Source organism: Hyla sarda, chromosome 1 (assembly GCF_029499605.1).
Source record: "Hyla sarda isolate aHylSar1 chromosome 1, aHylSar1.hap1, whole genome shotgun sequence".
In the NCBI taxonomy this organism is placed as follows: Eukaryota; Metazoa; Chordata; class Amphibia; order Anura; family Hylidae; genus Hyla; species Hyla sarda.
This window is the reverse complement of record NC_079189.1, coordinates 425,689,106-425,833,284: the sequence shown is the minus strand read 5'-3', so window position 1 is coordinate 425,833,284 and position 144,179 is coordinate 425,689,106.

The following is a 144,179-nucleotide window of genomic DNA, read 5'->3' as shown; positions in this document are numbered from 1 at the left end:
AGCCAGAGAGGTGAGCCGTTGCTAGTGGATACGACCTGGTCACTACCGCCGCAGCAAGACCATCCCGCTTTGCGGCGGGCTCTGGTGAAAACCAGTAGTGGCTTAGAACCGGTCCACTAGCACGGTCCACGCCAATCCCTCTCTGGCACAGAGGATCCACTACCTGCCAGCCGGCATCGTGACAGTAGATCCGGCCATGGATCCCGCTGAAGTTCCTCTGCCAGTTGTCGCTGACCTCACCACGGTGGTCGCCCAGCAGTCACAACAGATAGCGCAACAAGGCCAACAGCTGTCTCAACTGACCGTTATGCTACAACAGTTACTACCACAGCTTCAGCAGTCATCTCCTCCGCCAGCTCCTGCACCTCCTCCGCAGCGAGTGGCCGCTCCTGGGATACGCTTATCCTTGCCGGATAAATTTGATGGGGACTCTAAGTTTTGCCGTGGCTTTCTTTCCCAATGTTCCCTGCATCTGGAGATGATGTCGGACCTGTTTCCCACTGAAAGGTCTAAGGTGGCTTTCGTAGTCAGCCTTCTGTCCGGAAAAGCCCTGTCATGGGCCACACCGCTCTGGGACCGCAATGACCCCGTCACTGCCTCTGTACACTCCTTCTTCTCGGAAATCCGAAGTGTCTTTGAGGAACCTGCCCGAGCCTCTTCTGCTGAGACTGCCCTGTTGAACCTGGTCCAGGGTAATTCTTCCGTTGGCGAGTATGCCGTACAATTCCGTACTCTTGCTTCAGAATTGTCCTGGAATAATGAGGCCCTCTGCGCGACCTTCAAAAAAGGCCTATCCAGCAACATTAAAGATGTTCTGGCCGCACGAGAAATTCCTGCTAATCTACATGAACTTATTCACCTAGCCACTCGCATTGACATGCGTTTTTCCGAAAGGCGTCAGGAACTCCGCCAAGATATGGACTCTGTTCGCACGAGGCGTTTCTTCTCCTCGGCTCCTCTCTCCTCTGGTCCCCTGCAATCTGTTCCTGTGCCTCCCGCCGTGGAGGCTATGCAGGTCGACCGGTCTCGCCTGACACCTCAAGAGAGGACACGACGCCGTATGGAGAACCTCTGCCTGTACTGTGCTAGTACCGAACACTTCCTGAGAGATTGTCCTATCCGTCCTCCCCGCCTGGAAAGACGTACGCTGACTCCGCACAAAGGTGAGACAGTCCTTGATGTCTACTCAGCTTCTCCACGTCTTACTGTGCCTGTGCGGATGTCTGCCTCTGCCTTCTCCTTCTCTACAGTGGCCTTCTTGGACTCTGGATCTGCAGGAAATTTTATTTTGGCCTCTCTCGTCAACAGGTTCAACATCCCGGTGACCAGTCTCGCCAGACCCCTCTACATCAATTGTGTAAATAATGAAAGATTGGACTGTACCATACGTTTCCGCACGGAGCCCCTTCTTATGAGCATCGGATCTCATCATGAGAGGATTGAACTTTTGGTCCTCCCCAATTGCACCTCGGAAATTCTCCTTGGACTTCCCTGGCTTCAACTTCATTCCCCTACCCTGGATTGGTCCACTGGGGAGATCAAGAGTTGGGGGTCCTCTTGTTCCAAGAACTGTCTAAAACCGGTTCCCAGTAACCCTTGCCGTAACTCTGTGGTTCCTCCAGTAACCGGTCTCCCTAAGGCCTATATGGACTTCGCGGATGTTTTCTGCAAAAAACAAGCTGAGACTCTACCTCCTCACAGGCCTTATGATTGCCCTATCGACCTCCTCCCGGGCACTACTCCACCCCGGGGCAGAATTTATCCTCTCTCTGCCCCAGAGACTCTTGCCATGTCCGAATACGTCCAGGAGAATCTAAAAAAGGGCTTTATCCGTAAATCCTCCTCTCCTGCCGGAGCCGGATTTTTCTTTGTGTCCAAAAAGGATGGCTCCCTACGTCCTTGCATTGACTACCGCGGTCTTAATAAAATCACGGTTAAGAACCGCTACCCCTTACCCCTCATCTCTGAACTCTTTGATCGCCTCCAAGGTGCCCACATCTTCACTAAATTGGACTTAAGAGGCGCCTATAACCTCATCCGCATCAGAGAGGGGGACGAGTGGAAAACGGCATTTAACACCAGAGATGGACACTTTGAGTATCTGGTCATGCCCTTTGGACTGTGCAACGCCCCTGCCGTCTTCCAAGACTTTGTCAATGAAATTTTTCGTGATCTGTTATACTCCTGTGTTGTTGTATATCTGGACGATATCCTAATTTTTTCTGCCAATCTAGAAGAACACCGCCAGCATGTCCGTATGGTTCTTCAGAGACTTCGTGACAACCAACTCTATGCCAAAATTGAGAAATGTCTGTTTGAATGCCAATCTCTTCCTTTTCTAGGATATTTGGTCTCTGGCCAGGGACTACGGATGGATCCAGACAAACTCTCTGCCGTCTTAGATTGGCCACGCCCCTCCGGACTCCGTGCTATCCAACGCTTTTTGGGGTTCGCCAATTATTACAGGCAATTTATTCCACATTTTTCTACCATTGTGGCTCCTATCGTGGCTTTAACCAAAAAAAATGCTGATCCCAAGTCCTGGCCTCCTCAAGCAGAAGACGCCTTTAAACGACTCAAGTCTGCCTTTTCTTCGGCTCCCGTCCTCTCCAGACCTGACCCTTCCAAACCCTTCCTATTGGAGGTTGATGCCTCCTCAGTGGGAGCTGGAGCTGTTCTTCTACAAAAAAATTCTTCCGGGCATGCTGTCACTTGTGGTTTTTTCTCTAGGACCTTCTCTCCAGCGGAGAGGAACTACTCCATCGGGGATCGAGAGCTTCTAGCCATTAAATTAGCACTTGAGGAATGGAGGCATCTGCTGGAGGGATCAAGTTCTCCTGTTATTATCTACACCGACCACAAGAACCTCTCCTACCTCCAGTCTGCCCAACGGCTGAATCCTCGCCAGGCCCGGTGGTCTCTGTTCTTTGCCCGATTTAATTTTGAGATTCACTTTCGTCCTGCCGATAAGAACATTAGGGCCGATGCTCTCTCTCGTTCCTGGGATGCCTCAGAAGTTGAACTCTCTCCGCAACACATCATTCCACCTGACTGCCTGATCTCCACTTCTCCTGCCTCCATCAGGCAGACTCCTCCAGGAAAGACCTTTGTTTCTCCTCGCCAACGCCTCGGAATCCTCAAATGGGGTCACTCCTCCCATCTCGCAGGTCATGCGGGTATCAAGAAATCTGTGCAACTCATCTCCCGCTTCTATTGGTGGCCGACTCTGGAGACGGATGTTGTGGACTTTGTGCGAGCCTGCACTATCTGTGCCCGGGATAAGACTCCTCGCCAGAAGCCCGCTGGTTTTCTTCATCCTCTGCCTGTCCCCGAACAGCCTTGGTCTCTGATTGGTATGGATTTTATTACTGATTTACCCCCTTCCCGTGGCAACACTGTTATTTGGGTGGTCGTTGATCGATTCTCCAAAATGGCACATTTCATCCCTCTTCCTGGTCTTCCTTCTGCGCCTCAGTTGGCTAAACAATTTTTTGTACACATTTTTCGTCTTCACGGATTGCCTACGCAGATTGTCTCGGATAGAGGCGTCCAATTCGTGTCTAAATTCTGGAGGGCTCTCTGTAAACAACTCAAGATTAAATTAAATTTTTCTTCTGCATATCATCCCCAGTCCAATGGACAAGTAGAAAGGATTAACCAGATCTTGGGTGATTATTTGCGACATTTTGTTTCCTCCCGCCAGGATGACTGGGCAGATCTCCTCCCATGGGCCGAATTCTCGTATAACTTCAGGGTCTCTGAGTCCTCCTCCAAATCCCCATTTTTCGTGGTGTACGGCCGTCACCCTCTTCCCCCCCTCCCTACTCCCTTGCCCTCTGGTCTGCCCGCTGTGGATGAAATTTCTCGTGACCTTTCCATCATATGGAGAGAGACCCAAAATTCTCTCTTACAGGCTTCATCACGCATGAAGAAGTTCGCGGATAAGAAAAGAAGAGCTCCCCCCGTTTTTTCCCCTGGAGACAAGGTATGGCTCTCCGCTAAATATGTCCGCTTCCGTGTCCCTAGCTACAAGTTGGGACCACGCTATCTTGGTCCTTTCAAAATTTTGTGTCAAATTAATCCTGTCTCTTATAAACTTCTTCTTCCTCCCTCTCTTCGTATCCCTAATGCCTTTCACGTCTCTCTTCTCAAACCACTCATCCTCAACCGTTTTTCTCCCAAGTCTGTTCCTCCCACTCCTGTTTCCGGCTCCTCGGACATCTTCTCGGTCAAAGAAATTTTAGCTGCCAAAAAGGTCAGAGGGAAAAATTTTTTTTTAGTGGACTGGGAGGGTTGTGGTCCTGAAGAGAGATCCTGGGAACCTGAGGACAACATCCTAGACAAAAGTCTGCTCCTCAGGTTCTCAGGCTCTAAGAAGAGGGGGAGACCCAAGGGGGGGGTACTGTTACGCCGAGCGCTCCGGGTCCCCGCTCCTCCCCGGAGCGCTCGCTTCACTCTCCCCGCGGCAGCGCTCCGGTCACGTCCTCTGACCCGGGGCGCTGCGATTCCGCTGCCAGCCGGGATGCGATTCGCGATGCGGGTAGCGCCCGCTCGCGATGCGCACCCCGGCTCCCCTACCTGACTCGCTCTCCGTCTGTTCTGTCCCGGCGCGCGCGGCCCCGCTCCCTAGGGCGCGCGCGCGCCGGGTCTCTGCGATTTAAAGGGCCACTGCGCCGCTGATTGGCGCAGTGGTTCCAATTAGTGTTTACACCTGTGCACTTCCCTATATCACCTCACTTCCCCTTCACTCCCTTGCCGGATCTTGTTGCCTTAGTGCCAGTGAAAGCGTTCCTTGTGTGTTCCTTGCCTGTGTTTCCAGACCTTCTGCCGTTGCCCCTGACTACGATCCTTGCTGCCTGCCCCGACCTTCTGCTACGTCCGACCTTGCTTTTGCCTATTTCCTTGTACCGCGCCTATCTTCAGCAGCCAGAGAGGTGAGCCGTTGCTAGTGGATACGACCTGGTCACTACCGCCGCAGCAAGACCATCCCGCTTTGCGGCGGGCTCTGGTGAAAACCAGTAGTGGCTTAGAACCGGTCCACTAGCACGGTCCACGCCAATCCCTCTCTGGCACAGAGGATCCACTACCTGCCAGCCGGCATCGTGACAATATGGATACAAGTTGATATTTTATTATTGTACTATACTTCTTATACTATGTACAGTGCAGAGTACAGTGTATGAATTACCACTGTTAACCCCTTAAGGACACATGACGTACTAGAACGTCGTGTGTCCGCTCCCGATCTATAACGCAGGGCCACAGCGTGGACCCACGTCATAGCGGGTCGGGTCCGGCCTCTAACAACGGCCGGGACCCGTGGCTAATAGCGCGCGGCATTGATCGTGGTGCCGCACACTATTAACCCTTTAGACGTGGCATTCAAAGTTGAACGCCGCGTCTAAAGTGAAACGATGCCGGTTAGCTCAGTGGGCTGTTCGGGATAGCCGCGGCGAAATCGCGGCATCCCGAACAGCTTACAGGACAGCAGGAGGGTCCCTACCTGCCTCCTCGCTGTCCGATCACCGAATGACTGCTCAGTGCCTGAGATCCAGGCATGAGCATTCAAGCGGCAGAATCATCGATCACTGGTTTCCAATGAGAAACCAGTAATCAATGTAAAAGATCAGTGTATGCAGTGTTATAGCTCCCTATGGGAGCTATAACACGGCAAAAAAAAAGTGGAAAAAAAAGTGAATAAAGATCATTTAACCCCTCCCCTATTACAAGTTTGAATCACCCCCCTTTTCCCATAAAAAAAAAAACACAGTGTAAATTAAAATAAAAATAAACATATATGGTATCGCCGCGTGCGGAAATGTCCAAATTATAAAAATATATCATTAATTAAACCGCATGGTCAATGGCGTATGTGCAAAAAGATTCCAAAGTCCAAAATAGTGCATTTTTTGGTCACTTTTTATATCATGAAAAAATGAATAAAAAGCAATCAATAAGTCCTATCAATAAGTCCTATCAATAGCAAAAATGGTACCGTTAAAAACTTCAGATCACGGCGCAAAAAATGAGCCCTCATAGCGCCCCATATGCGGAAAAATAAAAAAGTAATAGGGGTCAGAAGATGACAATTTTAAACGTATTAATTTTCCTACATGAAGTTATGATTTTTTCCAGAAGTACGACAAAATCTAACCTATATATGTAGGGTATAATTTTAATCGTATGAACCTACAGAATAAAGATAAGGTGTCATTTTTACCGAAAAATTTACTACGTAGAATCGGAAGCCCACAAAATTTACAAAACCACGTTTTTTATTTCAATTTTGTCTCGCAATGATTTTTTTTTCCGTTTCATTGTAGATTTTTGGCCAAAATGACTGGAGTCATTACAAAGTAGAATTGGTGGCGCAAAAAATAAGCAATCACATGGATTTTTAGGTCCAAAATTGAAAGAGTTATGATTTTTTAAAGGCAAGGAGCAAAAAAGGAAAATGCAAAAACGGAAAAAACCCCGGTCCTTAAGGGGTTAAGGTAAATAGTGATGGTTTACTTTGATACTGAACATTTTTCTTGATACAATTACATTTTTCTTGATATAACAATAACAAAAAGCAACTTTGTTAAAAATATTCACCTACATTGTCTGCAGCGCTAGGTGTCTCCATGGTAACAGACAGCACATAGGGGGAGATTTATCAAAACCTGTGCAAAGGAAAAGTTGCCCAGTTTCCCCATAGCAACCAATCAGATTGCTTCTTTAATTTTAAAGAGGCCTTGTTAAAAATGAAAGAAACGATCTGATTGGTAGCTATGGGCAACTGGGCAATTTTCTCTGGACAGGTTTTAATAAATCTCTCCCATAATCCATACGTAGTCTGATGCTCCAGTCATACTTCCTTGTGCCCCTCCTAATTGTCACTAGCATACATTTTGGTTATCAAAATCTTCACCTGGTACTATTATAATAAAAAAGAATGAACTTGATACAGATTTAATGGCTGTTTTTGTCATGCACTCTGTGGCTTAGTGAATGTACTTACCTAGTATCCCTGGTTCAGCCTAAAGCATACATAAAAAAAGAAAGAAAGAAAAGCCAAAAAAAGCGAAACATGCACAAATACAACTTAAAAAATGCAATCGCAAATATGTTTGGTATATAGTGTGTTTAATTTATACATTTACTAATTTACATACTAATTTACAATTTATGACCCAATGATATTCTTGAGGACTATTACATTTCTGATTTTATCTATGTATACATTGCACCATAGGCACATACTCACGTTGCTGCCGTGGCGCCGTGTCTGCGGGGGAGTGCGGCCCATAGACTGGTTTGAGTGGCATTGGGGCCGCTCTGCTGGTGAGTCGTACCCCCTGTGGGCATTGGTGTCGCGGCGGTGGTGGTCGCCGCCCGGTGCTGTGCCATTTTATGCTAGGGACGTTAGGGACCCACTCTAGATAGGTGGCCTTGACGTGGCGAGTGGGCTTGTACTTTTTGATCAAAAATGTATACTAACAACCTGTTAGTTTTTGATATTATGCTGAGAAGCAATCAGATCATTATACAAGATTGTAGATGTGCACCATGTCTGTTTTTCTACCCGAATTCACACTGTGATTTCTATCCCCTCTTTTTTTTTGTTTGAAAATGTGCTGCACTCTTCCCCACCCCCTCAGCCCAACCCTATATAAGTAGTAGTTAGCCACACATGGGTCATTTCTTTCCTAGCAGCCTCCCAGTCTGACTGGGAGAGCATGGTAAGTGAGCCATTACACCTTGTTCACACTGGTGTGGTGCTGTGCGGTGTCCGTTGCTGCCGTGGCGCCGTGTCTGCGGGGGAGTGCGGCCCATAGACTGGTTTGAGTGGCATTGGGGCCGCTCTGCTGGTGGGTCGTACCCCCTGTGGGCATTGGTGTCGCGGCGGTGGTGGTCGCCGCCCGGTGCTGCACCATTTTATGCTAGGGACGTTAGGGACCCACTCTAGATAGGTGGCCTTGACGTGGCGAGTGGGCTTGTACTTTTTGATCAAAAATGTATACTAACAACCTGTTAGTTTTTGATATTATGCTGAGAAGCAATCAGATCATTATACAAGATTGTAGATGTGCACCATGTCTGTTTTTCTACCCGAATTCACACTGTGATTTCTATCCCCTCTTTTTTTTTGTTTGAACATGTGCTGCACTCTTCCCCACCCCCTCAGCCCAACCCTATATAAGTAGTAGTTAGCTACACATGGGTCATTTCTTTCCTAGCAGCCTCCCAGTCTGACTGGGAGAGCATGGTAAGTGAGCCATTACACCTTGTTCACACTGGTGTGGTGCTGTGCGGTGTCCGTTGCTGCCGTGGCGCCGTGTCTGCGGGGGAGTGCGGCCCATAGACTGGTTTGAGTGGCATTGGGGCCGCTCTGCTGGTGGGTCGTACCCCCTGTGGGCATTGGTGTCGCGGCGGTGGTGGTTGCCGCCCGGTGCTGCGCCATTTTATGCTAGGGACGTTAGGGACCCACTCTAGATAGGTGGCCTTGACGTGGCGAGTGGGCTTGTACTTTTTGATCAAAAATGTATACTAACAACCTGTTAGTTTTTGATATTATGCTGAGAAGCAATCAGATCATTATACAAGATTGTAGATGTGCACCATGTCTGTTTTTCTACCCGAATACATACTCAGTTATGCTTGTTTATTATAGCTGTGAGTGGCACACATTTTTTTTTTTTTCAACTATAATTTTTATTGAGCAACTTATCAAAGTGTATGGATATCATAACTTAAACCACACGCAGGTGGAATGAAGACAAAATGCTCAAGTTTTTTACATATACATCAGCAGATTAACAGGGGGGTACAATAAAAGTAAGACCAACAATAAACATTGAGTATGAACTGACAAAACATTCTGATCACGCAAAAGTTCGACAAGAAAATGATTATGCTTCTGGGTCATCTAACCATAGTAAGTCGGGTGGAGAGTTCTGGGTGAGGATAAGGGGGGGGGGGGTCGATCATGTGGGTGCATGGGAACAAAATGGCAGGGGAGGGCATCGATAGAAGAACATACTTCTATAAGTGGGATTGGAGCAAGGAGTTCAAGACGGGATCCACATGGGAACGTCTATGAGAGAGTCGCATGTCCCTTGTTTCATAGAGCATGAAGAGGGTATCTAATGGTAGGAAGAGTGGAAAGCAGGGGAAGGAAGGGAATGAGCAGGGGGGAAAAGAGTTGTAAAGAATGGAGAAGTAGAGGATAGAAGAAAGAAGGGGGGTGGAAGCAAGCAGAAAATAGGAGGGGTTCAGGTCTCAGAATAAGGGTGGGGGTTAAAAGACAAGAAAAGAAAGGAAAGAGGTGGGGACACAGTCAGTAGCGTACCTATCCGTCAAGCACGAGTCGGGAGTATTTTGAATCTAGCCAAGGCTGCCATATTCTCAAAAAGGTGTCATGCGATCTGCTAGTCATCTCTTCGAATCTGCAGATCTGAGAGGCTTTCTCGCACCAATCAAGGAGTGATGGAGGGGACGGCTGAAGCCACTTCAAAGGTATCAGTGATTTTGCTGCTGCAAGAAGATGTGTAATTAAAAGGTCAGAGGATGGCACATAGGACACCGATCAATTTTTTATTTTTACTTCAGACTTTAACATAACATTTGGCAACAAAAAAGAACAAAAATGCTGCAAAAACCAAAACACCAGCATAAAGGAGGAGATTTATCAAAACCTGTGTAAAGGAAAAGTTGCTGAGTTGCCCATAGCAACCAATCATATCACTTCTTTAATTTTTCAGAGGCCTTTTCAAAAATAAAAGAAGCAATCTGATTGGTTGCTATGGGCAACTCAGTAACTTTTCTTCTGGACAGGTTTTGATAAATCTCCACCAATCAACCCTCACCATCCAAAAACCTCTGGTTTCTTCATTGAAATCAGTATCCATTAAGTGCTTGTAGCTGATTTATATATTGTTTCTACACAGTATGATAACTAATGACTGAGCATATTGTGAAGGGGTTCTTTCTACCTAACCCACGTTGTCAGCATTTTGATTCTTGTATTCGTTTGGCTCTTTTTTTTTTCTTAACCTCACTAGTGTTCTTCTAGCAGAATTTTTTTTTTTTGTTACTCTGAATTTATGAATAATGACAATGATTTTCATTTTGGGTTCAGAACTACATAATAATGCCAGCATGCCATCTTCAAGAGAAATTAAACTTGTCAGTCCATAATTCAATACAGTGTGTTACATTATGCAACTACATTTCAGATCACAGCAGTTCTAAAAACAGTATCTTCCAGGACTGACTGACATTTTATCATGATGACACTAACTTTATATCAATTATATACTGAGTTTGTCAATATAGCAGAGATTCAATTGTCATTTGACGCTATTTGTTATTATATAAAACATGATATCTATGGTCCTAAGGCTGCAAGCAAAGCTACTAAGATACCTAAACTCAGTGACTTCTCAAAGTGGACAAAGGAAACCAGTCATGTTCTTGCTTTTGTGTATGTTTTTAAAATATGGCTCAAAAGTCATTTTACTCCAAAAGACATGGAGAATACATTGGGGCAAAAAAGTATTTAGTCAGCCACCAATTGGGCAAGTTCTCCCACTTAAAAAGATGAGAGAGGCCTGTAATTTTCTTCATAGGTATACCTCAACTGTGAGAGATAGAATGAGAAAAAAAAAATCCATAAAATCACAATGTCTGATTTTTAAAGAATTTATTTGCAACTTATGGTGGGAAATAAGTATTTGGTCAATAACAAAAGTTCATCTCAATACTTTGTTGTATACCCTTTTTTGGCAATGACAGAAGTCAAACATTTTCTTTAAGTCTACGCAAGGTTTTCACACACTGTTGCTGGTATTTTGGTCCATTCGTCCATGCAGATCTCCTCTAAAGCAGTGATGTTTTGGGGCTGTCGCTGGGCAACACAGACTTTCAACTCCCTATAATAGGTTTTCTATGGGGTTGAGATCTGGAGACTGGTTAGGAAACTCCAGGACCTTGAAACACTACTTACGAAGCCACTCCTTCGTTGCCCAGGTGGTATGTTTGGGATCATCGTCGTTGAAAGACCCAGCCACGTTTCAATTTCAAAGCACTTGCTGATGGAAGGAGGTTTTCACTCAAAATCTCACAAAACATGATCCCATTCATTCTTTCCTTTAAATGGATCAGTTGTCCTGGTCCCTTAGCAGAAACACAGCCCCAAAGCATGATGTTTCCACCCCCATGCTTCACAGTAGGTGTTCTTTGGATGCAACTCAGCATTCTTTCTCCTCCAAACATGACAAGTTGAGTTTTTACCAAAAAATTCTACTTTGGTTTCATCTGACCATATGACATTCTCCCAATATGCTTCTCGATCATAAATGCTCTCTAGCAAACTTCAGACTGGCCCGGACATGTACTGGCTTAATACCTTAAGGACCCTTGACGCACCGCTACATCATGGGACCCTGGTAGTTAAGGACCCATATCGATCAGCAGGCACCCTGCGCAAAAGCCCACGGGAGTCATCAGTGAATTCACACCGGCGATTTGTGCAATTTCGGGTCATATGGGTCTATGGTGACCCGGTGACCCAGAAAATAAGGGGGATCGGGGTTGTCTAAGACACCCACGATCCCCCTGAAAGGATAGGAGTGAGGTGGCAGGGGTGCCACCCCTCCTATCCCTTCTATTGGTCGTATAGAAGCTACGACCATTAGAAGATCGGGGGCGGGGGGGTTAACTTTCAGTTTCCCCATTCTGCCCACCCACAATAGACGGTGCAGAATGGAGAAACCGACAGGGACCGGCGCAGAAGGTCCATTCACCCATCGGCGGAGGCTGCAGGCGACGATCGATGGTGGAGATCCCTTCAGGGGGAACAGCCCACTGTTCCAAAGATCTGTCAAATGCCAGTGGGGTGTAAACACTCTCTGTACCCCTTATTACATTACATGAGGGGTAAATTTTGGAAAAAATATGCACTTTAGTGAATTTTTTTTTTCATTTACACATCCGACTTTAACACCTGTGGGGTGTTAAGGCTCACTGGACCCCTTGTTACGTGCCTTGAGGGGTGTAGTTTCCAAAATGGTATGCCATGTTTTCTGCTGTTCTGGCACCATAGGGGCTTCCTAAATGTGACATGCCCCCCAAAAACCATTTAATCAAAATTCACTCTCCAAAATCCCATTGTCGCTCCTGCCCTTCTGAGCCCTCTACTGCGCTCACCTAACACTTGACATACACATGAGGTATTTCCTTGCTCGAGAGAAATTGGGTTACAAATTTTGGTTGACTTTTTCCCCTTATTATCCCTTGCAAAAATTCAAAATTTGGGTCTACAAGAACATGTGAGTGTAAAAAATGAAGATTTTGAATTTTCTCCTTCACTTTGCTGCTATTCCTTTGAAACAGTTAAAGGGTTAACACACTTAATGAATGGCATTTTGAATACTTTGAGGGTTGCAGTTTTTATAATGGGGTAATTTATTAGGTATTTCTAATATGAAGGCCCTTCAAATGCACTTCAAAACTGAACTGGTCCCTGAAAAATTCAGATTTTGAAAATGTTGTGGAAAATTGGAAAATTGCTGCTGAACTTTGAAGCCCTCTGATGTCTTCCAAAAGTAAAAACATGTCAACTTTATGATGCCCCCATAGAGTAGACATATTTATGGACATTTATCAACAGGTTTAGTCAGGTTTTCTTTACTATAATTGTCGCAAAATTGTCGCAACTGCGACTACATGATTTTTCATGCGACATTTTGACTGGAAAGCGAGAAAAGCAAGTTTTCCAAAAATTTACTACTTAGTAATAATTTTAAAATGGACTACGGGTAATCAGGTATTTATGAACTGCGACAGTCGCAACTGCGCAAAAAAAGTCGCAACAGGGTTAAAAATTTACTAAATTTTCTCCAGCTCAAACATGGAGCAGAAAAAGCTACTACCAATGTAAAAAAGGAAAAATTGCTAACGTGAAAGAAAATTATCAAAAGGCTGAAACCGGTTGATAAATAAGTCACACATAAGCAAAAAAAAAGTAAGGAAAAAATTACTAAAAAAAAGAATACAGAAGCAAACATTGATAAATGTCCCTCATTACTTTTTTTTTGCTTATGTGTGACTTATTTATCAACTGGTTTCAGCTTGTCGATAATTTTCTTTCAGGTAAGCAATTTTTCCTTTTTTACTTTGGTAGTAGCTTTTTCTGCTCCATGTTTGAGCTGGAGTAAATTTAGTCAATTTTTAACCCTGTTGCAACTTTTTTTTGCGCAGTTGTGACTGTCGCAGTTAATAAATACCTGACTACCCGTAGTCCATTTTAAAATTATTACTACGTAGTTAATCTTTGGAAAACTTGCTTTTCTCGCTTTCCAGTCAAAATGTCGCACGAAAAATTGCGTAGTCGCAGTTGCGTCAATTTTGCGACAATTATAGTAAAGAAAACCTGACTAAACCCGTTGATAAATGTCCATAATTGTGTATGTGAATCAATATATAATTTATTTGGTATTTCTATTTTACTTACAAGCAGAGAGCTTCAAAGTTTAAAAAATTCAACATTTTCAATTTTTTCATTACATTTTGGAATTTTTCACCAAGAAATGATGCAAATATCAATGAAAATTTACCACTATCATACAGTAGAATATGTCACGAAAAAAACAATCTCAGAATCAGAATGAAATTTAAAAGCATCCCATAGTTATTAATGCTTAAAGTGACAGTGGTCAGATGTGCAATAAATGGCCAGGTCCTACACTGAAAATTGGATGGTTCCTAAAGGGGTTAAGCAGGGGGACATGTCTGGCACTGCATTATTTGAGTCCCTGTCGGTGTAGTGTGTTACTGATGGTAGTGTTTGTTACTTTGGTCCCAGCTCTCTGCAGGTCATTTACTAGGTCCCCCTTGTGGTTCTGGGATTTTTACTCACCATTTTTTGGGGTTTATTTTGACACCATGGGGGGAGATCTTGCGTGGAGCCCTAGATTGCGGGAGATTATCTTGTATGTCTTCCATTTTCTAATAATTTCTCCCACAGTTGATTTCTTCCCACCAAGCTGCTTGCCCATTGCAGATTCAGTCTTCCAAGCCTGGTGCAGATCAACAATTTTGTTTCTGGTGTCCTTCGACAGCTCTTTGGCCTTGGCCATAGTGGAGATTGGAGTGGAACTGTTTGACATTGTGAACAGGTGTCTTTTATACTGATAACACGTTTAAACAGTTGCCATTAATTCAGGTAACAAGTGGAGGACAGAGGAGACTCTTAAAGAAGCAGTTACATGTCTCTGAGAGCCATAAATCTTGCTTGTTTGTAGGTGACCAAATACTTATTTTCCACCATAATTTGCAAATAAATTCTTAAAAAATCAGACAATGGGATTTTATGGATATGTTTTTCTCATTATGTCTCTCATAGTTGAGGTATACCTATGATGACAATTACAGGCCTCTCTCATCTATTTAAGTGGGAGAACTTGCCCAATTGGTGTCTGACTAAATACTGTTTTGCCCCACTGTATGATCTATTTAATAGTAATAAGTATGTTTTGTACACTACATTATGACATCTCAGCTGCTTTATATTTGAAGAGGTTCCATAACTATTTTATATGTTGCAACTGATCTTTTCCTCACTGTCCTCTTTTATATCTTCTCTTGTTTTATTACTAACTTCTGGAGAATTAAACTAGCTGTAAAATATGAGTGAGCTTTGTGTATATATGTTATGGTTTATCACCCCCTTCTGATTTATAAACACTTGCTTAGGAAATATTCTAGCTATAGTCCACTTTTGAATATTAAGGGCTTTTGGATTCTTTTATGTTTTTAGGACAATCTCCTGTACCATAATTTTGGCATCATTTACAGCTGCTTATTTTAACCCTGTTACACATCTGTAAGGTACATAGTAAGTTTTTTTTTTTTTTTCTGTTTTTGTTTGTGCTTGCGTAGGCTGAGCATGATTCCATGTTTGCTAGTAGAACAGATGCAAGATCTGTTTTGTACTGGAAAACAACAAGGATTATTCACAAACTCATTCTGAAGACATAATAAGACCCCTTCAACAGGCTTGTTGAACCCTAGCTTTGGATTCCCATGTGTCCTACACATTCACTTACTCATTAAAGGTGTTATTTGCATAAATTATTATGTTGTGTGGTATGTGTTACAAGCCCACGGTAGAAAGCAATGTTATAGATAAGTTCATGACACTAAATGAGTTAGAAAATATAATTTTTTGTCCAAGGTTTCCATATGTTTCTTAAAGAAGACATAAAAGATTTAACAAATAATTGTATTGCCTACACTGTATTTTAAAACTTTAACATTGTTATTATCTAAATTATATGTTGTTATTGTCTAATATAATGAAAATACACTGCCGGTAACTCATTGGGAAAATCCTCGCCGTCCGATCGGTTCTCCAAGGCTCCAGTCAGTCATGGCAGGTTGGAGCAGCATAGGACCGATAACACTGATCAATGCTATGCTATGGCATAGCATTGAACAGTGTATGCAATCTAAGCATTGCATGTAATAGTCCTCTATGTGGACTAAATAATTGTGTATAAAAAAAAGTAAAAAAAAAAGTTAATAACTGTGGTATAACCCCTTCCCTAATAAACGTTTGAATCACCCCCCTTTTCCCATGAAAAAAAGTAAGCAAAAATAAACATATGTGGTATCACCATGTGCGTAAATGACCTGTATAGAAAATTTCCCAGAAATATCTTTCATATCTCCACAGCCAGGATTACAGTAAAAAGTAACAACAGTAAATAGAAAAGACACCATTCAAAAAAAACTGAAGCTTAGCACCACACTTCATGTAGAATGACATCTAAAAAGGTCACAGATAATGGGTAGTAATAGTTCCTTAGAATCCTGTCCATTGTTGTCTACGGTCCATAGTCCTGCTGTAAAAAGCATATCTCTAACTGTTGTTAATAACAGCTCAGGGAAGATGCCTACCCCCCAAATAATGTACAAAAAAATACAATCAGATTAGAAAAACAAAATTAACTCTGATCAATAAAACAAAATCTAGGGTATACATTCCCCTTTAAGGAGTTTTGGCTATTTCATATAGTAAAGGCATATACACCATCATTTTATGATCTGTGGAGCTTCGATCTATGGGATACATACTAATGAGAATGAAGGGGACTCAGTGCTGATGTATTACTGTGCCCTTCACTATTTTGTCCATGCAAAGAGGCCATCCACTACCTAGTAGTCCTGTGAATTAAAATTCAGCCTCATTCATGTAAATGAAGCCAATTGCAGTTTCCTTCACAGATCGGTTGGGGTAGCATTGCTGTGTAGGAAAAAAAGGGGCACATAGTTACCCCATGATGTGTCCCTGTAATTTTCAGGATTACTAAGGGGTCTCAACGATCAGATTTTTTTTTTAAAATCAACTGGTGCCAGAAAGTTGAACAGATTTGTAAATTACTTCAATTTAAAAATATTAATCCTTCCAGTACTTATCAGCTGCTGTATGCTCCAGAGGAAGCTCTTTTCTTTTTGAATTTCCTTTCTGTCTGACCACAGTGCTCCCTGCTGATACCTCTGTCCATGCCAGGAACTGCCCAGAGTAGAAGAGATTTGCTATGGGGATTTGCTCCTACTCTAGACAGTTCCTAAAATGGACAGAGGTGTCAGCAGAGAGCACTGTGTTCAGACAGAAAGGTAATTAAAAAAAGAACTTTCTGTGGATATAGCAGCTGATAAGTACTAGATGGGTTAAGATTTGTAAATAGAAGTAATTTAAAAATCTGTTTAACTTTCCAGCAACAGTTGAGTTTTTAAACAGATGTTTTCCAGCAGAGTACCCCTTTAAGGTATATCCTAATAAGATGACTGCTTTGTGAGATAGGGTAATCTCTTTAGACTACAATATGCTGTATACTGAGTATACATTACATATCAATATTATGAGGGATAATAAGAATATTTTACTAAATAGAGTGTTATAATTTAATTTGTAAGTTTTACAAGAATGAATGAAAAAATGCGCACATGAATGAATGTGTCTGCCAGCATCTAATAACAAAGTCTTAGGTATTATACATAAAAATGTCTCAATAAAAACAAATGCTTTAATAAAGAAACATTTTTATTGCAATATTTGAAAAAAAAATCAAAATAGCATTGTAGTAAAGACTAACATGAGTATAGAGAGATTTTCAGATCTATTAGAAAATGGTAGATGCCAGTGATGGCAGGGAAATGATGATGTAGAAATTAAAATTCAGCTCTAGCAGAAGGTTGTACTGTTTCAACGTGCAGCTCAGCGCATCGATCTGTTCCAGCATTTGACTTTCAACCATGACAAAACTGTGGGCAAATTAATTGTTCTCCAGGATATTAGGCATCAGAGTCTATTAATCCTCTCTGGAGTCGAATGCTTCATGAATACTAATCAAAGTAAAAGCCGCAGTCTTGTCTCTCTGGTCTGACTTAATGTTGTTGCTTATTTCATGGCTCAGAATCTAAATATGAGGGAGCCATTTGAGTTTATTTTCCGATTAAAATTTATACCTTGGCATCAATGAAAGACACAGTATACATACAGGGATGCGTTAAAGGGGTGTTACATCTCTTGAACATTTAAACCATGTCTAACATACTTAAAATATCTAATTTATGCAATATTGAGGAACATGTTTAGATTTTTATGTTTCTACCAATCCATATGTGTGCTGTTATTTTCATGTTTTTTTTTCTCCTTTGGGGAATGCTTGCAGCCTCAGAATGAAGCTAAAATGACATTTCAGCCAAATGTAATATTTATTTTCAGAGAACTATCATATGGATTGTGTAGTTAACTAAGTTAAATCAAGTGCTGCACAGATGTCTGTACATATTTAGAAAAACATGGACCCCACCTCCCCCCCAAAAAACCAAAAAACAAAACAAAAAAAAAACACTGCCTCACCTTCCACAGGTTGTATTTTAGCTTAATCCTATTTACATCAATATAGCTGAGCTGCATTGTGAGACATTTCCCATAGATAGGAAGTTGGTTTTAATGAAAAAAACAAAAATGTTACCTATACCATGTGTCTACAAATATTGCAATGCATTTATTTATATACATTAACCCTCAGGGATCCTTTCATTGGTATATCATTATTTTACCTGCTTTGTTACTTTCTTGAAAAGGCACTGTCACCAACATGAAACGTTGACATGTTAATTCTAACACTATATCTAATATATGTCTTTACAACTAATTGTGGGTTTTACCCAGGGGTCAAGTCTTGGAAAAAAGTGTGAGAACTCTTCCACTCAACGTCTGGCCCTGGTCTGGACATCTTCTAATGGGAATAGTGTACCCAATGTGGAAAAAGTACAGGAACTCAGTTCCCATGCGTTCCTTCAGGACATGAGCCCTGGTTTTACCTTATAGGTGGCCGTTATAATTCCAGCAACTAGATGTCCCCCTACAGGCTAATTAGATATTAATTTCCAGGCCGCATCATCTGTGTACTCACAGCCCGTCATCCGGGTCCCTGCAGCAGAAGCATAGAGCACAGAGACAGGAAATGAAAGCAGACCCAGCTTGCTCATAGACCTGATAGGACCGAGAAAGCAGGGGATATAAGAAGGCTAACATAGAATATATCTGGCCAGAACTACACTGAAAATAGATAGAAATGACATGAACAGGATGCTTATTGCATTATGACATCCAGGTTATTATTATTATTTTTTTTGTGACTGTACACTTTAAATCCCTTTTTTTTCCTATAAATATTGTAATCTTTCTAGTGGGAAAATGTTGTGGGATATTCATCTCCTGGGTTAGATGGGCTCATGGCACTAAAAAAAAAACAAAACAAAGAAATCCTATGCAGTCTTATCACTAACTATAGTTTCATCAGTTATCCAACACTAGTCTTCTCCTCAATGCCACAAAACATTTTGTCTATACTAGAGATGAGCCAATTTTTGAAAAATTCAATTCAGACGATTCTGCAAATTTTTTGAAAAAATTTGATTTGGTCCGAATTTATTTGCAGCGAATCTGTATTGAAAATGGCTATATCTGGACTACAGAGAGCCTGAGCGGCACAATGACAGAGCCTGGAGGTGGCATCAATATGAGGAGACATATAGTGGCTGAATGAAACAGCGTGGAGGTGGTGGCAGCAAGAGCAGACCATATAGTGGCTGAATGACACAGCCTGAAGTTGGCGGTAGCATGAGTAGACCATATAGTGGCTGAATGACACAGCATGGAGTTGCGGCAGCATGAGGAGACCATTTAGTGGCTGAATGAGACAGCCTGGAGGTGTCAGAAGTATGAGGAGACCATATAGTTGCAGAATGAGACAGCCTGGAGGTGGCAGCAGCATGAGGAGCACATATGGTGGCAGTATGAGACCGCCTGGAGCTGGCATCAGCATGAGAAGAACATATGATGACAGAATGAGACAGCCTGGAGGGGGCATCAGCATGAGGAGAACATATGGTGGAAGTATGAGACAGCCTGGAGGTGGCATCAGCATGAGGAGAACATATGGTGGCAGTATGAGACAGCCTGGAGGTGGCATCAGCAGCACCAGGACTCCTGAAAGTGACCCGGTGACATAGTGGGGCGGTGGGTGGCAATACCAGTAGCCGATGAGGAAAGTGGGTAAAAAAAAGAGAACTTGGCATCAGATGTGTGGCATCAGGCGGGTGGCAGGATCAGAATAGTAGCTGAGACAGGTAGGCAGAAGAAAACAGTCTCTTTTGTAAAAGTGTTAGTGTACACAAGTAAGTATTGAGGATGTGCATAACGTAACTTTTAAAAATAAAACTTAACTTTTAATAATATTCTTAGGATAAAATATATGTACCCCAAATTTTTTTGAAATTAAACAAAATGAAAGGTGTGCAAAAAACACCATGTGCCTCCTACACCACCAAGTATTGATGTGATGCAAAGACCTCTAAAAGGTGGAAGGGAACAAAATATGGTCCATTGTAACCGGTGGGGGTTTAAACTTCCCCATGTAAGGCCCTACTCTCGCATTATTAATTCCCTTCTTGGCAAGTGTTACTCGCCCTAAAAAGTGCGACCCCACACAGGAACCTCTCCCTATTTCCACCTGCAAACACTGCCATTTCCCAGGGTTTTTAGGTGGAAATAGGGAGAGGCTGCCCTTTTTAAGATGAGTAATACTTTCCTCAAAAAGGTGGAAGGGAACAACGTATTGTCAATTGTAGCAGGTGTGGGTAAAAAATTCCCATGTAAGGCCCTACTCTTGCCCTATTAATTCCCTTCTTGGCAAGTGTTACTCGCCCTTAACAGGGCGGCCTCACACAGGAAACTCTCCCTATTTCCACCTAAAAACCCTGTGAAATGGCAGGGTTTGTAGGTGGAAATAGGGAGAGGTTCCTGTGTGGGGCCACCCTTTTTAGGGCGAGTAACACTTGCCAAGAAGGGAATTAATAATGCGAGAATCGGGCCTTACATGGGGACATTTTTACCCCCACTGGTTACAATGGACCATATGTTGTTCCTTTCAGAAGTCTTTGCATCACATCAGTACTTGGTGGTGTAGATGGAACATGGTGTTTTTTGCACACCTATCCTTTTCTTAGATATAAAAAAATTAAGGCCCATATATTTTATTCTAAGAAAATTTACGTTTTAGCTAATGCATATCCTCAAGATTTACTTGTGGTGTGATGCTGAGGAACGTCTGTAACTGGGGAGCAGCACCTTAAATATGTTTTGCACTATCCATATTTTTGTTCGTGTGGCACTATAGTCAATCTATTCTGATGCATCAGGCATTGGTGGGTGGAAATCCTGGCTGATCCATGCCTGATTCATCTTCACAAAGGTCAGTCTCTCCAGATTTTTCGTGCACAGACAAGTTCTCCTGGGGCTACTATGGCCCCCGCCGCATTAAATATCCGCTCTGATGGCACACTACTGGCTGGGCAGGACAGCTTTTCCAGGGCAAACTCTGCTAGTTGCGGCCACAAATCAAATTTGGCTGACCAGAACTCCAGCGGATCTTCAAAGTGTGTTGGCATGGTCATGTCAAGGTAAGCCACCACCTGCGGGTTCAGTTCCTGCTCCAGGTCTACCTGCTGCTGATGAGTTGCTTCACTATGCGGGAGAAGAAAGCTACTCATCAGCGACTGTAGACTCAGGCTGCTGCTGAGGGAGCTGGTACTGCTCCTGCCACCCCGCCCCTCCTCAGCAGCCATGGCAGTGGAAGGTCTCGACGAGTCAGACCTGCGAGAGGATGGACAATGGTGCAGATAGGCATTGGCCAACTGACTACATAGGATATCTCTGTAGTAGGTCAGTTTGTCCTCCCTCTCAGGGGGTGTAAAAAAGGCCCCCATTTTGCACTGGTAGCGAGGGTCCAATAAGATGGAGAGCCAGAAGTCATCCCGCTGCCAAATGGTGACAATTCGGAAGTCACTACGCAAGCAAGTAAGCATGCATCATGCCATTTGTGCAAGTGACTCGGAGGGACTCCCTGCCTCCATCTCCACTGCATACTGCCACGGTGTGTCTGGGTCCTCTGTCTCACCTTCCTCATAATCCTCTAGCTCCTCTGGATGTTCCTGCTCCTTCTCTCTTGTCAAATGACAAGAAAAACTGCCCATCTCGCAAAACTTAAACTGTGCTCCACTGTGCCCCTCCTCCAGTTCAGCCCCCACAGAGCTCATGTAGCCGTAAGATGTAGGCGCCATATCTCCAGCGTCATGACAAGCCATCGTTTCCAACAAGTGTTGTAGTAAATGAAGCAGTGGAATGATGTTTTTCCTCCCGTAATCCTGGCAACTGACAAATAAGGTCGCTTCCTCAAAGGGCCTGAGCAAATGGCAGGTGTCACGTATGAACTGCCACTGGTTGACATAGAAGTTACACAGGGGAGTCCCTCTATCCGCTTGGATCATCAAGAAATTGGTGATGGCTTTTCTCTGTTCGTATAGTTGGTCCAACATTGGGAGGGTGGAATTCCAACATGTGAAAATGTCACAAATCAGACTATGGTGGGGGATACCGTTCTGACGCTGCAGCTCAAGGAGGGTGTATGAGTGGCTGAAGTGCATACAAAGTTTCCTGCCCATTGTAAGGATGTCTTGCAAATGGGGGGAACACTTTAGAAACCGCTTGACAACCAGATTGAACACATGTGCTATGCAGGGCGCATGGCTCAGCAAAAAGATGTTCTTCCTGTTGTCGGTCACCATGGTTCCCATTTCCAGTTTTCGTGGAGTAAGCCATGATTCAATTTCTTGATGAATGACTTTTAGCAGTTCCTCCCCTGTGTGACTCCGTTCGCCAAGGCAAACCATGTGAAGAACAGTGTGACACCACTTCTTGGCTGGGCAGTAGCTGTTAACTGTCCTCTAGTAGATCATCCTCACTAAATAGTGGAGCGGAACCCACAGCATAAGATACTTCTGTGGGGAGGGAACAGCATTAGATAGAGGCAATGGGAGGACAGGGACTGCTCCCGGGCAATGCCAACTGAGAATTCTGTCTGAGGAACCCACCGACTGTTGACTGGGGGTGTCAGATGTCACTTGGATGAAGTGGATGACCATGATAACCAATCTACAACGGCAGATGGGTTGCTGGTTGAGACACTACCGCTAGCTGATACCGGGAGCTCAGGCCTCTCTATGCGACTACTGCTGCCACTTGCCTCTGGTCTGTTTCGACTTCTGCCTGATGAATTTAGGCCTCTGCCACTCCTCTGTGCATGTCCTGGCCTGCCTGCGCATATGAGGGGAGTACAATATGCTCCATACACTTAAAACAGAATTTGTCTACAACACAAGCAGGTGTGTACTTTTGGCTGGCCTTACACAGTATCTAGGCCCTTAAGACTTTAACAGGAACAAAATGGTACACAACTTAGATGTACGTATGTTGTATGCACTTATGAGCTGAGCACAATGTATTCCAGTATGCTTAACCCCTTAAGGACATAGGGCATACGGGTACACCCTGACGTCCTGGTAGTTAAGGACACAGGGCGTACCTGTACGCCAGTGTGAATTTCGGTCTTCGCTGCAGGCCGTGTGGGGACCGGACCGGGATGCCTGCTGAAATAATTCAGCAGGCATCCCATGACAATGCCCACGTGGGTCCTGAGACCCCCCATGTCGGCGACCGCCACAGATCGCCGGTTAATTCACACCGGCGATCTGCGGTGATTCCAGTCATACGGGTCATGTGTGACCCAATGAGCCAAAATTAGAAGATGATCAGTGGTGTACTATGCACCGCCAATCACCTCCTGGAGCCAGGGGTAGGTGGCGATCCCGTCACCTCCACAGGAGCGCTGCTATTGGTCGGACCAATTGCAATTGTCCGACCAATTGCAGCAGGCAGAGGAGGGGATAAAGCTCTGCTCACCTACCACATTCAGTCAGCGGGCAGAGCTGTGAGAAAAAGCCAGGGACCCCCCTCTACCCAGATCTGTGCCCCTCAGGGCTGAAGTGCTGCTGTATAGTGCAGGGTGAGATTCATAGTAAAGCGACAGGTAGGAGATAAAAAAAAGAAAAAGTAAAAAAAAAATTCCCCCCTGACCCCCTAATAGATCCTCAAGGGTCCGCCGCATATTTTTCAGGGCGCAGCATTTGGCTCCTCTTTATTTGATTTTTTTGACCGCAGCCTTTTTGAAATTTTTTTTTTATAATGGTGTGTAATTTATAATCCCACACCGTTATATATAAAATTTACACTAAACACATATACTACACACTTCAACACCCCCCCCCCACAGCACCTCCCGCCACCGCCCCCCCACCCACCACCGTAGAAAAAAGGTGATGGCCCGCCGGGCATTTTTGGCGGAGGAGGCATGCACTTTACTTGCCTCTGACTCCGCATCTGCCAGTGAGGACGAGGAAGATCCTACTTTTCTGTGTTCTTCCTTGTCCTCCTCATCATCTAGCAGTGATGATGAGCCAGGCAAGGCCACACATCCCCCATGATAGTGACCCAGTGGCCGACACTAGTACGAGCGTCCATGCCGCTCGTGATAGGAGTTCGACCCCCCAAACAAGCGTACTGGAGCCCCCTTCCGGTGAACCTGTCTGGAGACCCCCAGTGGGTTATCAGACATGGATTCCTGAGTTTGTTGGCGACTCAGGAATCCGGATTGACACGGCCAGATGCACTGAAATAGACTATTTTAGTTATTATTTCAGTGATGACTTTGTCAATCTAATGGTGGAGCAAACAAACTTGTATGCCAACAGTTCATTGCCCACCACACTGATTCGTTTTTGGCGAGGCCCAGTGGATGGTACGTCATTGATGCAGCCAAAATGAGGACATTTTGGGGCTTTGTGCTGCATAGGAGCCTGGTTAAAAAAAATAAGTGTCAGGCAGGAGTGGGGACATCCTCCACTAGACCCCACTCTACAGTATGGCCATGGCACAAGGACGGTTCTAGGCCATTCGGAAATGCCTGCATTACGCTGATAATGTGGCATTTCCCCCCAGAGTTGATCCGCCTACAAAGTGAGACCGGTCATCGATCACTTTGGGGCCAAACTTTGGGAGGCCTATGTACCCCTCAGGGAGCTCTCGGTAGATGAGTAGGTAGGCGTGGTATGGCATGAAACTCTACAAACTTTGTGAGAGTACCTCCGGGTACACTTGCAAGTTTAGAGTATATGAGGGACAAGATTCCGTTATTGAACCCCCAGAATGTCCCCCCACTCTGGGTGTTAGCGGGAAACTCGTTTGGGACCTTTTGCACCCATTTCTGGATAAGGGTTACCATGTGTATGTGGACAACTTTTATACCAGCATCCCTCTGTTCACATCCCTTGCCGCCAGATCCATGTCTGCTTGTGGAACCATGGGAAGAACCAGAGAGGCCTCCCTCTAAATTTTGTTCAGACACCTATGCCCAAGGGTGAGTCCTGTGCCCTTAACCATGAAAACCTATTGATGGTCAGGTATAAGGATAAGAGGGATGTCCTCATGCTGACCACAATTCATGGTAACGGCAGCTCACCTGTCCCTGTGCGAGGTACCACAACAACGGTCCACAAGCCTGATTGTATTCTGGACTGCAATCAGTATATGGGGGAGTTGATCTCTCTGATCAAGCCCTCAAGCTATACATGGCCATGCGGAAAACACAGGTATGGTAAAAAAAAAAAAGTTGCGGTCTACTTGGTACAGGTTTCCATGTACAACTCTTTTGTACTGTCCCAGTACGCTGGCAACACAGAGACATTCCTCCAGTTCCAAGAAGAAATCCTAAAGGCCCTGATCTTTGGTGACCAGGAAAGAGCAGGCCGGAGTTCCCAAAGAACTGGAAATATAGGTGCCAGGATCATCCCCCACACTGGAAAGAAGGGACGATCAGAGAAAAACGAAGAGTGTGTCTCAAGAGGGGGATATGGAAGGACACCACCACTCAATGTGACACTTGTACCGATCATCCGGGCCTCTGCATTAAAAACTGCAGTACTACATTTTCCCTTTTCATTTAAATTTTCCATAATTTGACCCCAATGTACAAAGTCCAGAGTACATTCCAAATTTTAACCCCATAAACCACTAAATTGCCCAAAAAAACTCTTATCAAAAAAAAAACCTGATAAGACTTCTGGGGGTATTTTTTCTCTGGGTCATGTGTCACTGAGTCACTATCATCGGGGGCTTCTTTATGTTGCCTCAAATGCGCAGTGCTCTCTTTCCACCTGAGCGGGGTATGCATTTGAGGCAACAGATTAGGGACGGCCACATGCATCACATTCCCAGAATGATGATTCAGAGCATAGGGTTTGGGGTAGGCATATTTTTTTATTTTGGCTATGCTCTGGTTCATCATTCTGGGAACATAACCTATTTTATTATTTTACGGCCCACCGTACCCCGCTTTAGTCACTTAGTGTGCCCCATGTAACGTTCCTTGAGGGGGGGTCCCACTGTTCTGGCTCCATAGGCAGCTATGTAAATGCTCAAGGCCCCTGACTGTGCTCCTGCTCTTACGAGACCTGGTGTGCACCCGCAGAGTAGTTTACTTCCTAATATGAGGTATGTGCTTACTCTTAAGAAATGTATTTACAAATTTACAGTGAATTTTTCTCCTATTACCACTTGTGAAAATGAAAAATTTGGGGTAACTCCAGCATTTTAGTGTAAAATTTTTTTTTTTCCTTTTCACATCCCATTTTTATGAACATTTATCAAACACTTGTGGGGTGTTAAGGCTCACTGTACCCCTTGTTACGTTCCTTGAGGGGTGTAGTTTCCAATATAAATATGCCATTTTTTTTTTGCTGTCCTGGCACCATAGGGGTTTCTTAAATTTGACATGCCCCCAAAAACCATTTCAGCAAAATTTGTTTTCCAAAAGCCAAATGTTACTCCTTCTCTTCTGAGCATTGTAGTTCGCCTGCAGTGCACTTTACGTCCACACATGGGGAATTTCCATACTCAGAAGAGATGGGGTTACACATTTTAGGGGGAATTTTCTCCTATTACCCTTTGGAAAAATGTAAAATTTGGGGGGAAACCAGCATTTTAGTGAAAAAAAATCTCCGTCACAACACCCTGCGCTCTGCTGCAATAGCTACAAATGCTCACGTGCCAGCAGGCTTTCAGGTCACTAGGATGGGAAGCTATAACTTTGCAACTACTTGACCGATTTATGTAAATGAGACATTGTTTTACTGATGTTCACATGCACTATAACCCAGTATATTGGATTAAGTGCAGATGAACAACCTGTTTGTTTCCCTTTAATCTAAAAGGACATACTTAAAACCAAACAAAGTAAGTCTTGATTGCAAATATTCATCAGATTAACAATCAGGAGTGGTAGAAAGAGAGCCTGTGGAATCAGCCTTCAGAGAGATCGTCTAACAGGATGAGTTCTGAAAAGTCCAAAATTTTTAATAAAAAAAAAAGTTGAAAGGTTAGGAATTTTTATAAAGATGTGGCTAGTAGAAATGATCAAATTTTTGAAAAATTTGATTTGGCCGATTCGCCGAATTAAAAAAAAAATGATTCTAACAGAATAAATTCTAGGCAAATTTTTATTAGTAATGTATTTTGATGATATGTTTAATAAAGTGTTTGTTTCACTTTTTTTCTCTATTTTTTTTTTTACATTTTTTAGGTAGTGCTACTACTCCCAGCATGTAACAGACTGTTCCATGATGGAAGTAGTAGTACCTGTGCTATTAGACAGATTGCCCCGTGTGTCACTCCTGACACCCGCTGCGATCGTCCTGTATAATGTATAAATGTGGGCAGCTTTCTCGCATCTAGACAGGACGATCGCATTGGGTGTCAGGAGTGACACTTGCTGTGATCTGTCCTAAACTGCAGGTACTACTGCTCCCAACATGGAGCACACTCTGCTCCATGCTGGGAGCTGTAGTACGTGTATTAAAAGACAGATTGCAACGGGTGTTACTTCTGACACCCAATGCGATCGTCCTGTATAATGTATAGATGTGGCCGTCCGGCCGCTCTTTTCTGGTCCCACTGTAGTATGAGTATATGCCGTATATATACCTATTATTCCTATTTCCCGCAGAGAGCTGTGAGTGGCTGAAACCATCTGGCCAATCACAGGTCTCTGCGGGAAATGTGAATAAGTGTTGTGAATTCTATTCCCATCACTGGCCGGCCGGAGTATAGTGCATGCGAGTGCAGGAGAAAGCCGCTCCATCTCTGCAATAGAAAAGACAATCGCAATGGGTATAAGGTGTGACACCTGGAGCAATCTGTCTATTAGTACAAGTACTACAACTCCCATCATGGAACAGTCTGTTCCATGCTGGGAGTAATAGTACTACCTAAAAAATTTAAAAATATAGAGAAAAAAAAGTGAAACACAAATACACACACACTTTATTAAACACAATATTAAAATACATTACTAATAAAAAAATAAAAAATGAATTATAAAAATATATTATGTTTACATTAAACCCCTTAAGGACTCAGGGTTTTTCAGTTTTTGCACTTTCGTTTTTTCCTCCTTACCTTTTAAAAATCATAACCCTTTCAATTTTCCACCTAAAAATCCATATTATGGCTTATTTTTTGCATCACCAATTCTACTTTGCAGTGACATTAGTAATTTTACTCAAAAATTCACGGAGAAACAGAAAAAAAAACATTATGCGACAAAATCGAAGAAAAAACGCCATTTTGTAAATTTTGGGGGCTTCCGTTTCTACGCAGTGCATATTTCGGTAAAAATGCCACCTTATCTTTATTCTGTAGGTCCATATGGTTAAAATGATACCCTACTTATATAGGTTTGATTTTGTCGCACTTCTGGAAAAAATCATAACTACATGCAGGAAAATTTATACGTTTAAAATTGTCATCTTCTGACCCCTATAACTTTTTTATTTTTCTACGTACAGGGTGGTATGAGGACACATTTTTTGCGCCGTGATTTGAAGTCTTTATGTGTATGATTTTAGTTTTTATCGGACTTTTTGATCACTTTTTATTCATTTTTTAATGGTATAAAAAGTGACCAAAAATACACTTTTTTGGACTTTGGAATTTTTTTGCACGTACGCCATTGACCGTGCGGTTTAATTAATGATATTTTTTTTAGTTTGGACATTTACGCACGTGGAGATACCCCATATGTTTATTTTTTTTTTATTTACACTGTTTTATATTTTTTATGGGAAAAGGGGGGTGATTCAAACTTTTATTAGGGAAGGGGTTAAATGACCTTTATTGACATTTTTTTTTATTGGGTGTATAAAAAATTATAAAGCTATCAAAAAAAAAAAACATTAATGTTAATTTTTAAACAGGGATCAATTTATGTGGGCGGGCAGGGACCTAAAAATGTAGCCGACAATTATAAAAATGTAGATACGGGATATTTAAATGTAAAAATATATTTTTAATAATCCATTTTCAATTTTTTTTTTAATTAATGTATTTTAATATTGTGTTTAATAAATTGTGTTTAATAAAATGTATGTGTGTTTCTCTTTTTTTCTTTGTTTTAAATTTTTTAGGTAGTACTACTACTCCCAGCATGGAACAGACGTGCACTACCTATACTAATAGACAGATCACAGCAGGTATCACTCTTGACACCCAATACGATTTTCCTTTCTATTGCAGAGATTGAGCGGCTTTCTCCTGCGCTCACATCTCTGCACTATACTCCGGCCGGCCAATGTAATGAATAGAAATCACATCACTTATTAATATTTCCCACAGAGAGCTGTGATTGGCCAGATGGTTTCTGCCACTCACAGCTCTCTGTGGGAAATATGAATAATAGGTATATATACGGCATATACTCATACTACATTGGGACTAGAGAAGAGCGGTTGAGGACCTGCAGTTGAGGACAGATCACAGCAAGTGTCACTCCTGACACCCGCTGCAATCGTCCTATCTATTGCAGAGATGCGAGTGCAGGAGGAAGTTCAGATTTAATTCGCTCAGCTCTAGTGTCTAGCCATTAAACATAACCTGTCACCTTTTTTGAATTTTCTGTTTTAGTAAATACCAAATTTACAATTAAAGTATCCCCCAAAACAAATAACAATGCTGGATAATCTTTTCTTAAAACTTGTGTCATTCATCTATTATTACTGCTTACATTAGTTCACCCCCTACACCCCCTACACATTGTTACCATAAATAGATTTAGAAAAGGTTAGTGTATGAATTAAATTACCCCATATATCAGGGGAACAGTAGTATTGTTATTTTCTTAGTAACACAAATGTTTACTAAAATAAGACACAAAATGCTGAGAAATAGATTTTCCATCACATTACACATTATAATGAAACTACAACTCCCAGTTGTAGTTGCGTACCTCCAGCTGTTGTATAGCTACATCTCCCACCATGCACTTCGGCGATCAATACATGGAGGCACACTGGTTGGAAAATACTGAGTTAGGTAACAGAACCTAACTGAAGGTTTTCCAACCAGTGTCCCTCCAGCTGTTGCAAAAGTACAACTCCCAGCATGTACGTTCTGTCAATGCATTCTGGGAGTTGTAGTTTCGCAACAACTGGAGGTTTGCCCCCCCCCCCCCCATGCATACAGGGTACATTCACATGGGCGGGTTTACACTGAGATACCTGCAATAAGTTTGAGCTGCGGCAAATTTTTGGCTGCAGTGCAAACTCCTAGCGGGAAACTCAATGTAAACCTGCCCATGTGAATGCATCCTAAAAACACTACACTACACTACACTTACACATAATAAAGGGTAAAACACTGCATATACAGCCCCTTACACTGTCCCCGCATAAAAATGAAAAAACGTATTGTACGGCAGTGTTTCCAAAACAGAGTCTTCAGCTGTTGCAAAACAACAACTCCCAGCATTTCCGGACAGCCACTGACTGTTCAGGCATGCTGGGAGTTTAGCAACAGATGGAGGCACCCTGTTTGGGAATCACTGGTGTAGAATACCCCTATGTCCACCCCTATGCAATCCCTAATTTAGTCCTCAAATGTGCATGGTGCTCTCTCACTTCAGAGCCCTGTCGTATTTCAAGGAAACAGTTTAGGGTGTTACAAATTTTGTGGGGCTTTCACCCCTTATGAAAAGGAAAAGTTGGGGTCTACGCCAGACTGTTAGTGTAAAAAAATTAAAATGTTTACACTAACATGCTAGTGTTGCCCCATACTTTTTATTTTCACAAGAGGTAAAAGGAAATGAAAGACCACCAAATTTTGTAATGCAATTTCTCCTGAGTACAGAAATACCCCATATGTGGGCATAAAATGCTCTGCGGACGCACAACAAGGCTCAGGAGTGAGAGCGCACAATGTACATTTGAGGCCTAAATTCATTTGCACAGGGGTGGATGACTTTGCAGCGGTTCTGACATAAACGCAAAAAACTAAATACCCACATGTGACCCCATTTTGGAAACTACACCCCTCACTCAGAACGTAACAAGGGGTATAGTGAGCCTTAACAACCCACAGGTGTTTGACACATTTTCATTAAAGTTGGGTGGGAGGATGAAAAAAAAATATTTTTTTTTAACTAAAATGCTGATATTACCCTAAATTTTTCATTTTCCCAAGGGAAAAAAAGCCTTCCAAAAGTTGACATATTGTATATGTGAATCAATATATAGTTTATTTGGGATGTCCATTTTCCTTATAAGCAGAGAGTTTCAAAGTAAAAAAAAATGCAACACTTAAACATTTTTCATAAAATTTTTTAATTTTTCACCAAGAAATTATGAAAGTCTTGACGAAAATTTACCACTACTATAAAGTAGAATATGTCACAAAAAACTATCTCGGAATCAGAATGAAAGGTAAAAGCATCCCAGAGTTATTAATGCTTAAAGTGACAGTGGTCAGATGTGCAAAAAATGCCCGGGTTCTTAAGGTGAAAATGGGCTGGGTCCTTAAGGGGTTAAAGCAATGTCTAGATAGCACCGTATGTGACCTTTTTATTTATTTATTTATTTATTTTATTTTGGAGGGAGCATGTGTTTGTAATTGCTTGTTATATTTGTTTAATCAAAATATTTAAATTGAAATTACCAAAAGGAATCTTTCAACCAGTTCAATGGCTTCTTTCTTATTGCTTTCTTTTAATTATTCATATATTAAAGCATGCAAATTGCTGTAAATAACAAAGGAGAAAAGGCAACATAAAAAGAGCACTCATGGGATTCTAGAATAACTGTTAGATGCAGTATACTGTCAAACTCACAGTCTTAAAGGGTCAAGCACAAACAAATATAGTTAAACTATTTATTCAACAACAATATGCTTTAACATAAAAAATTGTGTTATATTAGCAACAACAGGCAGCTACTACTTCTACCAATTCTGCTACTACCAGTGGGGCAACTACCAATGACTTTTTCCAAGTCAATGTATAGGATCAAAATATTCTATGTCTATGGCACGTTCCCATGACAATTGTGGCATTTGTTTCTGGAAGATAGTAACATTTTCTAATCCTGTAGAACCCATTTAATGACTCAATTACCACTAAAATAATGACAATATATAATATTCTTAGATTGTTGAACTGTCCAACCATAGTATGTATATTATTTGGATATAGTGGAATATCATTTGATGACTACTTTTCATGTTCATTCATTACCCAACTTGATACTTCAAATGAGAAAGTTTTCTTTTATACTTGGTTTGAGGCCATTTAAACCTTTTATTTGAATAGTCACTGCTTGTATACAGACTTGATACAAGATTTGCATAATATCTAATCGTTATTTTTGCTCTTCCCTAAAATAGGTATTGAATTATCCCTCAACTGAATCTTTACTTAAACCCCTTGATGATCTCTGCAATACAGTTATCGGGGACATGCACTGATATGGTATGGAGTTATCTCATGATCTATAAATGATATAGATGCTGGTTATTTGCTACATCAGACAAACAAGGGGCCAGGATACCCTGCATCTAGAATGTTAGACAGTGAGGTCCCCCCATAATCCAATATTTCCCCCTTTTTGTGATTGCAGGGGGCTGATTGGTTGTCATGGCAGTCGAGTGCCTAATAAAAGACACTAAGCCCACTATAATTGCATTTCTTTTACACCCTGCATGTAATTGTAGAATTGTAAAAGGACAGGACACGTCAGTATATTAGTACAGTGGTCCCTCAACATACGATGGTAATCCGTTCCAAATGGACCATCGTTTGTTGAAACCATTGTATGTTAAGGGATCCGTGCAATGTAAAGTATAGGACAGTGGTCTACAACCTGTGGACCACCAGATGTTGCAAAACTACAACACCCAGCATGCCCGGACAGCCAACGGCTGTCCGGGCATGCTGGGACTTGTAGTTTTGCAACATTTGGAGGTCTGCAGGTTGAAGACCACTGTTAGAGGAAGTTGTACTCACCTGTCCCCGCCACTCTGGACCGTCATTGCTCGTCACCGCTGCTCGGGATGTCACCGTCCATCGCTTTCGCCGCGTCCCCGAGGTGTCCCCGATGCTCCGGCAAGGCCTCTGCTTCCCCTCTGCTTCCCCTCGCTCTCCGTCGCCGCCATCACGTCACTACGCACGCCGCTCCTATTGGATGATGGGACAGCGTGCACAGCGACGTGATGACGTCGATGGAGAGTGCCGACAATGCAGGGGATCCCGAAGAGGACGCGCCGGAGCCCTGAGGACAGGTAAGTGATCGTCAGCAGACAACACGGAGCACCGTAAACGGCTATCCGGTGGCAGCTGAAGCAGTCAGCGCTGCCGGAGAGCCGTTTATGCGATGGCCCCGACATACAAAAGCATCGTATGTTGATGCTGCCTTCAACATGCGATGGCCTCTGAGAGGCCATCACATGTTGAAATTATTGTATGTAGGGGTCATCGTAGGTGAAGGGGTCACTATATTGCAGTGAACAGTACAGAGACTAAAATCGTATAAAACACAAATTAAAGTAAAAAAAATCTAAAGTTTATAAAATTATATATTTAGCATTGCCTTGTCTCAGAAAATACCCAGAGCATCATAAAGATAATCAACAAGCATACAGTAACATAGTAAGCATAGTTGACAAAATGTTCAACCAAGAAGGGGAGAAGATGGATAAAGGGAATGGGTATCGGTAGAAGAGGTGGAAGTTATGAGGGTGACCACAGACAAAAACTTGTTTTTTAGTTAATAATTTATTATATGGTAAAATAAAGGATGTCTTTAAAATTACAACTTTCCCACAAAAAAAGCTATTACACTAATCTATCAACACAAAAAAAGTTAGGCCAAGTTGCATATGAGTGCTTCTTTAGACTGCTAAGACACTAAAGTGCTTCTTCAGACTGTTAAGACACAAACTGACTCATGGGAAGAGCTCCATGGTTTACCAAATGAGGTGCTATATAATGTATGGCAATTGACCCAACAATGTTGGTTCAGCTACTGTAAGCATGCTATTGGTCTTTTAAAATATAGAGAACGGTGAGGTTACAGATGATCCTTTTTTTTTTTTTTATCAACTGGTGCCAGAAAGTTAAAGGGGTTATCCAGGAAAAAAACTTTTTTTTATTTATTAACTGGCTCCAGAAAGTTAAACAGATTTGTAAATTACTTCTATTAAAAAAATCTTAATCCTTTCAGTACTTATGAGCTTCTGAAGTTAAGGTTGTTCTTTTCTGTCTAAGTCCTCTCTGATGACACCTGTCTCGAGAAACGCCCAGTTTAGAAGCAAATCCCCTTAGCAAACCTCTTCTAAACTGGGCGTTTCCCGAGACGGGTGTCATCAGAGAGCACTTAGACAGAAAAGAACAACCTTAACTTCAGAAGCTCATAAGTGCTGAAAGGATTAAGATTTTTCAATAGAAGTAAATTACAAATCTGTTTAACTTTCTGGAGCCAGTTGAAAGTTTTTTCCTGGAATACCCTTTTAAACATATTAGTAAATTACTTTAAGTTAAAAATCTTAACTCTTCAGTGTTTATCAGCTGCTGTATACTACAGAGGAAGATGAGTTGTTCTTTTCAGTCTGACCGCAGTGCTCTCTGCTGACACCTCTGTCCATGTCAGGAACTGTCCAGAGCAGAAGAGGTTTGCTGTGGAGATTTCCTTCTGCTCTGGACCATTCATGATACAGACAGAGGTGTCAGCAGAGAGCACCGTGGTCAGACAGAAAATAAATTCAAAAAGAAAATAACTTCCTATGGAACATACAGCATCTTTTTTTTAGTAGAAGTAACTTACAAATTTGTTTATCTTTCTGGTACCAGTTGATTACATTTTTTTTTTCCAGTGGAGTACCCCTTTAAAAAAAAGCTTTTTACAATAAAAGGTGAAAATAGCCAAACCAGAGCAAAGACTCTGGGTAGGCAACATAATACAAAACATTAAAATCATTATATATTTATTGAATATGTATGACTTTTCCCTTCTAGTTGTTGCTGCGTAATATGAGAATGCCGCACAGTCAAACACGTACATAAGTATCTGTTGTATTTTGTATAGTTTGGCCGCTGCCACAAAAGAGCCCTACGCTGACCACAGCCGGTAAATATAGCCAATGCGTCCCACACCTCATGCACTATATACTGTACTCGATTTAATCTCCACTGCAAAACTATACATCAGAGGAAATGCTTTTTAAGCCATGTAATTTTCTCCATCTTTACATCAATTTCAATCAGCCAAAATACGCTTGCATTGCGGCTAATTTAAGTGAATGTTTTCATTTCAAACACATTTACTCTCTACTTTAATCCTGGCAATAATATATTTACTGCTTGAAAAAAAGCAAGAAAAAAGAAGTTTTGCAGTGATTGCATTTGCAATGAAACAGCAGGATTTCAGATTTCAGTGTTGCATAAACAAGCCCCTGGGCAGTTTTTAAAAGGATCTTGTTTGTTCAATGGGATAATCAGTTAAAAGCAAATTGCTGTAGTTCCTGCAATACGGTGGGCAAATAATACCAACTAAATCCCAGATCTAAAATTTCCTTTTGAGCTGAACTCCACATGTTCTGAAATGTATATGTTTTACATTGAAAGCATGCAGGCAAACAATACTTTCCTGAATACCCGCTACATTTCTTGTAAGAAGAGTTCCAACTTGTGGAATCTAGTTATTAGCCCAACAACCTAACTGAGAGGTTATTTATGGCTGTGCAAACACAGCGTGATGTGTACGCATGATTTGAAGCTAAATGCGGTATTACTTAATTACTGCATATATAATGTGAATGGCTATTACACCTATTAAAGATGTAGTGCAATTAAACTTCTACTGTTTTCTGCCTGCATTCACATGAATTACTTTGTTACCATGTAGCAGGATGAGGTTCTACATAAACTGTTAGCTGTTAATGGTTGCTTTCACGCATAAAATATTTAACTGTTACTAATGTTACTCACTGATTAACTGTGAAATGAGAGGTCATAAAAAAATCCACAAAGACCAAATTTAAAACATATGTGCTTAGTACTATTAGTCACGACCCAATGTGTGCAGCATGGTATATGTAGCTTACAGAATCACCCAGAGTAAGAGGCACTACCGCTGTACAGACCGTATTCAGCCAAAAAAACTTTTAGGTCTCATTGGGGTACAACTTTCACATGACGCTTATTTTCATCATTGACCTACATTAGTTTGTCACAGCTCATTGCACTGGCGCAAGAGGGAATTTGCATATTTGTTGCATAAAAATCTTCCTCGTAACTCTTTATGGGTATATTACAAAGAAGAATTCTGCAAATAAAAGCAATTGTGGCATATTCATTACTTGTGAGCACATGAACAGGATTTTTGTGCAAATATGAAAACTTTTGCAAAACAGTAAACGTGTAATGTTCTTTGTTATTTTATGATGCTGGTACGTACACATAATAAGCATCATGACAGTGATATACAAATACTTCATAGCAAAGACCAAATGGATCTCCATATTATCACACTGGGTTTTGTCACCAAGAACAGAAGGTTACTCTCCCGCACATTGGCCCTCATTTACTATTGCAAACCCGACATGTTTTGTCGGGTTGTGCGCCAGATTCTGTCGCATTGCGCCAAAAATTCTGTCTGCTCCAGAATTTGAGCCAGAATTGAAAAAACCCCGACTTACTCTCCATTTTGCTAAGAAAACCCCTAAAAAGGGGCGTGGTCACCAGGGAAAGGGGCGTGGTCTCCAAAAGGGCAGTCATGTGGATAAACACTGTGAACATGTGACTAAGTTAGTCACATGATCGGGGCACTGGAGGTATGCTCACTAAATGAGAGACAGCCTGTGATAGGTGAGTAATATAAATCAGCATGTGACATCAGAGGAAAGAGGATGGTGATTGGTGTAGGTATGAGCAGAAGGATACCTATTGGCACAGGGCTGAAAGAATGTGATGCTGATAGGTGGCTATATGAGAGGATCAATTATTGGATGATTGGAGAAGGGGAGGATCATGGACATCATATAAATAGTACCTTAGTGGAGCAGACACTCAATGCTGTCAGTCATTCTGCTTGACAAAGCCACAAGAGTGGTGAAACATGTTGGTGTGTGACAGTTTATGGTTTTAATCAGCATCTCCATGTAATATCCTAATATAGCTTGCCTTGCTCATAGTGACTCCAGATCTATTCTGGACCCGTACCCATGGTGCACAGTGGTGTGACTTGGTCTATATATAAACATTCTGTTGATGGATTATTATTAAGGAATATCTATTGGATTAGACCAAACTCCCATGAGAGAGGGTTATACCCTGGGAGAGCTCCAAGAGATGTTATCTTTAATGACCGTCATTTCCCTGTTCAGGATTCATATATGATGGTCATTTATTATCCATACTCCCATGAGAAAGGGTTAAACCCTGGGAGGGATTCAAATTAATACCATCACTGAATGAGTGTTATAGGCTTATTGGGTATGGTTCATCCCAGATAAAGACATATAATCCTTTTCTAATAGGTCGGAGTTCAGAAATCACTATATAGTGTATCTGACTAACATATCACAATTGATCAGATATGTACATGGAGTTGTGATTTTAATTGTGTGTCTCACACGTTTCATTATTTCATTTTTTTTCTATAATAAAAGTTATGTTTTATTCTAGCACATGGAATATCAGGTTTTTGTTAACCCTTTGGGTTAAATTGTTGTTGGTAGCCCTATACCTGCCATGTGCTTTTTGGCCATTTTTGCTAACAGTACATTGCACATCAATGATAGCTCATTGAGTCCTAAATTTAAATAATCCACAGAGTAAACAATGTATCTATGCAAATATAAGTTCAAACAATGGTCTGAATTAATAATAATAATAATAATAATAAGATGCATATATGTCGTTTAAATAGTAGTGATAGCCATCTTCAATTAGTGGGGTAGAAGTGCCTTTCCATTTGTGGGAAATTTAGCAATGACTACATTTTACATAGCACAGTTCGAAAGGATAGGTGAATAGAAGACAGATGTAGTATGGCTAGATGTGCAGTGGGATTAATGTGTGACTTAAATACTTTAACCTCAGCACAAGGTGACCCCACGTCATAGCCGGGTGGTCCTGGTGGCTATCACCTGCCAGGACCGTGTGTAATCGGACATCACCAATCGTGGTGGTGCCCAGCATTAACCCCTTGGATGCAGTGATTAAAGTGAAAGTAAAACTAAGTGGAAGTAAAACTGTTCCCAACAGCTCAGTCAGGCTGTTCAGAACAGCCGCACTGAAATTGCGGCATCCCGAAGGGCTGAGAGGATGGGGGGAGGATCCCTACCTGCCTCCTCACTTTCCGATCGGTGATCTGCTGCTCCGTACAATAAAAGTGAAAAAAAGTAAATAAATGTGATTTAACCCCTTACCTAAGAAAAGTTAGACTCATCCGCCTTTTCCCATAAAAAAATGTAAACAAAAATAAACATAAAAAAAGTCTTAACTATAAAAATATAATGTTAATTAAACCACACAATCAATGTCCAAAATTGCGTATTTTTGGTAATTTTGTATACCCTAAAAAAAAATATAAAAAGCGGTTTGGACTTCTGTTTGCAAAGCTTTCAAAGCGGTATATAGTTAATTGAATATATAATGTTTGGAATGGAGGCTTAGATATATAATATTTTCAGACTACTGATTGAAAATGTAAGACCTGAGAAGATGGTCCAATAAGTTCTAAGATATGTTCAACCCATAGATGACACATGCTGAATATGTATGCTACAGTTAATTACCGATACCACCAAACATGCTCATGTCAGCTAATACTACTAAAGTGCTGCAACGCCTGTTACCTCTCCGATCGTCACACCAGCTATGTGACTGTAAGCATTATCCAAGGTTACTTTAATCCAAGACATGTTGTCTTCCAGTTTGTTATTGGCAGTCTTGCATTTTCCTCTCTTATTGATCCATTTGGGTGCCCTGAGAATATGTTGGAAGGTTGAAAGCTAAATCCTTTACAGATAAGATATTATTTTGAAGCATAATGAGCATGTTTATAGAAGAGGCTTCTGTGAAAGGTGACCCAGATTGTTATGGCTCTGATGTGGCATATTTTTTTTTTTTTTCAGTGGAAGGGTCTTTACAACCTGACAAATCTAATGAAGTCAGTACCCACAGTCCTTTCCTGCTCCCTTTTAGATCTTGTAGAGGAGGAGAAAGAGAGGACCCGTGGTATATCTGAAGCATTATCTTTCCTGTATAAGAGGTCCACAGCACCACAGAATTCTATGAGCTTTCTTTCTTTTGAGCCATTGAATAGACACAGTGGAGACCACTATAAAAATACCAACCAACAAAATTGTACAATTGAAAACTGAATTAAACAAAATATACCTTTATTGAACATGCATATTGCGCGTCCCGCTATGCGAATCGCATCCCCATCATGAATGTCAGTGCAGCGCTCCCGGTCAGCGGGTCCGACCGGGGCGCTGCACAGAGGAGAATGCCGCGAGCGCTCCGGGGAGGAGCAGGGACCCGGAGCGCTCGGCATAACAGTACCCCCCTCCCTTAGGTCTACCCCTCTTTTTGTCTCCTTGTCCCTTCAACAGAGACGAGAAAATAGGGGACGCCTCTTGAGTCTCCTTCTGGAAAAAGAAGTTCTGTGTAGCTACACCAGCGGCAGGCAGTTCAGAAGGAATGGGGAGGGGAGGCAGAGGGAGAAGCATGTCACAGGGCAGAGTGTCACCAGGACGGGGACTATGAGGAGGCACGGCACAGTCCTGATAGGCCTTGGGGAGACCAGGCACAGGAGGAAACACTGAGGCCCGACAGACGTGGCTGGGAGCAGACGTGAGGCAATTGTCACGATTCGGCTTACGGGTTGTGGATCCGCTGTGTCAGCGAGGGATTGGCGTGGACCGTGCTAGTGGACCGGTTCTAAGAGGCTACTGGTTTTCACCAGAGCCCGCCGCAAAGCGGGACGGTCTTGCTGCGGCAGTAGCAACCAGGTCGTATCCACTAGCAACGGCTCAACCTCGCTGACTGCTGAGAAGGCGTGGGACAGAAGGACTAGGCAGAGGCAAGGTCAGACGTAGCAGAAGGTCGGGGGCAGGCGGCAAGGTTCGTAGTCAGGATGGATAGCAGAAGTTCAGGTAACACAGGCTTTGGACAACACTAAACGCTTTCACTGGCACAAGGCAACAAGATCCGGCAAGGGAGTGCAAGGAAGGAGATCAGATATAGCCAGGGAGCAGGTGGGAGCCAATTAAGCTAATTGGGCCAGGCACCAATCATTGGTGCACTGGCCCTTTAAGTCGCAGAGAGCTGGCGCGCGCGCGCCCTAGAGAGCGGAGCCGCGCGCGCCAGCACATGACAGCAGGGGACCGGGACGGGTAAGTGACCTGGGATGCGATTCGCGAGCGGGCGCGTCCCGCTGTGCGAATCGCATCCCCGACGGCCATGACAGTGCAGCGCTCCCGGTCAGCAGGACTGACCGGGGCGCTGCAGGAAGAAAGACGCCGTGAGCGCTCCGGGGAGGAGCGGGGACCCGGAGCGCTAGGCGTAGCAGCAATTCTTGCGGCAAGCAGGACCCCAATTCTTGATCTCCCCGGTGGTCCAGTCAAGGGTGGGAGAATGATGCTGGAGCCATGGCAAACCGAGGAGGACTTCAGAGGTGCAGTTGGGCAGTCCGTGATGCAGTCCAATGTTCATAAGCAGGGGCTCTGTGCGGTAACGCACAGTGTAGTGCAACTTCACTCCGTTGACCGAAGAAATGTAGAGCGGCTTGACGAGACGGATCACCGGGATGCAGTACCTATCAAGCAAAGAGGCCAGAATAAAATTTCCAGAAGAACCAGAGTCCAAGACGGCCACGGCTGAGAAGGAGGAGTTGGCAGAAGGAGAAATCCGCACGGGCACAGTGAGACATGGAGAAGCAGACTTCGTACCAAGAGACGCCACACCCACGTGAGCTGGGTGCGTGCGTTTTCCAGGCGTGGAGGACGAATAGGGCAATCCACCAAGAAATGTTCGGTACTAGCGCAGTACAGACATAGATTTTTATCCCTACGGCGAGACCTCTCTTCAAGGGTCAGGCGAGACCGATCCACTTGCATAGCCTCCTCGGCGGGAGGCACAGGGGTAGATTGCAAAGGATACCGTGAGAGAGGTGCCCAGGGATCAAGGTCTTTTTCCTGGCGGAGTTCCTGGTGTCTTTCAGAAATGCCAATGCGGGTGGATAATGCAAATGGATAAGTTCATGCAGGTTGGCACATCTTTGATGTTACTGGATAGGCCTTTTTTAAAGGTCGCGCAGAGAGCCTCGTTGTTCCAAGATAATTCAGAGGCGAGGGTACGAAATTGGATGGCATATTCGCCTACAGAAGAACTACCCTGGAACACGTTTAACAAGGCAGTTTCGGCAGAAGAAGCTCGGGCTGATTCCTCGAAGACACTGCCAACCTCAGAGAAGAAGGACTGTACAGTGGCGGTGACAGGATCATCGCAGTCCCAGAGCGGTGTGGCCCATGACAAAGCCTTCCCAGATAGGAGACTAATCACGAAAGCCACCTTCGACCGTTCTGTAGGAAATTGGTCCGACAACATCTCCAAATGTAGGGAACATTGTGACAGGAAACCACGGCAGAGTCTAGAGTCCCCATCAAATTTGCCGGCAGGGACAAGCGGAGGTTAGGAGTGGCCACTCGCTGCGGAGGAGGTGCAGGAGCTGGTGGAGGAGATGGTAGCTGCTGTTGCAGCTGCTGTAGCTGCGACTGAAGCTGCTGTAACACGGTGCGACAGCTGTTGAGCTTGTGGGGGCGATCAGTCGGGATTGCTGGGCGACCACCGTGGATATGTCAGCGATACTTGGCAGCGGCACGTCAGCGGGATCCATGGCTGGATCTACTGTTATAGCTGGATGTGGATCCTCTGTGTCAGCGAGGGATTGGCGTGGACCGTGTCGGTGGACCGGTTCTAGGGTTGCTACTGGTTTTCACCAGAGCCCGCCGCAAAGTGGGATGGTCTTGCTGCGGCGGTAGCAACCAGGTCGTATCCACCGGCAACGGCTCAACCTCGCTAACTGCTGAGAAGGTGTGGGACAGAAGTACTAGGCAGAAGCAAGGTCAGACGTAGCAGAAGGTCGGGGCAGGCGGCAAGGTTCGTAGTCAATAGTAATAGCAGGAGGTCAGGAACACAGTAATGGTAAACACAGTAGAAGTAGCTTTCTCAAGGCACAAGGCAACAAGATCCGGCAAGGAAGTGCAGAGGAAGGGAGGTTATATGGACAGTGGGCAGGTGGAAGCTAATCAGACTGATTGGGCCAGGCACCAATCACTGGTGCACTGGCCCTTTAAATCTTAGAGAGCTGGCACGCGCGCACCCTAGAGAGCGGAGCCGCGCGCGCCAGAACATGATAGCCGGGGACCGGGCGCGTCCCGCTATGCAAATCGCATCCCCATCATGAATGTCAGTGCAGCGCTCCCGGTCAGCGGGTCCGACCGGGGCGCTGCATAGAGGAGAACGCCGCGAGCGCTCCGGGGAGGAGCAGGGACCCGGAGCGCTCGGCGTAACACAAACTTTTGAAAAGTTTGGTTTGCCGGACTCACCAAACTTTTCAGAAATCATGAGTTTGGTTCAGCTTGGTTTGACTCGAAACGGAAATGAAATAAGCCCCTAAAAATGTTTATAACACTGCCTAGCAGCTCTAAACTCCTGTCTAAGGCTTCAATCACATCTCGTTTTTACATTACAGGGGCCGGATCTGGCTGGGGAAGGGGAAAACTGGGCTCTCCCGTACCCCAGCTGGACCAGCGCTGAACTCCATTAACTTTAATGAGCCGACCGGCGTCAAGCGGTGACACCGGCTCATTTTTGACCCGTATCCAATTTTGTGACCGGACCTAAAACAGTAGTATACTACGGTTTTAGGTCCGGTCAGGAAACCGCACACGGGTCAAAAATGAGCCGACCAGAGTCACCCTTTGACTCTGGTCGGCTCATTAAAGTAAATAGAGTTCAGCGCTGGTCCGGCTGGGGTACAGGAGAGTCGGGTATGCCCCTCCCCCAGCCGGACCCGGCACCTGTAATGTGAAAACGAAATGTGAATGCAGCCTGACACTGTTAGGAATGTGTTGAAGTAGTTTTAAATTATTTTTCAGTCTCAGTTGTGGTGACATGCGGTAACACATGGTAACGTTTATAGCTTGCCCATTTTTTAGCCTTATTCACACCAAAATAAAGCAGCATAAAGTATCCCCAGTGTTAATATGCACACAGAGGCATGGGAAGAAGCAGTGTATTTTTCCAAGCATGCCAAAAATTATCCTTTTTTGTGAATGATGGGTTGTGTATGTGTAGGCCTGGCTGGAAGAAGGGTGATGGTGGATTGGTGTTAAATGTAGTATCCAGCATACAGCAGGTGGTGGCTGACTGATGTTACTATTGTACAGCATGAGATGGCGAAGTTATGTCAATAGCATACAGCAGGAAATAGCTGTGGTGGTTTTTAAATAAAATTTGAAAATGTTTCAACTAAGTTTTTTTTCATTTTTTATTAAAATAAATATTTAATTATATGGTTCCTGGACTTGTGATGCTGACTTGCATGGATTGTGTATGCATAGGCCTGGCTGAAACTACTAGCAGTACATGTCATAGTGGCTTCCTAGAGGAAGTTGCAGTAGTCTGCGTAAAGCAACAGGTTGAGACACCTTTAAAATTAATTCAAATTTGGCCAGCCAGGTGACCATCTCTAATGGTGACAGATCCATACATGCCTACCCCAACTGACGTTTCAATGTTGGGAGCTTCATCAGGGGGCATGGCTAACATGGTGACTGTTACACCTCTATTTACCTCCTAGCAGCCAATCACATACATAAATCTATTGATGGACATTTGTTCTGTGCAATCTGAAACTCTACCAATATTCCTATCACTAATGCAAATACAAACACCCCTGGATGTCCATAAGACGTAAGGTAGTGGCAGAAAATGGTGGCCAGCTCCTGATCTTGAGTTATAATTAATTAATATATGATATAACTCAGGAGTAACATCAGTCATATATTCTGCTGGTGGTGTCACTGTGTACAAATACATTACTTACCCTGTACATCGGTATTTATTGTCTACAGCACACCATACCAGAAGAGCAGTGACTGGAGCCCTGGGAGTATTATACAGGAAATAATCACCTGGCTCCCTCTTCTCTCCTGGCTGCAAGTCCTTCAGCTTCACCCCCACATGAACTGGTCACATGAATGTGACATCACCACAGGTCTTACACCTTCAGCAACTAGCAGATACAGAGCAGGTCCTAGTTGGACAGTTACTGCCACTATGTTGTGCGTAGAGATCTCTTCTTCTCAGTGACTGACCAGGACCTGCATGATGTGAAGGTGGGGAAGTTTAAACTCCACTGGCCAGCCTTCCGGCTGCATTCGGAACATTTACAGGGTGGGCCATTTATATGGATACACCTTAATAAAATGGGAATGGTTGGTGATATTACCTTCCTGTTTGTGGCACATTAGTATATGTGAGGGGGGAAACTTTTCAAGATGGGTGGTGACCATGGCGGCCATTTTGAAGTCGGCCATTTTGAATCCAACTTTAGTTTTTTCAATAGGAAGAGGGTCATGTGACACATCAAACATATTGGGAATTTCACAAGAAAAACAATGATGTGCTTGGTTTTAAGGTAACTTTATTCTTTCATGAGTTATTTACAAGTTTATGACCACTTATAAAATGTGTTCAATGTGCTGCCCATTGTGTTGGATTGTCAATGCAACCCTCTTCTCCCACTCTTCACACACTGATAGCAACACCGCAGGAGAAATGCTAGCACAGGCTTCCAGTATCCGTAGTTTCAGGTGCTGCACATCTCAGATCTTCACAGCATAGACAATTGCCTTCAGATGACCCCAAAGATAAAAGTTTAAGGGGGTCAGATCGGGAGACCTTGGGGGCCATTCAACTGGCCCACGATGACCAATCCCCTTTCCAGGAAACTGTTCATCTAGGAATGCTCGGACCTGACACCCATGATGTGGTGGTGCACCATCTTGCTGGAAAAACTCAGGGAACGTGCCAGCTTCAGTGCATAAAGAGGGAAACACATCATCATGTAGCAATTTCGCATATCCAGTGGCCTTGAGGTTTCCATTGATGAAAAATGGCCCCACTATCTTTGTACCGCAGATACCACACCATACCATCAATTGTTGTGTTCCAACATTCTTGGAGGGATCTATCCAATGTGGGTTAGTGTCAGACCAATAGCGGTGGTTTTGTTTGTTAACTTCACCATTCACATAAAAGTTTGCCTCATCACTGAACAAAATCTTCTGCGTAAACTCAGGGTCCTTTTCCAATTTTTGTTTTGCCCATTCTGCAGCATATGAAACTACGGATACTGGAAGCCTGTGCTAGCATTTCTCCTGCAGTGTTGCTATCAGTGTGTGAAGAGTGGGAGAAGAGGGTTGCATTGACAATCCAACACAATGGGCAGCACATTGAACACATTTTATAAGTGGTCAGAAACTTGTAAATAACTCATGAAAGAATAAATTTACGTTAAAACCAAGCACATAGTTTTTCTTGTGAAATTCCCAATAAGTTTGATGTGTCACATGACCCTCTTCTTATTGCAAAAACAAAAGTTGGATTCAAAATGGCAGACATCAAAATGGCCACCATGGTCAACACCCATTTTGAAAAGTTTCCCCCCTCACATATACTAATGTGCCACAAACCGAAAGTTAATATCACCAACCATTCCCATTTTATTAAGGCGTATCCATATAAATGGCCCACCCTGTAGATCCGAATGCCATGCTCGTTCTATGGGGGTCAGCCATGCCCCGCGTGTCATCAGACCACGCCCCCTCCCATAGACTTACATTGAGGGGGCATGGTCTGACGGCATGAAGGGGCGTGGTCGACCCCCGCAGCGCGAGCACAGCATTCGGAATTAAATGTTCATAATGCAGCTGGAAGGCTGGCCTGTGGATTACCCTTTTAAGAATTAAAAAAGATTAAATAAAAAGACGTACTGGTACCTGCGGACCCCTAGGACCCAACCCCTAGGAAAGTGCTTGAGATCTCAACCTGTCAGTCCACCCCTGCCTTTCCAATTTCCCTAGGACATGTAAAATGTTATTTTCTTTTGACAGGTACTCTTTAAGACAAATTTCAGTAAATACCTGCCTGCATTGACTTGAGGGACTTTTGTGCACCGGTTAAGGCTGTTGCCAAATTTTCCATACTATAAACTGGGCAGCAGAACCTCATTGACTATATTGGGATTCTGCTGCGGTATTATACTCAGAAATTCTGTAGTGTAAACCTAGCCTAATAAGTACATTTACCTTATATTTCAGATTGGGCCCTGACTTTTTTTGTTTGAATCATTGATTCACTTGTTTTTCTGTAATGTGCATATATGCAGAAAAAAGTGAATATTCGTAATTTCGAATATATCGCAAATTTGCGATAAAAATTTGAAATGCTAATATTCGCGCCCAACACTGCTCACTAGTGGTAGCCTGAGATGGAGTCTACAACCCACACAAGTGGCTCAGGTAGTGCAGCTCATCCAGGATGGCACATCAATGCGAGCTGTGGCAAGAAGGTTTGCTGTCTGTCAGCGTAATGTCTAGAGCATGGAATTGCTACCAGGAGACAGGCCAGTACATCCGGAGACGTGAAGGAGGCCGCAGGAGGGTAACAAACCAGCATTGCAGGACCACTACCTCCGCCTTTGTGCAAGGAGGAGAAGGAGGAGCACTTCCAGAGCCCTGCAAAATGACCTCCAGTAGGCCATAAATGAGCATGTGTCCACTCAAACGGTCAGAAACAGACTCCATGAGTGTGGTATGAGGGCCCGACATCCACAGGTGTGGGTTGTGCTTACAGCACAACACCGTGAAGGACCTTTGGCATTTGCCAGAGAACACTAAGATTGGCAAATTTGCCCTGTGCTCTTCCCAGATGGAAGCAGGTTCACACTGAGCACATGTAACAGAGTCTGGAGACGCCGTGTAGTAAGTTCTGCTGCCTGCAACATCCTCCAGCATGATCGGTTTGGCGGTGGGTCAGTAATATTGTGGGGTGGCATTTCTTTGGGGCCCCACACAGCCCTCCATGTGTTTGCCAGAGGTAGCCTGAATGCCATTAGGTACCGAGATGAGATCCTCAGACCCCTTGTGAGACCATATGCTGGTGTGTTTGGCCCTGGGTTCCTCCTAATGCAAGACAATGCTAGACCTCATGTGGCTGGAGTGTGTCAGCAGTTCCTGTAAAAGGAAGACATTGATGCTTTGGACTGGCCAGTCCATTCCCCAGACCTGAATCCGATTGAGCACATCTGGGACATCATGGCTCGCTCCATCCACCAACGCCACGTTGCACCAAAGACTGTCCAGGAGTTGGCAGATGCTTAAGCCCAGTTCTGGGAGGACATCCCTCAGGAGACCATCCATCACCTCATCAGGGGAATTCCCAGGAGTTGTAGGGAGGTCATGCAGGCACATGGAGGCCACACACACTACTGAGCCTCATTTTGACTTGTTTTAAGGACATTATATCAAAGTTGGATCAGCCTGTAGTGTGGTTTTCCACTTTGATTTTGAGTGTGACTCCATATCCAGACCTCCATGGGTTGATAAATTTGATTTTCATTGATCATTTTTGTGTGATTTTGTTGTCAGCACATTCAACAATGTAAAGATGAAAGTATTTCATACCATTAGTTCATTCATTCAGATCTAGGATGTGCTATCTTAGTGTTCCCTTTATTGTTTTTGAGCGGTGTTAAAGTGCATTATTTGAATACAGATGTATTGAAATACAGATTTAATAAACTCATCATGAAGAGTTTGAATAAAGCACAAGTAGAGGTAAATTCCTGTCTAAGAAGTAGACTGCAGATAATGTTTCTTGACAGTGAGATGCCTTTTTAGCAGACATCTTAAAAAATATTTTAAGTATTTTATATTATTTCAGTACAATTGAAAAAAAAAAAAAAAAGAGGTTGAATTTTCTATGACTGATTACACTTTTCCATGATTTATATTTGTCATATAATACACAAAACTAAATTAAAATGTATTTAAAATATGACTGCTATTTCCCAAAACATCTGATATGTCTTAATAGAGCAAATCTATTTGAGAAATACAGTATCTGATCTGAGTGGCCTGGAGGTATAGAGCAATGCTATGTGCATCACAGCTTCCACTCACTACTGTCACTGGGCTAGAAGCCACTCAGTATACTTTATGCGAGCAAGGACTCTTGCTTCTGACAGAAGTTCTTGTTTCTGCATATACTTTGTGTGAGCAATAACAGGGCAATCAGGATCTGAAATAAATTTCACAGTCAGATTTAGGAAATTCCGCTGCATGAAGGTTAACATACAGGTAAATGCAGAATTTTGTGTTAAAAATTTCTGACAGAAAACTACAATCAAATAATTCCGCCAGAACATTGAACCTGCTCAATGTTTTGGCGGAATCTGCTCTGCAGACATTGCCATCATATGGGGAAGGTAACGTGCAGCAGATGACACAGGGTGCTGCAGGAGAGATTGCGGGGGGTTCTCAGGGGTGGGATCTTTCTGGATAGGGGATAAGATGTCTATGGGCTGAGTTCCCCTTTAAGATAAAATTTTGAATAATTTGAGGATTTTGGTGGATCAACACATTTTGACAAAAACTCAAGGAAAACTTAATGGTCACTGTCTTTTTAAAAACCTTTACATAAATGAATAGTGAATATAAGAAACATTATAATATATCTTATTAGAGAAAATATTTCTTTCTTCAATTATCAGACTCCTTTCCTCCTCCCTTCTCCCATTTAAACTCACAATTCACTTTTTAAATCCATCTGAAGAGGGATTATCTCACAGAGCCATCAGGTTACATGTTGCCCATAGAAGTCTATGAAGAGGGAAGCCAGCAGGATGAGTTAGCTGCAGATTGATACAGAGGCATATATACAGAGACACAGAGATAGAGAGGCTACAAAAGCTATTTTTACACCTTCTATCTGTTAGTCATGGCTGTATTGCTATGTAGAGGAATAAGCCAAAATTGGTTGCTGAGGTGTGATGGTGCAAAAAGATTGCCCTTGTTAGAAAAAAAAAAAAGGGTAATACCAGAACACAAACATAGTTAGGAAAGCACAGCATTTGGAGAAAACTTGCCTCATAAATAAAATAAGTCATTACTATAGGAATAATTGTGTTTTATTTAAAGAGAATCTGTAATCAGAGAATTGCCTATTGTTTAAATTAAAGTTTTACACTAAAGATTTTTAAACATTTTTGACATCACTTTCTATGACTGTGTCACATTTTTCTATACTCTGATCCTTTGCCATTTTTATCTCCTTGTCATTATAAATATTAATACAATAAAATACAACACCTCTATTCTAAAATTGAGATCAGATAACACATTTTCTACAATTGACAATTTGTTAATAGTCACAGCTTTCTTTCTCTTCCCTGCATAGCAATCTCTGCACAGGTCACAGGGCTTGCAAATTAAACTGCCCCATAGAAGTCAATGATTCACTTTTTTGTCTGTGTTCGTGTGACTGCTGTTCACAGCTCAGAGCAGTAGCTTAGGCAGGAAGTCTGTACATAATGCTGCGCAGAAAAATAAAAACAAACAAAACAATTATATTATAGAACAGATTAAAAGTAAAAAAGAAAATAGTTTGCTCAATTAAAAAAATAGGTGATACTTTCCCTTTAAAAAGTGATTTGGCTCTCTATCCTTTTAGCTCTGCTGAGGTTATTGAAAACCGTAAAATGTGCAATTCAAAGCAAACATTTTAAAACAAGTTTTTAAGGAATCCTTATTAGAGCTAGTGTAAATTGAATCTTTGCACACACGTGCATCACTAAAAATTACGTGCCTGGTTTGTTTATCCCCATTCACCAAATATGTTATTTACTGCTAAAATAAATACTTTTACAATGCATTTAAATGTGCAGTTCTAGTCTGTACACTACCCACTGGCAACCTTTAAATCAGAAAGTGCAATGAAACGTCTAGCAGGAAGAATGTACGGGCATTAAAGTATAAATATTGTTTCCATTACTGAGGGCACACTATTTACACTCCTGTAATGGAGATTAAACCCAGAGGCTCAAGATTGAAAGTGGCCATTGCAGAGAACAGACCTGCTTTAAAGCAGAAGATCAGTTGTCTGCTAAAGATGGTTAGTACTCTTCTGGGAAAGGCAATCATGCTTGGCCTTTAGATGGCAACTACTCTTATGAAAAATAGGAAGTAAATCTACAGCTATTCAAAGTGAGATGGAGTATTTTAATTGGCTGGAAGAAACAGTGTTAGTATAAAAAAAATTGTAACAAGGGGATTCAAAAGCACTTGAAAACAGTTTGATTTGTCCTCTAGGGAACAGTGTTGTTGTATGGAAGGAGGCCCCACAGTTAAATAACCAGAACATTCTGATGATTTTTTCTTTATCCCTGCTATGCATTATCTCAGGATTCTGTATTGCACTTTTTTTTTTTTTTTTAAATTTGACTTCAAATAATACAACTCTTTTGAAAAACTGCAAAGCATTTTATTCATTATTAAGTTTTGCCCAAAGACTTTTGACAAGAAAATAGGTGAAGCAGCAAAGAGAGCTTTCATTTTCTTCTGCATAAGAAACCCATTATACTCGTTTTTTCAAGTTTTTCCTTTGAAAAAGTGTGACCCTGCTGTCATAAGAACAAATACAAACCCAAATGTATCTAATGTTGAACAGACTTGTATTTCAGTAGTTGTGTTTAACTATTTGTATTACTTTTCATCATACCCTTGGTTCACTTTCTTTCTCTGGTGACTTCATACGAAAACTGTAAGCGCTTGGAATATAGGCCAAGACTAAGACATTGATTTATCAGTCATTCACAGACTGAGCAAAAGTATATTGACTGTCCTTGTGTGCTTTTTTACAATCTTGGATTTAATGATTTAAATATTAGCTATTAGCTGTATTTATTAGGTTACATTTAATATTTTCTATAATTAATTTTTTTTTTATAAAATAGCTTTGATAATAGATCACATAAGAGATAAAATGTAATGGATTGGAGGGACACATACATTCCTATCGAAGTATGTTAGTAAAACAGTATATTGTAGGTCCTCCACCTCACTTGACATTGACCTAGAAGCTCAATGGGCACACAGTATAAACAGTAATCAGTTATAATATTAAAGAGGAACCTTCGATATGCAAAACTTATCTCCTATGCACAGGATAGGGGATAAGTGTCTGATTAAAGGTGGTCCATCTCAGTCGGTGATTGGCTGAGTTGGCTGTCACTGCTGTACAGCCAAAGTGAGCCTCAAAAGCGGGGTGGGGTGGGCGGGGAGAAGCAGTTGCAGCTTGTGAGTACAGTGGTGAGAACTGGGCTCTGTTTTAGAGATCATAGGGGTCCCAACAGTCCAACCACTTGTAATCAGATGCTTATCCCCTATACTGTGGACAAGAGATACATTCTCCACTACCGGATCACCTCTTTAAAACCACTAACAGATTAAATAATATTGTCTGATATGACAGCAAATGAACAGTCAGTTTTTGAACATAATGTATCGGAATATGGAAAACTCACTGACTGAAAGGATCTTAGTATCTTTGACAAGGGCTAAAATGAAATGACTGGACAGCTGGGCCAGGGTATATTGTGTACATATTAGGACATCCTCAGATTTCAGTCAAAACTCCATCGATCCTCCTCCATCAGCCAAATCTCCCTCCTTAGGTGACCCAAACTATGTCCGTCCTCAACCTAAACTCCCTCCTCCCTCACTCAAGCCCCCTCCTTCCTCAGCCCAAACTGCCTCCACCGCTGCAGCCTGCTGCTGTGACCGCAGTAGGTCCGTGCATAAACATACAGCTGAAATCCTTGAGACTTTATATCGGTGTCTCATGTCCAGACTTGTTTGCGTGAAAAAAAAAAAAATCTGACTGGTCTGGAACATATATGATATCATGCAGGGCTGCTCCCATACAAGCTCGTTTGCATGATAACATAATTCGTCTGTAGTGAAGTACACATCTGTAGTATACATGACATCATGCTCAGCGTTGCCCCCTAACAACGAATATCTGACATCGGATGTCTGATTCCTGACTGCTGATGGAGTTTTGGATGTGGGCTGAGGGGAGTGGAAAGATTTGACTGAGAATGTAGTTTTGGCTGACGTCTGAGGGAGTTTAGGTTGATGACAGATAGAGTTTGGGCTGACAGAGGAGAAAGCTTTGGCTGATGGAGGACGATCGATGGAGTTTTGCCTCAGGGAGGAGGTGTTAAGGCTAATGTTTCAGGATGTCCTAATATGGACACCGTAAGGGTATCTACAAAACAGCAGGTGTTTCAGGGTATTCCTGCTATATAGTGTTAAGTACCTATCAAAATTGGTTAAGGAAGGACAAAGCTCATAGATGTGTGTGGGATCAAAGGTGGGCCTGATCTCACAAAATTAAACTTTAGCATTGCAGAATTGCTTTGTAAAAGCTCGTTATAATGAAAAGAAGTGGGAATGACACAGTGTAGCTGTAGACCATGCTGAGCCCTGTATGCCATCCAAAACACCTACAATAGACTTGTCAGAACTGGACTGGAAGAAGATGGTCTGGTATTGTAAATCATGTTTTCATTTACTGTTTATCATGTGGGTGGCCAGATGTGTGTGTGTGTGTGTGTTCTGTTCACCTAGGAAACCTCAGTGCACTATGGGAAAAGAGCAAGTGGATGAAGGTAGTATTATGCTCTAGGTATGTTTTTTTTTTCTTTTTACTTTGGGTCCAAACATTCATGTGGATGTTACTTTAACTCATATCAGCAATAGATGGTACAACTACTGCAGTAGCAGCCATAGCAGCTACTGGGACTCATGTGTTTTCAGGGAAGAAGGCTCAATTGGCCTACAATCAGTACACAATGCCCTGATGCTATTATGTGTTTTTTTTAATGAAAAATGCTGGTGCTTTATTCATCCATAAATATTGCACCATTGGTTTTTGTTACAATGAAAGCCTTCCTTATTGAGTAAAAACAAAAATAAATTATGACTTCAAATACACATACCTATATTAGGTTTACAGCATATTATCATAATAAGTGCCACACAATATTGTCAAGTAAATGCATAAATAGTAACATAGTAACATAGTTCATAAGGTTGAAAAAAGACCAAAGTCCATCAAATTCAACCTATACCCCTAATGAGTCCTTACTGAGTTGATCCAGAGGAAGGCAAAAAAAAAAAACTCATACTAGAGGTAAACATTCCTTCCTGACTCCAACTATGGCATCAGAATAAATCCCTGGATCAACGTCCTGTCCCTATAAATCTAGTATACATAACCAGCAATGTTCTTATTCTCCACAAATGCATCCAGGCCCCTTTTGAACTCTTTTACAGAGGTCCCCATGACCACCTCCTCTGGGAGAGAATTCCACAGTCTCACTGCTCTTACAGGAAAGAACCCCCCCATCTGTGCTGGTATAGAAACCTTCTTTCTTCTAAACATAGAGGATGCCCCTTGTTATAGATACAGTCCTGGGTATAAATGGATCATGGGAGAGATCTCTGTACTGTCCCCTGATATATTTATACATAGTTATTAGGTCTCCCCTAAGCCTTTTTTTTTCTAAACTAAATAACCCTAATTCTGATAATCATTCTGGGTACTGTAGTCCTCCCTTTCCCCGTATTACTTTGGTTGCCCAGCTCCACTATATCTTTCTTGTACAGTGGTTCCCAATACTGAACACAGTATTCCATGTGTGGTCTACTAGTAATTTGTACAGTGGTAGAATTTTTTCCTTGTCATGGGCATATATGCCCTTATTGATGTACCCCATGATTTTATTTGCCTTGGCAGCAGCTGCCCGACACTGATCACTACATCTAAATTTACCATTAACTAAAACTCCCAAGTCCTTTTCCATGTCAGTCGTCCCAAGTGTTCTCCCATTTAATACATAATCCCAAACTGGATTTTTCTTCCCCATGTGCATTACCTTACATTATCAGTGCTGAACCTCATCTGCCACTTCCCAGCCCAAACCTCCAACCTATCCAGATCCATTTGGAACAGTGCACTATCCTCTATAGTGTTTACCGCTTTACAGAGTTTAGTATCATCTGCAAAGATTGCTACTTTATTTTCAACCCCTCTACAAGGTCATTAATAAATAGATTAAATAGAACAGGACCCAAGATTGACCCCTGCGGTACCCCACTAGTAACAGTCACCCAATCAGAATAAGTCCCATTAATAACCACCCTCTGTTTCCTATCACTGAGCCAGTTACTTAGCCACTTGCACACATTCTCCCCCAGTCCAAGCATTCTCATTTTATGCACCAATCTTTTATGTGGTACCGTATGAAATGCTTTGGAAAAATCCAGATATACGACATCCAGCGGCTTATATCTGTTTTTTACATATTTTATATTTTTCTCTATAGCTTTTTAATGTTTCTTCTCTGCTATCCTGCTTTAGTAGTTTTAATGCTTTACTTTTGTAATGTATTGCCCCCTTAACATTTTTATTCATCCATATTGGTTTTCTTTTATTTCTAACCCTTTTATTCCCATAAGATATATACATCTTACAGTAAGAAATTAAGATATTTTTAAGTCTCCCATTTTGTGTCAGTATTCTTGTTTTTTAGGACATTATCCCAATTTATATTGCTAAGGGCTTCTCTGAGTTGATCAAACTTTGCCTTCCTAAAGTTCAATGTTTTTGTGGCCCCTCGAGAGATTCCCTTATTGAAGAAAAAGCTATTATGTATTACATTATGATCACAATTTCCTAAGTGTCCTTCTACTTGCACTACTTCTACATTAGTTACTCTGTCAGGTCTGTGGGTTAATATTAAGTCTAGTAAGATGCCCCCTCTAGTCGGGTCCTGCATCATTTGGGACAGATAATTGTCTTTAGCTATAGTCAGAAACCTGTTTCCTTTATGAGATTCACAGGTCTTAGTCTCCCAGTTTATATCAGGATGGTTAAAGTCCCCCATTATTATCACATCATTCTGATTTGCTGCCTTGTTTATTTGCCTCAGTAATTGATCTTCTGGGTCTTCCATTATGTTTGGTGGCTTAAAGAAAACCCCTATCAGAATTTTTTTTATTTTCATCTCCATATATTTGTACCCATAATGAGCCACAGGCTGAACCAAACATTTCACTCACTGCTTCATCTAGGGCGTGATCTAACTCACATCCACCCTCCTATTTATGTGTCCATAGAGTCAATCATTCAGTGGATCTAAAGTCAACTGATGGTTACAACAGAGAGACGCGACCTAATGCCGTCATTCATAAATGTCGAAAGCCAAGGACGTACCAAAGCCAAGGACGTCCAATGTCACCGTGGAGCCAAGTCAGAGCCTAGGGGTGATGATCGCCTACGATTAATACCTGGCAGTGTGTTAGATAGGTCTGTGCCGCTAAGTCCAGACCCCACGGTTCCTATAGGTTGCCAAAGAGCAGAGGCCGAGCGGCATCTCTGTCCATATGGTAAGTAAAAAGGCTAACTTGGTCTTTCAATGAGGAGGAGATCATCAGATTAGTGTTGTATTATATCATATCACGGCACCAAAGTTGGCAACCGCACCAATAACGTGCCAATATACCCCTACTGCCATGTCCAAAATACTGCGTACATCTATGACATTTGGAGAAATGCATAATAAAAATAAAAAAAAAACAATATATGTATATAAAGGAAAAACTGAATTCCATTTTAAAAATATGTGCCCACACATTTGTTACGCCGAGCGCTCCGGGTCCCCGCTCCTCCCCGGAGCGCTCGCAACATCCTCGCTACTGCAGCGCCCCGGTCAGATCTACTGACCGGGTGCGCTGCGATACCGCCCCCAGCCGGGATGCGATTCGCGATGCGGGTGGCGCCCGCTCGCGATGCGCACCCCGGCTCCCGTACCTGACTCGCTCTCCGTCGGTCCTGTCCCGGCGCGCGCGGCCCCGCTCCCTAGGGCGCGCGCGCGCCGGGTCTCTGCGATTTAAAGGGCCACTGCGCCACTGATTGGCGCAGTTGGTCTAATTAGTGTGTTCACCTGTGCACTCCCTATGTATACCTCACTTCCCCTGCACTCCCTGGCCGGATCTTGTTGCCATTGTGCCAGTGAAAGCGTTTCCTTGTATGTTCCTAGCCTGTGTTCCAGACCTCCTGCCGTTGCCCCTGACTACGATCCTTGCTGCCTGCCCCGACCTTCTGCTACGTCCGACCTTGCTCTTGTCTACTCCCTTGTACCGCGCCTATCTTCAGCAGTCAGAGAGGTTGAGCCGTTGCTAGTGGATACGACCTGGTTACTACCGCCGCTGCAAGACCATCCCGCTTTGCGGCGGGCTCTGGTGAATACCAGTAGTAACTTAGAACCGGTCCACTAGCACGGTCCACGCCAATCCCTCTCTGGCACAGAGGATCCACCTCCTGCCAGCCGAATCGTGACAGTAGATCCGGCCATGGATCCCGCTGAAGTTCCACTGCCAGTTGTCGCCGACCTCGCCACGGTGGTCGCCCAGCAGTCGCAACAGATAGCGCAACAAGGCCACCAGCTGTCTCAACTGACCGTGATGCTACAGCAGCTACTACCCCAGCTCCAGCAATCATCTCCTCCGCCAGCTCCTGCACCTCCTCCGCAGCGAGTGGCCGCTTCCGGCCTACGACTATCCTTGCCGGATAAATTTGATGGGGACTCTAAGTTTTGCCGTGGCTTTCTTTCACAATGTTCCCTGCACTTGGAGATGATGTCGGACCAGTTTCCTACTGAAAGGTCTAAGGTGGCTTTCGTAGTCAGCCTTCTGTCCGGAAAAGCTCTGTCATGGGCCACACCGCTCTGGGACCGCAATGACCCCATCACTGCCTCTGTACACTCCTTCTTCACGGAGATTCGAAGTGTCTTTGAGGAACCTGCCCGAGCCTCTTCTGCTGAGACTGCCCTGCTGAACCTGGTCCAGGGTAATTCTTCCGTTGGCGAGTACGCCATCCAATTCCGTACTCTTGCTTCCGAATTATCTTGGAATAATAAGGCCCTCTGCGCGACCTTTAAAAAAGGCCTATCCAGCAACATTAAAGATGTTCTGGCCGCACGAGAAATTCCTGCTAACCTGCATGAACTTATTCATCTAGCCACTCGCATTGACATGCGTTTTTCCGAAAGGCGTCAGGAGCTCCGCCAGGATATGGACTTTGTTCGCACGAGGCGTTTTTTCTCCCCGGCTCCTCTCTCCTCTGGTCCTCTACAATCTGTTCCTGTGCCTCCCGCCGTGGAGACTATGCAAGTTGACCGGTCTCGCTTGACACCTCAAGAGAGGACACGACGCCGCATGGAGAATCTGTGCCTGTACCGAACACTTCCTGAAGGATTGTCCTATCCGTCCTCCCCGCCTGGAAAGACGTACGCTGACTCCGCACAAAGGTGAGACAGTTCTTGATGTCTACTCTGCTTCTCCACGCCTTACTGTGCCTGTGCGGATATCTTCCTCCATCTTCTCCTTCTCTACTATGGCCTTCTTGGACTCCGGATCTGCAGGAAATTTTATTTTGGCCTCCCTCATCAACAGGTTCAACATCCCGGTGACCAGTCTCGCCAGACCCCTCTACATCAATTGTGTTAACAATCAAAGATTGGACTGTACCATGCGTTACCGCACGGAACCCCTCCTAATGTGCATCGGACCTCATCACGAAAAAATTGAGTTTTTGGTCCTCTCCAATTGCACTTCCGAAATTCTCCTTGGTTTACCGTGGCTTCAACGCCATTCCCCAACCCTTGATTGGTCCACAGGAGAGATCAAGAGCTGGGGTACTTCTTGTTTCAAGGACTGTCTTAAACCGGTTCCCAGTACTCCCTGCCGTGACCCTGTGGTTCCCCCTGTAACCGGTCTCCCTAAGGCTTATTTGGACTATGCTGACGTATTTTGCAAAAAACAAGCTGAGACTTTACCTCCTCACAGGCCTTATGACTGTCCTATTGACCTCCTCCCGGGCACTACTCCACCCCGGGGCAGAATTTATCCTCTGTCCGCCCAAGAGACTCTTGCTATGTCTGAATACATCCAGGAAAATTTAAAAAAGGGGTTTATCCGCAAATCCTCCTCTCCTGCCGGAGCTGGATTTTTCTTTGTGTCCAAAAAAGATGGCTCCCTACGTCCTTGCATTGATTACCGCGGACTTAATAAAATCACGGTAAAGAACCGCTACCCCCTACCTCTTATCTCAGAACTCTTTGATCGCCTTCAAGGTGCCCACATCTTTACCAAACTGGACTTAAGAGGTGCTTATAATCTCATCCGCATCAGGGAGGGGGACGAATGGAAAACTGCATTTAACACCAGAGATGGACACTTTGAGTATCTAGTCATGCCCTTTGGCCTGTGCAACGCCCCTGCCATCTTCCAAGACTTTGTTAATGAAATTTTTCGTGATCTCTTATATTCCTGTGTTGTTGTGTATCTGGACGATATTCTGATTTTTTCTGCCAACTTAGAAGAACATCGCCAGCATGTCCGCATGGTTCTTCAGAGACTTCGAGACAATCAACTTTATGCCAAAATGGAGAAATGTCTGTTTGAATGTCAATCTCTTCCTTTCCTAGGATACTTGGTCTCTGGCCAGGGACTACAAATGGACCCAGATAAACTCTCTGCCGTCTTAGATTGGCCACGCCCCTCCGGACTCCGTGCTATCCAACGTTTTTTGGGGTTCGCAAATTATTACAGACAATTTATTCCACATTTTTCCACTATTGTGGCTCCTATCGTGGCTTTAACCAAGAAGAATGCCAATCCTAAGTCCTGGTCTCCCCAAGCGGAAGACGCATTTAAACGGCTCAAGTCTGCCTTTTCTTCTGCTCCCGTGCTCTCCAGACCTGACCCATCTAAACCCTTCCTATTGGAGGTTGATGCCTCCTCAGTGGGAGCTGGAGCGGTCCTTCTACAAAAAAATTCTTCCGGGCATGCTGTTACTTGTGGGTTTTTTTCTAGGACCTTCTCTCCGGCGGAGAGGAACTACTCCATCGGGGATCGAGAACTACTGGCCATTAAATTGGCACTTGAGGAATGGAGGCATCTGCTGGAGGGATCAAAATTTCCAGTTATCATTTACACCGATCACAAGAATCTCTCCTATCTCCAGTCTGCCCAACGGCTGAATCCTCGCCAGGCCAGGTGGTCGTTGTTCTTTGCCCGTTTTAACTTTGAAATTCATTTTCGCCCTGCCGACAAGAACATTAGGGCCGATGCTCTCTCTCGTTCCTCGGATGCCTCGGAAGTAGAGGTCTCTCCGCAACACATCATTCCTCCTGACTGTCTGATCTCCACTTCTCCAGTCTCCATCAGGCAAACTCCTCCAGGGAAGACCTTCGTTTCTCCACGCCAACGTCTCGGGATTCTCAAATGGGGTCACTCCTCCCACCTCGCAGGCCATGCGGGCATCAAAAAGTCCTTGCAACTCATCTCTCGTTTCTATTGGTGGCCGACTCTGGAGACGGATGTTGTTGATTTTGTGCGGGCCTGTATTGTCTGTGCCCGGGATAAGACTCCTCGCCAGAAGCCTGCTGGTCTCCTTCATCCTCTGCCTGTCCCCGAACAGCCTTGGTCTCTGATTGGTATGGACTTTATTAGAGACTTACCCCCATCCCGTGGCAACACTGTTGTTTGGGTGGCCGTTGATCGATTTTCCAAGATGGCACATTTTATTCCTCTTCCTGGTCTTCCTTCAGCGCCTCAGTTGGCAAAACAATTTTTTGTACACATTTTTCGTCTTCACGGTTTGCCCACGCAGATCGTCTCGGATAGAGGCGTCCAATTCGTGTCAAAATTCTGGAGGGCTCTCTGTAAACAACTCAAGATTAAATTAAACTTCTCTTCTGCTTATCATCCTCAATCCAATGGGCAAGTAGAAAGAATTAACCAGGTCCTGGGTGACTATTTACGGCATTTTGTTTCCTCCCGCCAGGATGACTGGGCAGATCTTCTACCATGGGCCGAATTCTCGTACAACTTCAGAGTCTCTGAATCTTCTGCTAAATCCCCATTTTTCGTGGTGTACGGCCGTCACCCTCTTCCCCCCCTCCCTACTCCCTTGCCCGCTGTGGATGAAGTGACTCGTGATCTTTCCACCATATGGAAAGAGACCCAAAATTCTCTTTTACAGGCTTCATCTCGCATGAAAAAGTTTGCCGATAAGAAAAGAAGAGCTCCCCCCATTTTTGCTCCCGGAGACAAGGTATGGCTCTCCGCTAAATATGTCCGCTTCCGTGTCCCCAGTTACAAACTGGGACCACGCTATCTGGGTCCTTTCAAAATCTTGTGCCAAATTAATCCTGTCTCTTACAAACTTCTTCTTCCTCCTTCTCTTCGTATTCCCAATGCCTTTCATGTCTCTCTCCTTAAACCACTCATCATCAACCGTTTCTCTCCAAAACTTGTTTCTCCCACTCATGTTTCCGGTTCTTCTGACATCTTCTCCGTGAAGGAGATACTGGCCTCCAAGACGGTCAGAGGGAAAAAATTTTTTTGGGTTGATTGGGAGGGCTGTGGTCCTGAAGAGAGATCCTGGGAACCTGAGGACAACATCCTAGACAAAAGTCTGGTCCTCAGGTTCTCAGGCTCCAAGAAGAGGGGGAGACCCAAGGGGGGGGGTACTGTTACGCCGAGCGCTCCGGGTCCCCGCTCCTCCCCGGAGCGCTCGCAACATCCTCGCTACTGCAGCGCCCCGGTCAGATCTACTGACCGGGTGCGCTGCGATACCGCCCCCAGCCGGGATGCGATTCGCGATGCGGGTGGCGCCCGCTCGCGATGCGCACCCCGGCTCCCGTACCTGACTCGCTCTCCGTCGGTCCTGTCCCGGCGCGCACGGCCCCGCTCCCTAGGGCGCGCGCGCGCCGGGTCTCTGCGATTTAAAGGGCCACTGCGCCACTGATTGGCGCAGTTGGTCTAATTAGTGTGTTCACCTGTGCACTCCCTATGTATACCTCACTTCCCCTGCACTCCCTGGCCGGATCTTGTTGCCATTGTGCCAGTGAAAGCGTTTCCTTGTATGTTCCTAGCCTGTGTTCCAGACCTCCTGCCGTTGCCCCTGACTACGATCCTTGCTGCCTGCCCCGACCTTCTGCTACGTCCGACCTTGCTCTTGTCTACTCCCTTGTACCGCGCCTATCTTCAGCAGTCAGAGAGGTTGAGCCGTTGCTAGTGGATACGACCTGGTTACTACCGCTGCTGCAAGACCATCCCGCTTTGCGGCGGGCTCTGGTGAATACCAGTAGTAACTTAGAACCGGTCCACTAGCACGGTCCACGCCAATCCCTCTCTGGCACAGAGGATCCACCTCCTGCCAGCCGAATCGTGACAACATTTACACAACACTATTGTCATTATTAGATAAAATTCATCATTATAAGGACCAATGATTAATGAATTATCATAACCACATATCATAGCAAAATACACCCATAGCAAAATACCAAATATAATTAGTAAATAGACCGCTACAAAATATTCTGTGCATCGTTTATAGTACATATTACACACAAAATGCATGTAAATAAAACCTGACACCTGTACGGTGTCACAACTCCTTACGGCCGATTAAAATACAGCACAGGACATTTTTCAGCACTTTAGAGGACATTGAGACCTGGTAAGAAACCTTACTTTATCCTTTATATTTTGTCGACAGCAGTTATATAGGACAGAATCTATTGACTTTTTCCTGATATTTAACCCCTTAAGGACAATGGACGTACTCCTAGGCCCCCATTTCCGAGTTCTCACAGACTCGAGGTATATCGCCAAGGGGGGTCATGATGACCCCCCATGTCGGTGATGGCCGCAGATCGCTGAACAATTCAGCCCAGCGATCTGCGGCGGATTCCGGGTCAATCGGGTCTCCAGTGACCCGGTGACCCGGAATTACTGGCTGATCGGGCCGTCAGAGATGGCCCCGAACAGCCATAGCCAGCAGGGGTGCCACCTCACGATTGCCCCGATTCGTCGGCCGGTTTACCGGCCAACCAATCAGGGCACCTGCTGCCGGTGTTACTCCTGCAACCCGCTCTGCCCCTCTTCCGGAGGACGTGATCGGGTGCGGGAAAAGGACCCAGGCAGCTGGGGACCCCGATCCCCGGCGTCCCTGTTGGGATCGGGGCCCCAGGAGCGACGGCGGAGGCGGTGAGGGACTGACCTGCAGCGTGGATCAGCAGTTGGACGTGAGTGACAGCCTCCTGCTGTTGCTTAGCAACAGCTCCCAGCATGCAAAAAGGGCATGCTGGGAGCTGTAGTTATGCAACAGCAGGAGACAGACCACCACAACTCCCAGCATTCCCTTATGGGCATGCTGGGACTTATAGTTTTGCAACAGCTGGAGGCACATTTTTTTCTATGGAAAAGTGTACCTTCAGCTGTTGTATAACTACAACTCCCAGCTTGCACAATCAGCTAAAGTGCATGCTGGGAGTTGTAGTGGTGCATCTGCTGGTTGCATATCTACAACTCCCAGCATGCCCGTTGGCTGTCGGTGACTGCTGAGAGTTGTAGTTTTGCAACAGCTGCAGGCACACTGGTTGTGAAACACTGAGTTAAGTAGCAAACCAGTGTGTCTCCAGCTGTTACATAACTACAAGTCCCAGCATGCCCTTCCACTGTCTGTACATGCTGGGGGTTGTAGCTTTTGCAACAGCTGAAGGCACACTGGTTGCAAAACACTGAGTTTGTTACCAAACTCGGTGTTTCACAACCAGTGTGCATCCAGCTGTTGCAAAACTACAACTCCCAGCATGCACTGATAGACCGTACATGCTGGGAGTTGTAGTTTTGCATCAGCTGGATGTGTCTTCCCCCCTCCCCAATGTGAGCATACAGGGTACACTCACATGGGCAGAGGTTTACAGTAAGTATCCGGCTGCAAGTTTGAGCTGTCAGCGAGAAACTACTGTGAACCCCTGCCCGTGCGACTGTACCCTAAAAACACTACACTACACTAACACACAATAAAAGAAAAAGTAAAAAACACTACATATACACATACCCCCACACAGCCCCCCTCCCCTCCCCAATAAAAATGACAACTACTCAAAACAACTACTCCCAGTATTGCCAGATAGCCACTGACTGTCCAGGCATTCTGGGAGTTTTACAACAGCTGGAGGCACCCTGTTTATGAATCACTGGCGTAGAATACCCCTATGTCCACCCCTATGCAAGTCCCTAATTTAGGCCTCAAATGTGCATGGCGCTCTTTCGCTTTGGAGCCCTGTCGTATTTCAAGGCAACAGTTTAGGGTCACATATGGGGTATCGCCGTACTCGGGAGAAATTGTGTTACAAATTTTGGGGTATTTTCTGCTTTTAACCTTTTTAAAAATGTAAAATTTTTGGGAAACCAAGCATTTTAGGTAACATTTTTTTTTTCGTGAAACACCTGTGGGGTATAAATGTTCATATTACCCCTTGTTATGTTCCCCAAGTTGTCTAGTTTCCAAAATAGTATGCCATGTGGGCTTTTTTTTGCTGTTCTGGCACCATAGGGGCTTCCTAAATGCGGCATGCCCTAAGAGCAAAATTTGCTTTCAAAAAGCCAAATGTGACTCCTTCTCTTCTGAGACCTGTAGTGTGCCAGCAGAGCACTTTTCACCCCCATATGGGGTGTTTTCTGAATCTGGAGAAATTGGGCTTCACATTTTGGGGGGTATTTTCTGCTATTACCCTTTTTAAAAATGTAAAATTTTTGGGAAACCAAGCATTTTAGGTATTTTTTTTTTTTTTTTTACATATGCAAAAGTCGTGAAACACCTGTGGGGTATTAAGGTTCACATTACCCCTTGTTACGTTCCCCGAGGGGTCTAGTTTCAAAAATGGTATGCCATGTGTTTTTTTTTTTTTTTTTGCTGTTCTGGCACCATAGGGGCTTCCTAAATGCGGCATGCCCCCAGAGCAAAAATTGCTTTCAAAAAGACAAAAGTGACTCCTTCTCTTCTGAGACCTGTAGTGCGCCAGCAGAGCACTTTTCACCCCCATATGGGGTGTTTTCTGAATCGGGAGAAATTGGGCTTCAAATTTTGGGGGGTATTTTCTGCTATTACCCTTTTTAAAAATGTAAAATTTTGGGGAAACCAAGCATTTTAGGTAAAAAATTTTTTTTTTACATATGCAAAAGTTGTGAATCACCTGTGGGGTATTAAGGTTCACTTTACCCCTTGTTATGTTCCCCGAGGGGTCTAGTTTCCAAAATGGTATGCCATGTGTTTTTTTTGCTGTTCTGGCACCATAGGGGCTTCCTAAAGGTGACATGCCCCCCAAAAACCATTTGTCGCTCCTTCCTTTCTGAGCCCTCTACTGCGCCCGCCGAACACTTTACATAGACATATGAGGTATGTGCTTACTCGAGAGAAATTGGGTTTCAAAGACAAGTAAAAATTTTCTCCTTTTTACCCCTTGTAAAAAATCAAAAATTGGGTCTACAAGAACATGCGAGTGTAAAAAATGAAGATTTGGAATTTTCTCCTTCTCTTTGCTGCTATTCCTGTGAAACACCTAAAGGGTTGAAACACTTACTGAATGTCATTTTGAACACTTTGGGGGGTGCAGTTTTTATAATGGGGTCATTTGTGGGGTATTTCTAATATGAAGACCCTTCAAATCCACTTCAAACCTGAGTTTGAAAATTTTGTGAAAAATTGCTGCTGAACTTTGAAGCCCTCTGGTGTCTTCCAAAAGTAAAAACTCATAAATTTTATGATGCAAACATAAAATAGACATATTGTATATGTGAGCCAAAAAATAAATTTATTTTGAATATCCATTTTCCTTAGAAGCAGAGTGGTTCAAAGTTAGAAAAATTCAAAATTTTCATTTTTTTCATCAAATTTAGGGATTTTTCACCAAGAAAGGATGCAGGGTACCACAAAAATTTACCACTATGTTAAAGTAGAATATGTCATGAAAAAACTATCTCAGAATCAGAATGATAAGTAAAAGCTTTCCAGAGTTATTAATGTTTAAAGTGACAGTGGTCAGAAGTGCAAAAAATGCTCTGGTCCTTAAGGTGTAAAATGGCCTGGTCCTTAAGGGGTTAAAGTTCTGGTCTGGGGTATGGTAGTTTAGGATCTATGATATAACAATTTAATGCTCATGAGTTGTATAACATATCGATGGTTAATTATTCCTTATGTTATCACTAATAATTGTAAATTTAAGGGCACATTTGGTGACCTAACCATATATTTTTTTCTTATTGCAAGACTTAACAGGGAAGTATGCCCCTGTATTAACTTTCACACAGAGTAGCTAAAAGTTCATGCTCAACCCAACCTTTTTTTAGTTACAACACCTACCTAAACATTGTTGCAGATTAAGTATTCCGCTTTGTGCTAACAGTATTTTCTGATGGCAGAGGCTTCTTGTAGAAAAATAATGCTTCCAGTCCCACTGTTAAAATGTTCAGGAATGGTTTAAGGAATGTGACAAAGATTTCATAGTATTGACTTAGTCTTCAAATTTCACAGATTTTAGTTCAATTCAGCATTTGTAGATTGTGCTGGGAAAAAGGCTGATCCATGGAGGTTTCACCTTGCAATTTATGGGACTTGCAGGATTTTGGTGCCAGATACCAGAGGACATCTTCAGAAAGTTCATGGAGTCTATACAATGTACTGGTAACATGAGGCGAAGCCCTTATTGTATGGAACATATCTTCAGTGTGAACATAGCCTATTTTTACAGATGAATAAACGTTAAAAAAAAAGGCATGCAACTATGCAATTCAATTCCACATAAAATTTGAAATGCAATGGCTTAACATTATTTCAATAGGAAAAATCATGGATAATAAGGATAATTTTGTCAATAATGTCCAATAGCACAATGCATCCCTCTAAAACACTTCACATTAGATAATAAATGTGATTGTATTCTGACAAATTGCTTACTGTACAGAACATTTTATGTACAGTAGATGCTAATTTTTTATTTGTACCAATTTGCTGCATGAGTTCTTTTCAATCAAAAGAAGACGCTGTGCAGTCATTGTTTCTATGAGTTTAAACATTTTTTTTAACAGTTTGTTTTCTCATCCTCTAATTTCTATATTAAGTAACTTTTCAAGTAACTTTTTAAGGAAAAGCTTCCCGTGTGAGTACATGAGGAGTAGCACTATTTCTGGCCATTATACAACTAGTATATGGCTTTTCCTCCCTAGGTACCACCCTTTAGGCTGCATCTCTGTGCTAGCTTTTACTCAGCTCAGCTCCAGAGTGGATGCTGTCTAACCTGTATCATGGCCGCCATATACTTTATACACAAAGAAAAGGGGATCCCGCTTCCCTACATCTTTGTCTCAAACCCATAAATGTTGCAGCCACATACAGAGCAGCAGTGAGATTTGAAGCCTTCAAGTAACATAAATGTTTTATGTATTACCCATTCTGCCTCCTTCTCCCACTTCCTGTGTAGTACCCCCATAGCCTTCAAACCATACAGATTAATCTAATACTGAATGAATGCAGTAAAAGGCATAATAAAAAAATTATAAAAACAAAACCTTACACTCACAATATCTCTTTCGCTTTTTTTCTGCATCTGGCCCTAAAATACTTTTAGCATGCATCACACTTCTTTCCTGACTTTGCCACTAAGACAACTACACCTGCTTACCTTTGTTGAACAAGTCAAACACATCCTCCTACTGTAAGGGTATGTTCACACCGCGGAATGTCCATGCGAAATTCCGCCTGAATATTCTGCCTTGACATTACGCTGTAGAAGACTCCCTTTGATTTCATACTGCTGTTTCTTAATGGGGTACGCCACTGGAAAATTATATATATATTTTTTTTAAACACCTGTGCCAGAAAGTTAACCAGATTTGTAAATTACTTTGTAAATCTTAATCCTTCACAGGAAGTTATTTTCTTTTTGAATTTCCTTTCTGTCTGACCACAGTGCTCTCTGCTTACACCTCTGTCCATGTCAGGAACTGTCCAGAGCACGATAGGTTTGCTATGGGGGATTGGCTCCTACTCTGGACAGTTTCTAAAATGGACAGCGGTGTCAGCAGAGAGCACTATGGAAAGAAAATAACTTCCTGTGGCGCTTATAGCAGCTGATAAGTACTGGAAGGATTAAGATTGTTAAATAGAATTGATTTACAAATCTGTTTAACTTTGTGGCACCAGTAGATTAAAAAAAAAATGTTTTCCAATAGAGAATCCCTTCAAAAATCATAAAACAAAATACTACCACCACAGAGAAAGTGCTCTTAAAATATAGTAGCTAGTGCTCCATCAAATCTCAGCTGCAGATGTTGTGTTACAGATATGTAGCCGTATAGTACCTAATGTTAGTTGCAATTGGGCCTCAAGTCAATCAAAATGTGTAATATGAACCTGAGCTCTTAAGTCTTTACGGACACAACTATGACATGACTATGTACAAGTTTGGACCCTTGAGTCTATGGGCTTATATTGGACCTAAAAATGTCATTGATTCCATAAAGCAAATGTTTTTTTCTCCTGCAGCCATTTTTAATCCAACATGTTTGGATGAGAGGTACAATCATAGAGAGTGCTTTTAGGTCTATAGTATGAAACTATAGGGATGCCATAAGCTGCTGTACAAGTTCTGATAACATAGATATTGTGTATTTATGAGGCCTAAAATAAAATATGCTTCAAAATTTCTAATTGCCTTTTAAATTCATTTGTTAAAGGTATCTAGATGACATCTTCAAGCAGATCTGGGCTGTTAAGACACGAGGAGCAGCACAGGTTCAGCAAGGTATATTGGTTTGCGATTATTTTTATCTTGGCCATTAAAAAGATCTATTTCTCTGTGATTGACATTTCAATTACACATAATTAGTTTTAAATGATTTCCATTTACTTCATTTGTTGGGATATTGAGAAAGCTTAAACTATAGACATTTATAATGACAGTGGGGTATGTATGTGGGTCAGAACAGAGAAAATTACCAGAGGCACAATAGTATGCATTAGAATACCTTCCTGTATATTTATTTATATATTTATTTTGATGTATTTTTAAAGTCACATACTAACATTTGCTATTGTTTTTAAAAGAAAAGCAGCAAATATAGTTATTTAAAATAAATAAGGTTAATGCTATTTTTTTTTTTAGAAGAAGATATCTTAGATTGCCCATTTTGTTATACGTTACCTAAAAATATATGGACTTTTTTCAAAAGGATCAATCTCTAAATTGACTGTCCGGAGAAAATGATCTTATTCCCTATCCACAGGATAGAGGATAATATGGTTGCAATGGCTGTGGACACCTTTGTGCTGATTTTTTTAATAGTTTTTTTGCTTTTTAAATATTATTTAAGCAACTGCATAAATGGTCTTCTTTATACATTTCCATATATTTTTTTTTGCTTTACAGTTTTATCTTTTTTTGCAAAGGTGGCTGTGTGGGTTCTTCTGCCATACAATATATGAACAAAAGTATTTGGACACCTACATATTACAACTACAGAATCACACAAGACATCCCAATCTGTGGTATCCCAATGCAGATATAGAAGCCCACCTTTTTTAGGAGACTTTCTAAAAGATTTTAGGTATGCATGCAGGGGAATTTTTGCCCATTCAACCAAAAGAGAGTGTGTAAACTCATACAGACATGTTTAAACATACAGGCAGCCAAAGTGTAAAAAAAAAAGAATCATTTGCAGGGAAAGAGACACACAAACACATCATCAGTGTGGAAAGAGAAGTGTGAACACACCAGCTGAGATACACACACACACAGATCCCTCAGGTGCAGTATAGAGATGAAGCTGTCCTGATACATGAGAAGTCATAGAACCTCCATCCAGCATGTACTTCTGGGAGGAAAATTTTTATACTAGTGAAATTTTGCAAGCTGAGTATCAAGAGTAGAAATGAGCAAACTTTTGAAAAGTTCGACTTGTTGGTTTCAGCAAACTTTTTTTTTTAAATTGACGGTTCAGTTTGGCTAGGTTCAACGCAAACTGGCAATTAAATAAGCCCCAAACATGTTTCTACCACTGCCTAACAGCTCTAAAGCCCTGTCTTACACTGATAGGAATGAACTTAAGTAGTTTTAAAGTGGTTTTAAGGCTCAGTTATGGTGACATGTGGTAACCAGTGATAACTAAAAGCTTCATTGATGTGCTGTCAGTTTTTTTAGGCTTATTCACAATTAAATAAGCAGCATAAAGTATCTGTGGTTGACATTAGATGCCTTCCAGTGTTAAAATGCACACAGAGGTATCAAAATATTATCCCTTTTTGGGAGTAACTACAGAATTGGCAGACTGTTATTAGCCAGCGTACAGCAGGAGGTGGCTGCCTGATGTTACTGGTATCAGTAGTAGTATCTAGCGTACAGCAGGGATGGTGGTAGTACTGTGTAGTCATTGTCATTTGGCACAGATTTTTTTTTTTCAAATATTTGCAAGCCAGGTGACCCAGGCCTGGCTGGAAGTAACAGATTAAAAAAAAAAACATTTTTTTTTTTCAGTTTTCCAGCCAGGCGACCCAGACCTGGCTGAAAGTAACAGATTTTCACTTCACACTGAGATTCAAACAAGTACAGACCAGGAATGTTTGACAGCAAGATGTAGCATCTGTGCCAAAGTTTGCCCCAGCCAGGTGGACGAGGCCTGTTTGGAGGTTGCACCATCAAGGGTGATGGTGGTAGCATAGTGGTTATTTTTTTCAACTTTTGCCCCAGCCAGAGGTTGCACGTTGCACCAGAATCCATCATGGCATTGTGGCTTTCTGGAGGAAGTGTAGTATCCTTTGTACAGCATGAGCTTAAGAAAAAAATTGTTTTTTATTTGAAATTTGCCAGCCAGACAGCCCATGACTGGCTGGCTGGAGGTTGCACCAGTAACATAGTGGGATTTGAACTCAAGGCCCCAGCGCTGCAAGTCAGCAGTGCTAACCTCTGAGCCACCATGCTACCCTTACCATACATCTAATATGCACGGTTGCTAAAATGGACAGAGATGTCAGCAGAGAGTACCAGAAAAATTAGGCGTGTATACATGGCTCAAAAATTTGGTATTGTTGCAGCCGCAGCTGTAGCAGCGCCCAGAAAAATTGCGGCAGCATAAAAAGTGCAGCACTAGAGGCCAGAAAAATTAGGCATGTGCACATGGCTGAAAAATAAGAACAAGTGCAAATCCAAGAGTCCAGAAGACTCTATAATGCAGGATTGAGAAACAGACAAAGAAATTATTTTCTAAATAAATTTTTTCATCAAATAAAGAAACAGAGTTCTTGCCTCTCTGTATTTTACTTTTGAAAATGTAAGTTAAAAAATCACACGCAACAAGTGTTCCTTTGTGTAATGGTTAGTACTCTTGAAAATTCAAGTTTAAATTATCATAAAGTCCAGAAGACTCTATAATGCAGGACGGTGGTGCAGTATGACTCTCCGCTTTGAGGCAAGTCAACCCCAAGATGGCGTGGCACTGCCGTATCCGAGATGTGGAATAGCACCTGGGGAGCTGGGGGGGGGGGGGTGCCGGTGATGTGGAGCAAGACGCAGCAGTGGAAGAGGACTCGGCCAAGGAGGTTATGGAAGAGGATGGAGTAGGAGGAGTAGAGGAGGTGGCAGCAGGCCTGCCTGCAAATCGTGGCGGTGTCCCCAACTCCTCTGCAGAGCCACGCATTCCATGCTTGGCAGCCGTCACCAGGTTTACCCAATGCGCAGTGTAGGTGATATACCTGCCCTGACCAGGCTTTGCAGACCAGGTATCAGTGGTCAGATGGACCCTTGCCCCTACACTGTGTGCCAGACATGCCATAATTTCCTTTTGCACAATGGAGGGGATTGCCTTTTGTGCAAAAAAAATTTTGTCCAGGTACCTTCCACTGCGTTGTCCCAACGGCTACAAATTTTTTTAAAAGGCCTCAGACTCCACCAGCTTGTATGGTAAAAGCTTGCGGGCTAGCAGTTCCAACAAGTCAGCTGTCAGACGCCAGGCTAGGGGGTGACTTTGAGACATTGTCTTCTTGCGCTCAAACATCTCCTTGACAGACACCTGACTGTGGGCAGATGAGCAGGAACTGCTCAAGGCGAGAGACGGAGAGGCGAATGGTTGAGGGGGGGCAAGGAGGGCAGCAGTGGTTGACCTGGCTGAAGATGCTGGACCAGGAGGAGGATGGCGGCTTTGACTTTGTGTGCTGCTTGTACTGATGTGTTGATCCCATAGGCGTTTGTGATGTGACATCATGTGCCTTCGCAAAGCAGTTATGCCTAGGTGGGTGTTGGACTTCCCACAACTCAGTTTCTTCTGGCACAGGTTGCAAATGGCCTCGCTGTTATCAGAGGCAGACACACACAAAAAAATGTCACACTGCTGAGCTCTGCGATGACGGCATTCTGGTGGTGGCAGTGGCATTGCTAGGGTTGGTGTCACCCGATGCGGTAGAAAATGGTGTCACCCCATACCTCCCCCCCCCCCTTAGTAAGTTTTTAGCCTGTTGTGACAGACACCACTGTTCCAGTATAATAATCAGATATACCAGTTGCCACAGAATGGGAAAGTGTTAAAGAAGTTTTCACCATTTAAATATACAGCTCCCAGAATTACTTAAAGGGTACTCCACTGGAAAACATTTTCTTTTATATCAACTGGTGCCAGAAAGTTAAACAGATTTTTAAATTACTTCTATTTAAAATCTTAATCCTTACAGTACTTATAAGCTGTTGTATTCTCCACAGGAAGTTGTGTAGTTCTTTCCAGTCTGTCCACAGTGCTCTGTCTGTCCATGTTAGGAACTGTCCAGAGCAGGAGAGGTTTGCAATGGGGATTTGCTCCTACTATGGACAGTTCTTGACATGGACAGAGGTGTCAGCACAGAGCACTGTGGTCAGACAGAAAATAAATAAAAAAAGAAAAGAACTTCCTGTGAATCACTTATACAGCAGCTAATAAGTACTGGAAGGATTACGTTGATTAAAAAAAATGTTTTCCAGTAGAGTACCCCTTTTTGCAGTGGTGAGGTTATGCTGGGAGTTGTAGTTTCACTCATCATAACTGTAGAACTGACAAGCGACTACAGCTCTGAAAGGACATAGAGAGGAGAATACACCATAATATCAGTGACTACAGGTGACGTCGTCTCTATAGTCTTCCCTTATCTAATTCAGATGGTACATACCGCCTGGTCCAGCTAAAACTTCTCTCTGCAGAATGAGACGTCTCCTAACTATGTCAGCGCATTCTCATCCTCTATATGAAAACAAGTATTATAAACCTGCCAGACACTGTATCCTCTAAATATAATACTACTATACACTACACTCTTTGATTATAAACCTTCCATACACCACACCCACTGAATATAATACTACCACACACTGTACATTCTGAATATAATACCAACACATACTGTACACTCTTAATATAAATCTGCCACATACGGTACCCTCTGAATATACTGCCACACACTGTACCCTCTGAATATAAATCTGCCACATACTGTACCCTCTGAATATAAATCTGCCACATACTGTACCCTCTGAATATACCGCCACACACTGTACCCTCTAAATATAAATCTGCCACATACTGTACCCTCTGAATATAAATCTGGTGGTGTTGCTAGTGGATGATGGGGGTGTACTGGGGAGGTGTTGCTGGAGGATGATGAGGGTGCTACTGGCCATCCCCCCCTGGCAGTATCACCCCCATCATCCATCGGCAGGATCATCTTCATGGCAGGAGCACCCCCATCATCCACCATCAGGATCTGCTGATGGAGGTGCTGCTGCTGGGGGGGGGGGGGTTGCTGATGGATGATGAGGGTGCTACTGCCAGGGGGGGGAGCATTAGGTAGGCAGTAGTTCCCCCACTTAAGGTAGGTAGCAGTTCCCCCACATTAGGTAGGTAGCAGTTCCCCCACATTAGGTAGGTAGCAGTTCCCCACATTAGGTAGGTAGCAGTTTCCCCACATTAAGTAGCATAGATTCCCCACATTCGGTACCAGTTACCCCACATTAGGTAGCACAGATTCCCCACATTAGGTAGCACAGATTCCCCACATTAGGTAGCACAGATTCCACACATTATTTAGCATAGATTCCACACATTAGGTAGCAGTTTCCCCACATTAGGTAGCACAGATTCCCCACATTAGGTAGCAGTTTTCCCACATTATGTAGCAGCCTTCGCACATTAGGTAGCAGTTCCCCCACATTAGGTAGCATAGATTCCCCACATCTGGTAGTAGTTTCCCCCCATTAGGCCGCAGGTTCCCTTGCATGTTCCCCACAATAGGTCAAAGTCTCCCCACATTAGATGGCTGGTTCAAACAAACCCCCCCTCCCCCCACACAAAAAACACACACACACAACACAGAGACACACACACACAGAGATAGATAGAGAGAGACACACACTCACAGAGAGAGACACACAGAGTCACACAGAGTCACACACATACAGAGTCACACAAAGACAGAGTCACACACAGACAGAGATAGCGACAGACACACACACAAACACACACAGAGAGACACACACTCACAGACACACACACAGTCACACACACACACACAGAATCACACACACACACACAGACAGAGACACACAAACAGAGAGAGTGAGACAGACAAACACTCACTCACCCATCCAGTGCAGCGCTCCTTCTCTCCGGGTGCTCTGCGAGTGACGTCATGTCCTCCTGCGCCGGCCCTGTGGAGGGACATCGGACCGGCGCAACAGAATACGTGGGGGCGCAGGCCGGTTCACTGTGCAGGTGACGGGGGGGGGGTGGGTGCTATTACGGAGACAGGCAGTGCAACTGAGGACTGGCGGCGTACCTAGTGTCACCCCATCAGGATGGTGTCACCCGGTGCGGGCCGCACCCCCCGCATCCCGGTCGCAACGCCACTGGGTGGTGGCAACAGCATGCATTGATTGGCGTCCCGTCTGGCTGACCCCGGGTGCCGATGCATGCTGTCTGACTGTGCCACTAGCTCCTTGCGACCACCTCCCCCTGCTTCCAACTCGTCTCCTCCTCCTCTCTGTCTCCCCATCTGACCTTTCCCCCTCTTCTTCTCTTCTAGCGGGCACCCACGTGGCATCCACGGACACATCGTCATCATCAACACCTTCACCGCTATCTGACACCGCTATCTGACAAGAAAGGAAGCAGCAGCGGGTACAACATCATCATCACACCGTACGTCCATGTGTGTAATGCTGCCTGACTGAGACATATCCCTGTTAACTACATCCTCTGGCAATAATGGTTGTGCATCACTCATGTCTTCAAACTGATGTGTAAATAACTCCTCTGACGGATCAAGTAAAGCTGCTGTGGTGCTAGTGTTGGTGGTGGCGGCAGGCAGGCAAGTGGTAGCATGAGAGGTGCCCGAAGCTAAGCTAGAGGAGGAAAAGGATGGTGCCTCAAGGTTCCGAGCGGAAGCTGTAGTAGATTGGGTGTCTTCTGATAGCCAGTTAACTAAGTCCTCAGAACTTTGGGGGTTCAGGGTACGTGGCCTTTGAACACTGGCCATTCTAGGGCCAAAGGGAATCCCAGCACCACGACGGCCCCTGCGGGGTGGCCTTCCTCTGCCTGTCATTTTTTTGGTTAAATTTGCACGTGTCACACCTAATGTGATTTGCACAATTTTCCCTGCAGGCAAAAAAAATGGCAACTGTGACGTGAACTGACAGTGACAACTGATTTTATTTAACAGCCCAAAAAGTTTTTTATTTTTTTTATTTGCACAACAGTCACACCAAATATGATTTGCACTAGTGTGACAATGAGCAAAAAAGCTTGCCAGCGGAGTTCCCCTTTTAAGCAGTGGTCCCCAACCAGGGTGCCTCCAGCTGTTGCAAAACACACGGACTGATATATTTCAGCTCTTTGAATACTGTAGTAGTTGGTTGTTTGAAGGAACTTAAGTTTTATACTGGAGTACCCCTTTTAACCAGAGGTTCCCTCCCAACCAGGGTGCCTCCAGCTGTTGCAAGGCACATGGACTGATATCTTTCAGCCCTTTGAATACTGTAGCAGTTAGTTGCTTGAAGGAACTTAAGTTTGATTCTGGAGTACCCCTTTTAACCAGCGGTTCCCTCCCAACCAGGGTGCCTCCAGCTGTTGCAAGACACACGGACTGATATCTTTCAGCCCTAAAAAGGGATTTTTTGGGTGCTGTCCTTAAAGCAGATGTTACACTAGTGCTTTAGAAGTAAACTGGAACCTGAATACACCACCTAGCAGCAACCTAGCTATCGCTTTCCCTATACAGCAGGAGCAGCTTCTCTGACCCTCCACTTCCTAAGCCTGCAGCATGCTGAATGAGGGTAAAATGGCATCCGTGCAAGAGGTGGGAGGGCCTGGAAGGGAGGGACTGTTGCTGATTGGCTGTAATGTGTCTGCTGACTCTGACTCACAGGGTCAAAGTTTACTGCAATTTTAAAGTATAGGGGGAGGATCGAACTTCACATATGTTCGCCCGGCGATGCTGACGCAAACATGCTAAATTCGCTGGGAACTGTTCGTCGGCGAACAATTCGCGACATCTCTAGTGCTGATATTAAGGCCTAATTTCTAAATTTGGACCCTGCCTTTGCCCTACTTTTTCTCTACAGATACAGCACTGTGTTTGCTTTCCTGCATCTGGTAACATAGTAAAGACTTTCTACACAGCAGAATACCGTAATTATCTAGGTATCTCACCACCCGACCAACTGCCCCTGTCCTAGAATATTTTTTTCTCAAACCTTCAGATCCAGCACCAGTGTCACCGTCACCTGCTCCTGAGCGGCTCAGACCTAAAGGCCTGCGGACATCCTCCTCTTTAAACACCTCTTGATCATTCCCACCACTCCATAAGAACTTCTGATGTGTGATTGTGACCTCCTTGTTCCCCCTCTGCACATCCACCATGATGCCTTACAGTATCCCCACCATGCCTACCACACCAGTCCCACTAGTGCTATGCTCTGCCACTGCATCCCACTCCACCACCTCAGCAACACCCTCCAAAGGCTGTGCCTTTCCTGCTTCACGCAAACCAACACGGTAAAAGTTTGGGAGTTCTGCAAGCCAAGCAAAACGCAAAGTTTTGGTTGAATCCAGGTTTGCCAAGGTTTGCTCGCTCATCTCTAATCAGGAGGTTAGAAATTGAATGAAGAATTAAATGCTATAGCATTAAAGGGGTAGTCCGGTGGAAAACAATTTATATTAAATCAACTGATGCCAGAAAGTTATACAGATTGTAAATTACTTTGATTAAAAATCTTAATTCTTCCTGTACTTATTGTCTGCTGTATACTCCAGAGAAAGTTATTTTCCTTTTGAAATTTCCTTTCTGTCTGACCACAGTGCTCTCTGCTGACACCTCTGTCCATGTCAGGAACTGTCAAGAGTAGGAGAAAATCCCCCTAGCAAACCTCTCCTGCTCTTAACAGTTCCTGACGTGGACAAAGGTGTCAGCAGAGAGCACTGCGGACAGACAGAAAAGAAATTAAAGAAGAAAATAACTTCCTCTGTAGTAAACATCAGCTGATAGTTCTGGAAGGATTAAGATTTTTTTTTTTAACTTTCTGGCACCAGTTGATTTAATATAAATTGTTTTCCACCGGAGTACCCCTTTAATCTTGGAGCGACCCTTGAACTGGTTAGCAATTGCATAGGTAAAAATCATATTTCTCATGTCAATCAACTTCTCAGCTTAGTTAGTGAAATTTAAAATGATCAGAGATATTCAGTAGCATTATTTCTTCAAATATTTATTCACTTGTTAAAGACAAGGCAAAGACAAAGACCCTTGTTAAAGACAAGGCAATTATACCACATTAAGAAAATATAAAGTAAGATATGCATGAATTTGGTTTAGGCAATATTATGTTTGCCATAAAAACCTGAGATTAGTTCAGCTAGCAATATGTCTTTATTCTGGATATAAAAAAAAATTAAAATAAAAATCAGTGTAATACGTACATTCATGGGCAAAAATTGAGATTGAAACACATTTTGGTTTTTTAAAATGTTGCTATTTAGACCTTTTAGTCAGATTTTTCTATGGTACACTAGAACTTTTATTGACAAATTCTGTATATCCAGCTTATGCAAAGGTTTAATATTCAGTGTTGACTCTTCTGTGTTGAATTACTGCAATTTGCCTTGCATGTTGGATATCAGCTTCTGTGCCAAATCCTGAATGATGGAAACCCATTCTTGCCTGGTCAGTGTTTGGAGTTGATCACAATTTCTGTGTTTTATTTGTCCACTTGCTTTTTAACCCCTTAAGGACACAGCCCATTTTGGCCATAAGGACTCAGCCAAGTTTATTTTAGCATTTTAGTTTTTTCCTCCTCACCTTCTAAAAATCATAACTCTTATATTTCCCTCCACAGACTAGTATGGGTGCTTGTTTTTTTTGCGCGACCAGTTGTGCTTTGTAATGACATCACTCATTTTACCATAAAATGTTTGGGGAAATAAAAAAAAATATACAATTTGTGTGGGGGAATTTAAAGGAAAACCGCAAATGTAAAAATTTTGCAAGGGTTTGTGTTTACGCTGTACAATTTATGTACAATTTATGTACAAAATGACATATTTTCTTTATTCTGTGGGACAATATGTTTGAAATTATACCCATGATGGAATACTTTTCAATTATTGTACCTCTTTAAAAAATCTCAAACTTTTTAACCAAATTAGTGTGTTTAAAATCCCTCTATTTTGATGACCTATAACTTTTTCATTTTTCCTTATTAGTGGCGGTATGAGGGCTCTTTTTTTTTGTGCCGTGATCTGTACTTTTTATTGATACCCCATGTGCATATATGAAACTTTTTATTACTTTTTGGCGGAATATTATGTGACTAAAAAGCAGCAGTTTACGCTGTTCGCCGTCGATTGTTCCGACATTTACGCACGTGGTGATGCCAATTATGTTTATTAAATAATTTTTTTTACCCTTTCTGGGGGTAAAATGGGAAAAGGGCCAATTTACATTTTTATTGGGGGAGGGGATTTTTCAAATTTTTAAACTTTTTTTTTTTAACTTTTTTTTTTTCACTTTAAGGCTAGGTTTCCACTTGGCTTTTTTCTGGAAGTTTTTGGAAAACTGCCTCTGCAGTTTTTGAGCCAAAGCCAGAAGTGTATTCAAAAGGAATAGGACATATAAAGGAAGGACTTACACGTCTCCTCCCTTATGGATCCACTTCTGATTTTGGCTCAAAAACTGCATTGACAGTTTTCTAAAAACTGCCAGAAAAAAAACCAAGTGGAAGCTTAGCCTAATACCCATATTGATTGCTAATACTGTTCAGTGCTAAGCATATGGCCAAGCACTGATCAGTATTATCAGTGATCTTCTGCTCTGGACTGCTCGATCTCAGATCAGACCAGAGCAGAAGACCCCTGGAGTTGGATGGAGGCAGGAACTCCGTCCACCATAATGGATGATCGGATCCCCGCAGCACCACCCTTGGCAGCAACACAACAAAAAAATGTAAGTTACCCCTGTTTGGACTCCTGTTACCCCACACTATAACACAATGTATTGGGTTTAGTGTGGGTGAATTTGCTGACAGTTTTCCTTTAATAAAGAGAATTTTCTACATATATTTTATTTGGTCATATTTTGGTGTCTAGTATAGGTTTGTGTATTATTTAGTAGCTACAATTAGCCAAATATATAAAATTTCTGTATAATGACCCTATAGCATACTAAATAGATTTTTTTTCTCTATCTAGAGGGACATGGCAGGGATGTCCAATTTCCCCTTAGCTATATGTATTGTACCATTGGCTGTACCATTGTATCGCAAACATTGGCTAACTTTATTAGAAACAACACAGAAATAAGAGGTTTTGGATTAAAGGGTGAAAATAATAAGTTGTTACTATATGCAGATGATCTTTTACTTTTTTTTAGAAGATGTCGAAGTCATGTTACTGAAGATAATAGGGAGAAGTTTGGGGAGGTATCAGGATTGAAGGTTAATTGGGAAAAATCTGTAAAAAGGTAGGATCCAACATTGTGGGTCTTAAAGTTTTGGAGAAGGATGAAACATTGGATTATTTGGGTAAGGGGTATACTGGTTAAAATCGGAAATGTTGGTCATTGGAATCTTAAACCATTGATTAAAAAACTTCAAAAGAAAATTGAAATTTAGGGGAAATTAACTCTTTTCTTAGCAGATAGGATTAGTTTGATAAAAATTGTAGTATTGCCGCAAATGGAGGGGTTAGATGTGTAGCTAAGAAAGCTAGATCTCTAGGGTCCATTTTGTCACCCAGTGATCTAACGGTTGACAAACCCACTAATACATGGCTCCATACTAATGGGAGCCACAAATGTGGAAGGTCCCGGTGCAACATGTGCACTCTAATGCCCTCCTCCCACCAGGTTGTGTCAATAGCAACAGGCACCAGCTACACCATAAAAAGCTTTATTAATTGTGACAGCGAATATGTTGTATACTGTGTAACATGTGTTACATGCAGAATGCAATACATAGGGTGCACGGGGCGAAAATTAAAAAGAATGAAATTTATGAACATCTTGCCATTCGCCCTAATTTCTCCTCCCGATCCATGTCTGGTTTGACCAGGCATTTAGTGGAGCATCATGAAGGGAAAAGTAACACCATCTCCATCCAGGGAATTGAAAAAGTACCCCCCCCCCCCAAACGGGGGGGTGATTGGTTACATGCTCTTCATACGAGAGAGGCTTTTTGGATCTTAAGGATGGAAACACGTGCTCCTATGGGTCTTAACTATAGAAATGACCTCATGTATTTTTACTAAACTAGTATTTTTTCTTTCAGCCTTATGTGGTGTTTTCTGTATATCTTTTAGTCTTGGTTATGGTAAGACCTACTCGCCCTCTGAGTGTTGTGTTGCGATCCCTGTCCCCTATTGATGTTTTATGGAATACGTGCTTACCCACAGGTTCCCATGTGTCTGAATACTAAAATATTTATGAACTTATGTCTCCGAGAATACGATCTCATGGCAGTCTCAACATATGCTTATATATATTTTTTTTTCTATTAGTGGTCTTGTGCGCATTGTATTTAAGCATCTAACCCGCCTAATCGATAAACATGTTTATTACAATTTTCTCATCATTTAATATCATATTTTGCTATGGGTTAAACTCCCATATATATGATTATACTTATATGCAGTTTTTGGACATATAGGTTGGAGTTCACAATATGCGTTTTATTTATTTACTTATTACCATATTTTGTTCTTAGTGTGCTCGTTTTTTTTTTCTAATTCTGACTATGTTATGACAGTCTAGCCACCCGGGTATGCCCCACGAGCGGCCGCTGTACAACAATACTGCATTGTTTGCATACATTGGATGTCACCATACTTATACTCATATGACAAACAGGTCACTCATGGGTTAATCAGCCATATTTTTCCACTTAGTTAGATCTTACCTGGCCGCACCTTCCTTTCTTTCTGACTACCTTCCTTATGCCACGTCACATCCTGTTTGACGGAGGCGGGGAGTTTTTTCCACGGTGGGACCCGACCATATGCCAGTGGGTATTTAAACCCCCGTGTGACTAGGTACCAACGCCATGGCTAAGAGCAACTGCTCGAAACGCGTCGGCGTTTCACCCCCCTTTTGTTTTTAGCGACATGTCACTTGCCACCTTGTGGCGATTTTCCATGTTTTAATTAGTTGCCATTAAAGGTTAAGTTTTATTGGATACCTCAACCCAGGAGCTGGACCCCCTCCACTTCTTTTTCACAGTTTCACGGGGAGTGGCGGCTCCCTGTCTCCGTGCTCCGGGACTATTGCCTGATGCTTGACACATATGGACTTTGGTGAGCTGATCAACTCCTTTTGTTTCTCTACATACGGACACACTGACACTTCTATTTGAGCACAGGCTGTGCTTTTAAAGTACCAGTTACACTTTTTGTGTAACATTTTGAGAATAAATTAATAAAGTTTTAAATATTTTGGGGTGGGGGTATTTCTAGTTTAGGGCTAACCCCCTTGGGTGGTCACCCCTAAAGTTGTTGTTTATATGATTTGCCCTGAAATCCTCGGGGAATTTTGTTGGTTAGTTGACACATACTGATGGCCCATACGTCAGTACGTACTGCTGATCATGTGACCGGAATTGTCAGTCACATGACGAGGAGCCGAATGCTGGCACTGTGCACATGCGCCCAGATATGCTGGTCGACTGATTAGCCTTTATTGAAGATGCGTACTTGCTTTCTGGCCTGAACCATGACCGGAAGTCATGTGACTTCCGCTGAATCTTGTGCATCCCCCTATAATCTTGTGCTATAGCGGCGCCGATTCCCTTGTGACGTCACACGCTGATGAACATGGTGGTTTTGGTCCGGACCATCACCTGAGGTAATTTTGCTATTCATATTGGGAGATCTACCTGGCTTATATATATACTCACATGATTAGGGCATTAGACACGCCCCCTGAGGACTCACGCAACATTGGTAGCAACACATAGATTGCAGAGACAAGCTTCGAAATGTAAGAAAGATCAGGAAGGACCGACGAGTAGAAGGCAAAATGATCGTAATGAACAAAAGGATGCAAAGCAGAATTCTATTAAGGTAATTCATTTATCTGATAGAATTTTGACTGATAAAAAACTAAGTTCTAAGTTGTTTATTGTCTTTTTCTCCCTTTACCAGCATTGAATTCTTCGATGCACATAAGGACATACAATTGTTTGCAAGAAAATAAATCTTCAAAAAATTAGATGGTTGCACTGATGGAGCTATCTGAAACCAAGCAAGGAGCATTACCACGATGTTTTTACAACCTATCACGTAAATCATGTAAGTTCCCAGAATTATCCTTATTTCCTAATGTAGAAATGTTCATACAGATGGTATCTAAAGAATTAGAAACAATCTCCAAAAATTGGAGATTAGATAATTGTTCCCGAGATCAAGGGCAGCCATTGAAAAAATCCAGAAGATGTCTGATGTGGTTATTAAACCCTGAGATAGAGGAGGAAACATAGTCATTTGGTCTACTAATTTGTATGAGAAAGAAGCCTTTAGACAACTCCAAGACAATAATTGCTATAAAAGACTGACTTTCAATCCCTTGAGCAAATTTCAGGAGGAACTGTCTGTGATTCTTTCAGGGGCAGTTTCTAATTGAGTCATTACACAACAACAAGCAAGAGATTTACAAATTGAGTACCCTACAGTTGCCACTCTATATCTCCTCCCTAAGGTGCACAAACAGAAGGAATCACCACCAGGTATGCCCATAGTGTCTGGTCCAAATAATATGTTTGAATCTATTTGTAAGTTTATTGATAACAACTTACACCGCATAGTGGAGATTCTCCCTTCCTATCTGAAGGACACGACGGACAAACTCAGTAGATTGGAGCATATACATCTTGAGGAGGATATGTTATTTGTAACATGCGACGTAGAGTCACTCTACACATCTATCAAACATGATTACGGTCTGAGAGCAGTTCATTCCTTTCTTCTGATGTCAGAGTTGGATCCAGATCTAGGTAAGTTCTTATTAGACTTACTAGAATTTTCCCTTACGTATAATTTTTTCTTCTTCAAACAAACTATATACCTGCAGTTACAAGGTACTGCAAAGGGGGCAGCCTGTGCACCCTCATATGCAAACCTGTTTCTCAGGGCTTGGGAGCGTAAATTTTTTGTTGTTGAGCGAGTACAATTATGGGCAAGGTATATCAATGACGTGTTTGATTGGAAGGGATCTTTGGAGGAACTGCAGATCTTTATTGACCAACTCAATTGGAACCATCTCAACATCAGACTTACATACAAGGCGGGTCGTATGAACATGGATTTCCTGGATGTCTGCTTTGGTGTGGATTTCAGCGGGTATGTACAGTCTGACTTATTTCGTAAACCCACCTCAACTAATTCCCTCCTCCATGCCCAGTCCTTACATCCAGTTAACTTGATTAGAAGCATTCCCACGGGCCAATTCCTAAGACTCTGATGTATATGCTCCACAGATGAAGTATTTGAACATCGTGGAGTGGAACTTTGGAAGAGATTTGAAGAAAGGGGCTACAAAACCACGTGGATACGTAGGGCATATTTGCGAGCTAAACATACCAAGAGAGATACTACAACTTAAAAAGAAACCCCAATCAGATGATCAGGTAAGATTGATCATGTCCTATCATGCACAAGTATCAGATGTACGTGCTGTGGTGAGCCACGGGGTGCGATGTGAGGTGTAGGGGCAGATAGTGTTGCCCAGGGGTAGATGGTGTTAACCCCTTAGTGTTCATGATGCTAGGGCATGGTTTGCCTATGTAACCACCCGAAGGTAATCCCATGACTCCTAGGTTAGGCAGGGGTAAGTAATAGTCCAAGGCCAGGTTAAGGTTAACGGTAGCTTTACTGAAGTTGAACAGGTCTAACAGTCTTTACAGGGTAGTAATGTTCCCAGATAGGTGATCAGTAACATGAGGGACCTCACAGCTTGCTGGGACTTGCAGTGACTTTACAGACTCTAGCGCAGCCACGCTGACTATAACTGACTTCATTTGACTAAAGATAGTGACAGCAGACAAAGATGACTTGATTTACAGATCTGTGGCTGCAATTTAGGCTTGAGGCCTCCAGATTTACTGGACACTGGCTCTGAGATGTCTGGACTGGACTTGACCTCAGCAGAAAGTGAAGCACAAGAAAGAGATTGTTGTATCTCACCCTCTTATAAAGGGGCGCTGAGTAAGGAGCCCATAGGCCAACTGCTGGTCACCTGGTGCTCTCTGGGTAACAAAACATATGACTTGAACACGTGACAACCTTTATCATGTGACTAACAATCATGTGACCATATCAATGGTCCTTTACCCTTAATATATAACTTATACACCTAATGGGGGAACATTTCAGGTGAGCCCTGAGGACATACAGAGACTCAACTAGACAGAAATATAGGAGCATATCCCGTACTGGGCCATCACAAACCCCCTCGAAGTCCGTCCTGGAAGGCTTTAAGGGGCAAAACGGCCACGGGGCTAAATGCAGTCCTGGGGCATTGCAATTAACATCCATATCCAGGCTGTTTGTTGCCAAAAACTGATAATTCAATAGAGTCTCTGTATCAAAGTCCATGCATGCTCTGTCTGAGTGTTCTTTGGAAGAGGGGCACTTGAGAGTTATAAAACAGAGAAATAAAAAAGTAATAAAGAAAAAGATATCTGCTGTGTAGAGTGAATCTGGGACATTGGTGTGACTTGTGTGAGTACTTACATTTGCACATAGAGGGATCACTGAATTTTAAACAGCTTTTTAGTTTTTTTTCCTTCTGTACTCTACCTCTAGGGGGAGGGGTAGATTGGTCACAGGTGTATAAATCTTAGTTTGGGACTCAGTTCTGAGCGTGCTCTGTCTGAGTGTGCTATGGAAGAGAGGCACTTGAGAGTTAGAAAACAGAGAGTTTGAAAGCAGGAATTTAAGATCGCTGTGAGTGTTACTTTCCTTACACTGTAGAGACCTTATCTCACAAGGTCTACTTAGAATTTAATTCTTATAGTTATTGTCTGTTTTTGGCTGTTAATCTGTGAAATCCCCATAACTAGATGGCCTCCATGTTGGAAAACGCAGTCCAGTGTACATCTTGTGCAATGTATACAATCCTTGAACAGCAGTATGAGGGTACATATTGTTGTGCGAGATGTGTGCGAGTTGTTCATTGGGAAGCCCAGATCCTGGATCTAGAGGAGCAACTGGCAATATTGAGATGCATTGACAACTTGGAGAGGAGTCTTCTGCTCACTGAGCAAGTACTCTCTGGGGTTTAGGTGGGGGAGGACAGTGGGACGGAGGTTCAGGACAATTAGGCAGTTAGCTCGGTTACAGTCAGAAAACAGGGTAGAGGCAAAAGTGTCAGGAAGGCTGGTCCTGAACTGGCACACCCCAACAAGTTTGCCCGGTTGGCAGATGAGGGGGAAGATAGTGTAGATAGAGAGCGTGAACTTATTAATGTACCTGGGGGTGGAGCAGAAGGAGGGGTTAGAATAGTTAATAATCACTTATGCACTATTTTTCTTTCCTTTGCACTCACAATGATCAGCATCATACACTATAATTTCTAATTCTTTTTGCATACTTACTTGTATTTTTGTTTTCCTTGGTTACGGTCATGTGACTGCCAGCTGGGTCACATGAACGCCAATTTATCTACTGTCTTATGTTAGCCTTGTGTATGCGGGCGGTGCATTGACACATACTGATGGCCCATCCATCAGTACGTACTGCTGATCATGCGACCGGAGTTGCCGGTCACATGATGATGAGCCGAATGCCGACGCTGTGCACATGCGCCCAGATACTCTGGTCGACTGATCAACCTCTATTGGAGCTGATACGCACTTGCTTTTCGGCCTGACCAGCGACCGGAAGTCATGTGACTTCCACTGATTCTTGTACATCCCCCTATAATTGTGTGCTATAGCTGCACTGAATCCCTTGTGACGTCACACGCCGAGAAAGAAGACGATTTTGGTCCGGACCATCACATGAGGTAATTTTGTTATTCATATTGGGAGATCAGTTTGCTGAGATGAGAAGCTTAGGGACATGCCAATTAAACATGGACATTTGTGATTGGCCTACCTGGCTTACTAATACATGATTGGGGCATTAGACATGCCCCCTGAGGAAGTCATTTAGTGAAAACGTATGTAGGGGTAGGTGGTGTGTTGTATTGAGATGGCATGCATGTGGGCAGGTGTGATCTAGTCAGTATATCTATCCTTGTTTCTGTTTTTTTTTCTCCCTTTTTTTATTTATGATTCAGTGTACTTACGGGAATACTCCTGTGTAACTGAGATACTTACCTTATGTCTTTATTTACTGTGATACACCTTATATTTTATACTTTATATGCCTTGTATGCAGTTCTGTGACAAGCACCACTGATTTTTCAGCACCACCGATGTCTAGGACAATTATAGTGCCATTTCCTTAAATGTTTATGCTCTTTTATGTCTTTTAAACATATCATGATTAATAAAGTATTTGTTACGCCGAGCGCTCCGGGTCCCCGCTCCTCCCCGGAGCGCTCGCTACACTCTCGCTCCCGCAGCGCCCCGGTCAGATCCACTGACCGGGTGCGCTGCGATACCGCCTCCAGCCGGGATGCGATTCGCGATGCGGGTGGCTCCCGTACCTGACTCGCTCTCCGTCGGTCCTGTCCCGGCGCGCGCGGCCCCGCTCCCTAGGGCGCGCGCGCGCCGGGTCTCTGCGATTTAAAGGGCCACTGCGCCGCTGATTGGCGCAGTGGTTCTAATCAGTGTGTTCACCTGTGCACTCCCTATGTATACCTCACTTCCCCTGCACTCCCTCGCCGGATCTTGTTGCCATTGTGCCAGTGAAAGCGTTCCCTTGTATGTTCCTAGCCTGTGTTCCAGACCTCCTGCCGTTGCCCCTGACTACGATCCTTGCTGCCTGCCCCGACCTTCTGCTACGTCCGACCTTGCTTCTGTCTACTCCCTTGTACCGCGCCTATCTTCAGCAGTCAGAGAGGTTGAGCCGTTGCTAGTGGATACGACCTGGTCACTACCGCCGCAGCAAGACCATCCCGCTTTGCGGCGGGCTCTGGTGAATACCAGTAGTGACTTAGAACCGGTCCACTAGCACGGTCCACGCCAATCCCTCTCTGGCACAGAGGATCCACCTCCTGCCAGCCGGCATGGTGACAGTAGATCCGGCCATGGATCCCGCTGAAGTTCCTCTGCCAGTTGTCGCCGACCTCACCACGGTGGTCGCCCATCAGTCACAACAGATAGCGCAACAAGGCCACCAGCTGTCTCAACTGACCGTGATGCTACAGCAGCTACTACCACAGCTTCAGCAATCATCTCCTCCGCCAGCTCCTGCACCTCCTCCGCAGCGAGTGGCCGCCTCAGGCCTACGACTATCCTTGCCGGATAAATTTGATGGGGACTCTAAGTTTTGCCGTGGCTTTCTTTCACAATGTTCCCTGCACTTGGAGATGATGTCGGACCAGTTTCCTACTGAAAGGTCTAAGGTGGCTTTCGTAGTCAGCCTTCTGTCTTGAAAAGCTCTGTCATGGGCCACACCGCTCTGGGACCGCAATGACCCCGTCACTGCCTCTGTACACTCCTTCTTCTCGGAAATTCGAAGTGTCTTTGAGGAACCTGCCCGAGCCTCTTCTGCTGAGACTGCCCTGCTGAACCTGGTCCAGGGTAATTCTTCCGTTGGCGAGTACGCCGTGCAATTCCGTACTCTTGCTTCAGAACTTTCCTGGAATAATGAGGCCCTCTGCGCGACCTTTAAAAAAGGCCTATCCAGCAACATTAAAGATGTTCTGGCCGCACGAGAAATTCCTGCTAACCTACATGAACTCATTCATCTAGCCACTCGCATTGACATGCGTTTTTCCGAAAGGCGTCAGGAGCTCCGCCAGGATATGGACTTTGTTCGCACGAGGCGTTTTTTCTCCCCGGCTCCTCTCTCCTCTGGTCCTCTGCAATCCGTTCCTGTGCCTCCCGCCGTGGAGGCTATGCAAGTTGACCGGTCTCGCCTGACACCTCAAGAGAGGACACGACGCCGCATGGAGAATCTCTGCCTGTACTGTGCCGGTACCGAACACTTCCTGAAGGATTGTCCTATCCGTCCTCACCGCCTGGAAAGACGTACGCTGACTCCGCACAAAGGTGAAACAGTCCTTGATGTCAACTCTGCTTCTCCACGTCTTACTGTGCCTGTGCGGATATCTGCCTCTACCTTCTCCTTCTCCACTAAGGCCTTCTTGGACTCCGGATCTGCAGGAGACTTTATTTTGGCCTCTCTCATCAACAGGTTCAACATCCCAGTGACCAGTCTCGCCAGACCTCTCTACATCAATTGCGTTAACAATGAAAGATTGGACTGTGCCGTGCGTTACCGCACGGAACCCCTCCTAATGTGCATCGGACCTCACCACGAAAAAATTGAGTTTTTGGTCCTCTCCAATTGCACTTCCGAAATTCTCCTTGGACTACCCTGGCTTCAACACCATTCCCCAACCCTGGATTGGTCCACAGGGGAGATCAAGAGTTGGGGTCCCTCTTGTTTCAAGGACTGCCTTAAACCGGTTACCAGTACTCCTTGCCGTGACCCTGTGGTTCCCCCTGTAACCGGTCTCCCTAAGGCCTATATGGACTTTGCGGATGTTTTTTGCAAAAAACAAGCTGAGACTCTACCTCCTCACAGGCCTTATGACTGTCCTATTGACCTCCTCCCGGGCACTACTCCACCCCGGGGCAGAATTTATCCTCTCTCTGCCCCAGAGACTCTTGCTATGTCTGAGTACATCCAGGAAAATTTAAAAAAGGGCTTTATCCGCAAATCCTCCTCTCCTGCCGGAGCCGGATTTTTCTTTGTGTCCAAAAAAGATGGCTCCCTACGTCCTTGCATTGACTACCGCGGTCTTAATAAAATCACGGTAAAGAACCGCTACCCTCTACCTCTCATCTCTGAACTCTTTGATCGCCTCCAAGGTGCCCACATCTTTACCAAACTGGACTTAAGAGGTGCTTATAATCTCATCCGCATCAGAGAGGGGGATGAATGGAAAACGGCATTTAACACTAGAGATGGACACTTTGAGTATCTGGTCATGCCCTTTGGCCTGTGCAACGCCCCTGCCGTCTTCCAAGACTTTGTTAATGAAATTTTTCGTGATCTCTTATATTCCTGTGTTGTTGTGTATCTGGACGAAATCCTGATTTTTTCTGCCAACCTAGAAGAACACCGCCAGCATGTCCGCATGGTTCTTCAGAGACTTCGTGACAATCAACTTTATGCCAAAATGGAGAAATGTCTGTTTGAATGTCAATCTCTTCCTTTCCTAGGATACTTGGTCTCTGGCCAGGGACTACAAATGGATCCAGACAAACTCTCTGCCGTCTTATATTGGCCACGCCCCTCCGGACTCCGTGCTATCCAACGTTTTTTGGGGTTCGCCAATTATTACAGACAATTTATTCCACATTTTTCCACCATTGTGGCTCCTATCGTGGCTTTAACCAAAAAGAATGCCAATCCTAAGTCTTGGCCTCCTCAAGCGGAAGACGCCTTTAAACAGCTCAAGTCTGCCTTTTCTTCAGCTCCCGTGCTCTCCAGACCTGACCCATCTAAACCCTTCCTATTGGAGGTTGATGCCTCCTCAGTAGGAGCTGGAGCGGTCCTTCTACAAAAAAATTCTTCCGGGCATGCTGTTACTTGTGGTTTTTTTTCTAGGACCTTCTCTCCGGCGGAGAGGAACTACTCCATCGGGGATCGAGAGCTACTAGCCATTAAATTAGCACTTGAGGAATGGAGGCATCTGCTGGAGGGATCAAGATTTCCAGTTATTATTTACACCGATCACAAGAACCTCTCCTATCTCCAGTCTGCCCAACGGCTGAATCCTCGCCAGGCCAGGTGGTCTCTGTTCTTTGCCCGATTTAATTTTGAAATTCACTAATTCACTTTCGGCCTGCCGATAAGAACATTAGGGCCGATGCTCTCTCTCGTTCCTCGGATGCCTCGGAAGTAGAGCTCTCTCCGCAACACATCATTCCTCCTGACTGCCTGATCTCCACTTCTCCAGCCTCCATCAGGCAAACTCCTCCAGGGAAGACCTTCGTCTCTCCACGCCAACGCCTCGGAATCCTCAAATGGGGTCACTCCTCCCATCTCGCAGGTCATGCGGGCATCAAGAAATCCGTGCAACTCATCTCTCGTTTCTATTGGTGGCCGACTCTGCAGACGGATGTTGTGGATTTTGTGCGAGCCTGCACTGTCTGTGCCCGGGATAAGACTCCTCGCCAGAAGCCCGCTGGTCTTCTTCATCCTCTGCCTGTTCCCGAACAGCCTTGGTCTCTGATTGGTATGGACTTTATTACAGACTTACCCTCATCCCGTGGCAACACTGTTGTTTGGGTGGTCGTTGATCGATTCTCCAAGATGGCACATTTCATCCCTCTTCCTGGTCTCCCTTCTGCGCCTCAGTTGGCAAAACAATTTTTTGTACACATTTTTCGTCTTCACGGGTTGCCCACGCAGATCGTCTCGGATAGAGGCGTCCAATTCGTGTCTAAATTCTGGAGGGCTCTCTGTAAACAACTCAAGATTAAATTAAACTTTTCTTCTGCTTATCATCCTCAATCCAATGGGCAAGTAGAAATAATTAACCAGGTCCTGGGTGATTATTTACGGCATTTTGTTTCCTCCCGCCAGGATGACTGGGCAGATCTTCTACCATGGGCCGAATTCTCGTATAACTTCAGAGTTTCTGAATCTTCTTCCAAATCCCCATTTTTCGTGGTGTACGGCCGTCACCCTCTTCCCCCCCTCCCTACTCCCTTGCCCTCTGGTTTACCCGCTGTGGATGAAATAACTCGTGATCTTTCCACCATATGGAAAGAGACCCAAAATTCTCTCTTACAGGCTTCATCACGCATGAAGAAGTTTGCTGATAAGAAAAGAAGAGCTCCCCCCATTTTTTCTCCCGGAGACAAGGTATGGCTCTCCGCTAAATATGTCCGCTTCCGTGTTCCCAGCTACAAATTGGGACCACGCTATCTTGGTCCTTTCAAAATTTTGTGCCAGATTAATCCTGTCTCTTATAAACTTCTTCTCCCTCCTTCTCTTCGTATTCCTAATGCCTTTCACGTTTCTCTTCTTAAACCACTCATCATCAACCGTTTCTCTCCTAAACTTATCTCTCCCACTCCTGTCTCCGGTTCTTCAGACATCTTTCCTGTAAAGGAGATACTGGCCTCCAAAAAGGTCAGAGGAAAAACCTTCTTTTTGGTTGACTGGGAGGGCTGTGGTCCTGAAGAGAGATCCTGGGAACCTGAGGACAATATACTAGATAAAAATCTGGTCCTCAGGTTCTCAGGCTCCAAGAAGAGGGGGAGACCCAAGGGGTGGGGTACTGTTACGCCGAGCGCTCCGGGTCCCCGCTCCTCCCCGGAGCGCTCGCTACACTCTCGCTCCCGCAGCGCCCTGGTCAGATCCACTGATCGGGTGCGCTGCGATACCGCCTCCAGCCGGGATGCGATTCGCGATGCGGGTGGCGCCCGCTCGCGATGCGCACCCCGGCTCCCGTACCTGACTCGCTCTCCATCGGTCCTGTCCCGGCGCGCGCGGCCCCGCTCCCTAGGGCGCGCGTGCGCCGGGTCTCTGCGATTTAAAGGGCCACTGCGCCGCTGATTGGCGCAGTGGTTCTAATCAGTGTGTTCACCTGTGCACTCCCTATGTATACCTCACTTCCCCTGCACTCCCTCGCCGGATCTTGTTGCCATTGTGCCAGTGAAAGCGTTCCCTTGTATGTTCCTAGCCTGTGTTCCAGACCTCCTGCCGTTGCCCCTGACTAGGATCCTTGCTGCCTGCCCCGACCTTCTGCTACGTCCGACCTTGCTTCTGTCTACTCCCTTGTACCGCGCCTATCTTCAGCAGTCAGAGAGGTTGAGCCGTTGCTAGTGGATACGACCTGGTCACTACCACCGCAGCAAGACCATCCCGCTTTGCGGCGGGCTCTGGTGAATACCAGTAGTGACTTAGAACCGGTCCACTAGCACGGTCCACGCCAATCCCTCTCTGGCACAGAGGATCCACCTCCTGCCAGCCGGCATCGTGACAGTATTATATTTCTAAAGTGACTGGTTTATTATCTTTGGTGAAATATTTTTGGGGTCTAGTATAATTTTGTGCATTATTTAGTAGGTACAATTAGCCAAATTCCATGATATTTTTTGTGCCTTTTCACTGAAGGACACAGGGCGTATAAGAACGCCCCCGTTCCCGAGTCCTTAAGGACTCAGGGCGTACCTGTACGTGCTGAGTCCCACTACCAGGGTTTAAAACGTTCTCACAAGCGGAGAACATGTTAAACCCCCGTGGGTCCCATTGCTAGGGGCAGCCAGGACCCATAGCTAATGCCGGGCACCACTGATCGGGCCGATGCCTGGCATCAACCCTTTAGACACCGCGATCAAAGTTGATTGTGGCGTCTAAAGTGAGAGTAAAACTATCCCGGCAGCTTAGCGGAGCTGATCGGGACTATCGCAACAAAATCATGATGGATGACGGGAGGGTCCACACCTGCCTCCTTATTGTCTGACCGGCGATCTACTGCTCCATGCTTGGTCAGCAGGCTGGAGCAGCAGAGCGCTGATAACACTGATCAATGCTATGCTATGGCACAGCATTGATCAGTGTATGCAATCAAAAGATTGCATATTATGGCCTCCTAAGGGGGCTAAAAGAAAAGTAAAAAGTGGTTAAAAAATAAGAGAATAAATGTGAATAACCCCCCCCCAATAAAAGTTTGAATCACCCCCCTTTTCCTTTTTTAAAAATAAAATGTCATAAAAAAAACTCACATGTGGTACCACCGCATGCATAAATGTCCAAACAATTAAAATATAAGGTTAGCTAAACCGCACAGTGTACACGTAAAAAAATTCCAAATTTGAGAATTTTTGGTAACTTCATATACCATAAAAATATTAATAAAATGCGATCAAAAAGTCCTATGAAAACAAAAATGGTACCAATAAAAACTACAGACCACAGCACAAAACATAAGCCCACATATAGCCCTGTACGCAGAAAATTTAAAAAGTTATAGGGGTCAGAAGATGACAATTTTATACATACTAATTTTGGTGCATGTATTTATGCACATTCACATGAGCGGGTTTGTAATGGGTTTCCTTCTACAAGTTTGAGCTGCGGCTCCCAGCTGAAAACTCACTGTGAACCCCTGCCAGTGCGAATGTACCCTAAAAACACTACACTCCATACACTAACAAATAATAAAAAGTTAAACACTACATATACACCCCCTTAGACTGCCCCCCCCCCCAATAAAAATGAAAAACGTATCATATGTCAGTGTTTCCTAAACGGAGCTTCCAGCTGTTGCAAAACAATAACTCCCAGTATTGCCGGACAGCCATAGACTGTCCTGGCATGCTGGGAGTCTTGCAACAGCTGGAGGCACCCTGGGAAACACTGTTGTACGGTTTTTGTGGAGACAAGCCCCATCCTTGAATCCGGGTCAGCCCCTATTGCAAATTCCTCATTTAGGCCTCAAAAGTGCATGTCTCTCTCTCACTTCAGAGCCCTGTTGTATTTCAAGGCAACACTTTAGGGCCATATATGGGGTATTTCTGTACTCAGGAGAAATTGCGTTACAAATTTTGGGGGAATTTTTCTCCTTTTACCCCTTAGGAAAAGGTAAAGTTGGGGGCTACACCAGCATGTTAGTGTAAAAAATTACAATTTTCACACTAACATGCTGGTGTTGCCCCATACTTTTCATTTTCACAAAAGATAAAAGGAGAAAAAGACCCCCAAAATTTCTAACACAATTTCTTCCGAGTACGGAAATATCCCATATGTGGACGTAAAATTCTTTGCGGACGAACTACATGGCTCAGAAGTGAGATAGCGCCATGTACATTTGAGGCCTAAATTGGTGATTTGCACAGGGGTGGCTGATTTTACAGCGGTTCAGACATAAACACACAAAAAAATACCCACATGTGACCCCCTTTTGGAAACTATACCCCTCACGGAATGTAACAAGGGGTATAGTGAGCCTTAACACCCCATAGGTCTTTGACAAATTTTTGTTAAAGTTGGACATGAAAATTAAAAATTAGTTTTTTTTCCCTGAAATTCTGGTGTTACCCCAAATTTTTCATTTTCAAAAGGGGTAATAGAAAAAAATCCTCCCAAAATTTGTAACCCCATTTTTTTCAGAGTAAGGAAATACCCCATATGTGGATGTAAAGTGCTCTGCGGGTGAACTTCAATGCTCAGAAGAGAAGGGGCGCCATTGGGCTTTTTGAGAGAGAATTAGGCTGGAATTGAAGGCTATGTGTGTTTACAAAGCCACCATGGTGCCAGAACAGTGGACCCCCTACACATGTGACCCCATTTGGAAACTACACCCCTCACGAAATATAATAAGGGGTACAGTGAGCATTTACGCCCACAGATATCTTACAGATTTTTTAAACAGTCCGTAAAAATGAAAAAAATTTATTTTCCGTTTGCACAGTCCACTGTCCCAAAGATCTGTCAAATGCTAGTGGGGTATAAATGCTCATTGCACCCCTTATTAAATTCCGTGAGGGATGTAGTTTCCAAAATGGGGTCACATGTGGGGGGTCCACTGTTCTGGCACCACAGGGGGCTTTGTAAACGCACATGGCACCCGATTTCCATTCCAACCAAATTATCTCTCCAAAATCCCAATGGTGCTCCTCCTCTTCTGAGCATTGTAGTTCGCTTGCAGAGCACTTTACATCCACATATGGGGTATTTCCATACTCAAAAGAAATGGGGTAAACATTTTTGGGGGATTTTTCCCCTATTACCCCTTGTGAAAATGAAAAATTTGGGGTAACACCAGCATTTTATTGCAAAAAATATTTTTTTAATGTTTACGTCCCAATTTTACGAAAATTCGTCAATCACCTGTGGGGTTTTAAGGCTCACTGTACCCCTTGTTATGTTCCTTAAGGGGTGTGGTTTCCAAAATAGTATGCCGTTTTTTTTTTTTTTTTTTTTTTACTGTTCTGGCATCATGGGGGCTTCCTAAATGTGACATGCCCCCCAAAAACCATTTCATCAAAATTCGCTCTCCAAAAGCCCAATGTCTCTCCTTCCCTTCTGAGCCCTCTAGTGCACCCACAGAGCACTTTACATTCACATATGAGGTATTTCCTTACTCGAGAGAAAATCAATTACAAGTTTTATTTTTTGTATTTTTTTTTTTGGGGGGGGGGGGGGTTACCTTTTACCCCTTGTAAAAATGAAAAAAAAAAGGGGGCTACAATAACATTTTAGTGTAAAAAATTTAGATTTTTATTTTCCCCCTCCATTTTGCTGCTATTCCTGTGAAACACCTAAAGGGTTAACAAACTTTTTGAATTTCATTTTGAATACTTTGAAGGGTGCAGTTTTCATAATGGGGTCCATTATAGGAGATTTACAACATAAAGACCCTCACATTTACTTCTAAACTTAAATGGTCCTTGAAAAATTCAGATTTTGAAATTTTCGGGAAAAATTGGAAAATTGCTGCTCTACTTTGAAGCCGTCAACATGTCAACTTTATGTTGCAAACATAAAGTAGACATATTGTATATCTGAATAAATATGTAATTTATTTGACATGTCCCTTTTCCTTACAAGCAGAGCTTCAAAGTTAAAAAATGCAACATTTTTGAATTTTTTCTGAAATTTTTGAATTTTTCACCAAGAAATGATGCAAGTATCGACATAAATTTACCTCTAACATAAAGTAGAATATGTCACGAATAAACAATCTCGGAATCAAATTTATAAGTAAAGGCATCCCAGAGTTCTTAATATATAAAATGATAGTGGTCAGAAAATGGCCTCATTCTGAATAAGTGAATTTGTAATGTCATCTATACACAAAAATAATTACCTACATTATGTTCAATTACATATACATCCATGAATGAGTCTACAGAAAGAAAATATAATGGTGAAGAGGAGTCGAATGAATTACTTATTCATTCCTTAAATGGCAAAATAAAGAATCAAAGGTGAAAATTTAAAGCTAATTATTGTCTTGGGAACCACATACTTCTACAAGTGAAGTTAATTATCTGTCTTAGAGACCATTGAAGCAATACAAATAATTTCAAGAGGTAGGCTGTGTTGAATTCTTCTGTGGATGTTGTATCAGCAGACAAGATGACAGTACATGCAAGTAACATTTGTGAAATTGTTGTAATTAAAAGTTTTTCATCCTATATAAAAACTAAAGGGAAATATGTTAAAAAATTGAAGGGATCCACAAATACTAAATAAATTGATACAATCAGATAGTTGCATAGTGTATAATAGTTCTGCTTGTGACTGCATGGGGGGGGGGTTGTCAAAACTTGTGCAGAGGAAAAGTTGACCTGTTGCCCCTAGCAACCAATCAGATAGCTTCTTTTTTTTTTACAGAGGCCTTTTCAAAAATGAAAGAAGCAAGCTGATTGGTTGCTATGGGCAACTGGTAATTATTTTCCTCTGCAAAGGTTTTGATATACCTCCCCCGTAGTGTTTAGCCTATTACCCTAAAGTGTTGATCATGAGGATGTCAAAAAACCTCATGAGGGGGAACTTGATCTGTCAATATTATTACTCTAAAAATGTATCCAGAACACTTTTGATCTCTTTTTATTAAGTTCACCATGACCACTTCTTCTGGCAGAGAGTTCCATAGTCTCACTGCTCTTACGGTAAAGAACCCCCATCTGTACTGGTGTAAAAATATTTTCTCTGGATGTAGAGGATGCTCCCTTGTTATAGATACAGTCCTGGATATAAATAAGTCATGGGAGAGATCTCTGTACTGCCCCCTGATATATTTATACATAGTTTTTAGTTCACTCATAAACTAAATAACCCTAATTCTGATAGTCTTTCTGGGTACTGTAGTCCTCCCATTCCCCATATTACTCTGGTTGCCCTTCTTTGAACCATCTCCAGCTCCACTATATCTTTCTTGTACACTGGTGCCCCCTTACTGTATACAGTTTTCAATGTGAGGTCTGTCTAGTGATTTGTACAGTGGTAAAACTATTTTTTGTTATGTGCATCAGGGGCGTACCTAGAGCATTTGGCACCCGGGGCGGACCCTTTGTTCCCCCCCCCCCTCACACACATGCACCCCCCTTAATTACACCCCCTCCCTCCCCTCCCCCCAGGGGCAGACTGACAACACTCAGGGCCCCCAGACCAAAAAAAATGGCAAGGACCGCTGCTAGGCTCTGCAGCTCGTCAATTTTCTGCCACGCTCCTATTCCACCCAAATCCCACACACAACAAATTTTAATTTTATATGTAAGAAACACTTTAGCGTAGGTAAATAATACTGGTATACAAGAAGTAAATATATACCACCACACAATAACTGGATGATACAGCCATAATGTACTGAATAAAACCACTATACACAGACCAGTATACTATAAAGGATCTGTATAAGTGATTATATACAGGACCATATGGCGGTAGATATCAGCTGTACACAGGATGTATATACCATATAAGTGATTACAGTTACACGTCTTTTCTGATCAGCAGCGTCCTCTTTCCTTTTCTTCTCTGTCCGGATAAGACCGCCATGTGGATCTCTTAACATCTGCAGGAAAAACATGTCAGACTCTGCATTTTTTCAGTGCCCTCCCCTCCTCTACAATCTTTCCATCTATAGGCCCACAAACTGTAATAATGCCCTTCTTGGTGTCCTGCACAGTAAAAGGGCAGGTAGGTAGGTAGCCAGGTAACCCCCTCTTTCCCATAGATATATGCAGAGTTCCACCCCCCCCCTTTCCCATAGGTATATGCAGAGTTACACTCCCCCCCCTCTTTCCCATAGGTATATGCAGAGCTACAACCCCAATCTTTCCCATAGGTATATGCAGGGTTACTTCCCCTTCTCTTTCCCATAAGTATATGCAGAGCTACACCCCCCCTCTTTCCCATATGTATATGCGGAGCTACACCCCCCTTCTCCATAGATCATATACCTATGGGGAAGGGGGGGGGTGTAGCTCCGCATATACATATGGGACAGAGGGGGGGTTTAGCTCTGTATATACTTATGGGAAAGAAGGGGGTAGCTCTGCATATACCTATGGGGAAGAGGGGGGGGGGTGTAGCTCTGCATATACCTATGCAGAGCTACCCCCCCCTCTTCCCCATAGGTATATGCAGAGCTACACCCCACCCTCTATACATCTATATAATAATAAAATAATAAATGTAAAAAAAGTGGTTCTGTTTCACAGTGATCTCACCAGCAGAATAGTGAGTACAGCTCTGGAGTACAATACAGGATATAACTCAGGATTAGTACAGGATAAGTAATGTAATGTATGTACACAGTGACCTCACCAGCAGAATAGTGAGTGCAGCTCTGGAGTATAATATAGGATATAACTCAGGATCAGTACAGGATAAGTAATGTAATGTACACAGTGACCCTCACCAGCAGAATAGTGAGTACAGCTCTGGAGTATAATCCAGGATATAACTCAGGATCAGTACAGGATAAGTAATGTAGTGTACACAGTGACCCTCACCAGCAGAATAGTGAGTACGGCTCTGGAGTATAATCCAGGATATAACTCAGGATCAATACAGGATAAGTAATGTAATGTATGTACACAGTGATCTCACCAGCAGAATAGTGAGTACAGCTCTGGAGTATAATACAATACTCTGGGTCCTAAGGCAGTGTTTGCCAACCCAGACGCCTCCAGCTATTGCAAAACTACTACTCCCAGCATGCCTAGACAGCCAAAGGCACTCCGGGCATGCTGGCAGTTGTAGTTTTGCAACAGCTGGAGGTACCCTGGTTGGGAAACACTGGGTTAGGCCCTAAGGCAGTGTTTGCCAATCCGGGTGCCTCCAGCTGTTGCAAAACTACAACTTCCAGCATGCCCAGACAACCAAAGGCTCTCCAGGCATGCTCCACTTGGATCAAATTCCACTTAGTATTTTTTTTATATTTCTTACCTGCTTCTATAGCTTTGAGCCACACGTTCAGCACCGTCCTTCACTAACAGCACCACTTGCACAATGCTTCATCTTCTAATGCTTTATGCACTGCTTTTGTTTGCAATAAAACAATATATAACTGCTTTCCATAATTTAATTTGGTATAATTTATTTAAAACGTGGATTATTTTCTGATCTAAAGTACCAAATGCTTACAAATGGAATGCGTTGCTTCTCATCTTTAATACATTTTTATATTAATTGAAAACAAAAATTTCTAACTTGTATATTGTTAAAGAGGTTTCCTGCTTTGCTAAAACAGTAATGATTTGGGTATATTTTGTCACCTAGAGTAAAAAGATTCAAGGTGCTTTACAAGCCTACAAAGTAGTTTATTGCAGAGAGCCCCCACTGTCCTCTTCTAGGCAGCTGTTGCTTGTGCTGGTTGTGACAATGAAACACTGCTGTCATAAGCCCCTTGGGAGTCAATATAGAAAAACACTGCAAATTTTGTACATCAGAGAATGTAATAATGAAGACTACCTCTCTTTATGGTACTTAGAATAAGATATCAATGTTGATAGTGTTTGGATACTATACATAAATGAAATTATTTTTCTATTTAAAAGGTATTGTTTCATTGATACATATTCAGTTTATTATTTTTTATTATCATTATTATTATAATTTTTTATTTTACGCACAAAAGAAAGTGTTATGTGTGTTTATCAGGGGTGCCCAACCTTTGAATACATTCTGGCACACCCATGCCTCAGCATGCACCTAAATCCGAAGTATGTTTCATAGCTGTTAAGAAGAAATGTGTTTGTTCCAACATTTAAGGATAACCATATCTTCTTTACTTCCAAGTTCAGTTTTAGGGTAGGGACACGCGTAACAAATCCCTAGTGTATTTTACGCTGCAGATCCGCCGGTGACCCAACAATATAGCGTGCCTCCAGCTGTGGCAAAAATATAGAAAAAATGCAGCTCAGCTCACCACCTTCAATGGACTGTTCTTTCAAATCAGACAGACTCATGTAGAATCACAAAGTCGGCCGTACCCAGTACGAACGAGTAGGATAAAAAAAAAAAAGTTGATGGATTCCAGCTCTCCCAGGAATAGTAACCGTTTAAAACTTCATAATTACTAGGTATACATTAAATTGAAGAAAACAAAAATAAGGGACAACAAAAAAAGGTGTTTTGTTTCTCCTTTTTTGTTGTTACTTATTTTAGTTTTGTCCATTTTAATGTATACCTAGTAAATATGAAGTTTTAAACCGTTACTATTCCTGGGAGAGCTGGAATCCATCAACTTTATTTTTTTCTCCTACCAGCTGTACCCGGCCCACTCACTCTACCTGTGTGGTTGCTCGTAGCTGAACTGTACACAAGGGGGTGGAAACAGCTGAAGGCACACTATAGGTTCAGGTCACCGGTGTATCTGCAGGGTAAAATGCGCTGTGGATCCATTACGTGTGACCCTACCCTAAAAGCATGCAGAAAACATTATTCAAGTGCAACATTAACCCATGACCCATGTTGTCCCTTTACCTTTCTGGTTAGGAAACAACACATGATTTATCTTTATGTGATGAGGATTGGTACTCCAATCCCTTTTGTTTAACCTCATGGACCATCCATCAGAAGCTACCATGGTATCTTTATTGTTATAACGAGGGCTAGGGCTTTCTTTCACTCCATCATAGCCCCCCCCCCCCATTCTGTGATACTGCCGCAGGGTGCGGATGGGTTGTTTTGACAGTCCAAATGATGAGCCCAAGTCTACTATCAATGCACAACATTTAGGTCCTGTTTCATTACTTACAGTCATTCATTCATACATACATTTATTCATTCATACATTCAATTATTTAATATATTTCTTAAATTTTAACATGTAAATTGATCAAGATTGCAACTTGAGATTTAAAAAATTTAGAGGAAAAAATAACTTTTTCCCCCATTGTATATTACATTCAAATACTGTTATGTCCGAAACAAAAGCAATATGGTGCATTTTTTGCTATCATATTACCGCTGACAGTTTGGGTCATTAAACCTGCAGTCGGGACAAGACATTCCCGTGTGTGAAATTGGCCTGTCGCCTACTGGGAGTTTTGTACTATAAATTTGCACTAAGCTGAAAATGTATGCAAACCTCGGCCACTGAAGATTATTAGCCTGTATACGTATTAATGAAACCATTGATTGAAATTAACAGATTGATTAATGAATAGTTGCGCTTCTGTTATTCTCATAGACCACACATTTTTTCTGACCCCACATAATTAGTTTAAGGTTAACGTACAGGGAGAGACTGAGAATTGTTCAGACTAGCCAAAGGAAAGGTATACTTATAGGTTCTAACCCTAGAACACTCTTGACAATATAGGGTGGTTTGGTTCCAGCTGTGTAAATGTTTTCAGTTACACTGTTGAGGCCTCGATTTTGATTTCCTGCCAAGACAAGCTTTGCTCAAGTTGTTTTTGGCAGATTATGCTGGCTGAGGAATGTCAGCATGACTTTAAAAATATGATGCTTTGCAATTCAGACCACAGATTGAAAGTTGAGCTTCTGGTACATTTTGCGATCTAATTACCAGGTCCCCAATTATGGTCTGGGAATATGCTCATACATACAAACATGCGTCCATGTTCATGCACAGAAATAATAAGAAAATCTGCAGAAAGACAATCACTGTGAAGTGTGCAATATTTGTTTAAAAAATGTTTATTATAAAGTCGCATTTTTGTTTCTACAAATAATTATTGCCGAATATTTTCTAGCAAGTATCACTAGTAAATATTTGAGTTATCTCTTTTCTGCATTAAAATTGACTTCATTAGTAGAGCTTTATGTCATTTTCCAATATGACAGAAATATAGGAATATGTATGCACACCTATCTATCGATCGAGCTATTCAAATTGAATCGGATTAATTTTAAAGTTTACAAAAATTTCAAGTTTTCTGCAAGATTCTTTTCAAGATTCATCAAGTGGTCAGGCATACACTGTATACCTTACCACATAACCCCCAAGACTTGTTTTTTTTTTTTTAAATACTCAGGATGTGTAGGGTCGAAATTGAGCATTGAATCCGAAAAAAAAATGTGATGGCCCTATTCAGGTGAAACCTCTTCACCATGCACTATAACCCCCAATCCCACCGCTTTCCTGCAGCCAGTCTTGAAAGGTATACCTGTGAGGTGGGACTGCGGTGAAAGCACAGCTGTAGGAGTGAGAAAAATTATACTTAAACACGTAAAATTTTTACCTTTGTGAAAACATGTCCTATTTAGAGGCACGTAGCAGTTTTCCTGTGAACAAGATTATGTACTATTGAGTGATACCAGTAACTGTGCTACAATTTGATAATGCTATGTATTACAATACTTACCAACCTGATTAGAAAAACAAGTGAGCAAAACATAACAATATTCAACAATAATCTAATTAACCCCTTAATGATGCAGCAGTTTTTCTGTTTTGTGTTTTCATTCTTTCCTGCTCACCTTTTAAAATCTATAACTCTTAAAATTTTCCATCTACAGACCCATATGAGGGCTTGGTGTGAGCAGGAAAAATTGTACTTTGTACTGTAATCACTCATTTTATCACAAAATATACAGAAAAGCCCAAATTTCCCTGGATAAAATTGGAACAAAAGAAAATCAAATTTTAGGGGGTTGCAACTAACATTTAAAATGACACATTGGCCCAGATTTATCAAACTGTGTGAGAGAAAAAGTGGAGTGATTTTCCCTCAGCAACCAATCACAGCTCAGCTAACGAGCTGAGGTAAACTGAAAGCTGAGCTGTGATTGGTTGCTGTGGGAAAATCTCTCCACTTTTTCTCTCACACAGTTTGATAAATCTGTGTCATTATCTTTATTCTGTAGGTCCACAGGATTACATCATGCTGCATGCTGCCTCTTCATTTTACCAAAGCAGCCTGGAGAAGATCGAAAATTATGGAGGCAGGTAAAGACCCTGCGGTCTTCATGTCAGCTGTTTTGGACCACACGTTTGTACTGTGGTGGTCCCAATCAGCCATAGGAAAGGGCCATCACAAAAGGTCCCACAATTGGGAAAGGTCCCACATTTGACTTTGATAACAGATTCTAAAAGATTAAGAACCTAGGCTATTTGCTGTGGCTCCTGGCTGTCGATTCCAGCTGGGGGCTGCCCAATATGGAGCAATGGCTTTTTCTAAATGTTCCAAAAATTCCCTCTTTTGGGAATTTTAACAGGATTGCTGTCTCAAAATAGTGAAAAAGAAATAGCGTTTGTGAACACTTAAAAGTTTTAAAAATTATCAAAAATGCTCCCCTTTTGGGAGATGCAATTGGATTGGTGACAGTGTTTCAAAATTGTAAAGTTTAAAAAAGGATTCCTTTTTTTGGGATCATGGTGGGTTGTCTATGTGTAAGCCTGGTTGGTACTAGCAGCAGCAAAGGTGGTGAGCTGGTGGTAGTTGTAGTAACCAGTGGAAAACAGGCATTGGTGAAAGAGTGGTAGCTGTAACCAGCGGACAGCAGGCAGTTGTAGTGGACTGGTTTTAGCAGTATCCAGTGCACAGCAGGGGTAGTACTATCTAATCAGTGGCATCTGGCACAGGATGTTTAAATTCCTTGCCTGATCCATCCATGCCTGATTCATTTAAGTTTAATTAAATTATACAAACTAAGGGTGCGTTCACACGGCCGTTTGCCCCCGTTTTTGTATTCCTGTTTCAGCTCAGTTTTTGCGGATTGTAAATGGATTAAAAACGGTTTAAAAAATATCCCATTCATGTCAATGGGATTTTTTTACAATCCGTTTACATCGGTGTGCACCTGTTTGCACTCATTTCCGTTTTTTTCATGGATGAAAAAAACGACACATGCAGTATTTTTTCTTCCGTGAAAAAAACAGAAGAAAACACGGACATCATAATTTTAACATTGAAGTCTATGGCAAACGGATGAACCTTTAATGTCATCCGTTTGCACCAAGGTTTAAAATATCAGTAATTACATCTGAGCATACTCAGAAGAGGTGACATCAGCAGAATCCTACAGTGTTGTGGGACTACTACTACTCTCATCATGGAAACAAGTCTGTTCCATGATGGGAGTAGTAATTCCCCGGCTGCGGGAGTCTGCCGGTGGCTGGGGGGAGTACATTAGTGTTTGTACTAAAACCCCCATCATGGATCAGACTCTGTTCCATGATGGGGGTAGTAGTACAGGGGCTGAGGGATTGATCGCACTTCTGAGACCCGATCCGATCAGAAGTTATTAAGCAGGGGAGTGGGCGGCATGGTCCTCAACCCTGCGATCACCGATGTACTGTATTTTACTTTCATTTTTAAATTCCCCACGGGGAGCTCTGAATGGCCTGTACTGAGGAGCCAATCAGGGCTTCCTGCGGGATTTTTAAAATGGACAATGTATATTAAAAGCGCTTTGGGGGGCAAGATATATAGCGCTATATATCTAGCCCCCCAGCGCATTTATAAAGATATAACCCCCCGCCAGCGCAAAAATATATACCACCGCAGTGTATATATATATATATATATATATGTGTGTGACCCCTGCCAGCACATTTATAATGTAACCCCCGCCTGCGCCGTTTATAATTATATACCCCCCGCCAGCGCAATTATCAATATATACCCCCCGCCAGCGCATTTATGTGACCCCCCGCTGGCGCATATGTCATTACTGCAGCGCGATGTATGAATAGTATTTTACTTGCAGAGCATCACACCAGCCGCTGCCGGCGCGATGCTGCTGATAGAATACTATTCATACATCATGCTGCAGCCTGCAGGGGCATATTATATAGAAGTGCTGTGGGGGCCAGATGTATATTATTATCTGGCCCCCACAGCACTTCTATATAATATGCCCCTGCAGGCTGCAGCGCGATGTATGAATAGTATTTTATCAGCAGCATCGTGCCAGCAGCGGCTGGTGTGATGATCTGCGAGTAAAATACTATTCATACATCGCGCTGCAGTGATGACATATGCGCCAGCGGGGGTCACATAAATGCGCTGGCGGAGGGTATATATTAATAATTGCGCTGGCGGGGGTATATAATTATAAAGGCGCAGGCGGGGGTTACATTATAAATGTGCTGGCGGGGGTCACACACACACACACACATATATATATATATATATATATATATATATATATATATACATACTGCGGGGGTATATATTTTTGCGCTGGCGGGGGTTATATCTTTATAAATGCGCTGGGGGGCTAGATATATAGCGCTATATATCTTGCCCCCCACAGAGCTTTTAATATACATTGTCCATTTTAAAAATCCTGCATTATCAATGCGCTGGCGGGGGTCACACATATATATTTACTGCGGGGGTATATATTTTTGCGCTGTGGGGGTTATATCTTTATAAATGCGCAGGGGGGGCTATTATACCACTATATATCTTGCCCCCCACAGCACTTTTAATATACATTGTCCATTTTAAAAATCCCTGCAGGGAGCCCTGATTGGCACCTCAGGACGGGCCATTCAGAGCTCCCTGCGGGAAATTTAAAAACGAAAGTAAAATACAATACAACGGTGATCGCAGGGTTGCGGACCATGCCGCCCACTCCCCTGCTTAATAACTTCTGATTGGATCGGTGCTATCAATCCCTCAGCCCCTGTACTACTACCCCCATAATGGAACAGAGTCTGTTCCATGATGGGGTTAGTAGTACAAGCACTAATGTAGCCTCCCCAGCCACCGGCAGACTCCTGCAGCCAGGAAATACTACTCGCACCATGGAAACAAGTCTGTTCCATGGTGGGGGTAGTACTAGTCCTGGCTGCAGGAGTCTGTAGGTGGCTGATTTTTTCATTAAAAAAAAAAAAACGGTTTAAAAACGGTTACAAACGCTTCAAAATGGATACCCGTTCGATCGGCCATTTCTATCCGTTTTTTTAGATCAGTTTTTTTTTTTAAACGGAACGGGGGCAAACGGCGGTGTGAACGCATCCTAACAGGAATCCAAATGGACAGTAATACAGTTATATAATAAAAATGGCACTCTGGATAAGTTGTAGCCAATGGTCTAATCTGGTGACCCAGAAGTCCATGGGGTCTGGGCTCATGGTGTCTGTCAGAGAAAGGCCACAACGTTTGTCAACCTGATTGTTCTGGTAGTGTACTGTATATCACTGGTGACAATTCATGTCAGATTGGAATAAAAAATACTTAAAGAAAAAGCGGTGGCACTCCAAAATGGTGAAAAAGGGGTCTTTTATTCACTCCCAAGTGAAGCTACGTGTCTGCAACCTCACGCTGCCATTTTAAAGCCTATCTATATTATATATATATATATATATATATATATATATATATATATATATATATGTATATATATGCAAATCAAAAAATGTTGCAGTATCTTGTAATTCCTTTTTTATTGGACTAACAGAATTTTGTAGAGACAAGCTTTCGGGATTCCTCCCTTTATCAAGTCCAAAGCAAATCTAAGCTCACAAGCTCACAAGCTAACCCCTGCATATTTGTGAGATGTAACCTGTGTCTTCTGCTTGTGAGCTTAGATTTGCTTTGGACTCGAAAAAGGGAGGAATCCCGAAAGCTTGTCTCTACAAAATTCTGTTAGTCCAATAAAAAAGGTATTACAAGATACTGCAACATTTTTTGATTTACATCTGCATCTTCATTATTGGACTAATACGGCTACTTAACCCCTTAAGGACTCAGCCCATTTTGGCCTTAAGGACTCAGACAATTAAATTTTTCGTTTTCATTTTTTCCTTCTCGCCTTCTAAAAATCATAACTCTTTTATATTTTCATCCACAGACTAGTATGAGGGCTTGTTTTTTGCGCGACCAGTTGTCCATTGTAATGACATCACTCATTATATCATAAAGTGTATGGCGCAACCAAAAAACACTATTTTTGTGGGGAAATTAAAACGAAAAACACAATTTTGCTAATTTTGGAAGGTTTCGTTTTCACGCCGTACAATTTATGGTAAAAATGACATGTGTTCTTTATTCTGAGGGTCAATACGATTAAAATGATATCCATTATTACATACTTTTATATTATTGTTGCGCTTAAAAAAAATCACAAACTTTTTAACCAAATTAGTACGTTTATAATCCCTTTATTTTGATTACCTCTAACTTTTTTATTTTTCCGTATAAGCGGCGGTATGGGGGCTAATTTTTTGCGCCATGATCTGTACTTTTTTTAATACCACATTTGCATATAAAAAACTTTTAATTAATGTTTTATAATTTTTTTTTATAAAATGTATTTAAAAAGTAGGAATTTTGGACTTTTTTTTTCGTTCACGCCGTTCATCGTATGGGATCATTAACATTTTATTTTAATAGTTCGGACATTTACGCACGCGGCAATACCAAATATGTCTATAAAAAATTTTTTTTACGCTTTTTGGGGGTAAAATAGGAAAAAACGGACGTTTTACTTTTTTATTTGGGGAGGGGATTTTTCACTTTTTTTTTACTTTTACATTTTTTTACATTTTCTTTTACACTTGAATAGTCCCCATAGGGGACTATTCATAGCAATACCATGATTGCTAATACTGATCTGTTCTATGTATAGGACATAGAACAGATCAGTGTTTTCGGTCATCTTCTGCTCTGGTCTGCTCGATCACAGACCAGAGCAGGAGACGCCGGGAGCCGGACGGAGGAAGGAGAGGGGACCTCCGTGCGGCGTTATGAATGATCGGATCCCCGCAGCAGCGCTGCGGGCGATCCGATCATTCATTCAAATCGCGCACTGCCGCAGATGCCGGGATCTGTATTGATCCCGGCACCTGAGGGGTTAATGGCGGACGCCCGCGAGATCGCGGGCGTCGGCCATTGCCGGCGGGTCCCTGGCTGCGATCAGCAGCCAGGATCAGCCGCGCATGACATGGGCATTGCTCCGATGCCCGCGGTTATGCACAGGACATAAATGTACGTCCTGGTGCGTTAAGTACCACCTCACCAGGACGTACATTTACGTCCTGCGTCCTTAAGGGGTTAAATTTACTATATATATATATATATATATATATATATATATATATATATATATGCGTTTTGTCATCATCTACTTGAATATGAAGATGATGCTGCTCCTTCTTCTTGAAGAGATATCACTGGCAGTGGAGCATTGATTCAGCAGAGAGGGGACCCCCACTTAGCAGGCGTATACTGATGGAAAGCTTTGTAAATAGTTCTTATAAAAATGTTGCCTCCTTCTGGGTGATTCTTATAAATTTTTTTGCTCTCTAGCTTTATACTGAGTCTCTAAGAGTGTGTCTATCCAGTACTCATCTCTTTCCTTCATGCGCACAATTAGCCTGTCTGTGTCAGCAGACAGTTGTGGACTAGCAGAAGTACAGTAACATCTCCTCTCAATAGGGGACACCTCCCAATAGCGGACAGTTTTTCATTCCCCATCATAGGCTCATAAGACTGTATTTACACCCTCTGAATAGCGGACACTCCCAATAGTGGATGTGGACACACCCTTGCCGAGCAACACACACCTAATAGAGGACTGGCATTGGAGAGATCAAGTGGGAGCATAAAATGGCATGGGGGGGGGGGGGAACTTGTACAGGCAGAAACGGCACTGGGAGAGTCTACTGTAATATTACATTTCATTGTGTTTTATAGGTAATTACACTCCAGCAGACAGAAGGGGTAGTGGACTAGTGGTAGCTGTAGCCAGATGACAGCAGGCAATAAAGGACTAGTAATTGTAGACAGTGTACAGCAAACAGTATGAAAATAGTGGTAGCTGTACCCACTGGTGATAGTTGTAGTAGTAAGCAGACAGCCGGTGTGATGGACTAGTGATAGCTGTAGCCAGTGTACATTAAACAGTGGTGGACTGGATGTAGTTGTAGTACCCAGTGGACAGTAGGAAGTGGTAGAATGGTTGTAGTCCTTGTAACCAGCTAAATGCAGGCAGTGGTGGACTGAGGGCAGTTTCAATAGATAGTAGACAGCAGGGGTGGTCGACTAGTCCTAGTTGTAGCCAGCAGACAGTAGGCAGTAGTGGACTAGTGCTAGTTGTAGCCAAGACTTGTGGTGTTGTTCCATGTGCTCACCTATAGTGGCAATTTTTAATCTCGGGCCCTTGCCATGCCTAATTTTCTGATTGCAGAGATGACACTGTGCCTAGCTTTTCCCATCTGGTAAGGTTTAAAATAATTTTCAAACAGCAGGAAACCGTAACAAGATAGGTTATGACTGTCCCCTGACCTGGAAGGCTTTTTTTCTTGAATCTACAGATGCAGCAGCATCACTGCCACCTGCTCCTGAGCTGATCATGCCAACAGGCCTATGTTTGGTACATATGACAGATGTATCACCACTGCCTTCCTGCTCTGAAGAATGAGTAGAAAAACCCTCTTTAGGCGCTACTTCTCCCAATGAATACGCTCGAGTCGGTATTCAAATAAAAGTAATTTTTATTCTGACCAATTCCTGCTCTGAGCATCTCTCCTTCTTGTCACCTGGTCTCCACCTCCTTTCCAAAATGACAGCATCATCAAACTCCTCTCATTGTCCCAGCCATAACTCTCAGTATGAACTTCTGTTCTCTGATCACCAACTCCTTACTCCCTCTCAGCATATTCACCATGATGCCTTACAATATCACCACCATGCCTACCATCATCAGTCTTATTAGTGCTATGCTCGGCCACTGCTTCTACCTCTACCATCTCTGCAACACACTCCAAAGGCTGAATGTCCTCACAGAACTCCTCCTCATAGCTAATGCTACCCTTCTGCTTTTCACAAGAGAGGGGAAGCAAAGACAGGGATAATGGAACAGACCATCTAGAAAGGCCACTTCCAATATACCATATAACTGTAGATGATGAGGAATCCCCTGATATCATTTGATATTGATTACTGAAAATGAGCCTACCAGCCCAAAATGCTCAGTTTTATTTTGTTGAACCCAGTAAATACAGATAAAGTGGTATACAAGACATAATCAAGTTTCAGTCTCACAGCTAGAAATGCTCTTTTTTGTTAAAGGGGTTCTCCGGTGCTTACACATCTTATCTCCTATCCAAAGGATAGGGGATAAGATGCCTGATTGCAGGAGTCCCGCAGATGGGGACACCCGCGATCATGCATGCGGCACCCCGTTTGTAATCAGTCCCCGGAGAGTGTTCGCTCCGGGTCTGATTACGGGCGACTACAGGGCCGGCGGCGTGTGACGTCACGCTTCGCCCTTCAATGCAAGCCGACAGGAGGGGGTGTGATAGCTATCACGCCCCCTCCCATCGGCTTGCATTGAGGGGCGGAGCGTGACGTCACACGGGGGTGGAGGCGTGACATCACACGCCGCCGGCCCTGTAGTCGCCCGTAATCAGACCCGGAGCGAACACGCTCCGGGAACTGATAAGAAACGGGGTGCCGGATGCATGATCGCAGGCGTCCCCAGCTGCGGGACTCCCGCGATCAGGCATCTTATCCCCTATCCTTTGGATAGGGGATAAGATGTGTAAGCACCAGAGAACCCCTTTTAAACCCAGTAGAAATGTTCTATATTCTTTTTTTTTTTCTTTATTAGAAAAAACTGAACAAAAAAAAATAAAAATACAGGTAACAAGGCATAAATGTCCCAGTTAGGCTAAGTTTCCACTTGTTTTTTTTTTTTTTTTTTGTGGCCCAAAAAAAGCCAGAAAAAAACACCAGAAAAAACACCACAGGATTTTTCTGTGTTTGGCGTTTTTTTTCTTCCATTTTCTCTGGTGTCTTTTGCCTTTGAGTTAAAATTGCATTTTTGGCCCCTTTGATGTTTCTTTCAAAATTTGTTGGGTACCAAAATATATTTAACAAAATGTATATTTTTTATAACAACATTTTAATTAATTTTTAATAAAGTGTGTGTGTGTTTCACTTTTGTTTCCTTTATTTATTTAATTTTTTTTAGGTAGTACTACTACTCCCAGCATGGAACAGACTGTTCCATGATGGGAGTAGTAGCACCTGTACTAATAGAAATATCACCCCGGTGTCACTCCTGACACCCAAAGCGATCATGCATAATATAGCAGAGATGCGGAGCGGCACTATACAGCACTCACATCTCTGCTCTGTACTCTGGCAGGCCAGTGATGTGAATAGAAATTCACATCACTCATTCATATTTTCCGCCCAGAGTGGGGATTGGCCGGATGGTTGCAGCCAATTCCCGCTCTCAGTGGGAAATATGAATGACTGATGTTCTATTCATATCACTGGCTGGCAGGAGTATAGTGCAAAGATGCGGAGCACAGGAGAAAGCCACTCCGCATCTCTGCAATAGATAGGAGATCACATCGGGTGTCAGGAGTGACACCTGCTGTGATGTTTCCTTAACTGCAGGTACTACTGCTCCCAACATGAACACACTCTGCTCCATGCTGGGAGCTGTAGTACCTGCATTAATAGACAGATCGCAGCGAGTATAACTTCTAACACCTGTTGCGATCTGTCTAATAATGCGGGTACTACAGCTTCCAATATTGAGCAGATTGTTGGAAGCAGTAGTACCTGCAGTTAAGGAAAGATCACAGCGGATGTCACTCCTGACACCAGCTGTGATCCTCCTGTATAAAGTATAGATGCGGCCGGCCGCTCTTCTATGGTCCCCTGCACTGACGTATATATACCTACTTATATTTCCCACAGAGAGTTGTGATTGGCTAGAACCATCTGGCCAATCACAGCTCTTTGCGGGAAATATGAATAGGTGTATATATACAGCAGTGCAGGGGAAAATAGAAGAGCGTCCAGCCACATCTATACATTATAAAACAGGATCGCAATGGACCGGGGGCGATCTGTCAATGAGTACAGGTACTCCTACTCCCACTCCCATCATGGAACAGTTTGTCCCATGCCGGGAGTAGTAGTACTACCTAAAAAAAATTTAAAAAAATTAAGAAAAAAAAGTGAAACACACACACGCACACACACACTACATTTTTATTATTGTTGGCTACATTTTTAGTTCCCTGCCTGGCCACATAAATTGATCCCAGTTTAAAAAATTAATAAACAGTTTGTTATGAAAAAGATACATTTTGTTAGATACAATTTTTTCCATCACTACTGTATCTTTAAAAAAATAAAAATTAATGGTACTCTACGAATCACATTTTTTGGATCGCTAAAGTCCAAAAAAAGCATAAAAACCATCAGCAAAAATGAAAAAGTTAAAACCCAAGAAGAACACCACGATTTCAGGAGAATAAAAACGCCATACGCTCAACATTCTGTGACTTTGTAAAACAGCCAAGGAGCTGAAAAACGCCAAAAAAGAGTGAAAAAACGCAAAAAGGATTTTAAAAGAGGACCGCCAAACTGAAAAACGGAGTGGAAAAAAAGGTTTGCAATTTCTCATTGATTTATAGCTTACATCTGGACACAGCCTTTTTTTTTTTTATGAAAAAACACCATGGGGCGTTTTGGCTTTTCTTTTTGTGAAGTAGAAACTTAGCTTCACTTACTTAACCTTCACTCTCACAGGTAGAAATGCCGTTTTTTGTTAAACCCAGAAAATACATGTAGAGTACAGTCCAGCCAATTTCTATGCTCTTATTGCTTTGTGTTGTAGTGTGAAATCTTTTTATGGACTGTGCAGTCACAATGCTGGTATATGTAATGCAACAGAATGACTGGACACAGTAATGCAGGCAGGGGCGAATCCAGAGTCTAGTCTCGGGAGGACCACTAACAGAGTATTGTGCGGTGGTCGACACGCCCCCTCCCATATACTTGAATTGAGGGGGCGTGACATGATGTAACAAAGGGCCAATCCAGAGGAAGCACCGTCAGGTGTGAAACTTGTTGTTTGTCTCTGAACCCTCCACTTCTCATGCCAAGCTTTTCCATTTGTACATCTTGGAAATAAATCTTCACTTTTGCAACTACAGAGGGTGAGTGCGATTTATCTACAATTCTTCTGTTCACATTAGACTGATAATTTAGTTCCCTCCACATTAGGCTGGCCGCATAGTTCCCCCACATTTGGTTGTAGCTCCCCTACATTAGGTTGGCAGTATAGTTCCCCCACATTAGACTGGCAGTATAGTTCCTCCCACATTAGGTTTTAAGCATAGTTCCCCCACATCACGTTGGCAGTATAGTTCACCCCAACCTTAGGTTGGCAGTATAGCTCCCCCCAAATTGGATTAGCAGCATTGTTCCCAATAAATTAGGTTGTCAGCATAGTTCCCTCCCACATTAGGTTGTCAGCATAGTTCCCCCACCTTACGTTGTCAGCATATTTCCCCCACATTAGGTTGTCAGCATAGTTCCCCCCACATTAGGTTGTCAGCATTGTTCCCCCACATTAGTTTGGCAGTATAGTTCCCCCCACATTTGGTTGGCAGTATAGTTCCCCCACATTAGGTTGGCAGTATAGTTCCCCCCACATTAGGCTGGCAGTATTGTTCCTCCCACATTAGTTTGTCAGCATAGTTCCCCCACATTAGGTTGTCAGCATAGTTCCCCCACATTAGGTTGTCAGCATAGTTCCCCCACATTAGGTTGTCAGCATAGTTCCCCCACATTAGGTTGGTAGTATAGTTCCCCCCACATTAGTTTGGCAGTATAGTTTCCCCCACGAAAGGTTGGCAGTATAGTACCCCCACATTAGATTGTCAGCATAGTTCCCCCACATTAGGTCTTCAGCATAGTTCCTCCTACATTAGGTTGGCAGTATAGTTCCCCCCCCCCATTAGGCTTGCAGTATTGTTCCCCTCCACATTAGGTTGTCAGCATAGTTCCCCACATTAGGTTGCCAACATAGTTTTCCCACATTAGTTTGTCAGCATAGTTACCCCACATTAGTTTGTTAGCGTAGTTCCCCCACATTAGATTTTTAGCATAGTTCCTCCGCATATTACCCCCACAATAGGTTGTCAGTATAGTTCCCCCCACATTTGGTTGGCAACATAGTTCCCCCACATTAGGTTGGCAGCATAGTTCCCCCACATTAGGTTGGCAGTATAGTTCCCCCACATTTGGTTGGCAGTATATTTCCCCCTCCCCACATTAGGTTGGCAGTATATTTCCCCCCCACATTAGGTTGGCAGCATAGTTCCCCCACATTAGGTTGGCAGTATAGTTCCCCCCCCCCACATTAGGTTGTCAACATAGTTCCCCCCACATTAGGTTTTCAGCATAGTTCCCCCACATTAGGTTATCAGCATATTTTAGTCACCTTAGGTTGTCAGCAAGGTTCCCCCCATTAGGTTGGCAGTATAGTTATTCTCACATTAGGCTGGCAGTATTGTTTCCAACATTAGGTTGTCAGCATAGACCACCCCCAACATCCGGTTGGCTTCATAGTTCCCCCACATTAGGTTGTCAGCATAGTTCCCCATTATTAGGTAGTCAGCATAGTTACCCCCACATTAGGTTATCAGCATAATTCCCCCACATTAGGTTGTCAGTAGAGCTAACTTTTGAGCTAACTTTTGAAAAAACATGTTATGTTTAGTTGGCACCCTTATACATATACATATTATTAACCCCTTATCTATATCTCTATCATTCCGGTCCTCTCATTTGATTAACAAGTACAGATTTCTAAATGATGCATCCAAATTAATCTGTTACAACTTGTATCTATATAATCTCTGTAAATTGGTTATTAAAACAGTAATAATGCATTCAGGAAAACTGCCTGAAACCAAGATTACTGCATAACATCATGGTCCGATATGTTCAGCTGCCGAAATGAGACATATGCGCAGCCACAGTTGCAAATCGGCTTACATACGCTTCCACAAGCGCGTCATGGAGACGTGGGCGGCTGCTCGGGTATATCCGGCAGCTGAAAGGTAGTGATGTCAGACGCCGGCACCTCGCTGGAACGAACGAGTAGAGCTGCGAACCAGCAGCTCCCTGCGCTACAGCAGGTTGTGCAAGACCCTTCTTTAATAACAGGAAACCATGAGTAAGATCAGGGACCTTTTACAGCTCCCTAACTTTCCCTTACAGGTACAAGTTACTGATTGGGTCCCTTTGTACTTGTGCTTTTTCCTAGGTGGACCGGGCCGGTTATCCTGGGCAATTTGGGGTTCTTAGGGACAGATGATTTTCTTTACAGGCTTTGTCTATGGCCCTTTTTCCTTACAGGATCATTAGGGAAAGTCATGATCTGTATACATCTGGACCCAATATATGGAACCCGCTGATTAATGCTGATATCTATCACATTATAATTTTATATTCTTCTCGTGGTGTCTACTTTACCAAAATTGGTGGGAGCAATTGATGCTTGGGAGACCTGGCTGAGCTGGCAAGGCCAGGAAGAGCTCACCTAAGCCATCCTATATACATCAACAACATCACTTGTCATTTCTTTTCATTCGTGGTGATTGTGAACACAAGTACACTAATTTCTATAAATATTTTAAACAGTCTTTATTAAAGGTTATATTTTAGGCACACCCGAGACACAGTATTGGGGATCTTATATTTCCAATTTCTCTCTAGTAAGGAAATACCTCATATGTCAATGTGAAGTGTTCAGCGAGCGCAGTAGAGGGCTCAGAAGGGAAGGAGCAACAATGGGATTATGGAGAGTGAATTTTGCTGAAATGGTTTTTGGGGACATGACACATTTAGGAAGCCCCTATTGTGCCAGAACAGAAAAAAAAACAAAAACAAACACATGGCATACTATTTTGAAAACTACATCCCACAAGGCACGTAAAAAGGGGTCCAGTGAGCCTTAACACCGCACAGGTGTTTGATAACTTTTCGTTAAAGTCGGATGTGTAAATGAGAAAAAACTTTTTCTAACTAAAGTGAATTTTTTTCCAAAATTTACAATTTTTACAAAAGGTAATAGGAGAAAATACCCCCCAAAATTTGTATCAAAATACCCCATGTTAAGACGTAAAATGCTCTGCGGATGAACAAAAATGCTCAGAAGAGAAGGAGTCACATTTGACTTTTGGAAAGCAAATTTTGCTAAAATGGTTTCTGGGGGGCATGCCACATTTAGGAAGCCCCTATGGTGCCAGAACAGCAAAAAAAAAAATAAAAAATGGCCTACTATTTTGGAAACTATACCCCTCAAGGAACGTAACAAGGGGTACAGTGAGCCTTAAAGGGGTACTCCGGGGAAAAACTTTTTTTTTTAAATCAACTGGTGCCAGAAAGTTAAACAGTTACAGTGTGAATTCGGGTAGATAAACAGACATGGTGCACATCTACAATCTTGTATAATGATCTGATTGCTTCTCAGCATAACATCAAAAACTAACAGGTTGTTAGTATACATTTTTGATCAAAAAGTACAAGCCCACTCGCCACGTCAAAGCCACCTATTTAGAGTGGGTCCCTAACGTCCCTAGCATAAAATGGCGCAGCACCGGGCAGCGACCACCACCGCCGCGACACCAATGCCCACAGGGGGGAACAACCCACCGGCAGAGCAGCCCCAATGCCACTCAAACCAGTCTATGGGCCACACCCCCCCCCCCCCCCCCGCAGACACGGCGCCACGGCAGCAACAGACACCGCACAGCACCACACCAGTGTGAACAAGGTCCAATAGCTCACTTACCTTGCTCTCCCAGTCAGACTGGGAGGCTGCCAGGAAAGAAATGACCCATGTGTAGCTAACTACTACTTATATAGGGTTGGGCTGAGGGGTTGGGGAAGAGTGCAACACATGTTAAAAAAAAAAAAAAAGGAGGGGATAGAAATCACAGTGTGAATTCGGGTAGAAAAACAGATATGGTGCACATCTACAATCTTGTATAATGATCTGATTGCTTCTCAGCATAATATCAAAAACTAACAGGTTGTTAGTATACATTTGTAAATTTGCAGATTTGTAAATTACTTCTATTAAAAAATCTTAATCCTTCCTGTACTTATTAGCTGCTGAATACTACAGCAGAAATTATTTTCTTTTTGAAACACAGAGCTGTCTGCTGACATCATGAGCACAGTGCTCTCTGCTGACATCTCTGTCCATTTCAGGAACTGCCAGCGTAAAAGCAAATCCCCATAGCAAACATATGCTGTTCTGCACAGTTCTTAAAATGGACATATATGTCAGCAGAGAGCACTGTGCTCATGATGTCAGCAGACAGCTGTGTTTCAAAAAGAAAATAATTTCTGCTGTAGTATTCAGCAGCTAATAAGTACAGGAAGGATTAAGATTTTTTTAATAGAAGTAATTTACAAATCTGTTTAACTTTTTGGCACCAGTTGATTTACAAAAAAAATAAAAAAATTTTCACCAGAGTACCCCTTTAACACCCCACAGGTGTTTGACGACTTTTTGTTAAAGTCAGATGTGTGAATGAAATAAATAAAAAAATCACAAAAATGCTGTTTTTTCCCCAAATGTTACATTTTTACAAGGGGTAATAGGAATAAATGCCCTCAAAATTTGTAACCCCATTTCTTCTGAGTATGGAAGTACCCCATGTGTGGACAGTTAGTGCTCTGCTGATGCACTACAATGATCAGAAGTGTAGGGGCGCCATTGAGCTTTTGGAGAGAGAATTTGTTTGGAATGGAAGTCAGGGGCCATGTGCGTTTACAAAGCCCCCCATGGTGCCAGAACAATATACCCCCACCACATGTGACCCCATTTTGGAAACTACAGCCCTCACAGAATTGAATAAGGGGTGCAGTGAGCATTTATACCTCACTGGCGTTTGACAGATCTTTGGAACAGTGGGCTATGCAAATGAAAAATAAAATTTTTCATTTTCACGGACCACTGTTCCAAAAATCTGTCAGACACCTGTGGGGCGTAAATGCGCACTACATCCCTTATTACATTCCATGAGGGGTGTAGTTTCCAAAATGGGGTCACATGTGGGTGGGGTCTATTGTTCTGGCACTATGTGGGCTTTGTAAACACACGTGGCCTTTTATTCCGAACACATTTTCTCTCAAAAAGCCTAATGGCGCTCCTTCACTTCTGAGCATTGTAGTTTGCTTGCAGAGCATTTTACATCCACATATGGGGTATGTTCTTACTCAGAAGAAATGGGGTTAAAAATTTTAGGGGCTTTTTTCCCTTGTGAAAAAAATATTTTTTTTCTTCATTTTCCCATCAACTTTAACGAAAATTCGGCAAACACCTGTGGGGTATTAAGGCTCACTATACCCCTTGTTACGTTCCATGAGGGGTGTAGTTTCCAAAATGGGGTCTCCTGTTGGTATTTTTATTTTTTTGCATTTATGTCAGAACCGCTGTAAAATCAGCCACCCCTGTGCAAATCACCAATTTAGGCCTCAACTGTATATAGTGCGCTCTCATTTTACGCCCACATATGGGGTATTTCCGTACTCCGGAGAAATTGCGTTACAAATTTTGGGGTCTTTTTTTTTCCTTTTATGAAAAAAAAAGTATGGGGCAACACCAGCATGTTAATGTATTTTTTTTTTTTTTACACTAACAGGCTGGTGTAGACCCCAACTTTTCCTTTTCATAAGGGGTAAAAGGAGAAAAAGCCCCTCAAAATTCGTAGTGCAATTGCTCCCAAGTACGAAAATACCCCATATGTGGCCCTAAACTGTTTCCTTGAAAAAGACAGGGCTCCGAAGTGAGAGAGCACCATGTGCATTTGAGGACTAAATTAGGATTTGCATAGGGGTGGACATAGGGGTATTCTACGCCAGTGATTCCCAAACAGGGTGCCTCCAACTGTTGCTAAACTCTCAGCATGACTGGACAGTCAGTGGCTTTCTGGAAATGAGTTGTTTTTGCAATAGCTGGAGGCTCCGTTTTGGAAACACTGCCTTACGATACTGTAACACTCACGTTTCTGAAGACAGGAACTCCGGTGTATGTGGATCCGTTGGACCTGTGTGGCAGATGACTCGGACCTTGCCAGGGAGCGGAGTCTAAGGTGCCGCTGGTCTTCACCAGAGCCCGCAGCAAAGCAGGATGGGCTTGCAGACACCCAGGTCGCTACCCCCGGCATGGCTCGACCACACAGGCGGCTGAGGAGATGCAAAGCACAGAAGGGATGAGACAACTCGTAATCAGGATAGCTGTAGGTCAGGGCAGGCGGCACAGTAGCATAGTCAGGACGTAGCAGAGGTTCAGTATGCATGCGGCAGAGAAGCAAGGTCACAAGAGCAGGAGATCTGGTACACGGCAATACAATGGAACACTTTCTCTAGGGCACAAGGCAACAAAGATCCGGCAGAGAACTGAGGAGAGTGGAGGAATTCATCAACAAGACACAGGTGGTTGCACGTACTGGCCCTTTAAATCTTAAAGCTCCGGCGCGCGCATGCCCTAAGGGACAGGGACACACGCGCCGGAGCAGAGAGGCGGAAGCAGAGGCAGGGGAAACACCCGGAGAGTGACGGACTGGGGCTCGACTGCATCCCACAATGCGAGTCCTATCCCTGTCGGCAGCAGAAGGTAAGGGGACCATGCGCTCACGGGAGCGCATAATGTAACAGATACTTTTTTCATTTTTATTGGGTGGGACCAGTGTAAGGAGGTGTATATGTAGTGTTTTACCCTTTATTATGTGTTAATGTAGTGTTTTTAGTTTACATTCACACGGGCAGGGGGGTTACGGTGTGTTTCCCGCTAAGAGTTTGCACTGTGGTGGAAAATGTGCCACAACTCAAACTTGAAGCAGGAAACTCACTGTAAGCCCGCCTGTGTGAATGTACCCTGTAAAGCTCCAGCTGTTGCAAAACTACAACTCCCAGCATGCACTAGACATGTGCAATTCGTTTCGGAACAAATACTAAACTTAACGAATTTTCCCGTTTTCGGGTGTTCATTACAATCCGAATGCACGAAAAAAAATCGAATATTACCGAAAAGGAGTACAAATATACAGTTAATGAATGCATTTGTTAAATAACGCATAATGAATAATGCATGTTAACAAATAATGAATGCATTCGTTATCAGTAAACCGAATGTAAGGAATGAATTAGATTTTTTTCATTGGGTTTACCTGAGGAAAACTTGCCTTCCTACACAGAGAAAACTGCAAAAAAAGGGGAAAACAACAAGAATCCTAAGGTAACACCTGCTATTTATTACAAAGGAGGATCAGTAAGTGAAACTAATGTGCATTTTGTTTAGTAACGAATGCTAAATTTAACAAATTTTACAGATATAACGAAAGATCCAAATTAACAAATGCATTCGATGTTATTAACGAATGCATCCGAAAAAAAAAAAATTTAGCCTATGCGTCCGAAAACCGAATATAACGAATTAACAGCATTCCGAATATTCACAGAACCGAAAAATTTTAAAAAACGAAAACGAATGAAACGAAAAGAAACAACATTTTTGGTTCTGCACATGTCTAGCATGCACTGACAGACCGTGCATGCTGGGAGTTGTACTTTTGCAACAGCTGATGGCACACTGTTTGGAAAACCTTCAGTTAGGTTCTGTTACCTAACTCAGTATTTTCCAACCTGTGTGCCTCCAGCTGTTGCAAAACTACAACTCCCAGTACTGATCACTGAAGGGCATGCTGGGAGATGTAGTTATACAACAGCTGGAGGTACGCAACTACAACTCCCAGCATGCCAAGACAGCTGTTTGGGCAGGCTGGGAGTTGTAGTTTTTCAAGATTTAAAGGGCCACAGTTTAGGGACCACTGCACAGTGATCTCCAAACTGTGGCGCTCCGTATATTTCAAAACTACAAATCCCAGCATGCCCAAACAGCAAACAGCTGTCTGGGAATGCTAGGAGTTGTAGTTTTGCAACATCTGGAGGGCTACAGTTTAGAGACCACTGTATAGTGGTCTCAAACTGTAGCCCTCCAGATCTTGCCACACAACTCACTGGCTTCTGTGGTCTGCACCTGGGAGCCAGCCGCATGTCATCACCACCCGCTGCCACCACTGCCGTCGGTAAGTGACGTCCGGCACCGGTAACCGACGGTTCCCATGTTCTGTCTGGACTACAATGTGTGGGCAGAGCGGGGGAACCGAACTTTAACACCCCCTGCCCCTGATCTGCTATTGATTGGTTGCTTCCTGGGTTGTTCAAATCTATCCTGCAGTGTTTAACAGGTCATCCCAGGACATGGGAATCCATGTAAGTTACGTGATCTATCTATCTACGTATCTATCTATCTGTCATTGGTTCAAGATAATATAATATAATATATCTATATCTATATATATATATATATATATATATATATATATATATATATACTGTATTTATCGGCATATTACACTCACTTTTTAGGCAAAATTTTTTAGCCTAAAGTCTACCTGTGTGTTATACGCCAATAAGCCGCTGCAGTTCTATGATTTAAAGCGGGCACTTTAAATCAATGAACTGCAGCGGCTTTGCAGGTCCAGAGACCGCCACCGTTGCCGGCTTCTCTGCCCCTGCCTGTCCTGGCGTCTAGAGCCCTGCTGCCGGCCCTTCTCTCCCCCTGGCTATCGGTGCCGCTGCCCGTTCTTTCCCCCTGTCTATCGGTGCCGGCGCCCCATTGCCGGTGCAGATAGCCAGGGGGAGAGAAGCGGCGCCGGCAATGGGTCAGCGGCACCGATAGCCAGGGGGAGAGAAGGGGCAGCGGCACCCATTGCCTGCGCCGCTGCTCCGTTGCCTCCCCCAACCCCGGTTGTATAATTACCTGTTGCCGGTGTCGGGTCCGCGCTGCTTCAGGCCTCCGGTGTGCATCCCCTGCGTCATTGCTATGCACTGCACGGCGCAGCGCATGACGTCAGTGCGCCGCGCCGTGCACCGATAGTCGGGGGGAGAGAACCGGCAGCGGCACCGATAGCTAGCGGGAGAGGTGGCGGCAGCAGGGCTCTAGACCCCAGGAAAGGCAGGGGGAGAGAAGCGGGCAGCGATGGCCTCTCTCCCCCTGCCTTTCCTGGGGGTGTATCGGGGTATACACATGCACACACACGCACCCTCATTTTACCATGGATATTTGGGTAAAAAACTTTTTTTACCCAAATTTCCTTGGTAAAATGAGGGTGTGTGTTATAGGCCGGTGCGTGGTATACCCCGATAAATACGGTATGTTATATATATATATATATATATATATATATATATATATATATATTTATATGTATTGTGTGTGTGTGTATTGATGCATGTCAAAAGATAAACTAGGATAAACTGCTCCACTTAAAAACAGTCAGGTATATGAGTTTGCAATCCATTTGTGTGACCTAATTTTATTTTTCAGATATTAAAACTTTTGAGATAAAATAGATGTAATTTTTGATGAATCATTGGTATTAAAAATTTCTAATCTAACATCTTAATATCCCAGTACTCTGCTGTGCTATATTCGGCTTCTCTAAAGTGCATATTTAGTTACCCATTTGTTATATTAGTTAGATTCGCCCATTTGTATTCCAGAAAATCTGGGTGACAACCACTGTTGGCTGTCTACCAACTTGACGGAAACACATATTTCTTTCTTGCTAAAACAGTTATGCTGCTTATCAAAGTGTTTTACATATAAGAATATAGTTAAAAGGCTAAGGCTACGTTGAAATGACCATTTTCTGATCTGTTGTTTTGTAATTATTCATGAAATGCATTCATTTTTCTTTTATACTCTTTTTAGCCTTATTTTAAATTGGGATAGTTTTGGTATGTTTACCTTTAAATACAGCAGTAGTACAAACATATAAAAATAATTAAAAATGGAGCTGCAAACAGTCAGACTGCAAAATAGACTCACAGGAAAGTCTACCATATGAGTTGGATAACAACATAGGAATCAATCAGAAATGTGGGTATTATATTGCACATCAGTATCCATAAGGCTCTATAAAATAGCATACATGGCAGGAAATGAATATAGGTGAATATTGGGGAGATGGCAGGCCATGAACAGAAGGGATATTGCCCAACCTGTATATTATCACTGTTCCTCTCACCCCTGCAGTGGCAGGTAAAACACTCACCCAACTATCATATCAACCACTGACACCAGCATGGGTGACTCCAGGATTGGGGGTAGGGCATGCTGGTGTCAGTGGTTGATATGAAAGTTGGGTGAGTGTTTTACCTGCCCCTGCAGGGGTGAGAGAAACAGTGACAATATACAGGTTGGGCAATATCTCCTCTGTGTTCATGCCCTGACATCTCCCCAATCTTCACCTATATTAATTTCTAGCACCATCCCCCCCCCCCCCTTTTCCCTCCGCTACCTTTTGTATGGATTGTAGGAATTCATTATGTGCAATAATATTTTAGTGGGCACTATAGTCACATTTTTTTTGTTTGTGTATGCTATTATTTTATAGAGCCTTATGGATACTGATGTACAATATAATACCCACATTTCTGATTGATTCCTATGTTTTTATCCAACTCATATGGTAGACTTTCCTCTGAGTCTATTTTGCAATCTGTTTGCTTTTCCATTTTTAATAATTTGTTATGTTTATATGTCACTCAATAAAATTTTATATTTCTATATTATTCTTGGCTATAGTGTCAATTTGTAGGTTTACTATTAGATGCTTTGTTTGACACGATGCCTTAACATTGGTCATGTATAAGCCCATATTTTTGGTTATATAAATACAGCAGTAGTTTGACTATTAAACAGACCAGGTTCCTGGAACTTAATTTTACCGCCATAACTGTTGCGGCATAAAATTAAAGTGTGTGTGAGATCTAAGAGTCATTTTTCTATCAAATTCAATAGTATTTAGTTGGGGAAAAACCGAGATGAAATGTATTAATATCGGCATTTCATACAGTTGTCTTAAGTAAACTCCCACAAGTATCAATCCACGCTCATGTGAGGCAGTCAATGGGGCAGCCCCAGAAATCTCCACTACATTTCCACTACAATATAGGGGGACCATGACTTTTGGCAAAACTATACCAAGCACAGACTTTTATAAAATCTCCTTGAGTTTATGGGGCCATTTCTTTTTTTACTGATTTAGGATATTGGTAAAAAAAAAAAAAAGCCAAAACATAGTAAAAACATAACGTAATGGTTAACTAACCATGAATTCAAAAGAACTTAAAAACATTAGCATGAACATAGAGCTCACCTTTAAACCATGGAATATTTAAGGGCTATAAAAAAAATTTGAAAAGTGCATAATAATAATCTAAAGAAAGTGGAGTGAGATCAGACTTGTCAGATGCATAATAATGCTGGAATAACTAAGAAGAAATCTTGAATTTACACTATAAGTAGGAGTTTGATTCTCATCAGAATGCTCATTAAAATTCACTGTCTTTTTGTTCTATTCTCATTTTATAAAATATTAACAGAAATACCCAAAGTTGGTCGATTTAAATAAACTACATAGTGAATATATCTTTTGCATAAAACAATATTCAAGCGGGGTGATTTTAATGTTCATTGCTATTTTTGACTTTATGTGGATTGTTTTTTTTGCATACATTTGCATGCCCTATGAGAATTATACCAAGAATATGCTAATGAGATAGCAACATCTAGAGTAAGGCTTTTTTATTGCATTTCAACAAAGCTGCCTTGTCTAGCTCTTCTTGACAACTGGCAGCAAAGGTTTAAAATCCAGCTCTGATAATACTGCAAACAGTGTAATTATTTTCTGTAGATGTTCAGTGTGTGGTGCTTTACGTAATCCAGGGTTAATTAAGAAGTTGGTGTTCTAAAATACATAATAATGTTCTCTTATTCCTGCAAATACGCCTTCTTAAACAATTGTTCATAGGCCTAGATATACATTTTCTACTAACCTTTACCACATTTTATAATCCACTTTTCCATTTAAAAACATTTTAAAGGTTGTAACAGCAAACCAGATTAAAATAAATAAATAAGTAAATAATTAAATGAAAGCATAACTATTATATCGGTTGAATTTTTCGAAAAGGCTATATGGCTATATGTATTTAAGTAACAATAGTATTTCTGACCCCAATGTTTCTTGTATGTGTTTTTTAGCAGTTTTGCATTCTACTGGCTTTATATCTAATTGTCAGGAGATCGCTCCAGAATGGGTAGGCACTAGCTGTTAGGATGATGCACTCCCACACAAGGTATGGAAGAACCATGTTATATCATACAAGCACTACATTGATAAAATCTTTATACTCTGGAAAGGAAAAAACATACCAATATTTTGTTCCTTGCAAATTCTAAGAATGCAGATAAAGTCAGCTCCCACTGGGAGTGGTAGGCAGACACTACTCTTACAGAAGCAGGTTAAATATGTCAAAAGCCATAATTTAATTCCAAAATTAAAAGAGGAAATTAATATGTAGACTTGACTTAAAATTCAAGTAGTTGAAAAACGGTTGACGCGTTTCAGGTTGGCCGACCCTCTAGCGAGTAGGCTGAACTGAAATGTGTCAACCATTTGATGTTTTCCAGCTACTTGGATTTTATGTCAAGTCTGCATATTATTTTCCTGTTTTAATTTGCCCTCAATAAAGATATGAAGATTTTATGAGTGTCGGCTTATGACATATTTACCATGCAAATTCTGTAGGAACCCTTATGAAAACAAAGGCATATGTGGAGTTAAAATATGGAGCCAAACAGTTCTATGGTACGTAAATGTGCAACAAGAATGCGGTATAAAGGCTTGGGCCTTAAACTGAGAGCAGATTTGACCCTGTGCAAAGGAGTAGAAATGTGTGAGTGCATAGCTAACTGTTGAAAATGACAACTGTAGAAAGAATGTTTTAGACTCAGTGTAGTTTTCTATTTTACAGGTCCTCGGGTTATGACATGGGGGACCCACTGCTGTAAAACGAACATTTCTGTTAGACTGCTACAAATGATACATATCATGCCCTCTGTAGTCAAAGGGAAAAAAGTAAGTAGTACAGTAGTTGTGGAAATGTTTCTTTAGTGCTTTTATATGAAATTCATAATGTGATTTCAAGCATCCTATGGGTTATAAAACATCTAAGTTTATATTTTAATCCCTGTATCCCATTACCTGCTTCTGAATATAAGATTTCATGTGTAGCCTGCTGCAAACACATGCAGAACAGGAATAGTGGAGTAAATGTACATTGTATGTAGAGATGAGCGAATCGAAGCTGACGAACCCAAATTCGTTACAAATTTCATGAAATATTCGATTCTAAAAGAATGCAAATATCTCCGTGATTCTATTGCGCAAATTGCTTCATTAAACTCCATTTACTGCGGTGCAGGCACCAGGGCATGTAAAATGGAGGATCCACATGTAAGGACATGGGGCAAGGAACGCTGGGAAGGCGGGAAGGCAAGGTGGGAAGGGAAGTAGCGGGATTACCCTGAATCACATGCAGAATGCAGCCTATCAGCAGCCAGTCACCCCTGTGATGTCACAGCCCTATATATTCGGCAGCCATTTTGTGGTTTGCAATATAATTCACTACACTGCAGAGAGATAGGACGGACATCGCTGTGTGTGTGTGTTTCACAGAAAAGCTTATTCCAGCAGTGTTTCACAGCCTAGTCACATCAGCATTCTGGTGGACAGGGAGCAGTGTTTTTTTTTCATTGGAAAGGATTTTTACTGCAGCCATTAACCTCCCAGTTACTTTCTTCAGCATTGTATTACAGAGAGGGACAGAGAGCTGTGTGTTGCTTCATACACTTCAACAAGCTACCTCAACATCATAAACCTTAGCAGAGGAGGCAGGAATAATTTTTCAGCGCAATTCTGTTTTCTTTTCCCACAACAAATCATGTGCTGGTTATACTAGTCTGTAGACGGTATAATACCCACCAGTCCATTCCTAATAGTCCTTGACAGAGTGCAATTTTGTGTTTATTACACAGCTTTTTTTGTGCTGCAGCACTGTTGTGTTCTGCCTGTGTTGTGCAAATATATGATTTTTTTTTAAGTGTACTGTACCACATTATTCTTCCCTCATAAGTGCATACCACTGTTACGCCTAGCGCTCCGGGTCCCCGCTCCTCCCCGGAGCGCTTACGGCGTCTCTCTCTCCGCAGCGCCCCGGTCGGTCCCGCTGACCGGGAGCGCTGCACTGTCATGGCCGTCGGGGATGCGATTCGCACAGCGGGACGCGCCCGCTCGCGAATCGCATCCCAGGTCACTTACCCGTTCCCGTCCCCTGCTGTCATGTGCTGGCGCGCGTGGCTCCGCTCTCTAGGGCGCGCGCGCGCCAGCTCCCTGAGACTTAAAGGGCCAGTGCACCAATGATTGGTTAACTACACCAAAAGAAGAAGATACCAGTAAACTGATTTGGATACAAAAATAGTGGATAAACTTTATTAAAGTGCATTATAAAATCATACATAAAATACAAGGTACTATACAGATGAAAGCTACAGAAAAAAGGTAGTGATACTAAATCCACAATGGTAGACAATACAGACGGCAGGGATACAGTCCACAGATGTCAAATTGCAACATGCCCATAAGTAGTAAAAATAAATAATATAACATACATATAATGGATGTATAAAGCTGGTATATGTCCTCAAAGGGGCTATGGGTAAAGTGCAAATAACAAATTGTAAGGCACCTAGCCCTATTCAGAGGTTAGTCAGCAGCATTAGATAACAACGAAGATAAGAGCATGAAAGACAGCATAAAGTAGCAAATACCTGCCATACACCAAAAGGGGAGATCACTACCTGTACCCCAACGCGCGTTTCACGTATGGGCTTCGTCAGGGGGCGCGCGCGCGCCAGCTCCCTGAGACTTAAAGGGCCAGTGCACCAATGATTGGCGCCTGGCCCAATTAGCTTAATTGGCTTCCACCTGCTCCCAGACTATATCTGATCTCTGCCCCTGCACTCCCCTGCCGGATCTTGTTGCCTTAGAGCCTAGTGAAAGCGTTACTGTGTTTGTCCATACTGTGTACTTGACCTCCTGCTATTACCTTTTGACTACGATCCTTGCTGCCTGCCCCGACCTTCTGCTACGTCCGACCTTGCTTCTGCCTACTCCCTTGTACCGTGCCCATCTTCAGCAGTCAGAGAGGTTGAGCCGTTGCTAGTGGATACGACCTGGTCACTACCGCCGCAGCAAGACCATCCCGCTTTGCGGCGGGCTCTGGTGAACACCAGTAGTGACTTAGAACCGGTCCACTAGCACGGTCCGCGCCAATCCCTCTCTGGCACAGAGGATCCACCTCCTGCCAGCCGGCATCGTGACAGTAGATCCGGCCATGGATCCCGCTGAGGTTCCCCTGCCTTCTATCTCTGATCTCACCACGGTGGTCGCCCAGCAATCCCGACAGATCGCCCATCTAACCCACCAGCTGTCGGAAGTGTCCACCATGGTGCAGCAACTTCAGTCGCAACTTCTGCCTCTGCTACAGCAGCAACCATCTCCTCCGCCAGCTCCTGCACCCCTTCCGCAGCGAGTGGCCACTCCTAGCCTCCGCTTGTCCCTGCCGGACAAATTTGATGGGGACTCTAAGTTTTGCCGTGGCTTTCTTTCGCAATGTTCCCTGCACTTGGAGATGATGTCGGACCAGTTTCCTACTGAAAGGTCTAATGTGGCTTTCGTAGTCAGCCTTCTGTCTGGAAAAGCCCTGTCATGGGCCACACCGCTCTGGGACCGCGATGACCCCGTCACTGCCTCTGTACACTCCTTCTTCTCGGAAATTCGAAGTGTCTTTGAGGAACCTGCCCGAGCCTCTTCTGCTGAGACTGCCCTGCTGAACCTGGTCCAGGGTAATTCTTCCGTTGGCGGGTACGCCATACAATTCCGTACTCTTGCTTCTGAACTATCCTGGAATAATGAGGCCCTCTGCGCGACCTTTAAAAAAGGCCTATCCAGCAACATTAAAGATGTTCTGGCCGCACGAGAAATTCCTGCTAACCTGCATGAACTCATTCATCTAGCCACTCGCATTGACATGCGTTTTTCTGAGAGACATCAAGAGCTCCGCCAGGAAAAAGACTTAGATCTCTGGGCACCTCTCCCACAGTCTCCGTTGCAATCTACGCCTAGGCCTCCCGCCGAGGAGGCCATGCAAGTGGATCGGTCTCGCCTGACCCAGGAGGAGAGGAATCGCCGTAGGGAAGAAAATCTTTGTCTGTACTGTGCCAGTACCGAACATTTCTTGGTGGATTGCCCTATCCGTCCTCCACGTCTGGGAAACGCACGCTCGCACCCAGCTCTCGTGGGTGTGGCGTCTCTTGATTCAAAGTCAGCTTCTCCACGTCTCACGGTGCCCGTACGGATTTCTCCTTCAGCCAACTCTTCCCTCTCAGCCGTGGCCTGCTTGGACTCCGGTGCCTCTGGGAACTTTATTCTGGATTCCTTGGTGAATAAATTCCGCATCCCGGTGACCCGTCTCGTCAAGCCACTCTACATTTCCGCGGTCAACGGAGTCAGGTTGGATTGCACCGTGCGTTACCGCACGGAGCCCCTCCTAATGTGCATCGGACCTCATCACGAAAAAATTGAGTTTTTGGTCCTCTCCAATTGCACTTCCGAAATTCTCCTTGGACTACCCTGGCTTCAACACCATTCCCCAACCCTGGATTGGTCCACAGGAGAGATCAAGAGCTGGGGTACCTCTTGTTTCAAGGACTGCCTTAAACCGGTTCCCAGTACTCCCTGCCGTGACCCTGTGGTTCCCCCTGTATCCGGTCTCCCTAAGGTCTTTATGGACTCTGCCTGCCATAAGAACTGCCTCTCCCCCCCTCCCAGTCCAGTCAGGCAAGCCTCGGTGCCTCCTCATGGCCCCCGTCCTGGTGTCACACTGCCCCGTGCCAGGCCTCGCCCTCTGCCCTCCCTCCCCATTCCCACTCCTGCTGTACTGCCTGCCGTTGAGGAATCCCTCCATTCTTTCCCGGTGTCCTCATCCCAGGGGAGGCAGTTACCGGACAAAGAGAAGGGGAGACCTAAGGGGGGGGGTACTGTTACGCCTAGCGCTCCGGGTCCCCGCTCCTCCCCGGAGCGCTTACGGCGTCTCTCTCTCCGCAGCGCCCCGGTCGGTCCCGCTGACCGGGAGCGCTGCACTGTCATGGCCGTCGGGGATGCGATTCGCACAGCGGGACGCGCCCGCTCGCGAATCGCATCCCAGGTCACTTACCCGTTCCCGTCCCCTGCTGTCATGTGCTGGCGCGCGCGGCTCCGCTCTCTAGGGCGCGCACGCGCCAGCTCCCTGAGACTTAAAGGGCCAGTGCACCAATGATTGGTGCCTGGCCCAATTAGCTTAATTGGCTTCCACCTGCTCCCAGACTATATCTGATCTCTGCCCCTGCACTCCCCTGCCGGATCTTGTTGCCTTAGAGCCTAGTGAAAGCGTTACTGTGTTTGTCCATACTGTGTACTTGACCTCCTGCTATTACCTTTTGACTACGATCCTTGCTGCCTGCCCCGACCTTCTGCTACGTCCGACCTTGCTTCTGCCTACTCCCTTGTACCGTGCCTATCTTCAGCAGTCAGAGAGGTTGAGCCGTTGCTAGTGGATACGACCTGGTCACTACCGCCGCAGCAAGACCATCCCGCTTTGCGGCGGGCTCTGGTGAACACCAGTAGTGACTTAGAACCGGTCCACTAGCACGGTCCACGCCAATCCCTCTCTGGCACAGAGGATCCACCTCCTGCCAGCCGGCATCGTGACAACCACATTGTACATCTAAGTAGTGTACTATTTTGTACCTGTTAATCTGTCAAGGGACTAGATACTGTGAAAGTCCAGGCAAAAGTAATCACCGGCTGGTGTTTTACTAAAATACATTTTTTTTATCGTAGTGTACCACGTTTTTCTGCCCTCATAAGTGAAAACCCCATACCTACATCTAAGTGGTTTTCTTTTTTGTGCCTGTTAATCTGTCAAGGGCCTACATACTGTGAAAGGACAGTCAAAAGTAATCACCGGCTGGTGTTTTACTGAAATAATTTTTGAAGCATACAGTAGCGCATTTTTCTGCCCTCATAAGTGCATACCACATACCTACATCTAAGTAGTGTACTATTTTGTACCTGTTCTTTCAAGGGCCTCCATATTGCGAAAGGACAGCCAAAAGTAAACACCGGCTGGTGTTTTACTACAATACGTTTATTAAGCGTACTGTAGCATATTTTTCTGCCCTCATAAGGGCATACCACATACCTACATCTAAGTAGTGTACTATTTTATACCTGTTAATCTGTCAAGGGCCTACATACTGTGATAGTTCAGGCAAAAGTACTCACCGGCTGGTGTTGTACTCAGGTAATTTTTTAAGTCTGTCCTCATAATTGAATACCTTATATCTACATCTAAGTAGTGTACTATATACTGTGAAAGGATATCTAATAGTACACACCTGCTGCTGTTCTAGACATATACTATTTAATCGTAGTGAAGCATATGGTACTTCGTTGATATACGCAATAAGTATGTCCAGCAGTCGTGATTGGTGATTGATCGGTTCAGTCGGTCATCCACTTCATCACAAGTGTCATCCGACACCCCCAGTCAACAATCGGTGGGTTCCTCAGACTCAACCCTCACTTGGCATGGCCCTCATGCTGCTGCTGCTCCTCAAGGTTCTCTCATTGTGCTGCTCTATGGTCTTCTCATGCTAATGTTACCTCCTCCAGGCTCTGTCATTGTGCCACCATATAGTCTTCTCCTGCTGATGCTACCACCTCCAGGCTCTTTCATTGTGCCATCATATGGTCTCCTCATGCTAATTCTGCCACCTCCAAGCTATCTAATTTTGCTTCTCTATGGTCTCCTCAGGCTGATGCTGTCACCTCAAGGCTCTCTCATTGTGCTGCTCTATGGTCTGCTCATGCTGATGCTACCAACTCCACAGTCTGTCATTATGCCACCATATGGTCTCCTCATGCTGATGCTACCACCTCCAGGCACTGTCATTGAGCCACCATATGGTCTCCTCATGTTGATGTTGCCACCTCCAGGCTCTCTAATTGTGCGGCTCTATGGTCTCTTCATGCTGATGTTGCCACCTCCAGGCTCTCTCATTGTGCTGCCATGAATACTGCAAAACATATTTAAGGTGCTGGTCCCCAGTTTCATAAATTCCTCTGCATTAGGATCACTTTCAGGACTGCTGATGCTGCCACCTCCAGGCTGTCTCATTCAGCCACTATATGGTATCCTCATGCTTCAGTCACCTCTAGGATGTGCCATTCAGCCACTATATGGCCTCATCATGCTTCAGCCAACTCCAGGCTGTGCTATTCACCCACTATATGGCCTCTTCATGCTGTCACAAACTCCAGGCAGTCATTAAGCCACTATAGGGTCTCCTCATACTGATGCCACCTCCAGGCTCTGTCATTGTGCTGCCATGTGACTCCTTGTCAAATTTAGTCCTTTGTACCCACACGCCGGGACCCGGGACACTAAAATGTGAAAGTTAAAATTTTAATTTCAAAATCTTCTATTTCAATTTCAAAATCTTCAATTTCAATTGTCTCCTTATGCTTCAGCCAACTCCAGGCTGTGCCATTAAGACAGTATATGGTCTCCTCATGCTTCAGCCAACTCAAGGCTGGTCCATTCAGACCCTATATGATCTCCTCCTGCTTTAGCCAACTCCAGGTTGTTCCATTCAGCCACTATATGGTCTCTTCATGATTCAGCCACCTCCAGGCTGTGTCATTCAGCCAATATATGTTTACTGGGCCCGGGTCTGGGCCTAAAAATTTTTATGGTAGCACTAGCTACCATAAACCTTCAATTTAAATTTCAAAATTTGTCTTTTAATCTTAGGGATTGTGAAGCCATAGTGTCTACTCATGCTGCTGCCACCTCCAGGCTGTGCCATTCAGACACTATATGGTCTCCTCATGTTTCAGCCAACTCCAGGGTGTGTCATTCAGCATATATATGGTTTACGGCTGCTGCTGGGCCTGGGCCTAAAAAATTATTATGGTAGCACTAGCTACCATAAATCTTCAATTTTAATGTCAAAATTAATCTTTTCATCTCAGGGATTGTGAAGCCATAGTGTCTACTCATGCTGCTACTAACTCCAGGCCGTTCCATTAATACACTATATGGTTTCCTCATGCTGCCACAAACTCCAGGCAGCCATTCAGCCACTATATGGTCTCCTCATACTGATGCCACCTCCAGGCTCTGTCGTTGTGCTTCCATGTGAAATGTGACTCCTTGCTATATTTGGTCCTTTGTACCCACACGCCGGGACCCGGAACACTAAAACTTGGGAGTTGAAATTTAAATGTCAAAATCCTCAATTTCAATTTTAAAATCTTAAAATTCTATTTAAAAATCTTAAATTTCAATGGTCTCCTCATGCTTCTGCCCACTCCGCCAGGATGTGCCATTCAGACACTATATGGTCTCCTCACACTTCAGCCAACTCTAGGCTGTGTTATTCAGCCACTATATGGTCTACTCATGCTTCAGCCACCTCCAGGTTGTGTTATTCAGCCAAGATATGGTTTACTGACACTGCTGGGCTTGGGCCTAAAAACTTTTTATGGTAGCACTAGCTACCATAAATATTCACTTTAAATTTCAAAATTCATATTTTAATCTTAGGGATTGTGAAGCCCTAGTGTCTACTCATGCTGCTGCCAGCTCCAGGCTGTGTCATTCAGCCACTATATGGTCTCCTCATGCTTCGCCACATCCAAGCTGTGTCATTCAGCCACTACTATATGGTTTCCTCATGCTGCCAACACCTCCACGCTGTATCATTCAGCCACTGTATGGTCTCCTCATGCTGCCAACACATCCACGCTGTGTCATTCAGCCACTATATGGTCTCTTTGTACTTCAGCCACATCCAAGCTGCGTCATTCAGTCACTATATGGTCTCCTCATGCAGCCAACACCTCCACGCTGTGTCATTTAGCCACTGTATGGTTTCCTCATGCTGCCAACACCTCCACGCTGTGTCATTCAGCCACTATATGGTCTCCTCATACTGATGCCATCTCCAGGCTCCTTCATTGTGCCGCACGGCTGCAGTGATTCTAAAAGCGATGCCTGTAAAATGCATGTCATTCTGAATAACAGTATTATTTCACTACCCCAGTAAATTCCAGATGCATGTTAGAACAAAGCAAAGTGTTCTACACCCCCTATTGAGGCTCTTTGTAGTCCAGAAATAGCCATTTTTATATAGATTCACCGCAAATAAAATCAGATCAAACCAATTTTTTTTTTAAATCAGCCGAATCGGCCGAATCAAATTTTTCAAATGTTTGCTCATCTCTAATTGTATGTTAACCATCAGTAGACAGAGAATTGTTCCATTGTAAATAAAATATGAAGATTGCTTAAAAAAGAAGAAAAGCCCTTTCGACCAGAAAACCACATTTAATATCTAATTCTGTGCTGAGATACAGTATATAACTCAAAACTAAAAACTATAGATAGAAAAATGTTGTTCTCAATGCTCAGTTCAGCTACATTAGCTGGTTTTAGCACTCTGGAATGTATTTGGGGAAGTTAGCTGACCTATACTTTATACCTAGAGATGAGCAATTTTTAAAAAAATTTGATTCGGCCGATTCACCAAATTTTCTAAAAAAAATTGGTTCAGTCAAAATTTATTTGCGGCGAATCACTATAAAAAATTGCTATTTCTGTCCTACAGAGAACCTCAATAGAGGTGTAGAACACTTTGCCTTGCTGTAAAACGCATAGGGTGTGTACTGGGTTAATGAAATAATACTGTTATTCAGTATGACATCAGAGGTGTTGCTATTAGAATCACTGTCGCAGAGTGGGACAATGACAGAGCCTTGAGGTGGCATCAGTAAGAGGAGAACATAGAGTGGCTGAATGACACAGCCTGGGGGTGGCGGAAGCATGAGGAGACCATATAGTGGCTGATTGACACAGTGTGGAGGTGGCAGCATCATGAGGAGAACAAATAGTGGCTGAATGACACAGCCTGGATGTGGTGGAAGCATGAGGAGACAACATGGTGGCTGAATGACACAGTGTGGAGGTGGCGGCAGCATGAGGAAAACATAGAGTGGCTGAATGACACAGCCTGGGGGTGGTGGAAACATGAGGAGACCATATAGTGGCCGAATGACACAGTCTGTGGTGGCGGCAGCATGCGGAGACCATAAAGTAGCTGAATGACACAGCGTGGAGGTGGCGGCATCATGAGGAGAACAATTAGTGGCTGAATGACACAGCCTGGATGTGGCGGAAGCATGAGGAGACCAAATAGTGGCTGAATGACACAGTGTGGAGGTGGTGGAAGCATGAGGAGACCACATAGGGGCTGAATGACACAGTGTGGAGGTGGCGGCAGCATGAGGAAAACATAGAGTGGCTGAATGACACAGCCTGGGGGTGGCGGAAACATGAGGAGACCATATAGTGGCCAAATGACACAGCCTGGAGTTGGCGGCAGCATATAGTGGCTGAATGACACAGCGTGGAGGTGGCAGCAGCATGAAGAGAACATATGGTGGCTGAATGACACAGCCTGGAGTTGGCGGCAGCAAGAAGAGACCACATAGTGGCTGAATGACACAGCGTGGAGGTGGCAGCAGCATATAGTGGCTAAATGACACAGCCTGGAGTTGGCGGCAGCATGAGGAGACCACATAGTGACTGCATGACACAGCCTGGAGTTGGCGGCAGCATGAGGAGACCACATAGTGGCTGAATGACACAGCCTGGAGTTGGCAGCAGCATATAGTGGCTGAATGACACAGCGTGGAGGTAGCAGCAGCATGAAGAGAACATATAGTGGCTGATCGACACAGCAGCGTATAGTGGCTGAATGACACAGCCTGGAGTTAGCGGCAGCATATAGTGGTTGAATGACAAAGCCCAGAGTTTGCGGCAATATGAGGAGAACACATAGTGGCTGAATGACAAAGCGTGGAGGGGGCGCCAGCAGGAGGATGACATATAGTGGCTGAATGACACAGGGTAGAGGTGGTGGCAGCAGGAGGAGAACATATAGTGGCTGGATGACACAGCCTTGAGTTGGTGGCAGCATATAGTGGCTGAATGACACAGTCTGGAGTTTGAGACAGCATGAGGAGTCCTTTTAGTGGCTGAATGACACAGCCTGGAGTTGGCGGCAGCATGAAGAGACCACATAGTGGCTGAATGACACAGCCTGGAGTTGACAGCAGCATATAGTGACTGAAAGACACAGTGTGGAGGTGGCAGCAGCATGAGGAGACCATATAGTGCCTGAAGGACACAGCGTGAAGGTGGCGACAGCATGAGGATAACATATAGTGGCTGAAGGACACAGCCTGGAGGTAGCAGAAGCATGAGGAGAACATATGGTAGCAGTATGAGACAGCTTGCAGCTGCCATCAGCATGAGGAGAACATATGGTGGCAGAATAAGACAGCCTGGAGGTGGCAGCAGCAGCATCAAGAGTCCTGAAAGTGACCCGGTAACAGAGTGGTTCGGTGGGTGGCAATACCAGTATCCATTGACAAAGATGGGTGAAGAAAGGAGAACTTGGCATCAGATGTGTGGCGTCAGGCGGGTGGCAGCATCAGAATGGAAGCTGAGACAGGTAGGCAGAAGAAAATGGTCTCTTTTGTAAAAGTGTTAGTGTGCACTAACTAAGTATTGAGGATATGCATTATGTAAAACTTAACTTTTAATATATGCTTAGTATAAAATATATGGACCCAAAATATTTTTTTTTAAGTCAAACAAAATGAAAGGTGTGCAAAAAACACCATGTGCAACCTACACCACCAAGTATTGATATGATTCAAAGACCTCTAAAAGGGTACAACATATGGTCCATTGTAACCAGTGGGGGTAAACACTTCCCCTGTAAGGTCCTACTCTCGCATCATTAATTCCCTTCTTGGCAAGAGTTACTCGCCCTAAAAAGGGAGGCCCCACACAGGAACCTCTCCCTATTTACACCTACAAACACTGCAATTTTGCAGGGTTTTTAGGTGGAAATAGGGATTGGTTACTATGGCCCTCGCCGCACTAAACACCCACTCTGATGGCACAATACTGGCTGGGCAGGACAGCTTTTCCAGGGCAAACTCTACTAGTTGCGGCCACAAATCAAGTTTGGCTTCCCAGAAGTCCAGCGTATCTTCAAGGTATTGGCATGGTCATGTTGGCTCCAGGCCTACCTGCTGCTGATGAGTTGCTTCACTATGTAGGTGAAGAAAGCTACTCATCAGCGACTGTAGACTCAGGCTGCTGCTGATGGAGCTTTTACTGCTTCTGCCACCCCACCCCTCCCCATCAGCCATGGCAGTGGAAGCTGAGCGCAGAGCGCCCCCCGAGTCAGACCTGAGAGAGGATGGACGATGGCGCAGATAGGCATCGGCCAACTGACTACGTAGGATGTCCTTGTAGTAGGTCAGTTTGTCCTCCCTCTTAGTGGGTGTAAAAAAGGCCCCTATTTTGTGCCGGTAGCGGGGATCCAATAAGGTGGAAAGACAGATGTCATCCCACTGCCTAAGAGTGACAATTCATCGGTCCCTACACAAGCAAGTGAGCATGCATCGTGCCATTTGTGCAAGTGACTCGGAGGGACTCCACGCCTCCTTCTCCACTGCATTCTGCCATGGTGTGTCTGGGTCCTGTGTCTCTCCTTCTTCATAACCCTCTAACTCCTCCTATCCTGTCAGATGACTAGAAAAACCGCCCATCTTGCAAAACCAAAACTGTGCTCCACTAAGCCCCTCCTCTTTCTCCAGTTCAGCCCCCACAGGGCTCATGTGGCCGTGAGATGTAGGTGTCACGTCTCCAGTGCCCTTACCAGCCATTGTTTCCAACAAGTGTAGTAGTAGATGAAGCAGTGGAATGACGTTGTTCATCCTGTAATCCTGTTGACTGACTAATAATGTGGCTTCCTCAAAGGGCCTAAGCAAATGGCAAGTGTCATGTATGAGCTGCCACTAGTTGACATTGTAGATAAACAGGGGAGTCCCCCTATCCACTTGAATCATCAAAAAATAGGTGATGGCTTTTCTCTGTTCGTATAGTCGGTCCAACATATAGAAGGTGGAATTCCAACGTGTGGAAACGCTGCAAATCATACTATGTTGGGGTATGCCGCTCTGACGCTGCAGCTCAAGAAGGGTGTGCTTTGTGGTGTGCGAGTGGCTGAAGTGCATGCAAAGTTTCCTTCCCATTCTTAAGATGTCTGGCAGATGGGGGGAACACGTCAGGAACCACTTGACAACCAGATTGAACAAGTGTGCCATGCAAGGCACATGGCTAAGGCTTCCTTGCCACAGTGCAGACAATATGTTCTTCCCATTGTTGGTCACCAAGGTTTCCATTTCCAGTTTTCGTGGAGTAAGCCATGATTTGATTTCTTTTTGAATGACTTTTAGCAGTTCCTCCCCTGTGTGACTCCGTAAACCATGTGAAGAACAGCATGACACCACAGTGCCCTGCACACATGGTATGCTGCAGGGGCACTGAGACTTGACAATGCAGAGGAGGCTGAGGAGATGGTGGAGGATGAGGAGACTGAGTCATACACTGTCCCAGGACCAATGGCCTGAGAGCATGTAGGCAGAAGAGGCGTGACCTATCCAAGTTGCTGTTGTGGGTGCCCAGGAACCACATTCACCCAGTGAGCCATAAAGGACATATATTGTCCCTGAACGTAGTTACAGCTCCACACGTCGGCGCTGCCGTGCATTTTGGTACACACCGACAGGCTCAAGGACTGGCCCACAAACACTGGTCCAGCTCACCAAACCCCTCCGATGTGCACGGATCGGTGTCCAGCCAACACCCGACAGTAGAACAAAGAAGCAGGAGATCCAGCACTATTTTTTGCAGCTTTATTCAGAAATACAGCACTAGGATAAAATCAGCCAATACATCAGCCAATACACAGGAAAACGCGTCTGATGTATTGGCTGATTTTATCCAAGTGCTGTGTTTCTGAATAAAGCTGCAAAAAATAGTGCTGGATCTCCTGCTTCTTTGTTCAAGGACTGGCCCACCTTTTGTTCCACTAAATTGTGCAGGGCCGGTACTGCCTTCTTCTCAAAGAAATGACGGCTTAGGAATCTCGACTTTGGCTCAGCACAAGCCATCAGTTCCCACCTTTAAAAGGGAGGGATTGCAGTACCAGCAACTTGGACAGGAGCACATTCAGCTTCTGTGCCGTTGGATAAATGGGTGCATATTGTTGTCTCTTGGACATCGTTTCGCCGATGGATTGTTGGTGGAATGGCTGACTAAAAGTAGGAGGAGCAGGAGCATCTGGAGCGACTGAAGATGAGTATGACATTGGCTGAGGTGATGAAGCCTTGGTTGGCTGAAACAGGGAGTGGCGTAACACTGGGTGATGCAGCAAGATGGACAACCACATCGGAGCCACGGTTCTCCCAGGCGGTTTTATGGTGGTGCAGCATATATTGATGCAGGGCCGTGGTGCCAACATTGGGACCCTTGCCACGCTTCACCTTCTGCCGACACATCTTGCATGTGGCCATGTTAACCTTCTCAGGATGCTTGATGAAAAACTGCCACACCGCCGAGTAGCTGATTTTTCCAACAGTCCGCACCGATTGACCGCTACTGCCGCCGACTCCAGGAACCCCTGTTCCACTACCTCCTGGGAAGGTAGGCTGCCGCAAAGAATGTAGTCTACCCCGGGCGCGTTTGGCTCAAGACTTTTCACTTCTGCCACCATGCTGACTGCCAACCATGCTATCACCTTGCTGGCTCAGCTGCTGCCTCATGGGCAACCTGCAACCCTCTTCACCTGATGGTGATGAAGCCCCTTCGGCACCTAGCTCCCAAGTGCGATCGACTTCATTATCATTTTGTCTGCGTGTCACTGATGTCCTCCTCAGATTCCTCAACAGTGACTGCTTCAGGAGCCTGAAGGTTGGAAACACCACCTCCCACAACACTCGCCTCATCACTACTTGACTGCCTAGCGGAGAAAGCGGTGGATGTCTCCTCCACTTCTTGGCTGGGCAGGAGCTGCTGACTGTCCTCTGTGTCCCTGTGAAGCTGAACCCACAGCATAAGATACTCCTGTGAGGAAGGGAACAGCATAGGACAGAGGCAATGGGAGGGCTGGGACTGCTCCCAGGCCATGCCAAGTGAGGGTTGTGTCTGAGGAACACACCGACTGTTGACTGGGGGTATCAGATGTTAATTGTGATGAAGTGGATGACCATGTTAACCAATCGATGATGGCAGATGGGTTGCTGGTCGAGACACAACTGCTGGCTGATACCGGGAGCTCAGGCCTCTCACTGCGACTCCTGCTGTCACTCGCCCTAGTCTGCTGCGACTTCTGCCTGATTAATTTAGGCCTCTGCCACTCCTCTCTGCATGTCCTGGCACTTCTCTGCCTGACATAATTAGTGAGTGTATGAGGGGAATACAATACGCTCCACTACACTTTAACCCCTTAAGGACTGAGCGATTTCACGTTTTTGCATTTTCGTTTTTACCTCCTTGCCTTTAAAAAATCATAACCCTTTCAATTTTGCCCCTAAAAATCTGTATTATGGCTTATTTTTTGCTCCACCAATTCTACTTTACAGTGACATTAGTCATTTTACTGAAATATCCACGGCAAAACGGAAAAAAAATCACTGTGCGACAAACTTGAAGAAAAAATGCCATTTTGTAAATTTTGGGGGCTTCCGTTTCTATGCAGTTTATTTTTCGGTAATGACACCTTAATGATACCTTATCTTTATTCTGTAGGTCCATATGGTTAAAATGATACCCTACTTGTATAGGTTCGATTTTGTATTACTTCAGAAAAAAATCATAAATACATGCAGGAAAATGTATAAGTTTAAAATTGTCATTTTCTGAGCCCTATAACTTTTCTATTTTTCTGTGTTCAGGGCGCTATGAGGGCTCATTTTTTGTGCCGTGATCTGAAGTTTTTAGCAGTACTATTTTTGTTCTGATCAGACTTTTAGATCACTTTTTATTCACTTTTTGTGGTATAAAAAGTGATCAAAAATGCGCTATTTTGGACTTTTGAATTTTTTTGCGCGAACGCCATTGAACGTGTGGTTTTAAAAGTGGTATATTTTTATAAATCGGACATTTCCACACGCGGTGATACCACATATGTTTATTTTTATTTACACTGTTTTATTTTGTTACTAGGAAATGCCGGGTGATTTAAACTTTTAATTCAGAAGGGAATACCTGAAAGGGTTTACTTTTTTTTAACACTTTTTTTTTGCGAGCTCATAGCTCCTATAGGGTTATATGAGCTTGCAATGGCTGAGTGCATTCACAGATTGTTGCCTTGCCGTTGCATGGCAACAAGCTGTGTAATTGGCGGTTGATTGCTCCAGGCTTTAACTCAGGCATGGAGCAATCAATCAGAGCAAGGACGCCGACAGAAGAAGGTAGGGACCTTCTTCTCTCCGGTTAGCTGATCGGGGCATCGCGATTTTATCGCAATGACCCCAATCAGCCCGACTGAGCAGCCAGGAAGCATTTACTTTCACTTTCGATGCGGCGCTCAGCTTTGAGCGCCGGATCAGAAGGGTTAATAGCACGTGGCCGAACGATCGCAGCCGTGCGCTATTAGCCGCGGGTCCCGGCTGTGAATAGGCGCTGGGACCATCCCGCTATGAGAGGGACCGGACTTAGGACGTACTCATACGTCCTAAGTCCTTAAGGGGTTAAACAGTATTTGTGTACAACAACAGCAGGTGTGTACTTTTGGCTGGCCACAGTATCTAGACCCTTAAGACTTTAACAGGAACAAAATAGTACACACTTAGATGTACATATGTGGTATGCACTTATGAGGGGAGGACAATGTGCTTCAGTACGCTTAAAACAGTATTTGTGTACAACACCAGCCGGTGTGTACTTTTGCCTGGCCTTTCACAGTATCTAGGCCATTGAGACTTTAAGAGGAACAAAATAGTACACCACTTAGATGTACGTATGTGGTATACACTTATGAGGAGAGGACAATGCACTCCAGTACGCTTAAAAAAGTATTTGTGTACACCAGCAGTACACACCAGTGGTGCAGCACACAGCCACTGTGTGCTACACCCAAAATTGCACTTTCTCTCTCAATCTCACTCCCTTCACTATCAGTGCTTCTAGGCAGGATCTGTGCTTGAGATGAATCACTGCTGTTCTGTGCAACACACTGTGCTACACAATGCTCTGTCCCTCTCTTTAACATCCCTGGGGCAGTATCGCTATAACACACTGCTTTTGCGATATATCGTGCAGCCCAGCCAGCAACTCTGCAATTCTACCCCGAGCATGACTCGGGGTTACCGATCCTGGCAGGGAAAATTAACCCTGAGTCACGCTCGGGATAACCGCTAAGGAGGTTAATAGAATGCAGATGTGACTAGGAGGCGAATAGCTGCTGGAAAAAAGCTTTTCTGGCAAAAACAGCGCTGTATGTCCCTGTCTATCTCTCTGCAATGAAAGGCTCAAGTGACATGCTGCAATATGGCTGCCAATTATATAGGGCTGCGACATCACAGGGGTGACTGACTGCTGATATCCTGAATGTGATTCAGGGTCATCCCGCCTACTCTTGTTTCCACCTTCCCAGGATTCCTTGACCCATGTACTCACATGTGGATTTGCCATTTTGAAATCCCTGGAACCTGGTCCGCGATCGAATCGCACTGATATTCGCATTATTTGCGAATCAAATTTTTACCGAAAATCATAACGAATTCGGATTTGTCAGATTCGATTCGCTCATCCCTATTTATACCGCTTGCCTGCAAAAATGTTTATATGGCAATATAGCTTGTTATAAATTCTGTTATGTAAATTATTGACATTATGACATGAAAGGATCCAAATCCCCAACTACATACAGGCAAATAGTTGTATTTGGTGATTTGTATTCATGTTAGGTGTATCAGCCTAACAGGTGGGGATCTGATATGCTAAATAACCAGTTTTACTTTTAAGTCAAATCCAGGAGCAGAGTCTATATGCCCTCTGGGATTGCATTTCTATCTCTCTCCAGGATGCAGAAGTGGGACTCCTGCTTCTAGAGGATGCTAGGTTATATTCCAAGAGTGTTTACAGTGTAGGTAAAGCTGGCCAGGCTGCCCAAAAGGTCCCAGTGCCAGGCAGGCATCAGGAAACAGGCTGAGGTGGGGTGCAGGCAAAAGTAAAAGACAGGAAGTATACTCAGATGTACTCAGGTATCACCGATTTAGCTTCAGCTGTCTGGCAGATGAGTTGTGGCAGGCAGGAAAAGATGGCTGAAAGACAAAAAAAAGTCATTGAGGCTAGAATTCCACTCAGGTTTTTTCCCACCAGAAAAAACACCAGGAAAAACTGCCAGAAAAACTGCCACTGATTTTCCCTGCGTTTTGGTAGTTTTTCTGGTGTTTTTTTCTGGCGTTTTTCCTGGTGTGTGGAAACAGCCATTTTTTTCCCCTGTGGCAGTTTTCTCACTGTCTTCAGGTACCACTCAGTGGGTCGGATGCTGAGCGCCTAGTCCACAGAGTGTAAAGAGATGAGGAGTGATGTACAGCATCACTACTCACCTCCCCCGGCCGTATAGTATACAGGGTTGCATAGTGTACCCGTGTATACTATACAGGAGTCGGGATTTCAGCCACCAAACTTACAGGACTCCCTGCTCCTATAGCCCTTTTGTTCAGTAGACAGAATATACATCTATAGAGAGCTGTATGTAGTGTATATAGAAGATGAGGTCCGCTTACCTCCCTCGCTCGCTTCCTGTCCCCGCTGTGTAGTTACGCCTCCTAGCTTACCTCCCTCGCTCACTCCCTGTCCCCGCCCGTGTAGTTCCGCCTCCTAGCGATGATGTAATTAGGGGGCGGAGCTACAGACGGGAGCCAGGCTGGTAAGGGTGTGAGGCTCTGTTCACATTGTCCATTTTGTATAACGTGAACAGACCCTTCTGGCAGTGCCTTCCCAGACAGGGTGAATCCAGCTGTTGCTAAACTACAACTCCCAGCATGCTCAGACAGCCAAAGGCTGTCTCGGCATGCTGGGAGTTGTAGTTTTGCCCCAATTGGAGGCTCCCTGTTTGGGAAGGCATTGCATTATGGGCGCACTCCCCAGCGGAGAGTGTATGCAGAGGATTACAGCTGATTTTATGTATTACGGCCGATGAACTGGATTTTTTTACTTTTTAACCCCTTCAGGACCAAGCCCATTTTGGCCTTAAGGACCAGAGCGTTTTTTGCACATCTGACCACTGTCACTTTAAACATTAATAACTCTGGAATGCTTTTAGTTATCATTCTGATTCCGAGATTGTTTTTTCGTGACATATTCTACTTTAACTTAGTGGTAAAATTTTATGGTAACTTGCATCCTTTCCTTGTGAAAAATCCTAAAATTTGATGAAAAATTTGAAAATTTTGCATTTTTCTAACTTTGAAGCTCTCTGCTTGTAAGGAAAATGTATATTACAAATAAAAAAAATTTTTATTCACATATACAATATGTCTACTTTATGTTTGCATCATAAAAGTGACGAGTTTTTACTTTTGGAAGACACCAGAGGGCTTCAAAGTTCAGCAGCAATTTTCCAATTTTTCACAAAATTTTCAAACTCACTATTTTTCAGGGACCAGTTCAGGTTTGAAGTGGATTTGAAGGGTCTTCATATTAGAAATACCCCACAAAAGACCCCATTATAAAAACTGCACCCCCCAAAGTATTCAAAATGACATTCAGTCATCATTTTAACCCTTTAGGTGTTTCACAGGAATAGAAGCAAAGTGAAGGAGAAAATTCACAATCTTCATTTTTTACACTCGCATGTTCTTGTAGACCCAATTATTGAATTTTTACAAGGGGTAAAAGGAGAAAATTTATACTTATATTTGTAGCCCAATTTC